The sequence below is a fragment of the Euphorbia lathyris genome, chromosome 2 (assembly GCF_963576675.1).
Source record: "Euphorbia lathyris chromosome 2, ddEupLath1.1, whole genome shotgun sequence".
Lineage (NCBI taxonomy): Eukaryota > Viridiplantae > Streptophyta > Magnoliopsida > Malpighiales > Euphorbiaceae > Euphorbia > Euphorbia lathyris.
In genome coordinates this window covers 85206077-85347112 of record NC_088911.1, presented here as the reverse complement: position 1 = coordinate 85347112, position 141036 = coordinate 85206077, and the positions used below count along the sequence as shown (strand labels likewise).

General features: G+C 35.8%; 10 protein-coding genes across 16 annotated transcripts; 5 read left to right on the top strand and 5 right to left on the bottom strand.

The window, feature by feature from the left end:
• Window positions 1-12972: 12972 nt before the first annotated feature.
• Window positions 12973-16024, bottom strand: LOC136218809 (malate dehydrogenase, mitochondrial). The gene is made up of 7 exons (XM_066005924.1): window positions 15674-16024; window positions 15176-15349; window positions 14888-15056; window positions 14590-14651; window positions 14379-14500; window positions 13434-13551; window positions 12973-13350 (listed from the first exon to the last, which is right to left on the bottom strand). Exons 1-7 carry the CDS (start codon window positions 15926-15928, stop codon window positions 13213-13215), a joined length of 1038 nt encoding a protein of 345 aa, XP_065861996.1. The 5' UTR covers window positions 15929-16024; the 3' UTR covers window positions 12973-13212.
• Window positions 16025-43477: 27453 nt separating this feature from the next.
• Window positions 43478-50375, bottom strand: LOC136218808 (tRNA dimethylallyltransferase 9). 2 transcript variants are annotated; one of them, XM_066005922.1, is made up of 11 exons: window positions 49985-50375; window positions 48838-48891; window positions 48385-48427; window positions 48133-48241; window positions 46993-47191; window positions 46417-46642; window positions 45530-45624; window positions 44985-45079; window positions 44474-44549; window positions 44137-44285; window positions 43478-44063 (listed from the first exon to the last, which is right to left on the bottom strand). In XM_066005922.1, the coding sequence occupies exons 1-11, from the start codon at window positions 50225-50227 to the stop codon at window positions 43982-43984; spliced, it is 1371 nt and encodes a 456-aa protein (XP_065861994.1). In that variant the 5' UTR covers window positions 50228-50375; the 3' UTR covers window positions 43478-43981. The 2 variants fall into 2 exon arrangements, with proteins under 2 accessions (XP_065861994.1, XP_065861995.1); XM_066005923.1 differs by having other exon boundaries at window positions 44149-44285; window positions 49985-50369.
• Window positions 50376-51769: 1394 nt separating this feature from the next.
• LOC136218807 (protein trichome birefringence-like 31) lies at window positions 51770-53704 on the top strand. Its single transcript, XM_066005921.1, has 5 exons — window positions 51770-52125; window positions 52202-52373; window positions 52506-52705; window positions 52878-53024; window positions 53226-53704. The coding sequence occupies exons 1-5, from the start codon at window positions 51782-51784 to the stop codon at window positions 53578-53580; spliced, it is 1218 nt and encodes a 405-aa protein (XP_065861993.1). The 5' UTR covers window positions 51770-51781; the 3' UTR covers window positions 53581-53704.
• LOC136218805 (uncharacterized) lies at window positions 53699-59105 on the bottom strand. Of its 2 annotated transcripts, XM_066005917.1 has the most exons (5): window positions 58916-59102; window positions 58328-58452; window positions 56859-58185; window positions 54990-55150; window positions 53699-54074 (listed from the first exon to the last, which is right to left on the bottom strand). In XM_066005917.1, exons 2-5 carry the CDS (start codon window positions 58418-58420, stop codon window positions 53877-53879), a joined length of 1779 nt encoding a protein of 592 aa, XP_065861989.1. In that variant the 5' UTR covers window positions 58421-58452; window positions 58916-59102; the 3' UTR covers window positions 53699-53876. The 2 variants fall into 2 exon arrangements, with proteins under 2 accessions (XP_065861989.1, XP_065861990.1); XM_066005918.1 differs by lacking the exon at window positions 54990-55150 and having other exon boundaries at window positions 53872-54074; window positions 58916-59105.
• A 3048-nt stretch (window positions 59106-62153) lies between these two features.
• On the top strand, window positions 62154-68335 carry LOC136218806 (probable serine/threonine-protein kinase PBL7). Its single transcript, XM_066005920.1, has 6 exons — window positions 62154-62489; window positions 63117-63325; window positions 63410-63602; window positions 63690-64075; window positions 64154-64521; window positions 67073-68335. Exons 1-6 carry the CDS (start codon window positions 62408-62410, stop codon window positions 67116-67118), a joined length of 1284 nt encoding a protein of 427 aa, XP_065861992.1. The 5' UTR covers window positions 62154-62407; the 3' UTR covers window positions 67119-68335.
• Window positions 68336-73473: 5138 nt separating this feature from the next.
• On the bottom strand, window positions 73474-76963 carry LOC136218804 (multiple organellar RNA editing factor 8, chloroplastic/mitochondrial-like). Its single transcript, XM_066005916.1, has 4 exons — window positions 76493-76963; window positions 75082-75179; window positions 74908-74973; window positions 73474-74454 (listed from the first exon to the last, which is right to left on the bottom strand). The coding sequence occupies exons 1-4, from the start codon at window positions 76882-76884 to the stop codon at window positions 73799-73801; spliced, it is 1212 nt and encodes a 403-aa protein (XP_065861988.1). The 5' UTR covers window positions 76885-76963; the 3' UTR covers window positions 73474-73798.
• A 7452-nt stretch (window positions 76964-84415) lies between these two features.
• On the top strand, window positions 84416-86200 carry LOC136216929 (ABC transporter G family member 10). Its single transcript, XM_066003472.1, has one exon. The coding sequence runs from the start codon at window positions 84416-84418 to the stop codon at window positions 86198-86200; it is 1785 nt and encodes a 594-aa protein (XP_065859544.1).
• A 7016-nt stretch (window positions 86201-93216) lies between these two features.
• On the top strand, window positions 93217-94311 carry LOC136218043 (uncharacterized). The gene is made up of 2 exons (XM_066004768.1): window positions 93217-93445; window positions 93527-94311. The coding sequence occupies exons 1-2, from the start codon at window positions 93217-93219 to the stop codon at window positions 94309-94311; spliced, it is 1014 nt and encodes a 337-aa protein (XP_065860840.1).
• A 1339-nt stretch (window positions 94312-95650) lies between these two features.
• Window positions 95651-99313, top strand: LOC136218802 (uncharacterized). Of its 4 annotated transcripts, none has more exons than XM_066005911.1 (4): window positions 95651-96531; window positions 97968-98213; window positions 98536-98632; window positions 99054-99313. In XM_066005911.1, exons 1-4 carry the CDS (start codon window positions 95794-95796, stop codon window positions 99110-99112), a joined length of 1140 nt encoding a protein of 379 aa, XP_065861983.1. In that variant the 5' UTR covers window positions 95651-95793; the 3' UTR covers window positions 99113-99313. The 4 variants fall into 4 exon arrangements, with proteins under 4 accessions (XP_065861983.1, XP_065861985.1, XP_065861987.1 ...); XM_066005913.1 differs by having other exon boundaries at window positions 95652-96531; window positions 98536-98607; XM_066005915.1 differs by lacking the exon at window positions 98536-98632 and having other exon boundaries at window positions 95652-96531.
• A 9052-nt stretch (window positions 99314-108365) lies between these two features.
• Window positions 108366-116643, bottom strand: LOC136218801 (cold-responsive protein kinase 1-like). Of its 2 annotated transcripts, none has more exons than XM_066005909.1 (7): window positions 116521-116643; window positions 115125-115243; window positions 114756-114871; window positions 114434-114644; window positions 114120-114357; window positions 113691-113841; window positions 108366-108994 (listed from the first exon to the last, which is right to left on the bottom strand). In XM_066005909.1, the coding sequence occupies exons 2-7, from the start codon at window positions 115195-115197 to the stop codon at window positions 108605-108607; spliced, it is 1179 nt and encodes a 392-aa protein (XP_065861981.1). In that variant the 5' UTR covers window positions 115198-115243; window positions 116521-116643; the 3' UTR covers window positions 108366-108604. The 2 variants fall into 2 exon arrangements, with proteins under 2 accessions (XP_065861981.1, XP_065861982.1); XM_066005910.1 differs by lacking the exon at window positions 116521-116643 and adding an exon at window positions 116361-116514.
• Between the last annotated feature and the right edge of the window lie 24393 nt (window positions 116644-141036).

Below are 141036 nucleotides of genomic sequence, written 5' to 3'. Positions count from 1 at the left end.
AGCGGACGCCGCGGCAGCAGGATGGAGAAGCCCGATTATCGGGTACCTTCGGGATGGGACGCTTCCAGCAGATCGGACAGCGGCATCCCTAGTTGTTCGACGTTCTTAGCGTTATGCGTTACAGGATGGCATACTTTACCGAAAATCAGCCACGCATCCCTGGTTGCGTTGTATATCAGAGGAGGAGGGGGATCACTGCCTGAAGGAAATTCACCAAGGCGTATGCACCTCGCATCAGGGAGCCCGAACAATTGCAAAGAAGGCCCGGCTCCAGGGGTTCTACTGGCAGACCATGGATTCCGACGCAACACGCTTGGTCCGCAGGTGTCAGGCATGTCAGCTACACGCCAATACCCATCACGCCCCGGCGGTCCCATTCAAGAGTATCATAACCCCATGGCCATTCGCAGTATGGGGTGTTGACCTGCTGGGCCCTTTCCCAATGGCTATAGCACAGAAACGTTTCGTGGTTGTGGCAGTCGATCATTTTACCAAATGGATCGAAGCTGAAGCTCTCGCCAAGATAACCGCTGGCAACGTCATCAGTTTTCTCAAGCGAGCTATTATTTACCATTTCGGGGTCCCCCATTCCTTCATCACCGACAATGGGAAGCAGTTCGACTATACTCCGTTTCGCGATTTTTGCGCAGACTGGGGTATCAAAGGCCGATACACATCGGTAGCTCACCCTCAGAGCAACGGCCTCACGGAGGTTAGCAATCGAACGCTCCTTCGGGGGATCAAAGCACGACTAACCGATCAAGGCAGGGCATGGCCCGATCACATTGCGGCAATCTTGTGGTCATATCGCATGACACCACACACAGGGACAGGCCGTACCCCCTTTTTCCTCGCCTACGGGTCAGAAGCAATGGCACCATCTGAAGTTATTCTTCGCTCCCCCCGACAGACCAATTTTGAAGAGATCGACAACAGTGCAGAGCTCAAGGAAGCCGGCGACCGATTTGAAGAAGAGCGCCTTGATGCTCTATTACACATCACGGCCCATAAGCAGAATATCGCGCGCTATCACGATAGAAGGGTTCGCCCCGCACTTTTCAGGTCGGGGACCTTGTGCTCAGAGATGCCGCAGCTGCGGAGTCCTCGCTAGCTCAAGGAAAGCTCGGCCAGTCATGGGAGGGGCCGTACAAGATTCACACTATTCTCCACAACGGGGCATATAAAATTGCCTCTCTAGAGGGGGTGGTTTACGACAATAGCTGGAATGTTCAGACCTTGAAAAGATATTATCAATAATATACGCAAATTATGGTTTACAATACTTTGGGTACATCGTCTGTCATTTAGTTAACGATTCTGGGCGAACAGAACCCTATCGTGTTCTCCGCCAATTAAGCATCCAAAATGCTCAAGCGATTAGGCTCTTCGATCATATCGAACGCCTCCTTTCATCGTCTAACTGTCATTTAGTTAACGATTTTGGGCGAACAGAACCCTATCGTGTTCTCCGCCAACTAAGCATCCAAAATGCTCAAGCGATTGGGCTTTTCGTTCAAATCGAACGCCTCCTTTCATTGTTCAACTGTCATTTAGTTAACGATTTTGGGCGAACAGAACCCTATCGTGTTCTCCGCCAACTAAGCATCCAAAATGCTCAAGCGATTGGGCTCTTCGATCATATCGAACGCCTCCTTTCATCGTTCAACTGTCATTTAGTTAACGATTTTAGGCGAACAGAACCCTATCGTGTTCTCCGCCAATTAAGCATCCAAAATGCTCAAACGATCAGGCTCTTCGATCATATCGAACGCCTCCTTTCATCGTCTAACTGTCATTTAGTTAACGATTTTGGGCGAACAGAACCCTATCGTGTTCTCCGCCAATTAAGCATCCAAAATGCTCAAGCGATTAGGCTCCTCGATCATATCGAACGCCTCCTTTCATCGTCTAACTGTCATTTAGTTAACGATTTTGGGCAAACAAAACCCTATCGCGTTCTCCGCCAAACCAAGCATTCGATGATATCAAAAGCCTCGAACAGACGTAAAATAGATGCTCAAGTTTCAGGACATTTCACAACACATTGCAATAAAACGGCGAAATACAGCGATTACAACGATCTTACATCTCAAACAAGAAATACATAAAAACATTATAGAAGCCACTAGAGCTGCACCAAGCCGGATTGAACACAAACCTTCAGATGGGTTTAGGACGATCAGGGTCCGGGATTTCCTCCTCGTCCATCAAATCCTGATGCATCGCTCTCCAGTCCACACACTCGTCGGTATTGTGGCCATTTTGCCTATGATACAAACAGGCTTTGCCCACGTGGGTCACGCGATGATTCGGGTTAGCAGGAACGGGACCCAGCCTTCCTTGCCTCGCAAATTCCAGGAAAACCACGCTTCGTGGTTTGATGGGATCAACAAAGGTTGGTCCATAGGGACGCGTGGGTGAAGCATGACGCCCTACCCGACGGTACTCCACCTCATGGGGCAAGTTCAACACCCTTTCCATCTCATCTGATAGAAGTCTCTTGATCCAGGAAGGATGCGGGTTGAGCACCGGAGCGATGGTCTCATCAGGGAGGAGATATCTGATACCCTCATGAGACCAAATTTTCTTTTCTGTGGTAGAAAGTGCGCTGGCAACAACCTCGCAGGAATCGGTGACAGGCCCGGTGTAAGGAACGGAATTCTCACTCTCCACTCTTCTCCTTTGCGATGCCCAGTCCCGGTTCATCCAGACAGGGGACGAGTACCTCACCTTCCTCTCCGCATTTTTCTCCTCAGGCGGGGGGCAATAAACATAGGGATGTGGCATTGCCGATATGGCTTTCTGAACCTCCAACACTCGAGCCGGATCGACGATGTCCCGAAGCGACATTCTCCCGAAGAACTTATCTCAAGAAAGAAGCAAAGTAGTGAAAACAAAACAAGTTGCAAGTCCATACAGAAAAATCCGACCCCTATTTATAGAACATCAAGGAAAAGACATGAAAGACATCACAATGCACCACAATCACATCAACAGGCAAACATAATTAGGAGCAACACAGTATCACAAAAAAGATTCAAATTGTACGAATCATCATTACATCTTGGAAATGCAAAATCAAGGTACAGACTGCCTATTTCTTAAAACGACTACAAAACTCAACAGCTTTCGCCTGGGCAGCCTTATCATAGATGTTCGGAGCAAAAATCACCTCCGGAGGAACGTCGTAGCCCGCAGAGGGAGCTGCGGTAATCAGCATCATGCGGTCTAGTTTTACGAGTTTCTCCTCACGCTGACCAGCCAGAGCGCGAAGATCAGCAGCTTCTTTGCGCGCAGTCTCCAGTTGTCGCTTGAGAGACTCGTTCTCCTCGACCAGCTCTGCCGCGCGTTCCGTCCTCTCCTTCAAAACCTCCGCTACCCGGCGAGTCCACCCGACTGCCATCCTTAGCAGCACCCGGTACGCACAGATCTCCTCGACATCTTGCTTCAAACGCTGAGAAAGTTCCACTCGACCAGCTGTTTCTACCTTCAGTTTCTCCGACACAACGGTTATCTCAGCCTCGCGACGATCTAGAAGCTCTCGCGCAGCCGCCAATTTCTTGTTCGCCTCCTCAAGATCGCTAATAGATCTTCGCAAACCCTCTTCCATGTCACGAAACGCGTTTTCGTCATTAACGCACATGTCGAAAACTCGGGTTGCGTTCTGGATAGACTGCATATAAGAACGGGAGTGAGAAGATAAAAAAGAAACTTGCAAGAGATAACACAAGGCTGAGAACACGAATAGGAAAACTCACCACACCAAGGGCCGATAAGGTCTCCAGGCCCAAGTTCATTTTCGAAACCCCATCCATCCGCCGTTGCTCGCCAGGAACCCGGGCCACACGGGCCATCGCGCGAGCCAGATCGGAAGTCATCATATCATAATGCACCGACAGATTCATCACATAATCCCTGAATTTGGAAATTTTCGTTTCCATCCTCTTGACCATTTCCGGATGATCCCCTACTCGATCCGGCACATCAGCCGACAGCTCCTTCGCGCCGTCAGAACAGGGTTTCTTATCGCCTTCGCTGGCCCCAGCAACACCTTCCTCAGCGGACTTCTCCGCAGCTACATCTTCGACAACGGTTTTCCCCGTGTCCCTCTTTCTTTTTCGAGCAAGCACACCACGGGTCGGACTACCAACTGTCTCTTCGTCAAGAGAGATCATCTCCACACTTCCCTCAGGTTCCTGGGCAGCCGGATCAGTCACAGGTTTTCCTTGCGGAATGCCAACTACCCCGTCAGCGTCTTCCCGAGCATCAAGAACCACTCCAATGCTTTGCACCACCTGGTTCGCATCCTCGAGCGAGGAATATGAAACCAGTGAACCTGAAGCTCCTCCGAATGCCTCGTCAACGGTCTCCAGACCAACACTAAATTCGTTAGGATCAAAATCCATACTGACACGAGGATCTCCTGGACCTGCATATGCAAAAAAAAAAAAAAAAAAAAGAGCATCAGATTTCTGAATAATGAACAACACATGTGATACTACATAATTCACAAAGCAGAAAACAATCCCAGCCCCTCACCTACAACGGCAACGTTCACGGAGATCGCCTCCAATTCCGCCAGCTCCCCAGCCTTGAAATTATAGCCCTTTTTCCATTTCTCAAAATCCGCAGCCGACCACCCTCTGATATCGGCTATCCGCCATTTATTCCAAATATAGTGGCCAGCGGCAAGAAAATGGCGAACGAGCTCGTCTACGTCCTGCTTGTGGTCCTTATCCGTCGGAAGGCCTTTCAAATGCGTCACCAACTTCTCCTCGAATGGAAGCTTTGGTCGGGTTTTCAACCACCGACTGGAGTCCATGGGGTCGTCGTTCCACACGACCCGAAAGGGAAAATCCCCATCGAGCTTCCTTACTAGAAAAAAGCGGTGACCATATTCGGACAGTTTATCCTTCAACCCACCCATCACTCTGAACTTCTGATGGGAGAAGGTGACATGTTGAGATCTCTGCCCTTTGCTCGGTTTAAAAAACTCACGAAAGACTAGACCTGTTGCCCGATACCCGACAGAACGGCACAGCGAATAGAAGGCGACCATCATTCTCCACCCATTCGGATGTATCTGCCCAGGACACAAATCGTATTCCTTCAGTACTTCCACAAAAAAAGGCAGAAGTGGCAGCCGCATCCCCGACTCTAATTGTTCTTCGTAGATAATGAGCTCATTCGCGCGATCCGCATGATGGGCTCTGGTCTCCTCGCTCAAAGCTACCAATTCATAGGGCTCTCCAAGCCGGTACACCGCAGATATCGCGGGCAGGTCCTCCGCGACAATTATACTATATGCATCTTCGACAACAAGGGACTCATGCCTCCTCGGACGCTCGACTCTTTCAAAACGTTTACCCTCACTACCAGAAGGGCCTGGAGCTCGCGTCCACACTCTCTCACGCATTTCCTCGTAAATCGCGGCAAAGGGCCGCTCTACAGTAATCAAACCCTCCGGCACGGCCACCACCACTTCTAGGACGCCGGCGGCAACGCCCCCCGCTGGACGATCGACGGTAGGTGGCGGACGATCAACGTGTTTCTTCCTTTTTTTCGCCGCACCACCCGCCGCGCCATCTCCGATATCCTTTTCAGCTCGCCTTTTTCGCAATACCATTCGCGTCCGCGAAGACTCTCGAAGCGTGAAGTCACCAGGGGCAACCGGCGGCAGTCTGCTTAGGGCTCCCCGTGAAGAACCCTCTGACATAATACCCCTCCCCAGAAGTCGAAATAAAGCAAAGAAAAACGCAAAAATCAAGGCTAAGGAATTGTGCGACTAACCTCAGCAAATGATACGACAAACTCTGACGCAAGAAAACTCCCGACGAACAACAGGTCTCGGATAAACCGCCGGATGCTTACCACGCGAACAAGTAGGGGCAGGCTGACAGAATCGCAGGAGGGAGCACAGAAAACGAAAGCAAGCAGAGTTTTTTCTCAAACAAATTTGAAAAATGAAGTAAAAAGATTTCGTCTCATCCCTCCTAATATTTATAGTTGGGGGAGGTATCAAGGCGCCGGCACAGTTGTAATTTTGCAATTAATTTTTACGGCGCACGAGTGATTAAAAGCACATACGTAATCAATGCGGCACTGAGAATAAGGCACGCATGCAGCGAACTCAGAGGTCTTTTTCTCACATTTATCCGAGCGGCCCTCTTTACGGTTGGGCACCAGGTATCCCTACAAAAAACGGATACACACTCCTATCTTCTCGCATCAAATACTCGATTTAGCTCTTCGATGGGGGGGACTACTTGATTCGGGATATGAATAAAGGGCCCAAGAAGGCCCAAGCGGGCGGAAAGGCCCAGGGCCCAAACACCCTCTATATATACACAATTCACATTGGGAGCAAGGGGCGGGTAATCTCTAAAATCACTTGTACCTTTCATTGAATATATTCTCTTGAACAGCTAACTGTCTTGCTCGTCGGAGTGTCCGCAGGGACCCTTCCCGGCGCAGGGACGAGCCATCGGTAAACCAGAGCACCTCATCGAAGACCGGGATCACTGTGTTCGCATACCTAATTAACTAACATCTAGCAAATTTAACATCTAGAAGCATCTTAGAGAATTAAAGGCAATACAGAAAAACAAGAACTAACAGAATTAACGATATTAGACCAAATTACATAATTGATCCCCTAGGAGTATACATGACATTTCCCCCTCTTTTAATTCATTCTTGTCCCCAAGAATGGAAAAATTCTAGAAACTGTGCTTTAGTTGTAACTCATGTAGAATCAATGGAAAGAATTCCTTCCATTGAATGAGGAGCTAAGGCACTGAGAGATCACCCTTGGTGACATTTCTGGTGTTCAAAACTTTTGCTAGAGTAATAATGAATTCTGTATTAGAAGTAGGAGGCAAGGTAGTAAGGTGAGATATTGTTGGTGTGGTTTCCTCTTTAGTAGTGAAATATGAAAAATACTGTGGATGCGACAAGAAGCAGGAACCTATAGTTTATAGGCCACCTTGCAAATTCTGTCCAGGGTCTTGTAGGGTCCATAGTACCTTGCAGAGAGTTTGAGTGAAGCTCTAAAAGCCATTGTAGACTTTCTATATGGCTGAAGCTTAAGAAACACCAAATCTTAGATTGTGAATCCTCTATCAGTTCTTTTATCATTTGTAAACCATTTCATTCTATTATGTGCCTTATCCTCTTGCAATAGTTCCTCCATATAAGCTACTTGAGAAGTTTGAGAAGGAAATATGTAACTGGGGAATGAATCCATACAAGGCTTCAAAGGGGAGCATTTTAATAGAGTTGTGGTATGAAGAATTGTACCAAAACTCTATCAAGCTTAACCACTTATACCATTGCTTAGGTTGGAGAAAAAATATGCTCCTTAGGTAATCTTCCAAACATTGATGTAATCTTTCGGACTGGTCATCTGTTTGAGGATGATAGGCACTGGTAAATTGCAGTTGGGTGCCCAGCAGCTTCATCAGCTCCTTCCAGAATATCCTAGTGACAATTCTATCTCTATTTGTCACTGTGGATCGAGGAATTCCATACAACTTAAAGATGTGATCCAAAAATTGTTGGGCCATTATTGCAGCATTGAAGGGGTGAGAGAGTCCAATAAAGTGTCCTCATTTAGAAAACATGCCCGTTGCAAAAAGAATAGTGTCAAATCCATAAAATTTAGAAAGCCCTTCGATGAAGTCCATGGCAGTATCTTGCCAAGCAGCCTTAGGAATTGGTAGAGGTTGAAGAAGTCCAAGGTAAGCATAGTGGTCTTCCTTACACCTTAAGCAAGTATCACGAAAAGATACGCAATTGGTGATTGGTTGGGCCATGTTTGGCCAATAGAAGTGTTGTTGCAAACGAGTAAGAGTTCCTTTGACAACTGAATGTCCTCCAATTGGTGGATTGTGGCAAGCTGCAATTACCTTTTCCCTTAAGTTAGTTGTTATACCAATATAAAGGATGGAAAGATATTTGAGGAGACCATTAATATAGTTGTAACCAGAATCACAGTCAGCTTGAACTGCTAACTTTTGTAAGAGTGTATTTGCATGGTCATCATCAACATAAGATGCTTGAATTTCATTCATCCAAGTAAGGATCTGCATAGTGAGTGCATTCACCCTCGAAGTAGTTCTTCCTTGTTCTTCATTCTATCTTGAGAGTGCATCCGCCACTCTATTGTCTACCTTTTTCTTATATTGAATGATATATTCTAACCCCATCAATTTGGACACTCATTTATGTTGCAGGTAAGTGTGCAGTTTTTGTTCTAAGAGATGCTTAAAGCTCTAATGACCAGTCTTAATAATAAATGCTGAATTTTCTAAATAGTGTCTCCAAGTTGTATACTCCTGCAATATGGTTAATAATTCCCTCTCATAGGCAGGAAGTTTTTGGTTTCTAGGGCTAAGGGATTTAAAAAGGTAACAAATAGGTTTTCCTTCTTGCATAAGAACATCTCCAATACGAGTCCCACTAGCATAACATTCTATGACAAAAGGTTTAGTGAAGTCTGGTAGGGATGGAATAGGGATTGTAGTGATAAGCTTTTTGAGGTGAATAAAAGCTTCGCCAGCTGCAGGGTTCCATAGGAAATTATCTTTCTTAAGCAACTCGGTTAAGGTTTACTGATTGTCCTATATCCCTTTATGAACCTCCTATAGTAACCAGTTAAGCCTGGAAACCCTCTCATGCTCTTTAAAAGGAAGTGGGAACTAGCTAATTTTCCATTGCCACAATCTTTGCTGGATCAGTGGAAACACCTGCAGCTTCATAAGGCACTCCAAACTCACACTTAGAACCTTCGGCATAAAGCTGGTGAGAATTGATCATCTCAAAGACTAGATTGCGATGATATTTGTGCTCCTCTTCAATTTTACTGTAGATTAAAATATCATAAAAAAACACCAATACAAATTTCCTGATATAGGGAAAAATGATATTCATCAAGGACTGGAACGTAAGAGGAGCATTAGTTGTCCAAAGGGCATTACAAAAAAATTCATAATGGCCTGTATGAGACCTATATGTGGTTTTGTGCACATCTTCTAGTTTCATCCTTATCTTATGTACCCTGCTCTAAGATCAATCTTAGAGAACATCATAACTCTAATTAGCTCTTGGGTCATTGGAATAGGAAATTTGTTTTTCACAGTTGCTTTATTAAATTCCCTGGAATCTACACATAACCTTCAGGTTCCTTATTTCTTTTTTACGAACAAGATATGTGAGGCATAGGCACTTTGGTTGAGTTGTATGACTCCATTGGCGAGCATTTCACCTACCGGTTTTTCAATTTCATTATTTTGGAAATGGGAATATCTATAGGGTTTGACATTTATAGGTTTGTGTCATTCTTGAGTGGTATAGCATGGTCATGTGTTATGGTGGGGGGTAATTGGGTTGTAGGTGTAAATAAGTGCTCAAAATGTGCAAGTAATGCTTGATATTGGAGTGATACAGTGGGTAAGTGGCCATGTGTTTCGGTCGTTTGGGAAACTTCAGACAATGACATTACAAATAATTTAAAAGTAACTCATTTCCAACTTTGGAAATTAAATGGTTTAAGGATTTGAGGGACATTACCTTGGGTGACATAGTCTCAGGAATGCCCTTCAGTTCCCAGGGTTGCCCGTCCTTGCGAATGATGAGCTTGTTGCATTTAAAGTCAAAGGTAACTAGGGTGTGATGCCTTATCAAGGCAGTTCCTAATATGATATCATAATCTCCCAAATCCAAAGTTCTCACAGAGAATGTGAACTTGGAATTATGCATGGATCAGCTTAGTTCTTCACACTTAGAGTTAAATAGGAAATGTCTCCTATCAACAACTGACACTACTGCAGGCTTAACTCTAACTAATGGAAATTTCGCTTCTAAGGCCAGTTTGTGATTCACAAAACTGCCGGTACTCCCACTATCAATTAAGATAGTAATTATTCTTTTATGCAAAATTCCTTTCAGCTTGAAGGTTCCATCAGCTATTCCCTCATCTAAGGCACTAACAGATAAATTGATAGGTTCCTGGTTCTCATTGCTAATCTCAATAACAGGCTCAATCTCAGACCCCTCAGTGGGTAATTCCTCACCGTCTACCTCACCTCCTAAGTTAAGCATATTTAATTCATAGTGCCGTAGTGACCAAGAATGAATTGTCACCACATCTCTAACAGACTCCATGTGTCCTTTTTAAAGTTAATAACAATTGAGATTAAGGTTGTAGAGGAGTTAGGTTTGAGGTTTAATGGAAGAAATTGGAGTAGGGTTCCATAGTTTACTACTGAACGAGGGCTCTACTTCTATCAGTTCTTCTTATATGTGTTTCCTGCAATTTGGTTAGCTTGCAGTATATATATCAGTAGGTTGGCTAGACCTTACTGCAGATAGTCTCTCGGGTTTTAATCCTAAAAGAGTACTAAGATAGTAAGTTGGGATGATTGTACGGAATACCTTTTCCATTTTGATTTTCATGGTTTCAAATTGCTCCTGTTATTACAGTACAGTTAATGTTTGCCATAGATTTTCCATTTCCTCCACCACATCTTGCAGTTCAGTATCCTGGTTCGTTTAAAGATTTCTCCAATGCAAATTGGCCAGCTAGCTCCATGGATCCAGTTTTTGTACCACTTATCAGCCTTGCCTTGCAGGTACATTCCTGCAAGCTCTACCTTCTTGTCAGATGCAACATCAAATAGTTGGAAATATTTCTAACACTTACTCATCCATCTTTCAACATCAGGTCCCTCAAAGTGTGGTAACATCTTGTTGAAATAGGGTTCCACCCTAGTTCTGAAATAGGAAATTTCCTAAAAATCCTCGTTGAGTGTTGATTTGGGGAAGCTCCAAATCTCTGGGATGAGGATTGCTCAAAAGATGGTTGAACAATCTTAGCAGTAGCTGCTACAGATTTGTTGAGTTCCTCCAACGTTTGTTGGGTGTTAAACTGATCCTTGTGAAACTGCGCATGATTTAAATAGATGGAATCCATCTTTTGTTGTTGTGTTGCTTGAACATCTAATAATTAGACTTGCATCGAATTCAACCCTCTCAAGCACCTGAACTAAAAAGGTCTAAAACGGTTGCTCTAGCATAACTATAGTTTCTTAATAAGCTTTGGTAGTTGCTCTGGTTTTCTTATAACGGTCGTTTACCATACAAGAATTATAACAAGAAAGAATTCGGATACCAATGTAAGAACTATGGGTTGGCGTCGAACCTAAGAAAAAATCAGGAAAGAAAAGAAAGAGATTAGAAAGGAAGAGAGAGAAGTTTGAAAGAAAAAAAATCATTAAAATTCTGAATGATAGTCTTCATACCCTTTAAACAGAGAAGATATGACAAAAACAATTAGACAATTGTCTAACAAACTCACAAAACGGCTACCAGATTAGCTAGCAAACCTAACATCTAGAAGTAGGGGTGCACGTGGTCGGTTAACTAGTCTATTAAGGTTAATTTGATCGGTTAACCATTTAATCGGTTTTTTAAAAACACTAACTATACTATATACTAGTCCATTAAATTCGGTTAACCACTAATCGGTTAACCAATTATTTCAGTCAGTTAACCTTTTATTTCGGGTTTTAACATTAGTAAATAAAAATAATAAAAGAATTCTAATTTTTATTGTGAGGGAGACGATGGGTCAATGACAAGTTGAAGAGATTAACTGCGGAGAGGGAGATGTACGTGCATTATGATCCCTCAGTTTTGATTCCGTTAAATTGTTTAGTCCATATATCAAATCTTTCTTTAAAAATGTGTTAAAGAACAATTAAACGGATAAAAAAAGGCAAAATGTCCATAATAAAACTTCTGGCTATAAAATTTGGAAAACAAGTAATAAAAATTTTATCTTTGTTTCTATATCCAAAAACATAAAAGAAAAAGAAAACCCGCATAAACTAAAATCAGAGAGATAGTAACAAATTAACGGTAAGTTATTTATATATTTTCATCTCATTTGATGTTAATATTTGATTTGATAGAAGGACTAAACCATTAAAAGTGAAAAAATTTAGAGACTTTATAATTAAATAGTTGATTGATTAATAAGTTATGAAAAACTATAGGTACTAAATAATTGTTTACCCATATAATAAATTTATTTTTATATTTTTTTAATATTTAATTGAGATTCGATCGGTTTCGGTTATCTGCAGTTTTTGGAATAAAGAAACCGTAACCATTAACCATTATTTTTAAAATTAAAAACCATACACTAGTCCATCGGTTTTGGTTAACCTTATTTTCAATTTGGTTTCGGTTTGATTTTTCAGTTTTCCGGATTTTTGTGTTCACCCTACAGTCTCGCTTTCTTTCACTGAACACAAAACGGGCTTTCTAAAGATGTTCCCATCTTGGTGGTTGTTCAACATCGACTTTTTCTATGATTGATGGAGCCATTCATAGCTGTAATTACTACAACCCGAAAGCGGTAACTACAGTTAACAACGTTTACTGAGTGCTAACAAGGTGCCGTTTTTGCCCTTTTAACATCTTAGAGAATTAAAATCGATACAGAAAATGCATAGCTAATATAAAAATAGAATTAATGATGTTGAACCAAATTACAAAATTGGTTCCCTAACTTAAGGAGCATAGCATACGTGACACAGTCTATAACATCATCCTACCAACCAATCCAAATCAAACGTTGAACCAATTCATATCACTATTGTTGTCCTTTTCTTCTTTCTTGATTAACCATTGTTCTTATTAAAGATAAATAATTGTCCACCTATAAATCCTATCAAGGATATACTCATTCTGGAAAATCGTTATACTGTTCAAAGGCTTGAATAATTCCAGTAAAGACTTGGATGCTTTACAAGTAAAACTCGCGATTTCTAGCAAATTATCTTCAAATTGCAAGTTAAAGATGATTTCAACTAACAAAAAATAGAACAATAAATCTCCACTACCAAAATATGCCCATCAGACAACATAAATCAGAGCGTCAGAAAAACACAGGTTTGACTGCAAATCTTTTAAAAAGTGCAGATTAAATTACTATAGAATCTTCTCCGATCATGTACCACAGGGTTATTTATTATTGATAACTTGTATGGTTTATCTGAATCCTACTCTAATTCAACCAGATAGAAAAGCCGGTATTGCTGCCTGCCAGCAATGAATACAACACTTTTAAACCCAAAATATAAAATGCAAAAATTGAATGTGTTTATGATGGAAGGAATAACCACCAGGCCAGGATTATTGAACTAATTACTGGTTAGCGAACTTGATTCCCTTCTCAATGGAAGATAGAAGCTCAGGCTTCAACTTTTCTAAGCCTTCCTTTTCAAAGTCAGAGAGAGAGCCCAAACCAAGAATTTCCTCCACTCCATTCTTCCCAAGCCTTACCTGTAATTACATATCATATTAATATCCATTCATTGCTAAGTACAATAATGCTCTCCAAATAAAACAGCCCATGATCAAATCACCTTTGAAGCAAAGAATGGCAAGTCAGTGACAGTTGATTGCACAAAAGAACATTCCACAACATCTGGAACTCCATTCAGTCCCTTCAAGCAAGCATCACCAAAAATGGCACCCGCATAGCTGCACAACCACCAAACAGATCAACAACTAGGTGTGTCTATTTCCCACAACGGGTGTAAAGGACACTGAGTACATAAAAATATAAATAGCAAGCAACAAACCATAAAATGCAATACGTGTACTTAGAAGACCAAGCTAAGGATGCATCATAGTGTCAAAGTCACAGAACATAGGAGCAAGCAATGACTATGAAAGCACATTCAGTTTCCTTCTAGGAGCAGAGCGAAGTGCATTTTCAAGATGACACTGACTAGAAAATGTACCACATAAACATGATTAGAAGAATTAAATGTATATAAACAACAAGAATTAAGTAACCTGCCACAAAGAACCAGAGAAGATAAAAGCACCAACTGTAATTTTATCATCAATCACTTGATATAATGACACTTAAAAATCTGTGGTATGTCCACAGTAACCTTGACTTCATTCAAGCTCTAGGTTTCAGTTGCTTCATTCCAAGAAACTAACATATCAATCAATCACCCAATCATGAATCTCATTAATTCAATTTAGCATTTGAAAAACTGAACTCTAACGAGCTCATCTTCTGTAAGACTTTCTATTTCAGGTTGTCTGAAAATGATTTCAGAAACAAATATATGCCTATATTTTATAATCAATCAATTGAAACACCATAAATCTTGTATTGTACAACAGTAAAATAGTACAGTCAGAAACCCCATTCCCTATCTCAATTTATATTTTGTTTCCACTCAGCATTGCTGTTATCTCAACTTAAAAACCAGATGTTATGATAAGTAGATAATAAAGTATGCCATTTATTTCAGCTAAATCATCAAAATCTAGTTGAAATACAAACTTACGCCATTGATAATGTCGCAGAACCCTTTCCAGCCTTTGCTTCAACGACTTCAGTCCCTCCTTCTTGGGTCCTCTTTGTAAGAGCAATTATATGTTCATCTGACAAGTTGGCTTGTGGAGTGGCCTAAAATTCCAATACAAAAAAAATCAGCCACAAGGATAAAATATGAGCAACATTAGCATAATATATGTTGCTAAGGGGCAAGCAAGTACTTGTGAAAACAGTGGGAGAATAGTTATGCCTGCATGGCCCCCAACAACTGGTACATTAACCTCTGCAAACATTTTAAATAACAAGTCAACAAGGGCTACCTACAAGACCATAAGCACAGAAGTTTGAAATAATCTGTGAGAACAAAAAACTTCAAACTTGTGGGAGAAATTAGAAAACAGAATATATATCCTGAAATGTGAATCGACGTAGACAAAGCTCCAATTAATGTGTATCAAAAGGTTGAGCATTACAGACAGTAAGGAAATATGACACGGTTAAAATGGTATTCATGCAAACCTGCAACTGGAACTTTGGCCTTGCCAGCATAGAAAGTCTTGGCCCTGACAACATCAAGGGTAGTAACACCAAATAATTTTTTCTCATCATAAGTTCCTGCCTTCTTGAAAACCTCAGCTGCAATAGGTACAGTAGAATTGACTGGGTTGCTGATCATATTGACAATTGCCTGATGCCCAAAATCGAAGTCAAAAAGGTATAAGCCATCATGTTCCATAGTAACTTAAATAACCAAGAAAATAGCCACCACAATAAAATGTTATAACAAAAAAGGAGATCGAAACACACCCCTGGGCAGTACTTAGCAATTGCTTGGCATAGACCCTTGACAATCCCAGCATTGATGTTAAAGAGATCATCACGGGTCATTCCAGGCTTTCTTGGCACACCAGCTGGGATGATCACAAGATCACACCCCTCCAAAGCTTTCCCCAATTGTTCTTCTCCCACGAACCCAGCTACCTAAAGCACAAAGCAAGCAGGCAAAAAAAAATTATTTCAAGGATTTAAATTTAGGCAAAAAAACGAAGTATGGCATGCGAATAAACACAAGGTTAGTTATCTGTAAAAATGGAGCACAAATAGGGCTAAATTACATCAACAGTTCCGTAAATATCCAGTAAAACCCTCTAAGAAACACCATAAGCACCAGACATCAATCTATTTCACATTTTCTGGAGAAGGTATATGAAAATAGAGAAATAGCAACAATAAGATGAACAAGAAAGAATAACGTCAATCAAATCCGATAAATTTGTAAGTGTTAGAATCAAAATGAAATTATACCTCAGATCTGGTGTTGATATGGCTAACATCGGCAGCTACGCCGGGGGTGTTAGCGATATCGTAGAGGGCGAGATTAGAAACGAGAGGGTTAAGCTTCATAAGCAAAGCAAGAGGCTGACCAATACCGCCGGCAGCACCGAGAACGGCGACCTTACGGTCAGGAACGGACTCAGAGGAGAAGCAACGGCGGAGGAGGTGGGAGGAAGAGGTGGAATTAGAGAGGGATTTGATGGATCTGAAGAGTGAAGTCCTCATTTTGGGTGGTGCAGAGAAAGAGTGATGGCGATGCGAAGAAGGAAATGAGGAGAGGGTTTTAGAGCGATGGGAGTGATCGACAGGCTCGAGGTAATGAAAGTCTTATATTTATTTATTTAGTTATGGACTTCATTTTCCCAATAAAAAGATTAAAACAAAAAAGAAAAAATAATAATCTTAGCCATATTTCTCTCCGCAAACCATATTTGTATTGTATAATAGTAAAAAAAAAAAAATATATATATATATATAGATTAGGTAAATTCTATAATTACTTTGTTGGAAACAAAAGTAATTATACTTTGTTTTAGTATCCAATAGTAATTGGATATGTGTAAATAAAAATAAGGTAAATTAAAATTAATAAAAAAGGTAATCTGCTATAGCAGGTAATATTTAATTATGGAAATTTTAAAAATTATTAATTACAAGGTAAATAATATATGAGTCCCTATATTTTAATCTAATCACCATTTAATTATTATATGTTAATAATACACTATTCAGTCCTTAATTCTAGCTCAATTCAACAGTTTAGTCCCTTGTAGAGGGATTAATCTGTTCAATAATTTAAAAAATTTAAGTGATAAAACAGTTGATCAAAATAAAAAATAAGTACTAAACAATATATTATTAAAATACGAGAACTAAACAATATGTTAGATATTTAATATAGAGGCTAATAAAATAAAAGATTTACGTAAAACTTTATTTTCACAAGGTTTGTGAATTTTTTCTCCTAAAATAAAAAGCTTACGTAAATTTAGTCAAACTATACGTAAATTATGTCTAAAAATAAAATATTTACGTAAAGTTCAAAGGTTTTACGTAAAACTCTAATTTTCACAAGGTTTGTGGATTTTTTCTCCTAAAGTAAAAGGGTTACGTAAATTTAGTCAAACCTTACGTAAATTATGTCTAAAAATAAGAGATTTACGTAAAATTCATAGGTTTTACGTAAAACTCTATTTTCATAAGGTTTGTGACTTTTTTTTTCTCCTAAAATAAAGAGGTTACGTAAATTTAGTCAAACTATACGTAAATTATATCTAAAAATAAAATATTTACGTAAAGTTGAAAGGTTTTACGTAAAACTCTAATTTTCACAATGTTTGTGGATTTTTCTCCTAAAGTAAAAGGGTTACGCAAATTTAGTCAAACCTTCCGTAAATTATGTCTAAAAATAAGAGATTTATGTAAAATTCATAGGTTTTACGTAAAACTCTATTTTCATAAGGTTTGTGACTTTTTTTTCTCCTAAAATAAAGAGGTTACGTAAATTTAGTCAAACTATACGTAAATTATATCTAAAAATAAAATATTTACGTAAAGTTGAAAGGTTTTACGTAAAACTCTAATTTCACAATGTTTGTGGATTTTTCTCCTAAAGTAAAAGGGTTACGCAAATTTAGTCAAACCTTACGTAAATTATGTCTAAAAATAAGAGATTTACGTAAAATTCATAGGTTTTACATAAAACTCTATTTTCACAGGGTTTGTGAATTTTTTCTCCTAAAATAAAAAGGTTACGTAAATTTAGTCAAATTATACGGAAATTATGTCTAAAAATAAAATATTTACGTAAAGTTCAAAGGTTTTACGTAAAACTCTAATTTTCACAAAGTTTGTGGATTTTTTCTCCTAAAGTAAAAGGGTTACGTAAATTTAGTCAAACCTTGCGTAAATTATTTCTAAAAATAAGAGATTTACGTAAAATTTATAGGTTTTATGTAAAACTCTATTTTCACAAGGTTTGTGAATTTATTTCTCCTAAAATAAAATGCTTACGTAAATATAGTCAAACTATACGTAAATTATGTCTAAAAATAAAATATTTACGTAAAGTTCAAAGGTTTTACATAAAACTCTAATTTTCACAAGGTTTGTGGATTTTTTCTCCTAAAGTAAAAGGGTTACGCAAATTTAGTCAAACCTTACGTAAATTATGTCCAAAAATAAGAGATTTACGTAAAATTCATAGGTTTTACATAAAACTCTATTTTCACAAGGTTTGTGAATTTTTTCTCCTAAAATAAAAAGGTTACCTAAATTTAGTCAAATTATACGGAAATTATGTCTACAAATAAAATATTTACGTAAAGTTCAAAGATTTTACGTAAAACTCTAATTTTCACAAGGTTTGTGGATTTTTTCTCCTAAAGTAAAAGGGTTACGCAAATTTAGTCAAACCTTGCGTAAATTATTTCTAAAAATAAGAGATTTACGTAAAATTTATAGGTTTTATGTAAAACTCTATTTTCACAAGGTTTGTGAAATTTTTTCTCCTAAAATAAAAAGCTTACGTAAATTTAGTCAAACTATACGTAAATTAGGTCTAAAAATAAAATATTTACGTAAAGTTCAAAGGTTTTACGTAAAACTCTAATTTTCACAAGGTTTGTGGATTTTTTCTCCTAAAGTAAAAGGGTTACGTAAATTAAGTCAAACCTTACGTAAATTATGTCTAAAAATAAAAGATTTACGTAAAATTCATAGGTTTTACGTAAAACTCTATTTTCATAAGGTTTGTGACTTTTTTTTCTCCTAAAATAAAAAGATTGCGTAAATTTAGTCAAACTATGCGTAAATTATGTGTAAAAATAAAATATTTACGTAAAGTTCAAAGGTTTTACGTAAAACTCTAATTTTGACAAGGTTTGTGGATTTTTTCTCCTAAAATAACAAGGTTACGTAAATTTAGTCAAACCATACGTAAATTATGTCTAAAAATAAAAGATTTACGTAAAATTTATAAGTTTTACATAAAACTCTATTTTCACAAGGTTTGTGAATTTTTTTATCCTAAAATAAAAAGGTTACGTAAATTTGGTCAAACTATACGTAAATTATATCTAAAAATAACATATTTACGTAAAGTTCAAAGGTTTTACGTAAAACTCTAATTTTCACAATGTTTGTGGATTTTTCTCCTAAAGTAAAAGGGTTACGCAAATTTAGTCAAACCTTAAATAAATTATGTCTAAAAATAAGAGATTTACGTAAAATTCATAGGTTTTACATAAAATTTTATTTTCACAAGGTTTGTGAATTTTTTCTTCTAAAATAAAAAGCTTACGTAAATTTAGTCAAACTATACGTAAATTATGTCTAAAAATAAAATATTTACGTAAAGTTCAAAGGTTTTACGTAAAACTCTAATTTTCACAAGGTTTGTGGATTTTTTCTCCTAAAGTAAAAGGGTTACGTAAATTTAGTCAAACCTTCCGTAAATTATGTCTAAAAATAAGAGATTTACGTAAAATTCATAGGTTTTACGTAAAACTCTATTTTCATAAGGTTTCTGACTTTTTTTTCTCCTAAAATAAAGAGGTTACGTAAATTTAGTCAAACTATACGCAAATTATATCTAAAATAAAATATTTACGTAAAGTTGAAAGGTTTTACGTAAAACTCTAATTTTCACAATGTTTGTGGATTTTTCTCCTAAAGTAAAAGGGTTACGCAAATTTAGTCAAACCTTACGTAAATTATGTCTAAAAATAAGAGATTTACGTAAAATTCATAGGTTTTACATAAAACTCTATTTTCACAAGGTTTGTGAATTTTTTCTCCTAAAATAAAAAGGTTACGTAAATTTAGTCAAATTATACGGAAATTATGTCTAAAAATAAAATATTTACGTAAAGTTCAAAGGTTTTACGTAAAACTCTAATTTTCACAAAGTTTGTGGATTTTTTCTCCTAAAGTAAAAGGGTTACGTAAATTTAGTCAAACCTTGCGTAAATTATTTCTAAAAATAAGAGATTTACGTAAAATTTATAGGTTTTATGTAAAACTCTATTTTCACAAGGTTTGTGAATTTATTTCTCCTAAAATAAAATGCTTACGTAAATTTAGTCAAACTATACGTAAATTATGTCTAAAAATAAAATATTTACGTAAAGTTCAAAGGTTTTACGTAAAACTCTAATTTTCACAAGGTTTGTGGATTTTTTCTCCTAAAGTAAAAGGGTTACGCAAATTTAGTCAAACCTTACGTAAATTATGTCTAAAAATAAAAGATTTACGTAAAATTTATAGGTTTTACGTAAAACTCTATTTTCACAAGGTTTGTGAATTTTTTTATGCTAAAATAAAAAGGTTACCTAAATTTAGTCAAACTATACGGAAATTATATCTAAAAATAACATATTTACGTAAAGTTCAAAGGTTTTACGTAAAACTCTAATTTTCACAATGTTTGTGGATTTTTCTCCTAAAGTAAAAGGGTTACGCAAATTTAGTCAAACCTTGCATAAATTATGTCTAAAAATAAGAGATTTACGTAAAATTCATAGGTTTTACATAAAACTTTATTTTCACAAGGTTTGTGAATTTTTTCTCCTAAAATAAAAAGGTTACCTAAATTTAGTCAAGTTATACGGAAATTATGTCTAAAAATAAAATATTTACGTAAAGTTCAAAGGTTTTACGTAAAACTCTAATTTTCACAAAGTTTGTGGATTTTTTCTCCTAAAGTAAAAGGGTTACGTAAATTTAGTCAAACCTTGCGTAAATTATTTCTAAAAATAAGAGATTTACGTAAAATTTATAGGTTTTATGTAAAACTTTTGTTTCACAAGGTTTGTGAATTTATTTCTCCTAAAATAAAATGCTTACGTAAATTTAGTCAAACTATACGTAAATTATGTCTAAAAATAAAATATTTACGTAAAGTTCAAAGGTTTTACGTAAAACTCTAATTTTCACAAGGTTTGTGGATTTTTTCTCCTAAAGTAAAAAGGGTTACGCAAATTTAGTCAAACCTTACGTAAATTATGTCCAAAAATAAGAGATTTACGTAAAATACATAGGTTTTACATAAAACTCTATTTTCATAAGGTTTGTGAATTTTTTCTCCTAAAATAAAAAGGTTACCTAAATTTAGTCAAATTATACGGAAATTATGTCTAAAAATAAAATATTTACGTAAAGTTTAAAGGTTTTACGTAAAACTCTAATTTTCACAAGGTTTGTGGATTTTTTCTCCTAAAATAAAAGGGTTACGTAAATTTAGTCAAACCTTACGTAAATTATGTTTGAAAATAAGAGATTTACATAAATTTCATAGGTTTTACGTATAACTCTATTTTCACAAGGTTTGTGAATTTTTTTCTTCTAAAATAAAAAGGTTACGTAAATTTAGTCAAACTATAGGTAAATTATGTCTAAAAATAACATATTTACGTAAAGTTAAAAGGTTTTACGTAAAACTCTAATTTTCACAAGGTTTGTGGATTTCTCCTAAAGTAAAAGGGTTATGTGAATTTAGTCAAATCTTACGTAAAATTCATAGGTATAGTTTACGTATAGTTTGACTAAATTTACGTAACTCTCTTATTTTTAGACATAATTTACGTAACATTTGACTAAATTTACGTAACCTTGTTATAATTAGATTTGAATAAAGTTTGACTAGATTTGAATCGCCTTAATCAGACTCCATATGTAAATGTTAGGCTCGGAACGACATATGTTGGTCATTTTAGCTTTAAACCAAAATTTGGTTTTTGTTTTAATTTTTCTCTTTATTTGAGAGATACTGCTACTGGTTTATATAATAAGTCAGTGGTAACGTCTCACCGTCTTATCTGATCTTATTTTAGGTCGGGTTTGACAATCGTTTTGGATTTTTTCTTATCAAATAATAAGTTTACGTAAATTTAGTCTAAATTTACGTAAACTATGTCTAAAAATTAAAGATTTACGTGAAATTCTAAGATTTTACGTAAAACTCTATTTTTCACAAAGTTTTTGGATTTTATGTTATAAATAAAAAGATTACGTAAATTTAGTCTAGGTTTACGGAAATTATGTCTAAAAATAAAGGATTTATATAACGTGCAAATATTTTATGTAAAACTCGTTTTTTACAAAGTTAATGATTTTTTATTGTAAAAGTACAATTTTATGAAAATTTAATCCAAATTTACGTAAATTATGTCTAAAATTAAAAGATTTACGTAAAGTGCTAAGGTTTTACGTAAAACTATATTTTTCATATTTTTTTTAATTTTTCTTATCAAATAACAAGTTTACGCAAACTTAGCTAAAAATTACATAAATTAGTTGAAAAAATAAAAAAATTTATGTTAAGTTCTAAGATTTTACGTAAAACTTTATTTTTCACAAAGTTTGTGGATTTTTTCTTATAAAATAACAAGTTTACGTAAATTTAGTCAAAATTTACGTAAATTATGTTTAAAAATAAAATATTTACTTAAAGTTCTAAGGTTTTACGTAAAACTCTATTTTTTATAATTTTTTTAATTTTTTCTTATAAAATAACAAGTTTACGTAAATTTAGTCTAAATTTACGTAAACCATGTCTAAAAATAAAAGATTTGCGTAAAATTCTAAGATTTTACGTAAAATTCTATTTTCCACAAAGTTTTTGGATTTTATCTTATAAAATAACAAGTTTACGTAAATTTAGTTTAAGTTTACATAAATTGCAAATGTACAACTTTACGAAAATTTAGTCCAAATTTACGTAAATTATGTGTAAAATTAAAAGATTTACGTTATTTTTTTAAGGTTTTACGTAATATTCTATTTTTCACAAAATTTGTGGATTTTTTCTTATAAAATAATAAATTTACCTAAATTTAGTCCAAATGTATGTAAATTATGTCTAAAAATAAAAGATTTACGTAAAGTGCTAACGCTCTAATGTTAGCGACGATGTAGCGAAATGTCTTTCGCCACAAATGGCTTATAGTGACGAAAAAATGATCTTTTGTGGGGAAAAGTTTCCCCCAAAAAAATCTGTTTTCTTGTAGTGGGTTTTACGTAAAACTATATTTTTCGTATTTTTTTAGATTTTTTCTTATCAAATAACAAGGTTATGTAAATTTAGCTTAAATTCACGTAAATTATGTCTATAAATGAAAAATTTATGTTAAGTTCTAAGATTTTATATAAAACTCTATTTTCACAAAGTTTTTAGATTTTTTCTTATAAAATAATAAAGTTACGTAAATTTAGTCGAGGCTTTTATAAATTATGTCTAAAATTAAATCATTTACGTAAAGTTCAAAAGATTTAATATAAAACTCATTTTTTTCATAAAATAATGTTGTATGTAAAGTTTGTGTTTTTTTTGTAAACTAACAAATTCACATAAATCAAGTCCCAATTTACAATAATTAAATAACGAGTCAAATGATAGTTAACGAGTATATTTAAATTGATTTAAGTTGATAATGTTAGTGGTAAAGTTGTACTATTTATTTCGTTAGGGTAAATATGTACTTCTCCTAAAATGATAGGGATTGATTTGCAACTTATCCCTTCTCATTTTAAATATGTATTGTGCCCATTTTAAAACTGGATTGCCTTCCTAATTCTCTGTCCACGATTTCAGACTGAAATCCAAATCAAATCAATTTTCACTGATTCAAATCCTAACCTAGGACCCAAATTATTAATCTCAGGTAAAGCATGATGTAAATTCAAATTATTAATCTCCTCAACAAGTCATTTAAATAAAAAAAAGAATTTCAAGAAAATCCAACCCTGTCATGTAGCAAAACCTAAAACTTGCTAATAAAGTACAAATCTAATTCAAACGTAGTTCAAACTTTAAAACTTGCTAATAATCCTGCAGAATATACTGCGTACACAAGAAATAGAAGAAAAAATGTTGTTTTCTAGAGCTGCGCAATAAAAAGACAAATCAACACGGTTATTAAGGCTTTGAAATTCAAGGTTTATTAAGGCTCTGAAATTTAAAGTGCAAGAATGAAGGACGACAATGTTGCACCAAAAAAACCCGTTGAGAATCGGAAAATATAATCACTTATCGCAAAACAGAGAGAAGACTCGAGACAGAAGAATTTTGGAAGAGGCGAACAGATGAGACAATGGAGTAGAGGCATGGAAAACAAAATAACCGGAAGAAACATTAGCCTGTTAAAATGATGGAACAAACAGTACAACAATTGAATGGTTCAGATTAGCTGTAATTGTAATAAACGGTGATGCTAGCAAAGTAAAAGTTACTTTCTTTGTGAAGGAAGTAAGGATAGCCTATCAGTTTATTTAATTCCGCTTTCAAAAAAAAAATTCAGTTTATTTAATTCCGTTAATTAATCTAGTGGATTATTAAACCTAGCCACCATTTCACACCCCTAGTCCCGTGAAAAGACGAAATTGCCCTTTCAACAAATTCACTCATCTTCTCAAATTTTCAAATCCTCTCAAAAACACAAAAAACACAAAACTCTCCAAAATCGAATCCGGACTAATTTGGTAAAGAAAAAACATGGGAAATGACTAATGATACATAATTTTGTTCAAAAATATGTTTTATTTACAATTGTTATAAGTAAAATCGAATGATTTTTTTAAAAATCAAATTTTCAGTGTCGGGGCATGTGAAGAATATGCCTCCACCACAGGTGGGGCGTATGAACATCACGCCCCACCTATGGTGGAGGCATATTCTTCACATGCCTATATGAGAATTTTTTTTTCTAATTTTACATTTTAATTATTATTATTCTAAACAATTATAAATACTATAATTATTCTAACAAATTGTAAATATTATTTTGAGATTAATATTTATAAATTCGGTAAATTTTTTAAATTTTTTACTCTAATTCATACAAAAGACAGTATATTTTTAATATTTTTTCTTATTTCTTTCACATCCCAACATATGTTTGTGATTTGTTACTAATAAAATAACGCATGTGTGAAGTGTAGATGACAAGATTCATGACCGAGAAAATAGTTTGATGAATTATTTCTCAAATTGGCCCAATTTATCAACGTTAGGGGTAAAATTGCTCTTGGCTTCCAACATTAGGGATACTTTTTTTTCTAATTTTACATTTTAATTATTATTATTCTAAACAATTATAAATACTAAAATTATTCTAACAAATTGTAAATATTATTTGGAGATTAATATTTATAAATTCGGTGAATTTTTTAAATTTTTTATTTTAATTCGTACAAAAGACAGTATATTTTTAATATTTTTTTTTTATTTTTTCACATCCCAACATATGTTTGTGATTTGTTACTGATAAAATAACGCATGTGTGAAGTGTAGATGACAAGATTCATGACTGAGAAAATAGTTTGATGAATTATTTCTCAAATTGACCCAATTTATCAATATTAGGGGTAAAATTGCTCTTGGCTTCCAACATTAGGGATAAAATTGTACCATTTTAGACGTTAGGGGTAAAATTGCTCCTGACCCAAAACGTTAAGGGTATTTTTGCACCTTAACCCTAAAAACAATAAGTTCTAAACAATTCTAAATATTAAAAAATTACAACAAGTCAATTCGCCCGGTTCCATGGAATAATAATAATTAAAATATAAAATTGGAAAAATAAATTCACACGTGAGCATGTGAACAGTCTTTCTTAAATCTATCACACATCGATTCATTGAGGAATGGAACCGGACGAATTGGCTTGTTGTAATTTGTTAATATTTAGAATTCTTTAGAACTTATTATTTTTAACACATTTTAACACATGTTTGATACTTAATGTATATTATTTAATTATAATGTTAATAATTATAATTCAAATTATAATGTTAATAATTATAATATTTATAATTTTTTAGAATAATTATAATTTTTTAGAATAATAATTAAAATCTAAAATTGAAAAAAAAAATACCACATGGTGGGGCATGTGAACATCACGCCTCACCACGTGGTGGGGCATGTGAACATCACGCCTCACCACGTGGTGAGGCGTGATAGCCACATGCCTCACCACGTGGTGAGGCGTGATGTTCGCATGCCCCACCATGTGGTGAGGCATGTGGCTGTCACGCCTCACCACATGGTGAGGCATGTGATAGTCACACGCCCGTGTTTCGTAGAGAGAAAAAAAAAATTTCCAAAGACCAAAACTAATAAGGGTAGTTTGGTCATTTCATGGGGCTAGGGGTGGAAAATTGGGGCTGGGTTTAACAATACCCTTAATCTATCATTACCTTATGATTAATTTTTATTTCAATTTGGTTAATCATAAATAATTTTTTACAAAAAAAAATCATTTTAAATATATAATTTTTTACTTTAAAATAAATATATAATTATTTAAATATTAATTAAAAATATTAAAATTTAAATTCAATTAACGAAATCGCCGTTATTATAATATTTTTAATTTAATAATTAAATAAATAAATATATATATATATATATATTTATATATTGATAATTTAAGTTCTATATATATTTATATTAGTTTTATTTGTATCAATATATAATTGCTTTATTTTTCAGTTTCGATCAACCATCGATTTTTGAAATAAAAAACTATAACTTAGTCCATCGATTTTGGTTAACTTATTTTTCGGTTCAATTTCAACCGATTTTTCAGTTTTTTCGTTTAATTTTATGCAACCCTAATTTTAACAATATGTGTTTTTATCAAAAAAAAATATTGTGTTTCAAAAAATATTGGATAAATGAAAATTATTTTTTCAGAAAATAAAATATTTTCCGGTATTTGGTTATAATACGAAAAAACATAAAGAAATGGTTGGAGGATGTTTTTTTTCAAATGAGTAAAAAGAAATTGAGTATATAATTTCAAAAAGTTTAAAAAAATTACAATAAAACATTCTATTATTTTTATAGCGATATTAATTAATTTAAAGAAACTCCGCCTGTGAGGGTCACTTGGTGGCCTTTACAGCCGGTCCCAAGCCCGGACAAAGGAGGAGGGTTGCGGTAGGTTTGTGGCGGCCAGCGTAAAACTTAGCCACATCTTATGACATGAACCATAATATAAATACCGTTGGGGCGTTCCTTACTCAGCGACGCGCTGCACTTCCTAGACCCGGGTGTAGTGATAAATGTGCAAGGGTTGCTAGGTCGTCGCCCCGAAGCGGCGCGCCACCCCAGGACCCGGGGGTGGTGTCAAATATGCAAGGGTTGCAGGTAAATAAGCTAGTCCACGGTAATGGTAGGGGTAGGGGTAAGGGTAGTAGGTTACGCTTTGGGACATGGAACATAGGTTCTTTGACAGGAAGATTAGCTGAAATTGTAGATGTTATGAAGAGGAGGAGAATAAATATATTATGCCTACAAGAAACCAAGTGGGTTGGAGCCAAGGCTAGAGAGATAGCTCCTTGGGGTTATAAGCTTTGGTACTCAGGAAAGGATAAGGGTAGAAATGGAGTAGGTATTCTTATTGATAGGGAGTATATTGATGAGGTAGTAGCGGTGTCTAGGAAGAGCGATAGAATTATGAGTGTTAAGCTAGTGATAGGGGATGAGGTTGTGAATGTCATTAGTGCATATGCGCCACAAATAGGATTAGATGTGTCTATAAGACAAGCTTTTTGGGATGACTTAGAGGAAGTGGTGCAACAGGTTCCTAGGGATGAAAAAATGGTACTAGGGGGTGATCTCAATGGACACGTGGGTTCTAGGCGAGATGGGTTTGAGAGTGTTCATGGAGGGTATGGTTTTGGAGATAAGAATGAAGCAGGAAATGATATTTTGGAATTCGCATCAGCCTATGACTTGAGTATCATGAACACATGGTTTATGAAGAGAACATCCCACTTAGTGACTTATCGGAGTGGCGGTAATGCGAGCCAAATTGACTTCTTCTTAGTAAGGAGTGCTTGGAGAAAGAGTTATATTGATTGTAAGGTGATCCCTGGTGAGAGTACGACAACCCAACATAGAGTAGTGGTGCTAGATTTTCGAAGTAGGAAATGTATAAGAAAACAAACACCTCAAGTAGAGACTAAGATTAAGTGGTGGAAATTGCAAGGGGAGAATCAACAAAAATTTGTGGATGAGATGACCAAAAAAGATATTTGGACTTGCAATATGGATTCAGATATAGATTCAATATGGAATAAGATGGAGCATAGTATAAGGGAAGTAGCGAAGGAAGTTCTAGGGGAATCTAAAGGTAGCATGCCACCGGGTAAGGACACATCTTGGTGGACAGAAGAAGTACGACAAGCAGTAAAGAGTAAGAGAGAATCCTATAAACTATTGGGGAAATGTAGGAGTGACGAGAACTATGAAAAATACAAAGAGGCTAAAAGGGAAGTAAAGAAGGTCATACGAGATGCTAGAGCAAAGGTGAATCGGGATCTGTATACAAGATTGGATACGAAAGAAGGGGAAAGAGACATATATAGAATTGCTCGGATGAGAGATATGAAGACGCGAGATCTCGGAAAAGTTAAATGTGTGAAGGATGTGGACCAGAAAGTCCTAGTTGGAGATAAGGATATCAAGGAACGATGGAGGTCCTATTTTGATGACTTATTTAATGGAGATCGCCAAAAAGATGTTGGAGATATAAGTATCCATCACGATATGATAAATCATGAATGCCTGCGGAGAATTCAAAAGGGTGAAGTCAAAATGGCATTAAGTAAGATGAAGTTGAAGAAAGCAGTAGGACCTGATGGCATCCCTATTGAGATTTGGAGATGTTTGGGAGAAAGAGGAATCGAATGGTTGACGACGTTCTTCAACAAAATTTGGAGAAACAATAAGATGCCATCAGAATGGAGGAAAAGTACCTTAATCCCTTTGTATAAGAACAAAGGCGATGTCCAAGATTGTGCCAACTATCGGGGAATCAAATTAATGAGTCACACTATGAAACTTTGGGAGCGAGTGATTGAACAAAGGCTAAGGAGGACGGTGAAGATCTCGGAAAACCAGTTTGGCTTTATGCCGGGAAGATCAACTATGGAAGCCATCCATCTAATGAGACAATTAATGGAGCACTATCGAAATAAGAAGAAAGACTTGCATATGGTTTTCATTGACTTGGAGAAAGCATATGATAAGGTACCAAGGGAAGTACTTTGGTGGGCCTTGATAAGGAAAGGCATTTCGCGGAAATATATTGACATCATAAAGGACATGTATGAGGGAGTATGCACGAGTGTACGTACTAGTGTTGGGAAAACTGAAGAGTTTCCTATTACGATTGGAGTGCATCAAGGTTCCGCACTAAGCCCATTTCTTTTTGCCATCGTTATGGATGAACTAACAAGTTCACTTCAAGATGGTATACCATGGTGCATGCTGTTTGCAGATGATATTGTGTTGGTTGATGAGACGAAAGAAGGAGTGGAGATGAAGTTGGAACTATGGAGGCAAACTCTAGAATCTAGAGGCTTTAAGTTGAGTCGAAGTAAGACAGAATATTTGGAGTGTAAGTTTAGCGGCCGTAGGAGTAGGGAGGCAGGGACAATCACCCTAGATGGGAGAGTTGTTCAGGCCTCGGATTGCTTCCGGTATTTAGGATCTATTATCCAAACGGATGGAGAAGTAGATGGAGATGTTGCCCATAGGATTAAAGCTGGTTGGTCGAAGTGGAAGAGTGCTACGGGTTTCCTTTGTGATCCCGGCATGCCTAATAGATTGAAGGGAAAATTCTACCGGACGGCAATTAGACCAGCATTGTTATATGGTACGGAGTGTTGGGCAGTGAAACACTGCCACATCCATAAGATGTCGGTGGCGGAGATGTGTATGTTGAGATGGATGTGTGGTCACACGAGAAAGGACCGGGTGCGTAATGAAATAATTAGGACAAAAGTAGGGGTTACATCTATTGAGAATAAAATGAGAGAAAACCGACTAAGGTGGTTTGACCATGTGAGACGTAGAGCGCTTGATGCGCCGGTTAGGAGAACCGAAGAGTGGCAAAGGGATGTAGTGGTGAGGGGTAGGGGAAGACCTAAGCAAACTTGGAGGAGGGTGATCGAGAGTGATATGAGTTTATTGGGAATTGAGGAAAATATGGTAGTGGATAGGACGGAGTGGAGGGAGCGAATCTGTGTCGCTGACACGACTTGATTTTCACGGTTTTATATGATGGTTCATGTTAGCCGACCCCGAATCATTTCGGGACTAAGGCTTTGTTGTTGTTGTTGTTGTTGTATTAATTAATTTAAAGAGATATTTGTAATTTATTAAGATATTTGTAATTTATTAATGTTAAATTTTAATTAGATAAAAAATATTATATCTTAGAAAAATTCATGTATCATATTAATTGAATTAATCTACGTTAGATCTAGTATACATCATATTCATGAAAACACGTACACTGCTTCTTTTTTTTAAATGATTATTATTTCTTAATAATTAAGTATTATTCATTGTAAATATAACCAATGTCATTTTGATTAAGAATGTCTCGCTATTGACGAGTTCTTTTTTATGAGGTTTCTTTTTCTCTTCTTGTTTTTTCTCATTTCTCTCTCCGATCATGGAATCCATGAATGAATCGTATGCAAAAATAAATTTGGAAGAACATAGTGATGCAAGGGTAGTTGTTAGCCATGAAGATGTTGAGGTCCAACCAACACCAAAAACTCTGAGTTGGAGTCTTGTCGGCAGATTTCTCACCAATAAGGGTATTAAAATTCTGATGATGAAGAAAACGATGGTGGATCTTTTGTGTGTGTCCAAAGGGCTATGTATAACTAATTTAGGTTCGAATAAATTCATTTTTTTAATTCTTTCACCTATTGGAACGTGAACATATGGTGAAGGGTGGTCCATGGACATTCCCACAAAAATCTATTGATTGTTGCAAAGTGATTGAAGGACATAATCCTAATGAACTGCAACTAACGAATGTTGAGTTTTGGGTGTAAGTTCATGAATTGCTTATCGAATTCATGTTAGAAAAGATTGTTGTCCATATAGGAAATTACATGGGGGAGTTTTTAGAGGCGGATTCGAAAATCGTTACAGGGATAGGGAGAACATATATGAGGATTCAGGTTGATATGAATATGATTATGACATTGAAGAGGAAGATGAAGATCAGTAAAACGTGTGGAGAAGTCTCATGGGTGCACTTCAAATATGAAAAACTCCCAACATTTTGTTTTTTTTTTTGTGAATTGGGCATGATGATAGGTTCTGTGAAGCATTACTTGATATCCTTGATCCAGATAAAGCTGAACGATTGTATGGGATATGGCTTAGAGCTCAAATAAGAAGAAACATAAACAATCAACCAACGTTATAGTGGCTACTGTCATCGCCGCTATCAGTTGTGCTTCCGATCAGTGGTGGAAATCCCCAACAAATATCAATCCCTATTTTTACGATGCAGTCTAAGGGAGCTGTTGCAACTAATCATGGCGTTGAATGGGAAGGTGATAAAGGAAAGTCTATCTCTTCAGAGATGGAAATAAATCAGGAGTTTGGCGGGATTAATTCAAATGTTATAATGTTAAATGTAGTTGAGGAGGGGCTGGTAAGAAATAAGACAAAAAAAATGTCAAGATGAAGGGTTGGGTCAAGCATTAGGTGAGCTTGGAACTGGTAGCAATGGCCCAATGGATTGTGATGGAAAAGTGGACAATTCAAAGAACCACGATTCACAAAATGGGATATTAGCGGGTTCTAGTTCCCAGGCCCGCCAAACATTATGAGTACTCTAAGTTGGAACTCGTAAGGAATAAGTAATCTCTGAATAGTTCATATACTAGTAGACCTTGTGTCTCAACAAGTTAGTTATGGTTTTGTGTTAAGAGAATCTGCTGGTTTTATTCATGCTCGAAATGGTAATTTGACTTTTACGTCTGATGTGCTTATCACTGAGGGCCTCAGTGGCCGAGAAGCTTTGAGCTATTGAAGAATAATGGCTTTCAAAATGTCATTGTGGAATCATATTCTCAATTTTCAGTCAATACTATCAATGATCGAGAGAATGTGAATTCTATGTTAGACCTTATTGTTTCTGATTGTAAATCCCTTATAAAGAAAATTCATAACTGATGTGTTCGGTTTGTCAAGAGATCTGTGAATCTAGTAGTTCATACTTTAGCTAGGGAGACTGATTCTATTTTACGGAGATTGGGGTGTTTTACCCCTCCCTTTCTTGTTTCAATTTTGAGAATTGATCAATAAATTTCTCTTTTTCTTTTCAAAAAAGTATTATTCATTGTATATAAATGAACACCTTTGGAACCAGTATACATAAGGAAACACGTCTATAACTTTTCATGATGTAAAAAACTTATTGCATCTAGAACTTTTCATTAATATTTACATTGGGGGTTTGTTAAAATATATTATATTATTATCTTATCAAAATTTGTTAATCTTTCAACTGGTCCAATTCAAGACCAGAGAAAAATATTATCTTAGAGAGTTTATTAATTTATCGAGTGATATGGTTAAATCTTGTAAGTCCACTTGAAAACATACAATTGGATAGAAACAAGGTCAAAGGGGGGTCGTTGGCTAACCAACTTCGATGCCTGAGCCAGTTTGAGGTAAGACTTAAGAATGAACACAACAGTCAATTAGAGCTAAAATGTAAGCTTAATGAATGAATGAAATAGTTTACATTAAGCTAAGCTTAATTTATTTATATTATGATTTAGTTGTAAAAGACGATTATGAATTTAGGAGCGTGCTACGTGTCATCCATTTATAGATGAATGTGCATCCAGATATTAGGGCTTCATATCCCTCAAGTCCACTAGGCCCGTGATTCACGGGATCAGATATGATTGCTGTAACGGGTGGATTATTGACTGGGTCTTTTGATACATTACGAGTCTGAGTCTCTAATATAGAATCATATTTATCAGTTTTGTTATAGTGGCACCATGTGCTCTCCTTTGGGTGTTGATTCGGGTTTTATAAGTGCCATATGTCGAGTTTATATTTTCCTGATATCAGATGTCCCCCCGAGTCTAATTTATTGTTCTTTAGGATGAGAAAGCACCGACTTCGAAAAGCGTTGTACTTTTTGATTCCTAATAAGTTAAAGGAACGGGGATTGATCTTAAATGGGAGTGTGAAGGGACGATTATCAACCTACCCTCACCTGTAACATTCACTTACCATATCTAGAGTGAAGCCGTTTCCTTTTGGCTCCCTTCATACAGTGTGTACAGGATCGAGAGTGAATCTCTATTGATGTTACTTTTGTGTTCTTACTATGACTTTTATCTTTGTCCTTTGTTAATGTAAAGAAGTTTTATATAAAGTAGTTTTAATTCAGTTGTTTCTTTTGTCAATTTTTGACTGAATGTTTCAAGTTTTTGCTTCGATCTTTGTACTGTGTTTTTAATCGAATAAGAGGGTTCAAAGTTGCTTTATGTGTTCAAAGGGTTTTGTTAGAATCTTTTCGAAGAGATTGTGATCGAAATCCTTATATCATGCATATATTGACCTTTAATATAACCTAAGAAACTTTAACAATCACACTAAAATTGAAGCAAAGATAAAGAAATTGTGTAATTTTTATTATTCGTTTTTTACTATCTACATAGATAGGAAGTTGAAATAACAATTATAATAAAAAAATCTTTATTTCGAGAGCATGGGGGCGATTTGAGAAGGGTCTTCACTAGTAGAATTTTTTGAGTGTGTTGGCGTTCTAGGTCCGAGGGACTGGTGCCATCCAACTCTTTTAGCTTCACATCCTATTATTTGGTACGGGCCTTCCCACTAGCACTACAAGAAAAAAACAGTTTACCAACGACATTTTACCAACAACAGAGATGTCGTAGTTATTAGCCATGACATACCAATGATTTACCTACTAATCTATTCAATCGAAATTATAAACAAAGATACTTAGAAAATAGAAACGACTTACCGACGACATAAATTACCAACAACTTATGTCGTTGGCAATTGTTATGACAACACGTGTCCATGCTATGTCGTCGGTATTAGAGAAGAAAGACCAACAACATACCTACAAAATAGTTATTCTAAAAATTATAAAAAAATATTCTAAAAATTATATTAAATTTGAAACTACTTTCCAAAAAATGGATTCCTGAATCTCCCGCTTATTTCTCAAATATTCCCTCTAAAATTTCATTTTCTTACTCATCTACTCCTATTTTCCCTCTCTTTCTCTCTCTCTCTCTCCATTTGTTTCAATCTCTCTAGAAATCGTCTTCAAAGCCAAGGGATTCCCTAAACCCATCTAATCACTTCGGTTCCTCTGCTCACATCTCTCTCCTCTACTGTCGACTCATTCCTTTTCAAACCCTAGTTTTCAATCGCGGGAGGAAATTACTAGAAGGAAAATCATAGATGTTGAGATAAAAGTATATATTTGAGCCAAATTGCTCTTGACTTTCCTCTTTATGGTCCATGTTCAGGTATTATTCAGGTCTTTTTCTTACCCATGTTGAATTGATCATTTTGTTTTTCATTTTCTTTCAACATAGAATTAATGTTGCTTTTTTTTCTTTCTATAATTTTTCTAGCTAGCAGAGCGTAATTCTAGGTTCTTTAGACAAAAACCTCAAATTGTTTTGTATATATGTTACTGAATTTAGTTTGCCTAATAGGAGGCACTGGTTAGGTGTTTTATCTGTCGTGGTTTGTTAGGTCTAGGTAAACAAATTGAATATATTGTAGAAAGAGCTATTTACACGAAGGCCATAGATAAATAAGTTTGGCCTCTGGGTAGTGGTAAATTTATCCTTTATTCTTTGGCATGATTTAATTGTATTTAGCACTAGAGCTTAATAAACTAACATATATGGACCATTATTGGTTCCCTCACTTGTTGAAAATGGGAATTTACGGTGTTCTCTTATCTTTTGGAGGTTTTGGATTGCTATTATTTGAAACTCACCTTATTAGAAATTATTGGTTTGTGCTTTGTTGAGTCTAGTTTTTACTTGCTTCAATCTTTTGTTGGTGCCTTCTACTCAACTGATAATACTTTTAATACCTATGTATAATCAGTCTTGTGAGCACCTTTTCCCCAGCAAAATATGCTAACCAAAGTTCTTAAAAAATCCCTAGCCCTTTTATAATGTCATTCGGGGCTTTAACTAGTTCTGATTTTAGTACTTGTAACCTCATTGCTAAATTCACTTCCGGCTTTTTTATTGTAAACATGAAAGCAAATCAGCAGTAACAAGGACTCAATTTGAAGTAAGTTCATTGCTGTAGTTGTAATGCACTTACAGTTTCAGACAAGCAACGAGTATTCAAAGTTCGACAACAATGCAAAGAGTTTTATTGAAGACCACAAGAAAAGCTAGCTGGTAGTGTTTCTGGCATTAGAAGTACAATAAGACTCTCCATTTATCAGATTTAACTAGGTTCATTTTCTCAAAGCAAGATGGATTCTTTCCCTTTTCTATAGTCTAGTTGCTCCATCTTTATAGGACCAGCGACTGAAACATGGAAATGATCTTCTTACTGTGTGTATGCATCTCAGTCATACCAAGATCCTTGTTAGTTTTGAATGCTACAATTGGTTCTTTTATTGATTCAAAGAAATCATGGTAATGCAAGAAACTTATCTTCTCTCTTCGCTCTTTTATTGTTTTATTGGTCTTGTTTTTATTTGATAAGCATTTTTTCTTTATTGTCTATTTTTGTCGTCAAAGTTGGTTCAATGATAGCATGTGAATTTTCTTGTGTTTTTGCTTCTCGTGATTTGAGTTAACATGGCCTATTTTTCTTTGTTATGGTTGGTTATGGGAAACATGATGTTTGTTCTTCCATCTCATCATTCTTTATATACACAGGACAAATGGCGGAATTTAGGTGTTAGTAATGCTGGACAATCTAGAGATAGATCTAGGGGGGCAAATAAAGTCAAATCCCTGAAAGTTACAGTTACTCCATCCTCCAACTCTAATGTTCAAAATTCTGCTCTGGCTGATGCTGTGGATGTTCTTATGGATGACCTGTCAAATAATGCACAGGATGGAAACAATGCCCCAAGGTTGTCAATACTGTTATTTCTGTTGTCACTCTAGGAACCTTCATGGTACTTATATGTGGACCTGTATATTAGTAGATTTTTACTAGATAGTAAAGAAAAAATAATTTACTGATTATATGTAGCCTTTATGTTCATCTTAATTTCTGCACCTACACGCTTAGTCAGGGATGAAAATATAGCATTTAGGTCAGTAACATCACTTGATTTAACTAAGGTCAAACTGTAACAAAAAATTGTTTTACTATATTATTGTATTTCGAGTTCGTTAAAGTTCTTTTAAGATACTTCCATACGAATGTCAGTGTTATTGGGTCATTTATGGTTATTTGCTGACGAAATCTGTTAAGCCTTGGAGTCTTTAAAACGCATAAGAACTTTTCTTGTTTCTTTTTCCTATTTATTGGTATTTGATTATATGGTTCTGCACAGCAGGTATAATGCAACGATTTTTGAAGCTCTTTCAACAATCAAAGACAGAAATGGATGTGATGTTAGTGCTATTGTTCACTTCATCGAGGTAAGATAGTTATAAAAGTTTATGTTCATAGTGCTCTTTCATCAAGATTGTCTTTGCCTGGAAACTCTGCTTTCTGGAAGCCTGTCAAACGTCGAGCTTGAACATTAGAAAACATAAGCAAAATCTGTTTCTCTTGATATCATGAAATTAATCAATAATGGTAATATAGTTTTATAATTATTGAAAAATAAAGTTCAAATAAATAAAAAATTTCTAAAATAAAATAAGGTTGGGGAAATTGAACCCAAGACATCTTGAATTAGAGTATGCATCTTACTCTGTCTCATTGTTTTAAAATATTGAAATAATACTACATCGAGTGTATGTACACTAATATTAAGGGGGCTACAATGGGCCGAAACCACATGTACTCAAGAGTGCCAGTAGCCGGGGCTCGGCTGGCTCTGCTCCTGACAGACAGCATTGCATAAAATACTGTCATGTGAAACTAACTAAATGAAAACTCAGATTCACCAAATACTTGGCATTAGAAGTGAGGGATCAAAACCAATCATCGGGCATGGACCGTGTCAGGACCAAAGACGCATTAAGAGACAGACCACCTATGGTAATTTAATTTAGGAAAATTTCACATAAACTGCAAATCAATGTGCAAGTTCGAACAAGTCTTTTTCTGGTGACATGTTATGAATCTCACCATAAACCACACACCAAAACATATATATAACAGTACTATTGGATCTTGATTTACTTTTGCTTCCATTTTATTTCGGTTTACCTTATTTACCCTCTATACATATTGTTCAATAAATGTTTTTCTCCTATTGTTTATGTTTGTGTGAAACTCTTTCTTTTCAGTTCACCATTTGTCAAAGAAATATAGAGGTAATGATTGATCGAGTTTTTAGGTTATTAAGATAGAGATTCTTACGATAATTGGAACTTCGATGCTCTTTATAATTGTTGTTTGTGCTTTCTAGTCTCTTATTGAATCTTTTGCACCTCTTGCTCAATTCTATATAACTGGCTTTGATTTTGTTTTCAATTGCTTTCCCCCGGCTTGGATTTCACAAGATATGGCTCAAAACTCTTCTTTTTGTTTCCTCCATTTTCAAGTCTTGTGATATATATCATTGGGTGGTTAGTCCTTCTTTGAAAGGAAGAATAAAAATAGAAAATAGATAATGGTTTTACAGAATTTTAGTGTCTAGTGATACGATTTTATACTTGTGAACTTAAACTTAAACTTTGCTGCGCGATCACTATTGGATTTTACTTGTCAATTTAGATCACTATTGGGTTTTACTTGTCAACTTAAGCTTGAGTTATATGAGAAAGCCTTAATTGCTAACGAGGTCAAGATGGTAGTTCAGATCGAAGCATAGTGAACATAATTCGTTTTGTCATAGGCCTTCGTATACATGTTCGTTGGTTATCTATTATCAGAAGCATTAATTTTTATTGAAGTTTTACCTATTGTTCAGGATGCATATATGGTGTCCGTTGATTGCAAAGGATTCGAGTTGCTATCGAAGGTTCCTGGTCCGATATCTACAGATGGAATCAGAGAATGAGAACAGAGAAATACTCAACTGCACACAATATTGAGACTTTCTGTCAACTGCTTGTAGAAATCGAAGAAGAAGAAGAAGTTGTCAAGCAGGTTTCAGACTTTCTGACTCACAAGTTTTGGTAAGAATTCAAGTTTGTTTTTTAAGATATTTTTATTTTTTTTTATTACTAGTTCAAATATCTTTATTATTGAATTTAAAGGAAGAAAGATGTTCAAATAGCTTTACTGGTTCAACTATCTCTGCTCTACGTTTCTTATTAAGATGATTAATGTATTATAATCTAAAAAACTCACATTTATAAATTGAAATTTTGTGGAAATATAAGTTATGACGAGATATGAGGTATTCATCACATTTATAAATGCATACATTTTTAAGGGATAAGTTACCAAAATAGGTCTATAGTTTTTGGAAAAGTATCAATTTAGGCGTCACGTACAAAATAGCACCAATATAGGCTTAACATTACAAAAAAGATATCAATTTAGGCCTCGATAACGGATTGGACACGTCATTTCTATTACTTCGTTAAGTTCTGATTTCTCCCTCCACATATAATTGATAGAACTTAACGGAGTAATATCAATGACGTGTCTCGTTCCATTATCGAGACCTAAATTGGTACTATTTTTTAAAGTTAAGCATATATTGGTGCTATTTTGTACGTGTAGCCTAAATTGGTAATTCCCATTAAACCATAGATCTATCTATTTTCGCACCCTATCCCTAAATTCTACTAAAAGTTGCTGAATTTTTTTGCAATTATATTTTGGTATCCAAGCTTATCTTTCTGCTTTTCTGGTTTGATGTTTAATTTTTCAACCATCTGTAGATAGTTCATTATTGGATCAATAGCTTGTTTATATAGTGATAACAATGGCAATACTTCTGCACCTCCACCGTCTGCTGAATATACTTCTCAAATAAGAGCAACAAGTTCAAGATTTCAATGAAAAATATGGATGTTTATAGGTAGAAGTAACTCTGTTATGCCAACAGTTAGAAAATTGTAATGATGAACAAATTAATTGTAATAATGAACGACCTATTGTTTCTTGCTAACTTGGTTGTCTATCTTTTTGCTGCATTAGAATTGTGATTTTGGAATATTGTTTATATTGCGATTTTGGAATATTAGTTTGATGATTTAAAATATTATTTTTATTATTTTCTTGCATGGCATATTATTTATTAGTTCTAGAATTATTTAAAAATTAATATAGTATACAAATTTTAATTTGATGATTTATCATGTATAATATATATACATAGCATATGAAATACATGTTAGCAACGACTTACCGATAACACGGTTATCAACTTAAGATACATGTTACAGACGACATTTTAACAGTGGTATTACAAACGACTTCCATACGATTCAAGTTAGAACCTACATACAAACGACTTCCCTACAACACATGTTTCTAAATTCATGCCAAATTCAATGTGAAAATTACCGACAACATACCAACGACAGATCTATTAACGACGACTTAACAACGACATATGTCGTGTCCAATAACGACCCCGATTAATTCTTATGGTTGTATACTTACAACTTACCAACAATCATGTTGTCGCTAATGCCAACGATAATGATTTTGTCGTCGGTAACCATTTTCCCAACAAGCAATCTGACTACGACATTAGTTTCGTTTGTATGTCGTCGGTAACTTATATTACCGACGAAAATCTTATGATTACCAACGACATTTTGCCGTAGGTAAACTGTTATTTTCTTGTAGTGTAGGCTCTCAGTTTTCCCTCGCCTTTTTTGGATTGTGATGTTTCAGTGCTGCGCATTGCAAGTGTTAAGCCCAAAATATACCTAAAATATCAGTAATATTCACGTCAGTTTTGTCATGAAATCGTGCTAATTATATTTATTTAGAGTACTTTTACGTCTGAATATGTTTCTTTGATGCAAGGTACTTAAATATTTGGTAAAATCCAAATAGGAGCTAAAACGGATCAAAAACGAAGGAAAAACCCTAAGTTACGAGCCAAAAGTACGAGAAAATCAGCGCACCGATACGAGGAGACGAGAACGAGACAAGATCGAGAGGAACATCCTGTGTCGCGACTGAGATTCCCATATCTCGGTCGCGACACGTTGTTTTCATACACGGAGACGAAGTCCGTTCTGAGGAAATTTTTACTCCCCATATCGCGACTAAGATTCCAGAATCTCGGTACAATCCAGCATTGATTTCACATGTCGAAATTCCAAGAAACGCATCTGTTCGAGTGGATAGAAACGTCTCTTCACAGCGGACACGACCCTTCAAACACAACTCTTCAACATCTATAAATAGAGAGTTGATTTCAGAGTTCAATGTTGAGTTAGATTAATTAAGATTTAGAGAGCAGAATTTATGTAGAAATTCTGATTCAGAAGTGATTCAGAGTTAGATTTCGATTTTGTAAAGCAAACTTGTTGTACACAAGATTGTTCTTAGATTATTGCAAACATAGTAGCGATTAAGTTTAGATTAAGAATTGTTCGAAGACGAGTTTTCATTCTGGTAGTAGAACGAACCATCTCTATTCTGAAGATTCAACGTGAAGAACTAACGGCTGAAGCGACCCCAGTCTGACAAACTCCACAAAGTTTGAGGAAAGGATTGACAACCCGGAACTCAAATTAGTTAGAATGCTATCCATGTTTATTTTTCTCTGTTAACTTGTGAAGATTCACAATTCTATAATAAAACGTTTACGTAATTCAATAAATATTTCTGTTTTTACTTTGATGTTACCTTCGAAGTAAGGTTCTGGTGTTTTCATTAAAATGTATTAAATTTCATGTAATTACAAGGAAACTTAGTTGAACACTTGAAAGAATTAGTGTTTACGGAAGATATGATCGTTAGGTCGGCTTATCGGAAATAAAGAATTAGTGTTTACGGAAGATATGATCCAGAGAGATTTCTACGGTTCAAAGCCTGTTAATTGAACGAATTTATGATTTATTACATGCCCATAATCTTTCCAAAGTTAAAGTTGTTTTCTTTGCTTAATGCGATTGAGTTTTACACTTTTCTTATTTTAAACACTAAAGTTTCTGTCTCGTGATCAAATCTCAGACAGAATTGTTTTCTAAATTTCTAACATATATTTCTCATCTGATTCTGATTAATCAAATTCAATTCAATCCAATTCAATTAAATGATTTTCTAAAGTTAAACCTAAAGTTGTGAATTAAACAGAATTAAAATAAGTTTTCGTTAAAAGCGTTCCCTGTGGGTTCGATATCTTTTTATTACTACAAGAGAAACCGTGCACTTGCGGAAATCTCTCAACAACAAGGTCACCTAAGAAGAATTGTCATGACCTGACTTTCTTATCATGGAAGGACTTGATGCTTTGCATGTATGATTTCATGTGTATGAGGGATCTTTCTCTCCTTTTTTCGAGGAGATCCAACTAATGCCTAATATTGATCTTTCGCTCCTATACCAACTGGGATGAAGGCTTCAACCCTTTATGTGAGTGAGAGGGTAGTTTCACCCATAGTTGTTCAAGGTATTGTCTTGTAGGCCCATAAGACAATGGGTAGCTATTGAAGCCATCAGAGTCAAGTTTTTCCAGCCTTTTTTGAGGCCTTGTATGATGGTTCTATTTATGCAATATGTTATGAAACAAAGTTTGGTCTATAGATTTTTGCAATATGTTATGAAACACGTACATTAGAACTGTTTCGCGTTGTCCGTAATTATGGTGTGAGGGATGCCGAACTTGCTTAGGATTTTCCTATTGACAAAGTTGATAATCTGAGTTGAAGTAATGTTGGAAGCTGACTCTTCTTCTACCCACTTTGTGAGGTGGTTTACTACGACAATACGATATTTTCTTTGGTGAGATACTTCGGGTAAGGCTTCCATTATGTCAACCTCCCATATGGAGAACGACCAACCTGGTTAGATTACCTTCATGACTAAGGCTTGGGACTTATTCACTGATGTGTAGCTTTAGCAGCGCACACATTTCTTTACAAAGTTGGTCGTGTCTTTGACCATTTGGGGCCAATAGAATCCCTGTAGCTTGGCCTTCCTTACTAAGGCATCACTGCCCCCATGGGCTCCACGCATCCCTTTGTGGATCTCGTGGAGTATATAGCTTACTTCGGTGAAGCCTATGTATTTTAGCCAGTGGTGGCTAAAGGATTGGCGACATAGGCTTCCTCGATGATGGCACATTGGCACGACTTCCAGATCACCTTTATTCTCTCATTTCGGTCTTCCGATAATATAATAGGGAAGAGATATTAGTACAAAGGTAGAATCGCCCATTAGTTATGTCAATAACCATGACTTCAATTTTGTTGATGTTGGGTTGGATTCTCTCCTTTATCCGGTGGAGGAAGTTTTTTAAGCCCTATATTATTGATGTTGCCTTAGCCAGCCTGTCGGCTTCGAAGTTCTCCTCTTGAGGAATCCTTCGTACTTCCAGGCTGTGACCTTCTTACTTTCCTAGAGCGGAGAGCTCTTTAACCATCGAAAGGTACTGCTTCATGATTTGTTCCTTAGCCTCATAACTGTTTATCAGCTGATTGACTACTAGATTTGAGTCACTTTCTGGGATAACTTGATCAGGCTTGATGATGTTGATGATCCTTATTCCCTGCAACGTCCTTTGGTATTCTTCTACATGTCTTACATTATGTACTCCTTCTCTCCAAACCATTGTAGAATTGAAGTAAGGTTAACGAGTTCAAGAGATTGTAGTATATGATACCACATAAGTTTATTTTATGCTTCCTATTTCTCCTCAAAGATATGAAGAGCTAAGGAGTATTTATACAAAAAAAAAAAAATTTGGTGCCTTTAGTGTTGTTTTATAGCTTAAATGTAAAAATATCAAAATAATTAAAGCACACAGATAGTTTATGTCTGTAGTCGTGTTATCCAGTTAGGTACAATAATAAAGACATCTCATTTCTTTCCATGTTAAAAAGGTAAGGTGATAAGATTATTTTTTTACATACCTATCAAAATAAGTCATGTTGATCTTATCTCTACAACTTTTAGAAGAAAAGTAGATTCTTCAATTGTGTAGGTTGACGATGACATCTTAGATGTTGCTCCATTATATTTATATGATTTAGAAGATAGAGATGGATCACAAAATTGAGGTGGTGCTTAAAAAGTCGCCACCTTCGGCAGTTCCATATTGTATGGTGTCTCTCTAACTTAAGGAATTGAGGAGGCGCTTGAAGGAGATATTGGATCTCGGCGAAAAATCATGATGAGTGTCAAGCTAGTCTATCTCATGGAAAAAAGTTCAATGGGAAATCTCAAATGGCACCACGATGATGTTGGAGCTCAGGTTCAATTGGAACATTTGATAAGTTCGATGGAACAAATATCGAGAAAGGAGTCGCCACTTGTACTAAGTCCAAAAATGTTATAAAGATTCCTTGTAGAAATCTGTACGGGTTCGGTAAATCAAATACGCTTGGGAAAGGAGAAATATCAAAATGGCCGACAAACTCGATAACACGCTACTTAACATTTTTATGTACAGTTTCATGCTTTATATCCTTTAAAGTTTATAATGATTATAAATGTTCATGTTCTTTCATGTCATTTAACATTTTAATAAAAAGATATGATTACAGAGCTTGAGCATTCCATCATTTCCATTTCAAAGGATATGGAAAAAAGATGTTTTTTCCTCAAAACTTCATGATCTTAATACCAACAATTTCTCACTTTGATTTCAGAAATATACCAACTGAACTGTGATCCTTAGTATTATCAAAGAAATAAATACAACATTGCGACTATTAAACCATTTTCACTTGTATATATGGTTGCCAAGCCATGTTAACATGCATGTCATATTTTCAAAGAACAGATCCATCTCATTTCTTTTACCCAACTTGGACTGTTTTCACACCAAGTACATTATATTATATGAATTTCTCCCTCTCCTAAAAAAACTAAACCAATCAATTAGTAGTACATGGGGGGATTATTTTACTTCTTGTTTGCTTCCAAAAGGAAATAAATAATTAGTTACAATGGTAAACTAACATGTGCGCTATGGATACAAACTTAAGGCTCCCTGTATGGCATCGACACACGGCTCGCGACTGTGGACGAGAATGAAAAGTGATGTACAACAGTAAAATCTGCAAGTACCATTCAAAGACCATTTCATTTGGATGCAAGGGCAAACAATCTGCACATTCTCATTTTGTTTAAGTCTGTTCCGCAACCAACATAGTGAAGCTCCTCGATGGCAATCTTTAATTTCGAATGGTAAAAGATCCTCCAAGTTAACTGACACTACTCATTACTTCAGTCTGTGTTCTTATCCAATCTAGGATATCAGAACAGTCAGCACGGCTGACAAAATTCCTTCACAATCAAAACAGGTTCCATTAGCTACTTGTAACAAAAAGATAGCCCTGCACTGCAGTCTTCAGTTTACCTTACTTCATACCTATTTTGCGGGCGGTAAGCGTTAAGCAGACGGACTTCTCGGTGGTCAGAATCTTTCTTCATCCTAAGTGAATCAGGAATAACCAAAGACCCGGTTTCGTCATGATATGCATCATAAATAAAGTCAAGAACCATATCCTGCAATGCAAAAGAACATCAATAGAACCAAAGAGCATCAATATTCTTGAATCTTCCATAATTTTCAATGAACAAGTCAATATTTGGTTTGAATTGGACAAACTCCAATTATCTTTGAAAAAGTCATATTAAGTTTCAGCTGTAGTTTTGTCAGTCACAATCATGGCACCCAACGCAGTTTAACGTACCAGGGGTTTAGAAGCATTGAGCCAATTATAGATATGCTCATTACGAAACCACGTCATTTGCCTCTTCGCGAAGTTTCTGGACCAAATGAAAAGGGAGAAACTTTGTCATATGAAAGCACCATATATCCAAAGTATCAGACACTAACTGCTTCATTTTCTACTTTATTCTCCTTTGCAAGAGGGAGAAAGGGGTAGGGTATATGTTAGAAGCACATGATGTTGATGTGAGCCCGTTTCGGCCCTAAGAGCATATCACATACTGCTTAAATAAAGTGGACACAAAAGTAGGACCTTATGGACCTTATAGGGTGCAATTATAGAAATGCATTTAATACCACAAAGACTTCTCGTTATTACTCATGAAGTTTCTATTCTTAAGTACTTCTGTATTATATGTCGATTAACTAATCCCCTGGTCGGAGGACACAGAGCATACTTACAAAGCAAAATCAGCTTGCCCATTTTGCCTCAAGAAATATTATAATCTATCAGTGAAGTAGGTAAACAGTACCTGGATGATTTCTGAAATTCAGACAGAAAAGCATAAAGTTCTCCAGGAGAAGTCCTACCCCCTTGTTGCCTACACTGTAGAAGATACTCCATGGCCTGAAAATTAGTGAATAGTGAATAACATTAGCATTGTTATTGTTATAAGATCACTTATGAGCAGAGGGGGAAAGGGATGTTAGAGAAGAAGGGTAAACAGAAAAGATACATCAAAGGAAAAATTATGACAAGCATCACTGATAAGAAGGGCACTGCTGACTATGTGCTGAGTGAGCAAACAATACAGTCTCTCTCAAACACAGACAAATCCATCCAAATTCTTATCAGCTACAATTATATTTTAAAAGAATGAAAGAGTGACATCAAGGAGAAGAGAACTGATGTAAGAAACCACGTGTTAATACAAATCTCTACCAAGAAACCTCGAAACAGTATACTCGGGTCTTGAGTCCTTATCATAAAATGAAATTTTACAGCATAAGTACATATGAATTTATTCAGCATAAATACAATTATAATTTATAACTAATGGACCAGTTGATGACATACTTGTCTATAACCAATTGCACGAGTTGCGGAGTTTGAATTTGGTAGAAGACCCATATCAAGAAGCCATTTGGCCTCGGACAAAATTCCATCAGTTCCTACAGGTGAAAAGAAAATGAATATTCTCTCAGGACTGAACCATGAAAAATACAACTCATAAATAATAGAGAAACAAAAGAGGAACCAAAAGCCATTATACGTAAGATGATATTAAGGTTAATATATACCACCTTAAGGTCAAAATTGAACAGTAATATATCATCAAAAAAAATGTTATCATCTCTCTTGCTATTCATAATTCTTTGCTACAGAAATAGAAAAAAACAATTACAAGAATTAAACTTCAACGAAATAGGAGGTAAAAAGAAGCAGCATCTATTCCAAAGCACAAATATTTAAAAGTTTATTCCCACTAAAAATAGAATACATTCACACATATGAATAACACTAGAAGTGCATGACATGTTAGGCCCCACTTAAAATAGCACTTAAATTCAAGCTACTCAGGAAAATTCATGGCCACTAATGTTGATGCACAGGTAAATTTACACAGTGGTATATAAACCTGAGAAAAGAGAGTTCCTAGAAAAACATCATCATGTGGTATATAAACCTGAGAAAAGAGAGTTCCTAGAAAAACATCATCATCTGATATACAATACAACAACTGGTATGCATTATATGCTTTTTGTGCCAGAAATTAACGCCTGCACCTTTCGTCTACACCCAAAGAGTTAGCCTTCCAGGAATATATAGTGTAATCCAGAAGCTTAAAAAGTTACGTAACGATGATTGCCTTGTCAAAATATATTAAATAATGTACTTTGAAGAATTTAAGAATTCTTTGAGAGGAAAGCAATTTCGCAACAATGACTAATGATAGAACTTACCTGAAAGCATGTCTTCACATCGGTAATCAATTGATCTATACAGATCAAGCCTAGGAGTTGAGAGGAAAAAACAAATGAAGTTATAGTCCAAATCTTTTGGTTTTACTTGCTCAGATAAATCACCGGGGGGATTCACATCGGGGGACCTCTCCGTTAAGCTTGTGCCAACTTGATCCTTGAAAGAGTCATATGGAACTTGAAAAGCAGAAGGAGGAGATCCACTAGCCTGCCATGTCCCATGCCAAAGAAATGTAAATGAACGATGTGAATTTGGATATATGCACACAACACACACATACACAGACATACACGTTCAAATATGTTGGAATAAGCAATGCTTAACTCGATGCTTCAAAAAAAAAAAAAAAAGGAAGAAATAGCAACATTAAGGCAATAAATTAATGACCCCTAGGGATAACAGAGACATAATGTAGCATGAGAATTCTAGGTAAAGAATAGATATTAAATAGAAAAGCCCAAATAACTTATTTGATGTATTTATAGTGTCCTATCTGAGTGGGTGAAGATGAAGATTTTAGTGTTCACTACTATGGCTGCAGAATGTTACAAATTAACCTTGATTATCTCAAGGCTGCGTCGTAAACGATACCAATCATTGGCAGCTATAAACTGAGCTCTTGGATTCCCAGCTTTGACCACTAACTCTACAGCTGCATCCCAGTCCCCATTCTTCTGCAATTCTGCAAGCTCGGAGTTTGCTTCAGATGCAACTTCTGGAGAAGCTTTTGGGACATCTGGCTTCCCATATACAAACCTGAAATAATGATATTAAAGCATTGGAACTGAAACATGTGTGGCATAAAAACCTAATTTTTTGTACCTTCTATAGATTTTCCCAAAATAACTCAAGTCTCAATGTCTAAAACTCTAGATAGACTAGCTTATCACTTGATGCAAAAGCATAAATGATGTGGCACCAAGGCATCAATATTGCAAGACAAAACAGTCCAAATACATAACACACATAACCCAGCAGCCATCTTAATTAACTTTCAAATGCCTAGGACGATATAAATTTCCAAGCTACTTACTATTAAAATGTATGAATCAATAAATTCATGTAATTTACTACTGCAACCCATATCAACTTCAGTGTTGCAAAATAGGAGACTTCAAATCAAAAGCCCATTTTACCAAGTCTGTTCATAAGCAATTCCCATTAATAAGAAACTGCTTTCAAGATTGTTAGAAACTTTGACATTACAGGAAGCAAAAGGAGGAAGTATGGACAAAAATGAAGTCTTTCTTAAAGCACTTAAGGTTAATACATAATATATGGCATGCAACTCTATTTCCAGGGGAAAAAGGACAGACTCAAAATGACACCTCATAATTCATTGTATAGGTTTCTTTTCAATCATATTACAGGTCCTACAGTGTTATATAGTGATCATCAAAGAAAGACCTAAATTACCATTCCAAAATCCATGCAAGTATTTCATTCAGCTAGTTATATATTGCATATGGCATATTAGCATTCAACTGAAGACATATATTTATGATAATGTCAGATAATTTATAAATCGTGATGAATTATATTATCTCAAGATGATGTCATAAAGTTGAACATTTTGACGATAAGCTCATTACACCGAATTCAGTTGCAAGATTTGTTTCAGATTTTTGGCAAATTTTTACTAAAATTGAAAAAAAAAAGGAACAGCAAATCTTTCCTAAAGAAACCCAGAAATGTACCACCGCAAATACAATCCAGTTCCACCAACAACTATGGGAACATGACCATTGTCCAGAACGTCTCTTGTAGCTTGCCTAGCATCCTCAAAAAAACGTCCAACTGAATAATCTGAAGGAAAATTATTCACAACCATTTAATAGAACAAAAGGAATCCATATTTCACCATATAATCATATATCATCGCACTTATTTATCATCGTTTTTCTTGAACTCTAAATTGACATCATTTAGCTAGTATGCAGAAAACATACCTTCAGATGGGTGTAATATGTCAATCAAATGGTGTGGAACTTCCTGCAAAAGCAGTTTACTGATATAACAAGAAATAGAAACCGATACTCATTTTATGAATTTCTGGTATGATTGATGTGCCAGCATAAAAGAATTTCAACGTCCTAGTGTTTATTATTGGCATGTAACCCGTGTACTAAGATCAAGTACAATGTCTATCTTATAACACAAAAATTCAGAAGATAGCACCATGATGAGATTGATAATGCCTCAAATGTCGTGCACTTTTCTTCTAACTTGAGACAAATTTGTTTAAAATTTTTGCAAGGCATGCACCAAGCACAATCCAGTTAATGTAATAATTCGTGTGCATAAAAGGAAAAATAACATTGAGACAGCAGCTAAAAACATGACATTATCAACTAGTGATATTCAACACTCAAATTACAAGAAAACAGCTCTCAAGAAGAGACCTTTCTTTCAGATGGGGAAGGCTTTGCAGATCCAACATCAAGACCGCGATATACCTGCAGATCAAGCCATATCAAACTAAAAAAAAAAATTCTAGAAGAGATTTTCTATCCTTTATAAGTTCATTTCATGTCAAACTAGGTACAAGCTAACAAATTCCTTTCCAAATGTCTAAGAAAGAAAGAATAAAAGACCATAAAACATTCCAAATTAGCTATTTATACTATAGATGCAAAGAGTCAAATATAAGGGTGAAGTAATCCTCTAGTGTGTAGCGAGTCAATCATCTACCTCAGAAGCAGCTCTTGAGTGCAATCAGGATTAAATTTCTCAACACAAGTATCAAAAGCAACCATCTAATCTAAAGTTAGGCCACTCGATATTTAGTCATCAGAATGTCGAGTCCATGTAAACTTCATTTCAGACTGAAAAAAATCACCATCGATTTGCAAATAGAGGAACGTAGTATTTCTTTTTGCAAAAGAGTGCTTGTGCTTTAAAAAGTTGGCAAAAAAAGGAATTTGACTAACAGACGTTATCAAATCAACATGACACCATCAAGTCAACATGCCACGTTGTTAAAAGTCACTAATTCATTGTGCCACATAAGCAAAAGTAAACAAGTCAACGTGGCAAATCATGAAAATCAACATGCCACGTCATCAAAGACTAATGCCATTAGTTAAATTTCTTTTTTTCTTCTAAATTTGTAAAGCACCTGACCTCTTTTCGAGCCTGTTTGAAATTAGCCGAATGACTTGATTGAAATAAATAGGAAAGTTAAATGATTTTATTGAAACACATTAACCTTTTCGAAACTGATTCAAACTTCAACGCACACGGAGCAATTTACCCAGATGGTAAGTTAAATTTTTAACAAAATCCTCAACCTAACCAACAAAAGCTCAATCCATCCATAAAAACTTGACAGAACTGTATGTTAACTTGCTATATATATATGAATGAGATTTCGGGGAGTGAAAATGTTACCAAATAATTCTCAATCAAATGTTACCATATAATATAAGTCAATAAGAACATCTCCAAGAGCAGAAATAGTGTTTTGCCAATAAAAATAATCCCACATTTAGCCAACAACTAAAAATCACTAAAATCTCAATAAAGAGCAGAAATAATAAAGAGGAAGACCTGGATGGAGTCGGCGCTAATGATTTCACCGTTAAGCCGTTTGGCAAGCTCCAAAGCAAGCCGAGTCTTGCCGGCACCGGTAGGACCAGAAATCACGACAACCTTCTCTTTTTTATTGGCAAGGGAAACAGAGCATGTGGGAGTGGATAATTTGCGGCAGAAGTTGTGGCGGCGAAGTAGTGGTAATGGAGGGGGGAGAAGGAATCGGAGGCAGCGAGAATGTAAGCCACAAACTTCAATCATTATCAGGAAAAAAAGAAAATCCGGCGACCAGTTGAGGAGGCAAAGGCTGTCTAAGATTAAGGTTTTAGAATCCCAACTTCAGACCAGAGGACGTGCAACAATAATTTGTTTCTTTTATGGTTTAAAGCTCAATTTCTCAAAAATCAATTACATCCTTATACTTTAAAATGGAGCAATTAAATCCCTAACCTTTGAAATATCTAATTCCATTTGAAATAAACTTCAATTATTTTATTTTTAAATTATTTTATTTCTACAAATTAAAGTTTAGTGATTATTGTTTTATTTCTATTGGAGTTTAATTTTATTTTTAATAAACTCGTTTTGATCATTTTTTTTTACGATTTTTGTGTCGCATACTGATTTTTTTTTTTGTTACAAGGAAAGCAAACAACAAAAGCAAAAAGAAAAAGACAAACTAAACAGACACCCGACGAGGGAAGGACACTCCAACTAGGTCGTCTCTTAGGATTTGGGCGATATCCCTAGGAGGGTCCATTAGGACTGTGAGGCAGGGAGGGGAAAGATGAGCCACTCTGGCCATAAGATCCGCACACCGATTCTGCTCGCGGAAGACGTGAGTAAACTTGCAAGAAATACCTCTTGAACTAAGGTCCCTGATGGCAGAAATCAAATTTCTAACCGGATGGTGCATGGAAGAGGGCCCTATAATTAGGGAGATTGAACAACTTATGATTTGAACAGCTTATGAAACAAACATAACACCAAGTTAACATTATATTACATGTCAAAAATGTTATATCAGATATAGTGTAGGGTTAATTCTAAAAAAAATAATTAACGTGGCTATACCGATTTACAGATGAAACAATTTTTGTTGTAGTCAAAACAAGAATAGTGTTTGTCGACATTTGTAAAACCGGTAATTTTTAGGTTGAAATTGCTAATTTGGCGGTTAACGATTTCAAAATTAAAAATTTCAAGAATTTGATGAAAATTTAAGAAACTGTTCGGTAAGAAAAGAGAAAACTCAAAAAACGATGATTTTAAAAAATAAAAAATTTAGTTACATAATAAATAACAACTTTAATATTTTGAAGTCGTTAACGATCAAATTGGCAATGTCAATCCAAAAGTCCCCGATTTTGTAACTGTCGACAAACACCGTCATTGTTTTGACAATAAAAAAACCATAATTCTTTAACTGCAAATCAGTGTACATGTTGGACGCTCCTCGAACATTAATGTCTTTCCTTTTGGTCCAATCCGAATAATTTACTAAAATAAGTAGTAATTAGTTTCTAAAATTTTAAAATTACAACCATTAATTTGAATTAAATGACTGAGTCTAAAATATGACTTGACAAATTGAAAGTTAATGAAGTTGAAAGAATGTTTAAATTCTAGTTATTTAATTTAAACATACAGTTAGAATCTGTTTGGAGTATACAAAGCTTACCTTAAAAGCAAGCAAGCTAGCATTACCAACTGGTGGTTGCATCTAAATAAGTTGAAATTTCAACTTCCAATTGAAGTAATAACCACACTTCACATGACCATCTGAAAAATATGCATGCATTGCATAGCTAAAACATGATCCAAGATGGCCGAATTCAACACCTCCTTCCTCTATCACTAACTGCTTTTCTTCTCCTTGGAACTTCTAGATTAATCCTTGACTCTCTCAAGTCCAACCGTACCACTATTTTCAGACAACATAAGAAGCAAAAGGCAGTGTTTGTTTTACCTGAAGATCGATTTGAAGAGGAGTGCAATGTGTTTGAAGGTCAATGGGTGTGGGACAATGTCTCCCTTCCTTTTTATACAGAACAAACATGCCCTTACTTGGTTAAACAGACCACTTGTCTCACTAATGGCAGACCTGATGCTTTTTACCACAACTGGAGATGGAAACCTAACCAATGCAATTTACCAAGGTATATATATATACCTTTCCCCCTTTCTTTCTGCTTTTTTTACAATGTCTCTTGAATTTGGGTGCTGTGTATGCAGGTTTGACCCACTGAAGCTGCTAGACATATTGAGGGGGAAAAGGCTCATGTTCATAGGAGACTCAGTGCAAAGAGGTCAATTTGAATCTATGGTCTGTATGCTACAATCTGTCATTCCACAAGGAAAAAAATCCTTCCACAGAACTCCACCTATGAAGATTTTCAAAGCTGAGGTATATTTATTTTCATAGATGAATTTCTTCTGTAAATTATATTATCGTGTCGGGAATTAATGGCACTGATCATTCCTTTAGAGTGGATTAAATGGAAGTTGAGATGATTAATTAATAAATATGTTGTTTCAGGAATATAATGCATCAATAGAGTATTATTGGGCACCTTTCATAGTGGAGTCAATATCAGATCATGCAACAAATCATACAGTGCATAAAAGGCTGGTTACTCTTGATTCCATAGCTAAACATGGCAATACCTGGCTAGGAGTTGATTTTTTGGTTTTTGAGAGCTATGTTTGGTGGATGCACAATCCTCTTATTAACGCTACGTAAGTTTTTTTTTTCTATTTAAATCAAATCGTGTTAAATGTATTGTGTCAATAGAAGTATTTCTGTAAATCATATTATCATATTAGAAATTAACACCCCTTTAATTCGTTAAATTATTTCATCTAAACGATGGTGTTTCTCATTTTTCACATGTGGTTATTATGATTTCAGGTACGGATCAGTTGATGAAATAAAGGAATATAACGTAACAAGTGCATACAAGTTGGCATTAGAAACATGGGCAAAATGGTTAGATTCCAATATCAACCCTCTCAAACAGAAGGTGTTCTTTATGAGCATGTCTCCCACACATTTGTGGTATTTTTCTTTTCTTTTCTTTTGTTTCACTTTCCATTCTGTAATTGGTTTTGCTTTCAGGATAAAACTAAAAAAGAACCCGGAATGTATCTAGATAAGTGCAATTATACCCTTAGCGACTCTCATACTTATGTCCTAACTTAGGGGTAAATTTGCACTCCTCAAAGAATAGAAAAACTAAAAGCAGTTTCGGGTTTTCAGGAGCTGGGAATGGAGACCAGGAAGTGATGAAAACTGTTTCAATGAATCATACCCAATAGAAGGACCATACTGGGGAACAGGTTCTAATCTCAAGATTATGAAGATAGTTGCTGATGTCCTGCTACAATTGAAAATCAATGTAACATTGTTGAATATCACTCAGTTGTCCGAGTATAGGAAAGATGCTCATACAACAATCTACGGAGAACGCAAGGGCAAGCTTCTTACTAAAGAACAAAGGTCTGATCCTAAAAATTTTGCTGATTGTATTCATTGGTGCTTACCAGGAGTTCCTGATACCTGGAATCACATTTTATATTCATATTTGATGCGTGATCATCGAAATTTTTCCTAAAAATTAGTCAAGTTTTTTTTAGTAGAAAACATATTCTGTTAAAGATAACTTCATTTACAACAGCAGAAGAATATGTAAATGTACCCTGGGTTGAATGTTATAGCAACCAACTTACGGATCATAATTTCGACAAATTATCATTTCCTTTTCTAAATTATTCATGTGGTAGTATAAATGGGAGTCATCAACTAGAATATTGACAAGAGGGATGAATAATCTTGAACTTGCTTATCTGAACAAGAGGCAGAGGCTCCCAATTAATGCAGTGGCTGTTATAATATAGATTTCCGAGCTATTTACACGAGCTCCCATTCAGAATCCAGTGAATGTTGTAGTTGGATATCAGGGTTCAAGGTTACAGTGTTACTAAATGGCAACGGCCGCTCAACTGTATCTTGGCTGGACTTTGTATCAAGCTCCCCATACCAAATTGCAAGCTGCTCATACTCCTTGCTTACCCTCTTTCTTGTATTGAATGCATCCTGGAGTTTTTTCTTTAAAGAAAAAAAAAATACTGTTAGACATATTTCATTGATGGCATATACTTCCAAGAGTACCAAATAAATACCGTTTTTAAAAAAAAAAAAAAACTTTGCTCCCAAAATTGTGGCTATGATAGCTGAATTTTAGTTCAGCTGCATTGAGCACTGAGCAGAGCTATGCCGTTGAGAAAATCATGGCTCAAGCTTGGCCAGTCTACTATGGTGTAATTTTTTTATCCCATGTGGCTCAAGTTTGGGTTGGCTCTTTAATAAAGAAACCTTAACACATAAGCCCAGAAGTACTCTCATCAAAGCCAACACTTTCTAGCTGTTTGAAAAAGGTCGTCACTTGTATGTTGGATAACTGATCATTTATATAGAACTTTGCATTTTTGTAAATCAGCCATTAAATTCTTAAAAAGCAATTATAGTTTTGAACATCTTAATTTAAATTGCAAAAAGAAAATTTACACATTTTTTTTATCAGTGCTTAAGCAAGCAAAACTATGGACAAGCCTACCAGTGGAGAGTTCCAGCCTAAAACAAGATTCGCCTAGCACTTGTAAGCTTGGTTACTCAATAGAATGAGCCATATATTAGCCTTGGAAATTTCCTTTTTAATCTAAATAATTGAGCTTGGAAGGATCCCTTATCAAACCAATCTCTGAAAAATTATTTATAGCTTGGTTCATTTGCAACCCTAGACTCTATATTTATTTAGGTCAATGAACTTAAACACGAAAAGAAACTAACTCATATCAGGCTATCCAAGTACATTCCACTTCTTTACATCAGAAACATTTTCTTTATAATAAAACAGTGTGACTCCCACTGTTATGCGGTGCCCAACAGCAAAATCAGAAAACAAGAAAACTGCGCATAACATACATTCAAACACACACACACACACAGAGAGAGAGGGAAAACCTTGTATGATCTCTGCCTTTGGATTCTTCGGGAAACTTCATAAAGCATACTATTATCAACAATAACACAGCTTTCCTCAAGTTTCACTTCATCAAACAAATCAATAGTTTCCATCCCAGAGTCTGCAGCACAATCGACATATGTAGAGCAACTGGAACATGCTGTAGATTAATCTAAGATTAGTATGAAGATAACGCTTCCAAAATATGTAAAAGATGTTTTATGTTCTTTTCATTGTGAGTTCAGTTGCCAAGCAAAAATATAAGGCATAGAAGCACAAAATACAAGCAGGTCTGCATTTCAGAGTTACAAGGCCTCAAATCAGATCTACTTTCACCTTTATTTTTATAACATCCTCATTTACAAAAGACTGAGCAAATTTAATAACCTGGTGCATGAGCTTTAAGGTGAATGATGCATTCGCATCTAAAGACCACAACTCAAATTTAAGGCACCTTGAGAAATCACAAGACACAATCATGAGTAACTTTCACATGTAATTTGTTAGGGATAAGGTGCAAATTTGCCCCTAATGTTTTTAGGGAAGATCACATTTACCCTTTAAGTATGAAATAGCAAAATTTTAGGTCTATGGTTTTCCTACAGATGCAATTTTGGGCTTATTGGATGGAAAACTTAACAGTGTCAACATTTCCATCTTCTTCCCCCAAATCACACGATTCTGCAGATTTTGATTATGGTATCCTTCTTCTTCAATTGCGATTTTGATTTTACTCTCATTCATCTTCTTCCCTTCAATCACGATTCTGCTCACCTTCTTCTTCCCTTCAATTGCAATTTTGATTCTGCTCTCCTTCTCCTTCCTTCAATCATGACCCTTATATTCTTCTCCTTTATCGCAAATATGCATCATCTGCAATTTCAACCCTGAAACCATTTTCACTTCCAACTCATGTTTCTTCCCACCATTCATTTCTATTTCTTCATCTGGGTGTCCCCCAACTCAAATTAAGGTAAAAACATTTTAATTTTCTAAGGATACATTTGTAGTCTCTGTTTGAAGAATGAACCTTCTGGTTCTTGAGAAGAAGAAGGGTTTATAAAATTTGCTTTCTTTCTTTCACATGTGATTGAAGTGACTTATTGGGAATTTTTTCCTATTGCATCATGAAACTATCACTTTTGGGGATAAAAGAATATGGATTGAGACTAGTGTTTTGGAGGAAAAAGCTACAATCTGAACATGTTTTGCTGCTATGCTGATGAATTAAAGGAAGAATTTGTTCCTGATTATTGGTGAAAATGGAAAAAAAAACATGAATGGATGGAGAGAACTAGAAGTTAGCCGACATTTGCAAAATGAGATACATGTTTAAGAAAACCATAGACCTAAAATTGCACCTTTAAGAAAACTATAGACCTAAAATTTTGCTATTTCATACTTAAGGGATAAATATGATCTTCCCTAAAAACGTTAGGGGAAAATTTGCACCTTATCCCAATTTGTTAAAAATTTGTTCCCAGTGGTTTCTATGCAAGGGTTACTAGATACAGCAGATAAAATTTCCTACTGAGACCAAATATTAGGTTAATCAAACTTGACTCCATATCTCAAGAACTTCGATAGATGAAGATATTAATTCTATCTCAATTCTAGTTTAGAGTAGCTTCCAAAACTATTGTAATACACAGCATACAGCATATTGTGTGTCAAAATTCTCTTTTCCGAAACTGATAGAACAGCATATGTGATGACAGCACATCATCATATCTCTAGATCTGATTACATCTGAATAACTAATGAAGACCCATACCTATAACTAGCAAAAACACAAAAGCACATACTCCCAAGCATATTCTACATAATATAGAAGGATTTAGACACAAAGTAGAAGTTATGTAACCAACCTGTTGATTCCGCTGACATGACACTGTTGGAGCAACTGAGTCCAGTCTCAACTTCCCCCTTGTTACAGGGGTCAATAGGATTAGATGCAGGAGACAAGTGAGAATTCAACATATCTGTCGATTCCACTGACAGTACACTGTTAGAAAAAGTAAGTCCTGTCCCTTCTTCCTCCTTGTTACTAGATACAATTGAAGGAGATGCAGAAGAAACGAGTAAACCAGAATACTCTGAAACAAGGGCAGCCTCATTAACAGCATCGCTGTAAGATTCAATTTCTGCAAGGAAGTCATTCAATGAACCCCTAGGCAGCGTACAAGGTTCTGTGAATATTGAACCATCGGATGACTCAACTGAACAGGCCATTTCGGATAGCCCAACAGCGGTTGAGATATCAGAGACATCTGCAGGGATGCAATAAACAATTTCAACCTCTTGGGAAGGCACGGAGTCCTGGCCATTAACTGAAGTTGAAGAAGCATCCTCATCAAGAGAAACACATGAACTTTCGTTATCATTATCAATCAATTCATGGGATGGTAATGCATTGGTTGAGTCGTCAAGAGAAGCAGTTAAGTCTAAGGCCTCAGGAGCATTGCAGTTCTCCTTTGCATTCCCGTCCATGCTCAGATCACAGTTCTCATTTGTTGAAACAACAGTGACGTTTCCTGCTAAATCAAATTCTGCCCCCTGATGAGATTCATGGGATGGTAATGCATTGGCCGAGTCGTCATGAGAAGCAATTAAGTCTAAGGCCTCAGGAGCATTGCAGTTCTCCTTTGCATTTCCGTCCATGCTCAGATCACAGTTCTCATTTGTTGAAACAACACTGACGTTTCCTGCTAAATCAAATTCCGCCCCCTGATGAGATTCATGAGATGGCAATGCATTGGTTGAGTCGTCAAGAGAAGCAGTTAAGTCTAAGGCCTCAGGAGCATTGCAGTTCTCCTTTCCGTCCATGCTCAGATCACAGTTCTCATTTGTTGAAACAACACTGACGTTTCCTGCTAAATCAAATTCTGCCCCCTGATGAGATTCCCCAGCAGTTGGGACAGTTGACTGGTGTGCAAGGTTAAGCCCATCAAATGCATCCCTTGAAGCAAAATCACTTGGCTCCAAATATGGCTGCCTTTTGGGAACTATGGGTCCATGATATTCCTCCGTACCAATGATTGATTTTATATAGGTTCCAACAGCAGCATTACCTTTCAGTGCCACTGCCTGAGCTTCACATCTAACCGGATCAACTATTTGAACAACATCAGAACAAAATTTTTTCATACTGTCACCCACTATTTGCACCTGATTCTCAACATATTTAACAGCATCCTGGACACGAAAGTAGTTTATTATATGAGGAATTGCTAAAACATGTTAGCTCGTTTGGGACATGCAGAGGCGGATATCAATAAGATTAATGCATGTTATTAAATTTAGCTTTCTCACTGAGGAGGAGAGACAAAAGAGCTACCTCGTTCACGATGTTATCCATTTCCTGACACATAGTTTCAAACCTCTGGTAAAAGTTGCCAACCCAGGCTGCACCTTTAGACTTGAAATCCATTACAAACCCCTATTCAGTGAAATGCTCCTAACCTGCAACATTGAAAGAAAATATCAGACATCCATTAGGCAAAGCCTTTAATTTCAAATTCACAATTACAAGAACGCATAAACAATGTATGAATTGCAAGAAAGCTTGAAAATACGAGCCCTGGCACAAAAACTAGGATTTGTGATAGGAAGGTTACAGGTTTGAGTCGCAGAAAAAGCTGTGAACAATAGACGACTCTCTTACAATTCCAACAAAGCATGGAGCTTTTGGAATGAAAAACACCCTTGTAAAGTAAGCTCAGGTGAGAAATACCAGAGGGACAAGACGACATAACCGGGAAATCAACATCATCAAAATAAATTCGAAGTAACTTCAGATATCCCATTGAACCCAATTCAATTGATATAATAAAAACAAACGAAAAACGAAGCATAATGTGAGGAAGGAACTAATAAATACATCCTTGAAAATAGTAGATACATGATCGAAGAGAAAGAAACTCACTCAACAACCAAAGTAGAATCAGAAAATCAAAACAAAAGGAACTTATTTGGAGAAATATTGCGGGGAGTACAAAATATCAGAGTTGAACAGCGATAATCATGATCGGTGAGCTTGGTGGGGGTTTCATATATGTAAAGAGTGCGAGAAAGGGATAATGATGGGAGAAAGAGCAGCTTAAAAATAGGTTTTATAAGTTATCCTGTGCTGTAATTTCCTAATAAAACTGAACCTTTTCTACCTGTACGTACCGTATTACGGTTTTAATAGGACGCAACGCAACCATGTTTAGTTAAAATAGAGTTTGATTTTACCATGGATTCTATTCTGATCAACAAGTAGATTGGATTCATCACGACTCCTCTTACGGAGAATCTATACATCCGGGACAACTATACCTTAAATACATCTATTGGTCCCTTGCTTAATTATTTATAGGGAAAATTACAAAACTGGGTCAAATGAGAGGCTCATTTACATATTTAACACTGATTTTGTGTGACTTTCTCATAATACCCCTAACCTTCCCACTTCCACCACTCGCGAATCGCCGCTCCCCCTATCTCCTTGGTTATGCGAAAAGTTGCTCCTGCATTAATGATTTCAAGACTTTTGATTTTCCTTTTTTCCTTTAAATTGCACGAAATCTGCACCATTTAGTCAAAATCACAATGAATTTCTCTTTTTCCTCTCTTCATCTCTTGATTCTGCAACTTCCCAACCCTAGAAAACGAAGCCATGGTTTTTCATCTTCATGTTCGTTGCTTGGTTTCTTTCTTCTTGTTACCATCAAAGAAATGGTTTTTCTACGTTATTTCCTTCGTTCTTCCCATGTTATCATATTGTTATTGTCGCTTTTGGGGTGAAAGGAGCGAAAAATGTAAGTATCTGTTTTTTTTCTGCGATTTTTCATGAATTCACTTCGCAATCGATGGTTTCGCTAAGCTTTGCGAAGAGAACGAGCCTGGAAAGTGACGATCTACTTCGTTAATCGATGATTTCGCGAAGATATGCGAAGAGAAAGAGTCTGAAACGTATGGATCTACCTCACGAATCGATTAGTTCGCGAAGTCTGCGAATAGATCCTCACGTTTCAGACCTCGCAGATTTCGCGAAAGCATCGATATGCAACGTAGATAGTCACGTTTCTGACCTCGCAGACTTTGCAAAAGCATCGATATGCGAAGTAAAATCACCTCTTCCCCTGCACATTTACATTCGCATGCTTCGCTAATCTTCATTTCGCGAAGCCAAAATCATCTTTTTCCCTGCCTAACACGATTAATTTTTTCTGTAAATGGTTGAATACGTAACATCCCTTTCTGGAAGGCGGCGTACTGGGCTGCATGGGAGATGATTTTCCTTCCTGTATAGGGATGAACTTCCCCAAAATTGACACATTCACTCCTAAAGTGGTTGGTTAGGAGAGGTTGTGTCAATCTTGGGGTGCACCATGGGACACGTCTATCCCATGGTGCCAATCTTCAAAGTGAACCTAACTTAATCCGGTACCAATTTTAAATCGGATGAGTAATCTTGGTATGCACCGTGGGACACGTCCATCCCAAAAGGTCTGGAATCCAGACCTTTTGGGATGGACGTGTCCCACGGTGCATACCAAGATTACTCATCCGTTTCAAGATTGGTACCGGATTAGTTAGGTTCACTTTGAAATGATTAGTTAGTAGTAGAGTTCATTGTGGCAATCTTGTTGTAAATTTTGATAATGTTATGATTTGAATGTTGTTATTGTGGCAATCTTGTTGTAAATTTTGATAATGTTATGATTTTTAATGTTCGAATCCGTTGTTGTTTACCATTTTTTGTTATATACCACTTCGCGAATTAGCTTCAAATCATATCCAGCATTCGCATATGCGAACTAAATTCATCAAGCAAAACAAACTTCAGCTTCGCATATGCGAACTAAATTCATTAAGTAAATCCAAACATTAGCTTCGCAGGCTTCGCATATGGTCGAATATGCGAAGTTAGACGGGATGGGGTGAGCCGCGCGTAAATATTGAGGGTATTATGGGAAAGTCACACAAAATCAGTCTAGATATGTAATAGGTTGAGTAAATGGGTTAAATATGTAAATGTGCCTCCCATTTGACCCAGTTTTGTAATTTTCTTTATTTATATCGATTTAGATAATTAATTATTGTTAGATATTAATATGAATTAGTCTTTAATTATCAAATTAATTCAACTAATTCTATGATAATTATGGTATAAGTTTAGAGAACCAGCATAATACAAACTCTTATTCTTTTGGGATCAGGGGCTTCTAATCATATAATAAAGGTTAAAGTTTAATTTACACCCACATCTTTAACCAGAACTAGAGTTGAGGTGTTCATCAGTCGGTTCGGTCTGAAAACCGAACTGAACCGAAATAACCAAAAACCGAATAGTCTCAAAAATAAAAACTGGACCTAACCAAATAATAATAAATAACCGAACCGAACCGATCGAATTATTTCGGTTGGTTCGGTTATTCGGTTTTCTTATATTAAAAAACTTCCTTAACAATTATTTGTATGTAAGGTTAATATTACACCGTTAATGATGTTGTTGGGTATTTACTTATATATACAATAATTTTTATTTTTCTTTTTCATTTGGGATTGAAAGATGAAAAAGTATAGAAAGAAAAAAACATAAATTTTTTATATAGAAATGAAATCAATCTTAATTCCAAATATGAATTAGTGTATAATTGTACTAAATTGGTAGACAAACGTTAAATAGACCAATAATATAATCAGTTACATGCAATCCAAAAACTATCATGCTTAATAAAGATTCTAATAATATAATTCTAAATCAAATACAACTTAAAATAATAAATGACATACACTAATTATATAATAAATCTAATTTCTAATTATATTTAATTTATTTTGATATGTTCGGTTAATTCGGTAATTTTGATTTAAAAACCAAACCGACCGAAATTATCGAAATATTATAAAAATAAAATCGAAACCGAACTTAATAAACCGAAAACTGAACAAAAAACGAAATTCGTTGATTCGATCGGTTATTTCGGTCCGATTCGGCTTTTGAAGACCCCTAACCAGAACATAAATAGCCCCATTTTGGGCAAAATCCTATTAAATTTGTAAAACCTAGATTGTATTGAGAAACCGTGTAACGCGTACGGAAAAAAAAACAAAATAATAATAATTAAAAAAAAAAAAAAAAAGAGGAGAGAAGAGAAGAGAAGAGGAAACTGAAAAAGGTGTCGAATGTGATCTTCTTTCTCTATATTTTAAGCAATCTTTCCAACAACGTTAACCTTAATTCCTCTGTCATTCCTTCTCTTCCTCCTCTCGTTAGTATCAACTGCACTCTCTCATTATATTAAATTACATTACATTACTTTTCTTCTATCTCTCTTTGATTTTCTTATTTTATAAGAAGAATTATATATTCCAATCACAAAATCAGTGAATTTTATATTTTCGATTTTTCTTGTTGTTTCTGGGGATGGGTCATTGTCCTTGTTTTGGTTTCTTGTCTAATCGGATGAAATTGAAACCGGAAATTATCAAAAGAGAATCCTTGTTTGGTAAGTTTTCTTTGTTGGTTTCTTTCTCTCTCATTTTATTCATCTATGTTTTGAATTTATCGTGGATCATTGTCTTTATGTTTAAATGTGACATGATTTAGGTTTCTTGTTCGTAGGTTTTAATGGAATTTCTGGGTGTTGTTTGGTGCAACTTCAATAGAGTTACTTTAGACTTTATTTACCATATTCATTTTGGGTTTACAGTACAAGTTGTTATCAATATAATGATTAGTTGCTGTTTTGAGTCCATTTCTTTATCTAAACTATATACTTCATATCATACACTTTTATTTTGTTGGAAATTTCTAGTGCATTTATGAATTCTTTTTTGTGATATTTGATTTGATGCGAATGTGATCAGATTTGTTTTTATATCCAAATGCAATAAGCTAAACAAGTGAAAATCATCACATTTTTTGTAGGACTCGTGTACATACTATGCCACTCAGTTAATTATCTTGTCACTGCTACAATAATCAGTGATATTTGAGCAACCTAGAATGTCTAGATAATTGGAAAACCCAAAACCTAGAATGTCTAGATACTTTGCTCTTGTCCTATAACAAGTGGTTTGGTGGAATTGGATTTGTTAGAAGCTAATGATTCTTATTTGACAATTAAATACAGAATCAAGAGGAGAGGCAGGATCAAAAGTCAATCCAAATTCAATGAGAAGAAAAAGAGAGAGCAATAATAATAATAACTCTTCTAATGTGGCTCCAACATTTACCTATGAAGAGCTTGCAATTGCTACAAATTACTTTTCGCCTCAATGTTATCTTGGAAGAGGTGGTTTTGGCGCTGTTTATAAAGGGCATTTAGAAAGCACTCGTCAGGTATTAGCCTGATTTTTCTCTATTTGCTTTCATACATCTCAGCCCTATGAAAATGAAAATGAAAATGGTATTTATTTTTGGCAGGTTGTAGCTGTTAAACAGCTAGATCTAGCAGATGGTTTGCAAGGAGAAAAAGAGTTTCTGGTGGAAGTTCTTATGCTCACTTTAATGCATCATCCTAACCTTGTCAATTTGCTCGGTTTCTGCGCTGAAGGCGTACAACGCCTTCTTGTCTATGAGTTCATGGCTATGGGATCCTTGGAAGATCACCTTTTCGGTACCATATTACAATTAATTTTGAAATAACATTGATTGTGGTTTAGTTTCTATATATATATAATCACATCACATGATGGATGTACAGATGTTACACCTGATAAGGAGGCTCTGGACTGGAAGACAAGGATGAAGATAGCTAGTGGGGCAGCAAAAGGATTAGACTGTCTTCATAATGCTAATCCTCCTGTTATATACAGGGATTTAAAAGCATCAAACATATTACTGGGAGAAGGATTCCATCCAAAACTATCAGATTTTGGACTAGCTAAATTCGGTCCGATCGGTGACAATTCACATGTCTCAACCAGAGTCATGGGTACATATGGTTATTGTGCCCCTGAGTATGCCTCCACTGGAAGATTGACTCTAAAGACTGACATTTACTCTTTTGGGGTTCTCTTGTTAGAGCTAATTACTGGATACAGAGCAGTAGACGAAATCAATGGCCGTCGAATGCATCTAATTCACTGGGTAGGCTAGAATCCTTCTTCACTTAGCTGTGAATTAATTCAGTTTTCCTTAATTAATTTTGTTCTGTACTGTATGCAGGCACTACCAATAATTAGGGACCAAAAGAACCATTTGAAATTAGCAGATCCATTACTGAGAGGACAGTTTTCAGCTTCTGTATTGAACAAAGCTGTAGAGGTAGCATCAACCTGCCTTAATGAAAATGCGAATTTACGTCCTTCATCAAGTGATTTGGTGACAGCCATAGATTTTTTACTGTCATGTAAACATAAACCAAAAGATGCCAGTCTAGAATGGCCCGAGATTCATTTGGCTCCAAATATAACAGCAGTGGTCATAGAGAAGGATTTGGATCGAGATCGTGCAGTTGCAGAGGCAAAGATGTGGGGTGAGACTTGGAGAGAAAAGAGACGACGCCAAAGTCCTGTTTCTAATGAAACCAGCAGGTAAATAAGCTATTTAACAACCTGTTGCATAATCAATCCTTCAAACTAATCCAGTTTGAGCAAAAGTTGAAGTAAAATGCACTATTCAGTGTTGTTTTTATCCCAACTTCTCAAAACCATCAATTAAGTTCCTAACATTTGTCAAAATCAGTAATTGGCCCCCTTCTAACGTTCTTTTTCACTTAAAATTATTTTTATTATTTGCTTCCTTCCCTTGGCTAGAATCAAAAAGTTTAGTTGCAGCTAGAACTAATTTGAGAATTTTCATTCTTTGTTGACAAAACACGGCCAGCATAAACAAACCAAACAAAATTGAGTATGACCCGGGGGGCAATTTTATCTCTAACGTCTAAAATGATACAATTTTATCTCTGGCATTAGTACTCAAGAGCAGTTTTACTCTTAACGCTGATAGCCAAAAGCAATTTGACTCCTAATTACTAACAGATCACAAATATATTATTACACGTTAAAAAAAAAATTATACTGTATTTTGTATGCGTAAGACAAAAAAAAAAATTCAAATATTTTGTCGAATTTAAAAATATTAATCTCCAATTCTATTATTAAATTACAAAAAATAGGAAATTTTTTTTAGAACTAACAAATATACAATTGATGTAAAAGATAAGGAACAAAATATCTATATTTTAGAATGATGTATGAAATTGATCCAACCTACTAACAATAGATAGCTATAAAAGTAAAATGTTATTAATGTTAGAGGTATTTTTACGCATGATACCTAATTATTTTGGTGTAAATGATGTTAACAATGGTATAGAAATAGTAATAGTTAGTGGTCCAAGAATAATACCATAATAATACCATAACCATCGCTATGAGAATCTTGTCCAAGTTGATCAAATGAAGTTCTAAAGATAACTCCTCCTTCATCATCCACTTACTGAAATTGGTACCTCTCTCTGAATTTGATAGAGAATTAGTGTGTTGTTCTCTTCTCTTTTCTGAAAATGTACACATGTCAGAGAATTATAGTATTCTCCGATTGTGAAATTGATTTAAATGTACTTTCTGATCTCTAAGCAACAAATGATTATAAGAAATAAAGAGACCTAAAATCCTAAAGGATTCGAATATAAAAATGATACCGATCTTCAGAAATGATTGACGAACAAAACAAAATAAAATTGTGCCGGATAACTTAAGTGAACTTGAATAAAAATGAAAAGTACAGCTAAGGCAACTGAGAAATTTAAATTATTGAAATCTACAGTAAATTTTCTAGAGTATTCTTTTTTTTATCGTGATTTTTATCTTTTATAGATGTTGGAGTAACTTTTTGCTTCCTTCTACTAAGTCATGTTCTTTTATTAATTCTGGCACTTTTTAAATTTCCTGCTTTTTAATTGGCTCACAACAAAATACACGATAAACTATTAAATGGTCTGCTGGCTCCTCTTAGGTTTACCTCAAATCTCCCATGGGGTTTACTCTAAGAAAATCTACTTAGACGTAATTCACGCCAATTAATATATTTAAAATATATAAAAGTAAAAAATATTAATTATGGTACAAAGTGAAACAATTGAGGCAATGAATAAACTCACTTGATAATTAATGGGCAATTACAATGTGTGAGTCTATATATATATATATATACATGCATATGCATATGCGGCAAGCCCTAGTATGTAAGTCGGCAGTCGTAGGGAATACAAAGTATACTAGGAGTCTATTTAGAGTATCATCAAGAGACTCTTAGTGCACTTCCTAAAAATAATATAAATAATTGACTCTTAGTGATTTAAGAGTGACTAAGACATACCATCTCCAACAATACTTTTTATATTCACTCCTTATTTATTATTTTATCATTAAAATTATTAATTATTGTTACATTTACCAATAATATGAGGAGAGAGACTCCTCAATAATAAATTATTAATAAAAAATAAATTAAGAGGCACTGAAGCCCTGTTTTTTTTTACTTAATTTCAGCATAAGTGAGTTAAGTTCAGTTCAGCAGCATTCAGTTAAGTTCAGTTAATTTAATTTCAGTAATTATCATTATTTATTATAATTATAATTATTTATATATAATTTATTATAATTTATATATAATTTATAATTTAGTATTATTTATATATAATTCATCATTATTTATTATAATTATAACTATTTATATATAATTTATTATAATTTATTATAATTTATAATTTAATATTATTTATATTCATCATTATTTGTTATAATTATAAGTATTTATATATAATTTATAATTTAGTATTATTTATATATAATTCATCATTATTTATAAATAATGTATTATTATTTATTTTAATTGATATATAATTTATAATTTAATATTATTTATATACAATTCATCATTATTTATTATAATTATAATTATTTATATATTTATCATTATTTATTATAATTATAATTATTTATATATAAAATATATCATTATAGATATAATTTATTATAATTATAATTATTTGGTGCAGTTAAGTTAAATTAAGTTAAGTTCAGTTCATTTCAGTAGCATTCAGTTAATTTAATTTCAGTTAATTTAATTTAATTTCAGTAAAAAAGCACGGGGGCCTAAGAGGTGGAGAGAAGCTCTCTATTAATAGAGAAGATGGAGAGGCTCTTAGTGATTTGAGTAGTCACTAAGAGTTTGTTGTAGGTGATTTTTTATTCTCCCTCCTCAAATTTTAACTTAAGAGCCAACTTAAGAGGCTGTTGGAGATGCTCTTACTAATATCCGAAGTTATCCTTTTCACTCCCCCTCAAGCAAAAGGTCGCTCCCACACTATGAGCTTATCACGAAACTGCTAAAACCGATCATGATGAAGTGGTTTGGTGAAGGCCGTTTGATCCTCCGTAGATATGTCATGTGCAACAAGTGCCTTTGCCTTGACTTTATCACGCACAAAGTAAAATTCTTTCTCCAAATGCTTGCTATTATTGTGTAATACTGGATTCACAATTAAATAAACATCACTTAAGTTATCACACTAAAGCAGAGGTGTTGACACATTGGGTAACCAATTTCATGTAAAAAGCATTTGTATCCAAGTGAGTTCAGAAGTAGCAAAAGCAATGGATCGATATTCGGCCTCAGTAGACGATCTAGACAATGTTCGTTGCTTCCTAGATTCCCAGGAGACAAGGTAATGGCCAAGAAAAATTGCATAGCACCCGGTAGACCGGTGATCATCCTGATCTCCACCCTAATCTGTGTCAGAATAACAATGAAGTTGGCCAAGTTGACCCCCACGATGCATGCGCAAACCATGTGATACAGTACCATTCAAGTACCAAAGAACATTTTTACAGGATGCTAGTGAGGTTCACGAGGAGCATGCATGTATTGGGAGACTTTATTCACTGCATAGGAGATATCTGGACGTGCAAAAGTTAAATATTGCAAACTTCCAACCACACTTCGATGCAAACTAGGATCAGGAAGTAAATCTCTGAGATTCGCCTTTAATTTTTTCGAAGGTGCCGTCGGGCTAGCAACAACTTTATTATTTTGCATTTTGGATCGAACAGGAATTGTTTAACAATACTTGGTCTAATGAAGAAATAGGCCCGACCCCGTCTAGTCGACTTCGATACCAAGGCAGTAGCGTAAATGACCAATATTCCATATTGAGAATTTTGCTTCAGAAAACCAAACAAGTTGTTTAAGATAAGCATCATCATTGCCAGTAACAATCAAATTAACGACATAAATGAGAAAAAATAACCGAATTTTTCCTTTGAAGAAATAATATAGAGAACTATTATTGCTACTCTTTGTTAGTACATTATTAATGAACTCACGATTTTTTTTATTCATTTATATTGGATAATTTTTTTAACTAAAGTCAAATACGATAAAGGAGATTCATCGAAAATAGAATCAAATTACATTTTTTTTATCATATACTATAAAATTGAATATGTTTATGAATTTAATTGTAAAATATTAATATTAAACTCAAATATATATGTTAATATTAATTGTTGAATTAAGGTTAAATATGCATTAAGATTTAAAACTACCTATTTAAATGTAAGATTATTTTAAATAGATATTAATTTTTAATATTTTTTTTATGTAATTAACCTTTATACTTTTATCATAAATAACTAAAATTTGAAGTCGACTAGATATAGGCTTGACCAGTGGACTGAAAGGATCAATAAAATCAATCTCGGATTGTTGATGATACCTTTTAGCAACCAAACAAGCCTTATATTACTCAACCAGGCCATCAGCGTTGGTCTTAACTTTGAAAACCAATTTGAAATCAATCAAATTCGCCTCTGGTGATAGTGTAATAAACTACCATGTACCATTGCTCATAAGAGCATGATACTCTGAATTCATTGCATCTCGCCATTCTACAAATTTGGCATCCTATAAATATGTAAGCGGCTTTTATATGACTGTTGTTAGAACTTTCATTTTAAATACCCCAGCATGCGCATGTATCACCATTTGATGTGTCCTTTTCGAGGGATTTTATATGGATCATAGCATATTAGAAGAAGTACTCAGGCTTATTGCAGTAACTAACGGGGAGTTAGATGAACAAGTCTTAAGCTCAACTGGTAGTGGAATCACAAGAGTGTGCACAAGGTCACAAGTTGGAGTATAAGGAAGATCAAACTGGTCTTAGGCCGGCGTCGGAATAGATGAAGAGACAACTGGGGTACTGAAGTTATCGGCCATAGTAGGGGAACGAACTATAAGGAAAGCATCTCGTCGTGGCAAGGATGAATCTAATGGAGCTGTCACATTCGATCTCTGTGTACTGATCTAAATTGTCAATAACGGTGTCTAATAAAGGCGTACAAAATAGACTCAATGTGTTCAAATTAAAGATCAAGATTTAATGCATCAAAATCAAAATGACCAATCGTTATGCTTTTTGCCTAACATATTAGGAATTTTTTTATATAAAATAACAAATTTAATCTTCTATCATTACTTCATTTACATATTCCGTTGATTAAATTTTATAGGTTTTATTTTATTTTATTTTTATCAATGAAAGTATGAAAATAATATTAATTAAACATAAATAATTAATTTTATAATAATCTAATATTTTAATTTAAATAATAGTGAAATATATCTTCATATAATATTTATTTTGTATATTTAAAATAACTAATTACTAATTTTTTTTGGTAATATAATCATTAAAATTAGAAGGGCAGCTTAAAAAAATAAATTTTGGATTCACTTATTTGAAAATAGACCTCTGTTTTTTTTTTTTTTGCATTGCGAAAGCTTTTCACTGTTATCGATTCAATGAATTTTGTATTACAATGTTACTGACAAAACATACAGACACATGTAAGAGGATTTTTCGAAGTCGGAACTCTAAGTATACATTTTGAAATTTTAATTTATGTAGAGTAAGATCTTGAAATTTTAATTTTAATTTACACATTTTGTGAAGTACGGAACTCTAAGTATGCATTTTGAAATTACATATAAGAGGATTTAAGGTCTTAAGTTCTTCATTCCTTGAATATTAATCAGTCAAAAAATTTAAAATCGAAATTTATGTAGAGTAATTGAGGGAAGAATTGAAAAAAAAAAAATCTAATTGAGGTTTTGAATGCTAACATGTTATGTTAATTTTGTTGTTTGGATCCTAATGTGATTGAAGTGGAATTAAAGTAATTGATGATGCCAAGAAAGATGGTTCAATCTACATAAGAGAAAGATATGAAGAAAAAGACAGAGAGAAAAAAAGTGTTAATTTAATTCCAAATAATAAAAAAAATATTATTTTAGCTCCAATGTTTGTGAAATATACAAAAGGCCTAATACATCACCATCTCCTTGAAAGTGTCTCACCAGTTCCCTAAACTTGTTTATTTCATATCACCAGCTCTCTAAACTTGGCCATAAAAATTTATTAGCTCCCTAAACTTTGCAAGTGTCTCACCAGCTCCCTAAACTTGCTTATTATATAACAACTAAATACAAAAACCATAATACTAACTCTCGATCCTCATCATTTCGATCTCTCAATCCTGCAATGTAGGGGAAGAGAAAAAATTACCTCACAAATAGATGAAAATGTATTTTTAGAATTTAGGTTTAATAAGTTTTTGTATTTAGTTGTTATATAATAAACAAGTTTAGGAAGATGGTGAGACACTTGCAAAGTTCAGGGAGCTAATCAATTTTTATGGACAAGTTTAGGGAGCTGGTGATATGAAATAAACAAGTTCAGCGAGCTAGTGAGACACTTGCAAAGTTCAAGGAGCCAATCTACTATCATGGTCAAGTTCAGTGAGCTAGTGATGTATTAGGCCTATACAAAATTTAGTTCTAAATTAGTACCATTTCATAAATATTGAGGCGTCAAGTTCCGCCAATGATGGAGTTGCATCATTTCATAAATATTAAGTCTAAAATGGTATGATTTTATCGTTTGGCTAAATTTATAATTTTCTAAAAATTTAAGACTATTTTAGTAATTCTAAAACTAAATGTTTTTTTTTTTGAACCCGAACTAGTATTATTGAATAACTGATCTAACATCGTTACAAACTATTTGACAAATTGGAGCCGGACAGTCCTCCATCAATATTATGTATTCCGTCAAATCAGCAGCCTAATTAGCAAGAGAGTGAGTAACTTTATTGCATTCCCTATATACAAAAGAAAACGAACCTATAAAAAATTGTACTCCAAGCGAGTACATCAAGTGCTAGCACCACTGTTTGCGTATCCGACTCGATAATGATATCATTAAACGAAACGTCCTGTGCAAGTAGAATGCCTTCTATTATTGCTTAAACCTTACATTCTTATGTCTACATCGCTTCTCTCTTTCTCACCTCACACCTGCATTTTAACAATATTCACAAGACAAATTCGAAATAAATGTAATCTGCATTTTAACAGTATTCACAAAACAAATTCCAAAAGGCATACAATATTTCGAAATAAATGTAATGAAAGGGTTTTTTTTTTTTTTTTTTTTTGCTTTTCTAATTTTCCAAAATCAATAAAATAACTAAATAATAGTGAATTAATTTTAATATATAATATTTATTAAAAATAATAATTTATATGTTATACTCTAAATAACAATTTTTTAATATATTAATTTATTGAATATTATAAAACACTGAAATACTTAGTATGCGATGGTGGACATGTAATAATAGCATACACTATTTACAATTATATATATATATATATATATATATATATATATGGAAAAAAATCATTTTTGGCTTAGTACATCATTTGCCCTCCTGATTTATCCAAAACAAGATTTTTCAAAGTATTCTTGCATAAAATATAATCAATAAATTACTCAATTGCAAAAAAGTATACTACATGTAGAATATGTGTTGTATGTGCCTTAGAATGTTACTATTAGTTAATTCACATGATAGATTAAAAATGAAGTTCTTACCTGCTCAACTATAAAACTTGTCTTCCCTAATATTAGAACCAGATGCTCTGACCTTGATCGTTTTATTTTTTAAAACGCATGCAATACATTTTCGACATTTAGCTTAATTTTTTATAACTTAGTGATTAATTGATTATATTTTACGCAAGTTCAAAGAGACTATCTGAACATTTTATATAAATTGAGGGGGCTATTGGAACACTTTCAAAGTTTATGGACCAGTCAAGTTCTTTTAACAAGTTCAGCAGGCAAATGATGTATTAAGCCATCAATTTTCTTAGATTTTTTTTATTGATTAATTTACTGATGTTTACATTTTTTTTAATTTTTTATTGATTAATTTTCTGATCTTTTAAATTGATATATTAAGTTTTTTAATCAATTACAACTGGACATATTAAATTCCAACAATTAGAAAATTCAGTTTTAAAAATGAACGTAGTTAATAAAATGCCATTCATTTTATTTACATTTTCAACTTTTAAAATATAATTTCAGACATACAGGAATATTCACATGGACCTTAATGACCAAGTGAATTTGGTCATTCACCGTTAGATCTAGACTTATTAAATCTAAGTCGTAGGTTGCTCTGAATCTCCATCTTAAGATTCTAATAAGCCTAGATCTAATGGTGAATGACCAAATACCGCATGGTCGTTAAAGTCCATATGATCAAAACCGCTATATATATATATATAGTATCTGTTTGGTTCTCCTTTTTGTAGCTTCCTTTTGTTGCATTTCTCTTAACAGTAATATATAGTTAGAATTGAGAAAACGTTATCTTTTAGAAGGAAAATAGATAATGTCTATCAACTATTAGTAAAGAGTAAATTTATAATTGAGATGGCAAGTAGGTTCCATATAAGTTGGTCCATCACTAATCCAACCCAAGTATTTAACTACAAACCCAAATTCACTCGATACAATCAAACACATCCAAGGGACATCTTCCAAAGTGCTAGACGCTCTCTCTCTAAAACATTCAGACTCGCTAATAAATAAGGTCGACTCACTAATAAATAAGGTCAGCGACCCTTTCATAGGGTTACACTCGGATAAAACACTCAGATACGCTTTCCATGAGAAAAACACACACTCGTATACTCACTGATAGTTTGTTCGAGCATATTTAAAGAGCCTTCCCAAGCACAAATTGACGAGCTTGGCATCTCAAATTACAGATATTATTGATACCATATGAACAACTAACCAATTCATTATGCGCAAGTCTTATATAATTGTTGGATAACTTGGTAACAGAATTTACAAACTCTCATGACAAAAAGCGTTGCATACATCATTTTGTGGCTAAAAGCCATTAGACTCGAGCCTTCTTTTTACAAGTTCAAGTATAACCCTTGATCCTCTTATTGACGATGATAAAATTTCTCAGTTTCAACTATATTATTGGAAATAACATTTTCATTGCAGACCAGAACTTGGACGAAAACAATTAAGAATCAAGTGAAGTTGTAGAATTGGCCTATCATACATCTAACGAAAAAAAAAAAACCTTCCGATTCTATTCAAAACATACCAAAATGTGCTTATTCACATATAATCGACAGAGGAAGTGTAACACCATCATAAAGTAAAGAGCTAACAGTGAATCAAGTGCAAATTAAGCATAACAACTAGCCTACTTCATGGATCAGATAACAGACTGATTTTGCAGTATGCAGGTTGCAGCAACGAGCCTACAAATTGAATCCTATTTTTCAGAAACACAATCCACTGTTTAAAGACACCATGCAAACCATGATGATAGTTAACTAATTAACCATTGACCTCCAAGACAACCTTAATAGACTTCTTGAATATCTACATAATGTTCCCTGAAAATTTAAATTGCTCCAAACTTAATAGGTGTTTCTACTAGGCACACTTCCATCACTGTTTGTACTATAGCTGTTCTGGTAGTTCGATGGACCACCTTGCTGCATGCCTCCATTATGCGGCCCATTCTGGAAGTCATCATTCGACCATCCTGGATTTGGGGGCATCCCTCCCATATTGTTTTGTGGCATCCCTCCCATATTGTTGTAGTTTCCAGGTGGTGGTGGCGCCGAAGGTCCACCCATGTAGTTGTTTGGTGGTGGCGGAGCTCCCCCCACATAGTTGCTTTGAGGTGGTGGAGGTCCACGTACATAGTTTTGAGGTGGGGGAGGTCCTCCCCCATAGTTGTTTTGTGGTGGCGGAGGTCCTCCCACGTAGTTGTTTTGTGGTGGCGGAGGAGGTCCATTCCTGTAGTTCGATGGAGGAGGGGGTCCACCCATATTGTTCGGTGGCATCCCAGACATGTTGGGTGGAGGGTTCTGCATTCCCTGATTACTCATTGGAGGTCCCCTTTGGTTTGGCATGTTTTCCCTTCTTCTTTCATAGTTCCTTGACCTATCAAAGTTACGAGGCCTATCATTTCGTCTATTTCTCTCATTTGCCCTAGCATTGTTCCTTACCCATTCTTCATGATACTTTGGATCATACGGAACAGCTTGTCCGTCGATGAATGGTTCCCCTACAACAGTTAAACTATAAAGCTCATAAAATTGCACAGCATATGCTAAGCAAAGAAAAAACAAAGGTGTGCATGCAATTTCCCCCAAAATATCATGGGAATATAGGGATCATGTTCAATTGAAAGTTGTGACAGTAAATGTAAACAATGATTTGACCTAAAGTTTAGGTCAAAGAACAGATTCCCCATGAATCACAAGTCCTCGAGTTAGAAATGAGATTGTTTGTTAATGCAGTGGAAATCCTTTAATAGCAAGGGTTAATTCAAACAAACAACAAACCCAAGTCCCAATACTAATAAACCACTAGAGCATCTAAGGTCAGCCTCATCAAGGCATCCAAGGAACCAAATTGTAGAACATCAGATGACTAACAACAGATACACATTTGTTGTTCAGAGCTTGAAGCAGCTAAGTAAACATGTTTATACCAATTGATAAAGAAGAGATCTCACCTCCATAATCTTTGTTTCTGACATCCAAGTATGAATCAGGAAGAACCCAACGAACCCCAGGAAGTTCTGGAAAAGAAAAGAACATGAAAAACATAAAAAGAGCCATTGAACATCCACTTACATAACAAAGAGAATCATAATATTCACGCACACGCTCTTGAAAACTAGATGTACCTTTCATCTTAATGGAAAGCTCTTCAGATATAAGAGCTCCAAATGCAAAGTAGTGTCTAGTTGAAACAGAGTAGATCTTCATCCTAGCTTCCTCCTCACTGTCATTGGAGTACAAAACCAAATAAATATACCAATACTTTAATATTATAGCAAAATACACAAGTACAATCCCTAATGCCAACTGAACATGACCAATATGTTCCACTTAAAATGTAATCTTTATACCAAAACAACTTTAAGAAAGTTAAAAAAATATTTATTTGGACACAGATATCAAATGGAAAGAATACTGTTTGCCATACGCTATAATAAGTACTTTCCTCTGACGCACGGACACGCCATAGACCCAACGTATCGCGTGTCGGATACGTATCCGATACTGAAACGGCCGGAAACGCCTGGGACACGGTGTCGGGGCCGTTTCCGTAATATCGGAAAGTTGGACACGCGTATCAGTGAAGGATACGCGTGTCCCATAAAAAAAAAAACAAGCGATTCTTCAAATGTGAAAAAACAGCCGTTCAACTTCAATCATCGATCGTCGTTATTCCAAATAGATTTGGAGAGCTAGAAACTCCAAAGGACAGGAGGAATTAATGCCAGAAACTCCTAATTAATACAAAAACTCTCAAACTTCTCCATCCATCTATATAAATAGGGCTGCTAACAATCTTTCACAATTCATTCACATTCTTTCTCTATTCTTGCGTTCCTCTTTCTACTCAAATTTCTAAGTGTTTTCCAAACTTTTAATCTCGTTCTCTGTTTTGCTTAGAGATTGGATTATGGATTCACAAAGCACAGGTTTTTAGTGTTAAGGAGGAAAGCTTTTATTATGTTTAGTTAAGAGTTTTATAATTTCGTTTATATGTATTTATTTAGTTATATTACAAAAAATCATATATAAAAATATATTTTTAATATTTATAAATGTGCCCCAATATTTTTAATATTTACACGTGTCCCCCACATATCCGTGTCCTGTGTTTTATAGAAATGAAGTTTCCCATATCCGTATCCTGTGTTTTATAGAAATGAAGTTTCCCATATCCGTGTCAGTGTCGGATACAGTATCCGTGTCCGGCAACATAGGTACTTCCCGATAAAACAAGGGCCAATTCAACCCTCCAACAAGGTTGTAGGAAATGAAAATCCCAAATTAAACCAAGAGACGCTATCTTTCTTTGATTAGAATAAGAAGAGTGGAAAATCAAAACATCATGTCACAGCCAAACCTAGGCATAACATTTGTAGGGAATTCCCTTAAAACAAGTTCATATTTAATAGAACCGGTAATAATTTACAAAATACGGAAATAAAGCATTAAGATTGAAAACAATTCTCACAGAAATGAATTACAGCAGAGACTACGTACAAAATCCACAAACAAAAAACGGGAAAAAAAGCATACCTTCCGACAAGCTGAGCAAGGGTTTTGATATAGCTATCAATGATCTCATCTCGGGTACAACCCTCAGCTGGTTTCTCCATAACGATAAGCCAATGTTCAAAATCGCATCCATCTAATAAGATAGTCTCTTTGGGAGGTCTGGTAGACCAATTAGGGCTGGGATCATTGAGTGAGGTAGTGGTAGGTCGGGTGGAGAAGCAGCGAGATATAAAACCGGAGGAAGCGAATTGGGCAGCAGCGGAGAGGGGGCGTAGAGTACGTAAAAGAGAGGTAGGGCGAGAGAGGGCGGAGGGAGTAGGGACGGAAGAGAAGGAACGAGAGATAAGGGATGAGAAAATGGTTTTGTTGGAAGGCCTGAAGAGGAGGGAGCGAGCAGCAAGGTGAGTAGCCATTATGGAGGACAAACCCTAAGAGAGAGAACAAAGAAAGGGTTTTGTAAAGTAATATAGGGTTTTAAGTCTCAGTATGTGTGGCAATGGAAATGAGTATAAAAGGTGTGAAAGAGAGAGAGAGATAAGGAAGGGCCTCAACTGTAATATATCAACGGCCCGCTTCTGACGATTCACTCGGCCCATCATATAAACACAACCTAAATAATTAAAATTAGTATATTTACCTCAAATTAAAGGGATAATTACAAATCTGACCCAATCAAGGACCCCAATTTACATATCTAACTCACATTGCTTCCATTTTACCAAATTAGAAAATTTCACTCCTTTTAGACAAAATTACCCTTATTTGTATATAACAATCATCTCCTCTTTCCCTTTCATTTATTTTCAAATTCTCACAGCAAAATTCATCAACTCAACCCAAGATCTAAGCACATCCATACCCCATTCAAGGTCATATAAATATCATTTCTTCATTTTTCATACACATTACTAGAAATACACAGTTGGTATTCGAATGCATTTGCTTGAATCTTGATATTTTTCGATTCCACCATTGTCGCCTGATATGTCGCATTCTGGTGCTCAAATGCGACATAGAGGCTCCAAATGCGACAAAGATTTGGTATAGCTTGTCGCATTTGGAGCCCCTGTCGCATTCTTATCGCATTTTGATATAGCGTATCGCATTAGCTGTCGCATTTGTGTCGCATTTTGATATAGCTTGTCGCATTCATTGTCGCATTTACATATGAATTGGTTTTATTATGTTTTGATCACGTGTCCATTTTACTAAATGTAGAAGTATGTCAACCAAAGAGAGGTGTACGTGTTTTTTGTCTTGGAACGGATAGTGGAGCACAAAGGAAACTGTGATGACATACGTGAGTGGTAAAGCGAAGTTGTTGGTTTTGCCAACAGAGATTGACTTGCAAAAGTTGAAAGAGAAAGTTTATAGTGCCCTCCGCATTGATTCAACCTCGTATGATCTCCAAATGTCCATGCAGGCGACATATGGTCCAAATAAACTGCGTGGTGGGATAGCACATATTGATGATGATGGAGATGTCATGGGATTCATAGAGTATTGTCGAATGAATCCGACCGATTTGATTCCACTGTATGTTACTCTAAACATGCGAACAATAGAAGCTTCAATATTGCGACCTAACAAGGACTGACATGTTGGTCAAAGCAAACCAACGGAAGTAGTAAGTCATGATCCCACCATCAAAATGGATGCTCCTATACATGGTAAGGATGATAACGATGGTGGAAATGGTATTGATTATCGGAACTACAATAATGATGATTATCTGAATAATGATAATCATGATCATTATGATGAGCATTATGATAATGATTATTGTTACGATAATGGTGACAATGTGGAAAATGAAGATATCACTCGCAATGAAATTCCTATTAAAAGTGTTCACTGCCAATGCGACAAGCTTTAAGGTGATAACTTGTCTGCAAAAAAGAGGTACGCTTTTGATCAGCACTCAATACATATAACCTTGTCGCATTGTGGTTGCATATGCGCTTAAGTGCGACAAGGATTACATATAACCTTGTCGTATTTGTTTTGAATGCGCTCAAATGCGACAAGGTTATAGTGTAATCCTTGTCGCATTTGAGCGCATTCAACAACAAATGCGATAATGTTATATATAATCCTTGTCGCATTTCTTATTGAATGCGCTCTAATGCGACAAGGATTACACTAGAACCTTGCCACATTTGTTTTGAATGCGCTCAACTGCGATAAGGTTATAGTGTAATATTTGTCGCATTTGAGCGCATTCAACAAGAAATGCGACACAGATGTACACATAATAGCAGCATTCGAGCGCATTCATACACCAAACATACATATACACAAATCATACACCAAACATACATATACACAAATCATACACCAAATCAATACCATATATAAAAACCATACCTGGAATACGTGTGCAAATCCGTAGAGTTGATATGGAACACGTCCCCTATCTCCCGCTGCATTTGCAACGATTTGTTTCGTTCTTTTCTTAATAGCCTAGTCCAATGTCTTATATGTCTCCTCCCAAGCCAACGCACCCCATGGAAACTCATTAAACAGTTTTGGATAATCTGCAAGATCCAATATCCAATCCCTTGCATGCCTTTCGTTAGCATTGTCCAGTATATTGCCATGCACAAAGTACAACATGGCAATCATCACAGCATCTTGATCAAATCTGTCAGTCACATCCTTCTTCTTCCAGTCTATACTTTTTAAAACTTCCGCGAAGTGAATTGTCCTTATTGACTTATATTGCTTAAAGTACTTCTTTCGCAACCTCTGTGGCATCTCTAATTCGTTCATCCTTTCCATGAATGATCTCGTGTTTACTCCAAACCTTAAACCGTTAATCAGTCCAAACTCCCAATCTCCAAACCTCATATCAACTCCTCTCACTCTGAACCACATCTCCTTGTGTTTACTCTCTGGGTGGTAAATCTCTCGCGCTAGGACATGATGAACTATTGGAGAAGAGAAACTAGCAATCTTCATATTCAAATACTGTCCAAAACATGTTTTTTTAAAGATTTCTAACTACTTTTCACTCAAGTTATCATTTATCACGGCCCCAGAATCCAAATTAAACCTCACTGTTATTTAAGCATCCGAATTAAACGCCTCGAGATATTTGAAAATGGAACTCTTTTTGCCCTTTTTTGCTGACCTAGGATCATTCTGTAATAATTTTAAATATACACATATTAAATTCACTAATAAATCTGACGCAATTGAGAGCATTCTTAAAAAATCTTAAAAAATGCGACAAATTCTATATATAATTCCTTATCGCATTTGAGCGCATTGGAGAAAAATGCGACAAGGATTTACATATAACCTTGTCGCATTCGTCTGTAAATGCGCTCAAATGCGACAAGGTTATTGTACATAAACCTTATCGCATTTGAGCGCATTTATGTAATAAATGCGACAGGTTTATATACATATAATCTTGTCGCAATTGAGCGCATTCATAGACGAATGCGACAAGGTTATACCGATAGCCATTAACGTCGCATTCGAGCGCATTCAAGCTTCAGTAATGGCGCAAATCAACGAAGAATAAGATGAAATGGGCTTACCTTATGTTTCGTCCGTCCATCCTCGTCGTTTGCAGCCGCTGCCTTCCGCTTTCTCGACATCCTCGCCGCGCCATAGCAGATGAAAACAAACCGGAGGTAGGAGATGAAAATATATTGAAAATGCAGACCAGAATAGGGCGGAATATATATAGTGATGGAAATTAAACGTATAATGCAGTTGAAACGAACTGAAACTGAAGAAGATGAACCATAAAGAAGTTGAATGGGAAAGGTCAAGTGAGGAAGTCGAAGTGGAATCAGTGGGAGGTAGGAGATGAACCTTCAAACTAGAATAAGGGTAATTTTATCCAAAATGGGTGGAATTGTCTAATTTGGTACATTGGAAGCAATGTGGATTAGATATGTAAATTGGGGTCCTTGATTGGGTCAGATTTGTAATTATCCCCAAATTAAATTGGGAAAATTACAAAACTTTGAAGGTTCATTTACATATTTAGACTAATTATCCAACACATTACATATCTAAAATATTTATTTGTGATTTTTCCAAATGTCTTAATCGTTTCATCTTCCTCTCTAATTTTTCCAATTAAATTTAGCATCATGATCAACCACAAGAAGATAAAACCTCACATCTTCATCCTAGCAACTTCGAGCATCATGAGGCTCGAAACTCTTAAAGAGGTGATACGTTAACAACTACTGAAAGAAGAAGAAATATTATAAGATACCATGAAGTATTGAAAAATACTTACAAGGGATATTCAAAAGCACTAGAAAAGGATGGTGAACAAATAATATTTAGTACAAAAGAGACTAGACATGAAAACATGACTGAGAAAGTCCTAAAATAGAATAAGGTAGTCTTTAAGAAAGAAGAGCAACAAGGCATAAATGCACATTTATCTGAAGAGATTACGAAGAATGTTCTCCTTAACAAATTTAAGATGCCTCAACTAGAAACTTACTAAAAACAAGTGGATCCTCATGACCATATACCATGTTATTACATGGATGAGAGGATGAAATAATGTGTAAAAAATCTCTCTCACTTTGACAGAACTTGTTCGTACATGGTTCAATTGCTTAAAAAGGGTTATATCTCCAACTTTGATCAGCGGAAAAATTAATTCATAAATGCTTTCATCATCAATCAAAGAAGAAAAAAGGATATTGCCTATTTTTTACCATTAACAAAGGACAAAGAAAGTTTAAAAGAACATGTGGAAAAGTTTCGTGTTGCAACCTTAAAGATTTAGGATCTTCATATTGGGATGGCAGTTATAAGAGTTCTTCAAGGAACACAGTCACCGGATTATCATAAATCTTTTTCTTATGATCAACTTTCTGCTCTTGGGGGTCTATTCAACTAAGCTAGTAAATTCATTCTTTTTTAGGATGCCATGAATAATTTAGCTGTAAGAGGAGACTTATATAGGAAGATGAAGGAGAAGAATGAAGCTAATGATGGAGGAAACAAGAATGGAAAATGGAAAGAATAAGCCAAGTTCAAAAGTTAAGTTTTGGAAACTACATATATATTCTGGTATTGTTCTAATGTCAGGGGAGAAATATAAGGATTTAGACTTCTTATATTCTCTCCTAAAACCAATAAGATGATGAGAAAAATTGTTGATGTTTATTATTAATTCCACAAGAATCGTGATCACTTTATAGATAAGTGTAGAAGAATGCTAACCTAGAATAATTTGGGACAAAATAGTACCACGATGACCTAAGAAAATTAAATCCTAGAGGCATGTAGACGACATATCATACTCGTGATAACCTAAAGAACAAGTTTCTACAAAATTAGTCATCCAGTCTGCAACCCGATTCCTCTCCCTATAGGAATGCTCTAATATGACTTCATAATCCTATTGCTGAAATGAAAGACATATTTGTAGGAGCTATAAAAGACGGATTGAAAAAGTGTCATGTGCATTAAATAAATGATCCACGGTAAATGAATCCAACTCTATAAGAACTCGGTGGTACCCTTTCCTTCATGCCAGATCCAAGCTGAAATAAATACCGCACGTCTCGAATAAGATAGTTGAACAAATTCCCATATTCACAACAAAGCCCACTAACCACATACCATTCTCATTTATGATAAGACCCCTGCCTAAATGAATATCGAACTGCCCATACACAATCCATCACAATTAACTTTGGTCCAACCAACATCGGGTGGCTTCCACACTACAAGAATCTTTTAGTGAGTTTGGCAGAAAAAAGAGCCAGAAAGTTGAAAAGCCTTTACAAATTCAGTGTCTTATGCTCTAACAAAGTCAACATTATGGGCATTGAACGAATTGTTTCTTACCAAAACCCTTATCATTTCATGATTTCCAACACCACCACAGAACCGTGACAAACATGACTAGCCAAAAGATACCATGCCACATAATTACCATCAAGGAACTCAATGTGACAATTAGAAGGAATTATAAATTGCCAAACCTCTTTAGCCAAATGACAATCACACGGAATATGAATGGTTCTCTCACTTTAACCACACTCCTCATAAGTATCACGTTAGACAAGATTTTATCATGAAGGACTAGCCAAATAAAACAACGAATATGCTTTAGAACTTCAAGGTTCTAAACATGAGACTAAAAAATCGAGTTATTATCCAGGCCAGGGAGTAAATCACTCGTTAGAGACCGTTGAAGAACGTAGGCTGAGCTCATCGTGAACTTGCCATTTCGTGATGACATCTATAAGAACCGCCATTTTTCAACACTAGCGGGGAACAAAACCATTGAAGTTAGGCATAAAAAAAAGTCCACATGGGCAGAAGGTTTTGTAAACCTAAGCAATTCAATCTTACTCCTTCATACCAATAGAAATATATCGTACACTACATCTCACCCAATAACAACATTAACCACCTCCGCATTCCCTATAGCCATTTATTTAGCCAAAATTTAGTTCTCCTACCATTAAAACAACTCTTCCAACTCTAGCTCTAAGTAAACCCACCTTTTCATAACACTAGCCCAAACAGGACTTCTAACACCACTCGGTCGAAGCACATCCAGACCTTCTCTCCCCTTAACATTCTAGCCTTTCAATACTTGGGCCCAAAGAGTAAATGTATCGTCAATAACATGACAAAGCATATTAGAACTGAGAGGTTTGTTCATATCATAGCACTTTGAGTCACTAGACCTCTAGAAGCTTTCGATAAGCAAAAAGTGTCCCAGTTCACCAAGTGAATATTTCGATCATTATCTTGCCCCCTGGATAAATCTTCTACTCTAAACATCCAACTGATGCACAATGCTAGCCAGAAGGTCCATAATCCATATAGAATCCACTGGCTTTACCGAACTTGTTTGTCCCGAGAGAGAAAGACTCTGAGATTTCTAACCACTAACTCGATTTAACCACTAACTACCCTCCTAAATCTAGACACCATTCGCATCTCGCAAGCCTTCAACTTTATTCCTTCTCCACCTGATAATGGTAAAACAGTGAAAAACTGAAATATTTCTATTACCACATGTACTCCACTTAATTCTGATACTAAAAAATTTCTTCGCGTCGAAGAAGATCATTCAAATCATCTATAATCTTCCTTTCCAGTTTAAGCAAGCCCGAAATAACCCGTCCAACCAAGCTTTTCTGGACCTCCTCAAACCGAGCATTTATAAAATATTTTATAATTTTAGATTATAAATAATATTGCATCTATTATTTTATTTGTGTTTCCTTGTCATTTCAGGATTGATAATTGGTAACACAACTTGCACCAACAAACTTATTAGCCCCTAAATTAACCATTTTAGTACTCTTAACTAATACATATGACTTTTTATCAACATTCAACACCCATTTTTGTAAAGCTTATTATTATTATTATTCAAACGGTGGCCAAATTGGCAACCACTCCGGATGATAAAACAACTAAACAGACATTCATATTAGTTTTATTTTGGTGAACAGATATAGTATATGAAACACACAGTTTTATTAGTCTAATCCTCTATTAAAACATGGAAAATAGAATTAATCAAAAAAAAAAAAAAATCATTAAATTGCACTGCATGAATTGAGAGTGGGAAGGAAGATAAAAATGCCAACGTCCTCAACCCTATTCAGTCAATATTCAGCTCACCAACACTTTTTTTTTCTTTAATTTTGGGTTTTCTCTCAACTTTCCATAAATGCTTACCAGAATTTCCACTTCTCCAATCAAAACTACAATCATCTCCAAATTTTCAACTTAATTGTCTATGTATATATATTCACATTTCAACTATATTTCTTCTTTTGCCTTGTATTTATTAGTTTCTTCATTAACTTGTCTACTACTATAGAGTTTGGTATGTTAGCTCATCTCCTTTCCTTAATCATCAATGTCTTACAAATCATAATTTCTTCACAACTTCATTTCTCTAACCAAACCCTCTTCATTCTCTCCATGGAACTTCCGGTGAAAGCACCGGTGACCTCTTACACACTACAAACCAACAACTTGTCCTACAAATTGTGCACCAAATTTGATGAGTTCAACCATGTTTGTCTTGGTAGGAGAACTTCTGATGCTAATCATAACTTCATTTTGAAAGATGTCAATTTTGAAGCTAGGCCTGGTGGGGTTACTGCCATTGCTGGTCCCAGTGGAGCAGGGAAGACAACCTTGCTAGAGATTCTTGCTGGAAAGATTTCTGATCACCAAGTTTTTGATAAAATTATGGTAAACAATAGGCCTATGGATGCCAAATGGTTTCGGAGATTGTCCGGGTATGTCACTCAAGATGATGCCCTATTTCCATTACTAACAGTACATGAAACACTCATGTACAGTGCACTTCTAAGGCTTCCAGGGGGGAAACAACAGGCTGCAAAGAGAGTTGCTTTACTCATCAAGGAGCTTGGATTGAATCATGTTGCAGACTCAAAGATTGGGGGGATTTCTGGTGGCGAAAGGCGAAGAGTTTCAATTGGTGTTGATTTAGTTCATGATCCAGTTGTTGTTTTGATTGATGAACCAACTTCAGGTTTGGATTCAGCTTCAGCTCTTCACATTATCACTCTTCTCAAATCAATGGCACTTAATCAAGGTAAGACTATAATCTTAACTATCCATCAACCCGGTTTTCGCATCCTCGAAACGTTTGATAGGATTGTTTTGCTTTCAAATGGACATGTTATGCATAATGGTTCATTACATTTCCTCCAAGAGAGGCTACAATTTTCTGGTCATCACATTCCTCGCCATGTCAATGTCCTCGAATTCGCCATTGATGTTATAGAAAATTTAGAACAAGATGGACATCATCCTACAACAACTAGGATTATTAACATTCCATACTCTAGCATTCATCAAGAAACCCTTCCATCCTATCCGAATTCGATACCGAAAGAAGTAGTAATTCTAGGAGAAAGATTTTGTAGCAATGTATTTAGAAGCAAGCAACTATTTGCTACAAGAGTAATACAAGCATTAGTAGCTGGATTACTACTTGGTACCATATTCTTAAATGTTGGAAGAAAGAATAAAGGAAAGGCTGCAACTTTACAATCAGAATTAGGGTTTTTCGGATTCACTCTTACCTTTTTGCTCTCTTCAACAACAGAAGTATTACCAATTTTTTTACAAGAAAGAAGAATAGTAATGCATGAAACATCAAGAGGAGGATATAGAATATTATCTTATGTAGTATCAAATTTCATAATATTTGTTCCTTTTCTTCTACTAGTGGGGCTTCTCTTCTCTATTCCAGTATATTGGCTAGTTGGATTAAGAGGAGATATGGATGGATTTCTTTACTTCTGTCTAGTTATATGGATGGTGCTTTTGATGTCAAATTCATTTGTAGCATGTTTTAGTGCTTTAGTGCCTAATTTCATCATGGGAAGTTCAGTGATTTCAGGGCTATTTGGATCTTTTTTTCTGTTTTCTGGGTATTTCATATCCAAGGATAGGATTCCAAGTTACTGGAGATTCATGAATTATTTGAGTTTATTCAAGTACCCATATGAATGTTTCTTGATAAATGAGTTTGGAGGAGAGGAAGGTGAAAGAAGATGCTTGCAGTTTAATGGAGGAGTTTGCAGTATGAATGGGAGTGAGTTTTTGAGCAACCAGCATCTTCAAGAGTCACAAAAATGGAGCAATTTAGGTGTAATTTTGGGTTTTATTATTGGGTATAGACTGTTGTGTTTTTTAATTTTGTGGTACAGACATTATAGGAACAGATGAAATTCTTGATTATTTTAATTTTATTTTCTTGTTTTCATTTATCTTATTCTTGGTTTACGAAGATCAAAACTCAATTTATGATCTTCTTATAAATTTATAATTTGTCTATTTAATTCTTTTTTTTTTTTTGAAAGATTTGTCTATTGAATTCTTAATCACTATAAAATAAATAAATAAATACTTGGCCATGTTTTTTGGTTATGAAAGTTTATAGTCTTGGGTTGGTGCAACAAATTTTTAATGGATTGAACTTATCAAGCAATATGCGAACAGAATTAATGAAAAGTAAAACAGGAATTTGATAATAACTTTTATGGTCAACTGGCTCTCCAATTTTTGTTACCGAAGTTTAATTTATTTCAATTTAGATTAATTAGGAATAAAAGCTTACGATGCTATCTAAAATCTTGTCATTTGCCATTGTAGTATCGTTTAGTAACATATTGATTTCTTACATTTGTTTTCTTGCTGTACTTGTTATGTTTTAATCTAATGAAGTTATAAACATTTTAATAAAAAAAAAAAAAACATATGACTCATGAGTTATTTCCGTAGATGATAGTTAACCTATTTTAGATGAAAAGTTAACCAATATATTAACTCTTACCATATGACATATTTTTTGACACATAACATATACCCATGATAATTTTTTAATTATTATTTTTATATACACATTTTTTTTAAAGCTAAATATCATTAATGAGCCAAAAGCCGGCAAAAGTTTAACACAGAAAGAGGAAATCCATTAGGGATAACATCAAAGTAACGCTGACTAGCAAATTGAGAGGTCGCCTAGCAAAAGCATGAGCTAAACCGTTTGCTTGTCTTCTAATAAAACGGATAGTGTAACCGTTTTGAGATGATAAAAGTGTGCGACATTGCCCAATAATATCACCAAACTCAGAGTGATCCAAACTTCCTGAAGTAATAGCTTTAACAGTGGTCAATGAATCAGATTCAAATAGAATTTTACTGTAACCTGCCTCCACGGTCCATTCGAGTGCATGTAAGACCGCCCAAGCTTCCGCCTCCCTAACTTCCATAATTCCTTCCACTAGATTTGTCCGAGCCGAGATAAAAGCACCCTGTGAATCTCTAAGTACAGCACTACCTCCTATTTTTCCAAGAATTGTAAATATGCTTGCATCTGTGCAACAGGAAACAACATCAGTCGGTGGTCGGTGCCATAATTTCAGACAGAAATCCTCTCTACAAATGTCTCCAAACTTCCAATACTTTTGGACATAGCACAAATAAATGCCAATTATCCTCCAAGTCCCGAGTACACATAACACAATCATCCTCCATGTTAATCCCCCGACTCCTAAGCCGGTGACGAGTTGGGATACAGCCACGAACAAGCCTCCAATAGAAATGTCTGACTTTAAATGGCACATTAGCTCTCCATATCTTTTGCCAATCCCCCTCAATTCTATGATGTGTACTACTTGGAATTTCCTCCATTCCAAGGCGGTATGCACTACGAATCGAATAACACCCATTACGGGAAGCATTCCATATAAATTGGTCTTTTCTTCCAGATACACGCGGAGTTGACTGGATGATGGCCATTACATCTTGTTCCGAGAATATTTCTTGTAATAGTTCAACATCCCATTCAATTGTTCTAGGGATAAAGAGATCGCTTACTTTTAAATTTTCCAACCCCTCAACCATTGTAGTTGAGATCGTCATAGAAGGTGAATCTCTTAACCATGGATCTTTCCATACATTGATAGACGTACCATCTCCAATTTTCCACTGCCCCCCTTTTTGCAACAATAACTGAGAACCCCAAATACTTCGCCAAATATAGCTTGGTGAGTGACCCAACCTAGCTTTTAGAAAATCCCCATTTGGATAGTATTTTGCTTTAAAAAATTTACTGACCAAAGACTCAGGGGCTGACTGTAACCGCCAACCTTGTTTTCCCAGCATTGCTAAATTAAAGGCAGTGAAATCTCTGAATCCCAATCCACCATCATCTTTATGAATACATAATTTATCCCAAGCCAACCAATTTATCCCTCTTGACCCATCCCTCTTATTAACCCACCAAAATGAATTCAACATCTTTTGAAGTTCTTCAGCAATTGAAATAAGAAGCATAAAAACACTCATAAAATAAACCGGCAAAGCCTGACCTGCTGCTCTGATTAGAGTATCTTTACCAGCTTTAGATAAAAGCTTAGATCTCCAAGATTGAATTTTCTTCCATAGTTTATCTTTTAAGAATGCAAATATTACCTTCTTCTTTCTTCCAACGAGTGAAGGTAGACCAAGATATCGACCTGTGTTGATAGGTTGAGAAACTTCCAAAATAGATGAGATCCCCTCTACCAGCATTGGATGTACATTATTACTACACAGTATGCCAGATTTAGAGAAATTGACAGCTTGTCCCGAAGCATGCTCATACAAATTTAGCAACTTTTTTAATTCCCTACACTCCTCAACATTAGCTTGAACAAACAGAAAAGCATCATCAGCAAACAATAAATGAGAGATTGAGGGTGCCCTTTTATTCACATTAGCTCCATGAATAACCCCCCTACTTTCTGCATCCAACATCAAAGCAGACAACCCTTCAACACATAATAGAAATAAATAAGGTGATAGTGGGTCTCCTTGTCTCAAACCTCTCCGGGGGGAAAAAGGACCAACAATTTGATCATTAACTTTAATTGAATATTTAACTGATTTAACACAGAGCATTATATATCCAATCCACACCTCCGAGAATCCCAGCTTCATGAGAACTTTTGACAAATAATCCCAGCTCACTCTATCATATGCTTTGCTTATATCTATCTTAAGTGCAACCTCCCCCTTTTTCCTTCCAATATTTCTTTTCATACTATGAATTATTTCAAAAGCAATCAAAATATTATCATGAATAGATCTACCTTTAATGAAGGCGGATTGAGATTCTGATATGAGATTAGGAAGCACTTCTTTTAATCGATTTGCAAGGACTTTTGAGATGATTTTATAAATCACATTGCATAAAGCAATGGGTCTTAAGTCCTTTATAGATAAAGGTCGTTCACATTTCGGGATGAGGGTAATAATTGAATCATTTAAAGTAGGAGGGAACTTACCCATCTCCAACCAAGTCTTACCTGCTTGAAAAATCGAAGGACCAATCAACAGCCAAAATCGTTGAAAGAAGCCAGCATTAAAACCATCCGGTTCGGGGGCCTTATCCGGGTGCATGTCAAAAAGCGCCACTCGGAACTCATCAAGGGTAAATGGTTCAGATAATTTATTATTATTATCAAGAGGTGTGACCTTTGTTTTGATTAAATTGCAAACAGATGACGAATCACTGCGCCTACCTGAATCATTCCCCATTACCTACCCCATGCCAGCATCATCAAACAAATTATTAAAATACGAGATCGCCTCTTTACATAACTCATCTGTACTCGACGTCTAGCTCCTATCATCCCTTTGTAATTTCACAATTTTATTCCTCTTTTGTCTACCATTTGCATAAGCATGAAACAATTTTGTATTGGAATCGCCATCTCTAAACCAATCAATTTTTGCTCTCTGCCTCCAATGGTCTTCCCATTTTAGAAGTTTATCAATCAATTTAATTCTTAATGCTTCATATTCTTCAGTTGCTGCCCCAGAGTCCGCCTCTCTTAATTGATCAAGTCTAGTTGAACACTTACTCACCTCCTCACGCTCAGCACGAAGTAAACCCCTGCCCCAACGATCAAGTGAACTTGACGCAGTATCTAATTTATCCAGCAACATCATAAAATCGGCCTTATTCCAGCTCTCCTTCACCGTTTCCTCCAATGTTTCCTCTCTAAACCACTTCCTTTCAAACATAAATCTCTTACACGGTCGACTCTCAATATCTGTAAGCGTGTTTACCAGAATCGGACTATGATCCGATAGGGGAGCCGTGATATTAAGCAAAGAGGCTTCAGTAATATTCGGATAAATAAAAAAAAATTAATTCCTTATTTATCTACATATTAAGTCTATATAGAAAAAAATTTAAAACAATTACCACGTGTACATGACTAGCTACCGAATTAGCTACCAAAATTGTAGTAATTAACTAGCTGTTTTCTTGTAGTGAATTACCATGTGGAAAAAATTAACAAATCAATTAATTTTTCATCCAAAATATGTTAAATATCACTTACGAGAATACCTTAAAGGTTATCAAATAATGTCACATAGAACAAATGATAAGGTTATCAAATAAAATCACATGGACCAATTTAAAAAAAAAAAATATCACATGAACATAAGATATTAAAAAAAAAAATATCATAGGAGTCAAATAGGACTTTAATCATTATTGGAAAACACAAAGAAAAAAATTGACATAGTTTATCATATGTTTTATAAATAGAAGAAGTTAATATTTTTTGTTAGAAAAAAAATGTGATTTACATCGCTAGTAAAATAAAATTTTCAATAATGGTTAAAAGTTTGTTAATGTGATATGTTAACTACTATCATAACTTTTTAATTTTGTTTAGGTAGCATATTAAATAACTTTTACTAATATAATATTTTGATTCTGGCTAACTTGACATATTGAATGATGATATGTCTACTGTTGTTAATCAAATTCTTTAAATTACTGAATCGAAAACTCATAAAAAAAGTTATAAATTGATCTCTCATTGTGGAATGTGATTATACGTATCTTTATGGAGACAATTATATTTAGGGGTTAACAACAATTAAAGTTCCTAATATATCTCTTGTACATTAACAGATCGAGAAAATTTTGAGAGGGGGAATAGTGACGAAAAAAGCACAAATGATGAAAAGAAAGGAGTAGAAGAGATATTGTTTTTATAATAAAGTTTTTTAAATTTTGGAGATGATGTTTAAGTTTTAAATCCAAATATAATAAGAATTTTAGGATGAAATAATTAACTGGAGCTAAAAAAATGAAAATAGAGATCTAGCCTATTGCATCGATATTTTTACTGATTAAAAATCAAATGGGAGAAAAGTCTTAATTTAGAAGAGATTATTGGATAAATAAGATAATTAAAATATTGTTTATAATACGCTTAACAAGATTCTTGTGAACTTGCTTCAAAAAATTGATTGACCCCTAAATTTATATGTGTTGTGAGCCTACGAACTTGCTTAAAGTTATATGATTAATCCTCTAAATCCACGTGGCAGAACAAGAGAGGATTTGGATTAATAGGACAATTGATACAACTTGTTATCTTATGACTCCACATGCATCCATTGACATGAAAACGCACGAAAAGGGAAAAGGGGAATAATATATTTTTAGTGATTCACGTTCTTATAAAAGAACTCACAAATCAATTGAGTTAAAGGCATCTCTCTCCTGTCTTGAAACGTTACCTAACACACCACCATCTATGAAACGTATTATTATTATTGATGAGTCGAGTCAGTTGGGATGAAAAATAAAAATAAGTATAAAAATTAAAAAACTTGAAAATATAAAAAAATGTGAAAAACAAAAAGCAAAGAAAAACAACGAAAAAATGAATTATTTGATCGTTTTCACCTTTTCTGCTTTTTTTTTTTTTGAATTTTCATGTTTTTTTGTTGTTGTCCACATTCATCTGTCTTTACGTTTTCCTGTTTTTCTCGTTTTTTCATTTGTGGCATTTCTTTTTTGTTTTTCACTTTTTTACATTTTTTCATCTTTTCTGTTTTTCACGTGTCATGAAATTGTGGAATTTCAACTAAATTCCAATAAAGTAAAGTCTTTCATTTTAATTGATATGGATTAGATTTTAATAGATTTAGTTAATTGGGTTACATGAGTCCACTTATATAACTCGTTTAATAAATGAGTATTGACATGTTAATTAACCCATTTATTAAATGTACCGTGTTAGTCCGTTTAATAAATTGATCAACCCGGTTATTAAATGATATGTGTCAACTCGATTATTAAATGTTTCCTGCAAATCTATTTAGATAACTCTAGTTTCGAGGTTGTTCCATATTAAAGAAATCAAAATAGAAAAAAATGAGTCATTTTAATTATGATTATATATTGAATTAATTTTTTTAAAATTGGACAATTGAATATATATTTAAAAAATATGTATTTTAGATATTTAAAAGAATAAATTAGATATATTAATGAGATGTGCATCTATTATTTTTCATTTGATTGCAAACCTTTCATTCATTTTCCTTTCATTTCGTAACCTCTCTTAACACTTCATCCAATTAAAATCTAAAAAAGTTTAGTTTTAAAATGAAAGGTCAGTTTTCAAAGTACATGATGAGAAGATTTTATTACTAAAGATAATAAAGGGGCACCCATTAAAATCTAAAATGTTTAATGAAAAATGAAATTAATTTGACAGTTGAATTCCATTACTTTTAAAAGTATAAAATTCATCTTGATAAAAAAAAAAAAAAAAAAAAAAAAATTGAGCTAGAAATGGTGGGGAACAAAAAGATCATATTATATAAACTAATTAATATTGTGAGTATTTTTTTTTTATATGATATCCCTTAATAAAATATGCAGCAATTCCAATTCTTATGCATATTGCTCCATCTTCCCTGCCTACTTTCTTGAATATGCAAGTTACTTGTTGAATCAATATATGGAAATAAATATAACATCAAATATTGATATACTTACAATTTTCTTTATTGGTAGCTTTGAGTGATTTCCAAAATGATGCTCCTCAAATGTTGGTGTAATTCTCCCTAATTGAATTGATTAAACATGAAGCCATGCAAAATATTCCAATTTCAAATTCATTTCACTTTATCAAAATCCATTGCCATAAATTCATTGATATACGTCAAGGATAGAGTATACTTATATCCTCCTCAATTAAGCCCATGTTCATGCTTCAAATGTCAGATAAACTATAGATTAAATCACAAACTATGCTATTAACAACATAAACAATTCCTGCATCAAAAATATTATATATACCCCAGAAGAAGGGGGTGCTTTGCATCACTTGCCTTGCTTCCTCTTCTCTAATTAAGTTGTAATACTAAACAAAAACATGGAGATATTAAGCAGGAGCTGTTTGTTTCTCCTTCTAGTAGCCTTCCTTGCAGCAGGCATTATACAGCAGGCTAATGCTGAATCTTACTATTGCAGCCATACCAGCCGATGCGGGGCCAAGTATTTAGAGTGCCCTGCTGAATGCCCCAGCCTCTCCTCCGAAGACCCCAAAGCTAAAGTCTGTTATGTCAACTGTAACTCTCCTCAATGCTACTCTCAGTGCAAGCGTAAGACTATTTCATTTATCTCCTATTTTTCTTCCTTTGTGTCACTCATATATGATATGATATGAATTACTTTTTAATCAGATCGCAAAGCAAACTGTGACACCCCAGGCTCAGCATGCTTTGATCCCCGTTTCATTGGTGGAGATGGTGTTGTTTTCTATTTCCATGGAAAGAGTGATCAACATTTCAGCTTAGTATCAGATTCTGATCTTCAGATTAATGGACGTTTCATTGGACACAGACCGGCAGGCAGGAGCAGGGATTTCACATGGATTCAAGCTCTGGGGGTCCTTTTTAATTCTCATTCATTTTCTCTTGAAGCCACTAAGGCTGCAACTTGGGATGCTGAAATTGACCATTTGAAGTTCAGTTACAATGGGGAAGAATTAGTTGTTCCTGAAGGATCCCTTTCCACATGGTATTCTCCAGAGAAAGATGTGAAAGTTGAGAGAGTGTCAAGCAAGAACAGTGTGATTGTGACACTCAAGGATGGTGCTGAGATTATGGTGAATGTGGTGCCAGTGACTAAAGAAGATGATAGAATCCATAAATATCAAATACCTGCTGATGATTGTTTTGTACATTTGGAGATTCAGTTCAGGTTCATGAACCTTTCGCCTAAGGTAGATGGAGTTTTAGGAAGGACTTATAGGCCTGATTTTGAGAACCCAGCAAAGCCAGGTGTTGCAATGCCAGTTCTAGGAGGTGAGGAAAATTACAGAATTGCATCTCTTCTTTCATCAGATTGCCAAACTTGCATTTTCTCTCCACAAGAGAAGAAAGAAACCTCATCCATGATGAACTATATCACCCTTGACTGCACACATACCTCATCTGCAGGATATGGAATTGTTTGCAAAAAGTAAATGTGGAAAAATCTGGATGAATTAATAATTGAAGCTTTAGCTAGCTTCTAGGTCCAATTGGATTTCTTACTATTGCTCTTTTTTTCAACTTTAAACATATAAAAAAGGTGTTTGTCTCTGTATTAATGCCATATGATGTTCACTGAAATAAAGTTTTACAATTTCTTCAGTTGAGTTGTTACAATACCTTACTTCTCTTCAACATCTTGAGTTTTATGTTTGTCCATACAAAAGTGTGTCTAGTGATGAGAAGGATGGTGGCATGCAGCGAACAAAGCCTTAAAAGTCCTGCATTCTCTTCTCTTGCATTTAGTGTTGCATGCCAAACTTGGTTTTCTTCTTATGAAATGAACAAGTTCATTAATTCTCATTAGCATGAATTAATAGATTATAATTAGCTACTTTAACTCGTCTAAAAATGGTAGATTAGTCCCCTCAATTTATATAGTGTCTTATTTGTTCTGTATAATGGGTTAAAGTGATAGGATTAATCTTTTAATTTAAAGAAAAACTATAAAACTCTAAAAAAAAATAGAAAGTTAATTTGTTTTGGAGATTTAGAATCATGAATATTTTTACATATTTGGACAAATTGAAATGTGATAATGATCGTAACGATAGTGAAGATTTTGATCGTAAACCAACAAAGATAATATTCTTTTGTAGTTTAACTAAAAAGAAATAATATCATTCAAGGTGAAGATTTTAGCTTCTAACGGAGGAAATAAGTTTTGATTGATAAAGCTTGCCTTTCATACAAAAACATTAGACTTATATACGTTAGCAATCCTGAGTGAGAATGGACCTAATACCCCTCCTCCTATAATACTAACATCATCTAAACAATAGGGGCAAAGTGGACTTACAATAATATAATGAAAAAGTATGAATTAAAGCTAAGTGACCAAATAGTAAATATAGGATGGAAAGAACAGTCATTATTAGGTGTATAGAGATGGCAGGTTCCGCAACTTGCTAGTGAAGTAATCTCATACGACGTGCGACTTTAATAACACACCGTCCAGGCTAAAATTCATCCCGAATTGGAGTTGGCCAAGAACATGTCACATGATATGTTGAAATAGGGACACATTGTGTGAATTAGCCCCCAAAAGAAGCAGGAACTTCACAAAATTCCAACACGAAGTATGAGTGAGGTCACACATCGTGTGGTCTTCCCTTTCCCTATTTTCGAAGTGTTATATGATGTTGATTCTAACTTGTAGGGACATACTTCCTTAGTTGGAGTTTGCTACTCGGTGCACTTATTAAATCTAAGCCGCTGGACCAAAACCAAATGAGATAATGGAACGAGGTTAAATATAAAATCTTGGATATAGCCAGGACTAAAAGGATCAGTTGCCTCTTCCTTTAATTACTGTCTAGTAACAGAACTATTTATCTCTTCTCTTTCTAAATTTTTGTTCTTCTCGTGATTTTTATGAGTAGATTGTTAATGATTTCGAATTCGGCGTCTCAAAGATGAAACTAAGCTCTACATTTGCTGTAGCGCGCATGCCCTTTCTCCGTCCCACTTTCTTCAGACCTGTTTGCTCCTCTTCAAATTCAAATTCAATATCATGTTCATCTTCGCCTTCACCTTCGTTTTCCTGTTCTCTACAAGTAAAACCCAGGACCCCACTCTTCTTAAGGCCACCAATATTCTCAACCCCTTTATCAGACATCATTAAATGGCATAACTGGGCTAAAGACCTTGCTGCCTCAGTTGGGTCCTCTTTTGCCCATTTAGACAACGGCCCTGACTCCACTCTTCTCTGCCGAGAACTCAAATGGCTACTAGAAGACTCGCTTGAAGACCATTCCCTGATATCTCGATTGGATGTTGAAAATAATTCATTGGATGTTAAGCTAAGGACATCTGTCGACCAGTTGTATGATCTTTGGCGCCAGAGAATACAAGAGAGGAGACCTTTCCAGTATATAGTTGGGTGTGAGCATTGGCGTGATTTAGTTTTGTGTGTACAAGAAGGAGTCTTGATTCCGAGGCCTGAAACTGAATTGATAGTTGATCTCGTGAAAGATGTGATCTTGAATAATGAAGGGCTCGCAGAAGGTTTGTGGGCAGATTTGGGGACTGGTAGTGGTGCTATTGCCCTCGGGATTGCTGGAATTTTGGGGACTCAGGGAAGAGTCGTTGCCACTGATTTAAGCCCAGTGGCAGTTGCGGTGGCGGCTTATAATGTCCATAGATATCATCAGGTTAGTGAATTTATTGCAATTTCAATGTTTGTTTTGCCGGGCTTCCTTCTATTCCAATTCAATAATTGTTGGTTATTTTAGTTGTAAATCTTAGTTTATGAGTCTTTTTAATCTACTGTTGGTTCTTTGATTAATGATTGATTGAATTTTGTATTGTTAAAATTTTTGTGTGCTAGAAACTGAAATCTAGACCATTGGTAAATTTATCTATGTGCAAACTTAGTTGCTTCAAATGTTCAGGTTCATTAGGAAGATATTGCTTCAAAATAGAAAATCATGTAAACAAAGGCCTCACTCATCCCAAAAGCTAGCTCAAAGGAAGATGATTGCCTCACATATGCTTTCCAATTTAACAACGTGGGATATTTAACACACCCCTCACGTCCCTCACGCCCAATTCATTTTGTGCATGATGCTAATAATATCAGCGGGGGCTCCAATTTTGAACCATGTCTCTTATATCATGATAAAAACACTGAAGTGTAATTGGAAGAAGAGAAATGAAACTTCCTTACTGATTATTCTGGAAATCACAATGTACATGTACAATTACACATCATTGTTCTCTAAGAGTATCTCAAACAACCTCTTAATTTGGTTCTTAAATTAAAATTTGAGGAGGGAGAGGTGAAAATCAGCTCCAACAGCTTTTTAGTGACTCCTCAAATAACTAAGAGTCTCTCCATCCTCTCTATTAATAAAGAGCCTCTCTCCACCTCATAGTGCCTCTTAACTTCATTTTTTATTAATAACTTATTATTGAAGAGTCTCTCTCTTCACACTATTGGTAAATATAACAATAAATAATAATCTTAATAATAAAATAATAAATAAAGATTTAATATAAAGAGTATTGTTGGAAATGATATATCTTAGTCACTTTTAAATCACTAAGAGTCAATTATTTATATTATTTTTAGAGAGTGTACTAAGAGTCTCTTGGAGATGCTCTAACTAACTCTATAACAAACTAATCAATCTTCCTGCTTATTCACTTGACACGAGTCAATAACTACTAACAGAATCTATCTTTAACTTCTTGAATGTTTCCTTTCACACACTTTCACATCCTTTCACTTTACATCTTTCAGACACTTCCATTCCATTTCACTTGTCTGCCATCATTCTCCAACATTTTTCAACTTCAATGAAAATGAATGCAATACCCTGAGTAAGTGAAAATGTAGAATTAGCTAGTTCAGGTCGGAGGTGAAATTAGGCTTTGTGTAAACATTCCCTGTGTTTTAGTGCTCTATTCTGTAACAGGAGTTTACTAATTGAGTAGGGAAAATGCATAAATGATATATAAATTGTGAAAAGTTTCTATTACAAAGTTGAGTATTATTGACTAGCTATAGAAAGTAGAGTTCCATGACTCTCCATATCTATTGTTCGTCAGTTGCCATTCTTAAGCTCTCCATTTAATGTGAAATCAGGATAAAATTGAAGTTAGAAAAGGATCTTGGTTTGAACCAGTGACGGATATGGAAGGAAAGCTTGCTGGTGTTATAAGTAACCCACCTTACATACCAGCTGACGATATCTCTGGGTTACAAGCTGAAGTTGGTAAACATGAGCCAAGGCTTGCATTAGATGGTGGTACTACTGGCATGGATGACCTTCTACATCTAATCAATGGGGCTGCCTTAATGTTGAAACCTGGTGGTTTTTTTGCTTTTGAGGTATCATATCTTATTATCTTAAGTTTTCTTGTCATGAGTACTTTTCTTCAATAGCGTCATGGTAGCTAGCAGATACAGTTTTTCTTTCACAATCATGCTTGTATAGTATTTGGATATTCATGAGTGTCTTTTCTTGATACATGAAACATTGATAATAGCAGGAAAAACTGTTTGTGAAAGTTCAATTTATCATCATCGTTATCATTCCGGTTTTATTGACGATATGATGTAGATAATCTTAGATCATGATTATTGAAATTTGTTAATTAAATTGATTTATTCAGTTAATTATTTCTTATTTCTCTTTTATTTTCTGCTACAGACAAATGGTGAGAAGCAGTGCAAGTTTCTTAAAGATCACATGGAACATAATTATCCTGGCAGCTTTTGCAATGTAAAAATAGTATCTGATTTTGCTGGTATCGAACGATTTGTCACAGGATTTCATCAATGATAATATATCATTTGTAAATATATCTCTAAATTGTCTATAAGAAAAGGAGAAGAAAAATGTCAGTTTTAACCTATGTTGCACTGGAACTGAAATGGACACTAAAAAACGTTATTTCTAAAGTATGGTCTTTAAAACATATCTAGGAAACGGAAATGGACATGTAACGCGGAAAAGCTACTGGAGTAGTTTCTGTGCAACATAGGTGTTACCTATTCTCTAAACCTTTTAGCTAATTAATTTGAATCTACTGTAGTCCATATTATTGGCACTTGGTCATGCAGATGCTGTGCTGATCGCATTGTTATGTGTTAATTTTGTGGACTTTTGACCATTTGGCATAGAAATTTTGGTTGTTAAGTTTGACATTTTGTTTTTTTTTTTTGTAGAATTTGTTCTCCGAGATGAGAAGAGGAAAGGTCAAGTTTTATTAGGAATACCAGGCTAGTGTCACTTAATTGAAAGCTTGAAGGGAAAACGAGAGTGGGTAGAGAAATAGTGGGATGTAAGATAGTGATGGGCTAAATAGAAAGATAAAAATATTCCATAATAATTGAACTTTAACTGTCATGTCAACTTTTTTTTTTTTTTTTACATAGTTTATTATTTTGGTCTGTTTTTGCTATATCTGTATTTGAAAATAATTGAAACCACATAATTTATAATATATACAGATTGAAGGTGAGTATTACTTAACAAATTATTTTTGATAAATATTACTCATTATTCTGATCATTAAAAAAATCAAACAATGTTTAAGGGAATTAGATTTTGATTCTAGATTGAACCAAACAAAATGAATAAAGTCATTTTGGGTTTCTTTTAAAAAAAAGTCATTCTGGATTTCGATTTCGAAATTTAAACCGAGTGTTCGCTTAATATATTAATTTTAAGGGAAAAGTAAAAAAATAATTTTTCTGGTTTGTTTAATTTCCAAACATAGGCATGTGGTTTAAAAGTTTGCAAATAAATGTCTATGATATGTTTTTTTTATAAAACATAGTATTTGAAATTACACCGTTAAGTTATGATGACAATTAGGAGTGCTTTTATAACAACAAAACATAGTCCCTCAAAACACAGCTCCCTAAATCCAAACCATAAATCATATAATGGGCATTTTACATTTTTTAACTAATTTGACAGTTTATGAAGTAAATTGATACTTAAGTTCATTTTACGCGACTGCAATTCAATTTGGGGATAATTACTAATCTAGCCCAATGAAGAACCCCACTTTACATATCTAACCCACCTTCCTTTCATTTTACCAAATTAGACAAATAAACCCATTTTGGACAAAACTACCCTTATTTTAGTTTGAAGGTTCATCTCCTACCTCCCGCTCCTTCCACTTCCACTTCCTCACCTGACCTTTCCCATTCAACTTCATTGTGGTTCATCTTCTTCATTTTCAGTTCGTTTCAACTGCATTTTACGTTTTGAACTCATCACTATATATAATCCGGGTTGTTCTTCTCTACATTTTCATTTTCATTTTCTCCTACCTCGACATTTTCATCTCCGGTTTCTTTCTTCCCTGCGAAGCGCGACTGTGATGGCAAGAAAACGGAAGGCGACGGCGGCGGCGGCAAGCGAAGAGGAAGGACGGACAAAGCATAAGGTAAGCATGCATCATCTTCTTCCCTGTTACCGCCATTAATGGATTAAATGCGCTCGAATGCGCTCGTATGTTAACTGTATGTAGATATGGTCGCATTTGTTACCTAAATGCGCTCAAATGCGACAAGGTATAATAGGCGAACATAGTGTCGCATTTGTTACCTAAATGCGCTCAAATGCGACAAGGTATAATAGGCGAACATAGTGTCGCATTTGTTACCTAAATGCGACATATGCGACGAGCCATTCCATTAAACTGTCGCATTTATTACCTAAATGCGCTCAAATGCGACATTATACACCATGAAACATTGTCGCATTTGAGCGCATTCACAAACGAATGCGACATGATTGTAAGCCTTATACATAGAATATGTCAGTTTTGTTAGAGAATTTAATGTGTGTATGTTTAAAATTGTTACAGCATGATCCCAGTGAATCTAAAAAGAGAAAACATAGTTCCATTTTCAAATATCCCAAGGCGGTTAATTCGGATGCTCAAGTAACAGTCAGGTTTAATATGGATTCTGGGGTCATGATAAAGAAGTATTTGAGTGAAAAGCAGCTAGAAATGTATAGGAAAACATGTTTTGGTCAATATTTGGATATGAAAATTGCTAGTTTCTCTGCTGGAATAGTGCATCATGTCCTATCACGGGAGATTAAACATAAAGAAAGTAAACACAGGGAGATGTGGTTCAGGGTGAGGGGAGTTGATATGCGGTTTGGAGATTGGGAGTTTGGCCTGATAAGTGGTTTAAGGTTTGGGGTAAACATTGGGGAATTCATGGAAAGAATGTATGAATTAGAGATGCCGCATAGGTTGCGAAATAAGTACTTCAAGAAATACGAGACAATAACGACAATTCACTTCTTTGAAGTTTTGAAAAGTGTACAATGGAAGAAGAAGGATGCGACCGACCGATTTAACCAAGATGCTGTGATGATTGCCATGTTGTACTTTGTGCATGGCAATGTATTGGATAATGCTAACGAGAGGCATGCAAAGGATTGGGTTTTGGATCTTGCAGATTATCCAAGCATGTTTAATGAGTTTCCATGGGGGACGTTGGCTTGGGAGGAGACGCATAGGTTCTTGGACTGGGCCATTAGCAAAAGACTGAAGCAATTAGAGGCAAATGCAGCGGGAAATAGGAAACGTGTGCCATATCAACTTATTGGATTTGCACACGTATTCCAGGTATGATTTGTGTATAATTTGTGTATGATTTGTCTATATATGTTTAGTGTTTGAATGCGCCCAATTTCCATCTGTGTCGCATTTATAATGGAATGCGCTCAAATGCGACATGATTGAGTTATAACCGTGTCGCAGTCGAGCGCATTGAAAATGGAATGCGACATGATTAGGTTATAAACCGTGTCGCATTCGAGCGCATTGAAATTGGAATGCGACATGATTAGGTTATAACCATGTCGCATTCGAGCGCATTCAAATGGAATGCGACAATGTTATAATTCTTATCAATGGATACCTCTTATTTGCAAACTTGGATTATTGAGTTGTGGAATGTGACTCATGCATATTACACAATGAGAAGTGGCAGCCCACTTCCACGCTTGTTTAGATGGTCCCAGAGAATAGTCCCCTCAAACAAAGCAATCAAAGAAACGTTTTCTGTAAGTGGAATGAGATTCGTGTGTTTCTCTTTACTTTGTATTTGTTTACCAATACATTGCTATTTTTTTTTCAATGTAAGGTTGCTGATCCTCCAGACGCGTGTCTTGTGGTTGAGGATAGAGAGAAAGAGTTCGATTGGTACACGTATTTGGTGGACCATGTTGAAGGACGGGAAGTTGATATAAATGCTATATTTGCCCCAATAATGAAAGGTAAGGAGAAGGTTGAAGCTGAGGAAGAGGAAGGTGATGGGGAGGAGGAAAGTGATGAGGAGGAAGGTGATGAGGAGGAAGGTGATGAAGAGGAGGGTGATGATGGAGGTGATGGAGGTGATGATGAAGAGGGTGGTGAGGAAGGGGATGAAGTTGATAGATATATCATTGCATCACGGTCATAAACGACCGAGATAAACAACTTCAAAAAGTTCTAACGGATGTGCTTGAGAGGCATCATACGTGGTGCAAGGGACAATTTAGTAAGGTCGACAGTAGGTTAGACAACCTAGATGAACGGGTATCATTGATTGAGGGAGATATAAAAGAATTAAAGGCGATGGGTCGACCCAATGCTAATGTGGAGAATGAGGAGGCTGAGGCCAGTAAAATTCGGGAGGAGCCAGTGGTCGAAGAGGGGCGGATGAAAGATGGAAAGGAACAAGAGGCAGGTATGGTTCAAGAGGAGCCGATGAAAGATGGAAAGGAACAAGAGGCAGATATGGTTCAAGATGAGGAGGTTCAGAATGTTATTGTGGTACCAGACGATTCTGTGCAGGAGGAAGTTGCGCAATTAGATGAGGTTGTCCATCTTGATGATTCTGTGCCTGAGGAAGTGACACCAAAGTTGCAGCAAGAGCTATAAGTTGGTTGAATTTATACATATCGTATCTCTGTGTCGCATTCTGTAGTGGAATGCGCTTGAATGCGACAAGATTTTGCACTATGGCTTGTCGCATTAGAGCGCATTCATCTCCAATGCGACAAGATGTTGCACTATGGCTTGTCGCATTAGAGCGCATTCATCTCCAATGCGATAAGATGTTGCACTATGGCTTGTCGCATTAGAGCGCATTCATCTCCAATGCGACAAGATGTTGCACTATGGCTTGTCGCATTAGAGCGCATTCATCTCCAATGCGACAAGATGTTGAATTACAGCTTTCACGTATGAATTATTCATTACCATGTTTTTGTAGGTGGTTGATCCAAAAGAAGATAAAGGTCGAGGGACCGGAAAAGATGAAGTTAAGGAAAATACTCGAGGAGGTATAGTTCCAACCCGAGGTGGAGGCACAGTTAGAGGTAAAGGAGCAGGACGTGGAAAAGGAGCAGGACGTGGAACAAAAGTAGTACGTGGAAAAGGTAAACGGGTTGCTAAGGTTAGCAAGTATTTGAATTCGCCGTGGACCGATCCATTAAAGTACACCGATCCAGTAGCATTATATGGTGGCCATATCAAGTCCGGATTTGAGGAAAGACCAGTCATTTGTAATGTTGATGATCAGCGCCACCGAATAGATGCATGTTTGATAGAAGAGCTGGAATCGTGGATCAACGGGCCTGAATCAACTCAGGGAATACGTTTGAAAGGTTTAGAAATATACAGTTTGGATGCAAAATTTTTCAATACACTTCGGGATGTGGGGACATATATCTGGAATGAGGTAACCTTAATCTTATATCATATTCATTTGTAAGTATGTGACTTTTACTGTATTAAATGTTTGCATAATCTTATTGTAGCATATCAATGGTTGGCTGTATTTACTTAGACGACAGTCAGTACAAACTGATGTGGCTGCAGAATGGACCACTGTTGATACTGACTTTGTTGGATGTATGTGCCAAGCCATGTTTGTGAAGGGGTTCAATGAACCGGGGTGGGATAGTGAAGACTATTTCGTACGAAGAGTAAAAGGTGATGCAGATAATTTTGTACGCCCTTGGCACACAGTGAAGAGAGTGTTTATTCCGATAAATTACAAGCAAGAGCACTGGATCCTAGGAGTGTTCGAGTTGGGGAATATGCACTTATATATATATGACAGTCTTGTATCAAACATGTCGGAGCAACCTTTGGATGCGGTTCTCCAAACACCCTTGCAAGTCATTGTTAGAGTAATGGAATTGAGTGCCTATTTCGTAGATGGACGGGAAAATGTGCGACGGATGATCACTTGGAGCAGAGTTACAGGGGTGCCACAACAAATGTCCGGCTCAAATGACTGTGGCGTTTAGACTTGCATAAACGCACAATTCTTAAATGGATTACATGATCTCCCGCATGACGACTCTTATGTATATCCATACAATTCTACGGATGGCGCTTTCTTTCGTTTACGACTTACGGTTGAGTTGTTTCATGGACGTTTGTTAGACTTCAAATGATATTGTACTCTGATTCATGATGTTGTTATATATGTAATATTTATGCACAATTTGTTATAAACCCTGTCGCATTTGAAAGGAATGCGCTCAAATGCGACGTCAAGTATTCACAATGAATTTCCTGAGTCGCATTTGAGCGCATTCAACGCACAAATGCGATTAGGATTCTTCTAAACCCTGTCGCATTTGAATGGAATGCGCTCAAATGCGACGCGAAGTATTCACAATGAATTTCCTGAGTCGCATTTGAGCGCATTCAACGCACAAATGCGACTAGGATTCTTATAAACCATGTCGCATTTGAGTGGAATGCGCTCAAATGCGACGTGAAGTATTCACAATTTGTACAAGATAACAAGATAAAGTATTATACAATATAAATTTGTTTGTCCCCAATAGAATCATACAAGCACATGATAAAGACAAATGATCATAAATGCTTCGAGGTAGTAGTGTTAGAACAACTTGCTGAACTTGAGATTACACTAGGAAGCCGACTAGTGTTTGGAAGCATGGATGGACAATTCAAACGATTATGACCGATGCTTCCGCATCTGCTACACCTTGTGCGAATTACGTCTTCACCCACAGATGGCCTTCTTTTTTGACCTTTTGGTCGACCAGCAGACCGTCCCTCCTTCTTAGGAGGAAGCACTTTCATAGGATTCTCGTTCACTTTCCATTCTGATTGATGACCAAGTGGATATATCGACTCACCCCATGCCAACTTAACTGACTCGTTGGTGTAGTAGCGATGTACCCACCTATAGGCGTTATCCATCCTATGTTTGGAAGCAATTTTGCATACGTGTTCACATGGAAATTGTGCTAGTTGCCATTTCCTGCACGTACATGTTCCTGCATTTAAATCAACAAGTCCCTCCTTAACCCGATCACCGATTTGAAATGTGTGATTATCCATAGGGAAATATGAACAACGTATCGCTGTCTCTACACGCTTTATCATCCTTTCTTCCGGCTTCCTTGCCAAATAGCCCACACGTTCTTCTGCAGAAACATATTAATCTCGTAAATAATTACGTATGTCTAAATAAAATAAAATAAAATAGAATACACGTTTATAACCTGCTTCTGTACGTCTCTCGTAAAACCATTTTTGTAGTGTCATGCGTATGAACTCAACCAACATTGTGATTGGTAGACGTCTAGCCTCCACCATTAACGCGTTGAATGATTCTGCCACATTCGTCGTGATAATGTTATATCGACGACCACAGAAGAATGCACGGGACCATTTCTCTTTTCCAGCTTGCAGTAAATATTCGGCAGCACCGGAATGTAGTGAACGAAGTGTTGCAAAGGATTCCTCAAAATCAGATACCCGATAGGATTTTGCACATTTCCAAAATGCCTCATCTATCTTACGAATTCCACGAAATTTGGCCTTAACATTTTGTTGCAGATGACGTGCGCACGCCCCGTGAACAGCATTAGGAAAAACCAAACTAACTGCATGTATAATGCTTTGGTTCCGATCTGATATAATGGCTAGATCTTCAACATCATTCAGACACTCTTTCAATTTGTTGAAAAACCAGAGCCATGATTCATTACTTTCTTTCGGTCCAACTCCAAATGCAACAGGAAAGATCATTTTGTTCGCATCAACACCAACTGCAATGTATAATATGCCGGGATATTTACCTTTTAGAAACGTTCCATCAACGGCAATGACAGGTCGAATATGTAGTTTAAAACCTCTCAATGATGCACCCATAGCCATAAAGAAAAATCTAAATTGATCATCATCATCTGTCTCGATATGTGTCACGGTACCCGGATTTGTACTTTTCAACATCTCACAGTAGTTCGGCAACAACATGAACGATTCCTCCGGGGAACCACTTTGTGCTTCCAATGCCCAGTGTCTTGCTCTCCAAGCTTGCATATAAGAAAGATTGACGGAAAAATCTCGTTCAAAATCAAAAACAATATCCTTTGGTCGATGCACCCGATTTTCCAAATCAAACCTGCTTCGGAGTAGTATCCCTGCAACACGTTTCCCCGCTTGCCTATGGTGCGGACATATCTGATCTCTCCCACAAGCATGCATGTCCATACCATCTATTCTTGAAAGCCTGAACAAATTGGAACCTGGAATGACGATCCCTCTAGCCCTCCAATTGCATTTGCCCACATCCTTACGTTTCACCTCAAACAAAGACTTGTTTGATTTGTAAACCTTCCATTCAAACTTATTTTCAATTGCATATTTTCCAAGTGAATCTTGCAATTCAACTTTGTTTGAAAATATATCATTGACCCTCAAAGCAGTACCTCTGTTTGATTGTTTAGGTGCAATCATATTCACGGGCGCATCGCATGGCTTTGGACACCATCGAAATGGATCAGTCATCCTTTTCATTCTATCTTCATCGCCATCCTCATATGGGATACGTTGGACGCATTTAGATTGCTTAACTGTTTCGTGAACACTTTTAACAGGAATTTCATTCTGAGTGGTATCTTCATTCTCCACATTATCACCATTATCGTAACAATAATCATTATCATAATGCTCATCATAATGATCGTGATTATCATTATTCATATAATCATCGATGCCATTTCCACAATCGTTGTCATCCTTACCATGTATAGGAGCATCCAGTTCGATGGTGGGATCATTACTTACTACTTCTGTTGGTTTGCTTTGACCAACATGTCCATCCTTGTTAGGTCGCAATGTTGAAGCTTGTATTGTTCGCATGTTTAGAGTAACATACAATGGAATCAAATCGGTCGGATTCATTCGGCAGTACTCTATGAATCCCATGACATCTCCATCGTCATCAATATCTGCTATCCCACCACGCAGTTTATTTGGACCATATGTCGCCTGCATTGACATTTGGAGATCATACGAGGTTGAGTCAACGCGGAGTGCACCATAAACTTTCTCTTTCAACTTTTGCAAGTCAATATCTATTGGCAAAACCAACAACTTCGCTTTACCACCCACGTATGTCATCACTTTTCCTTCTGTAGTCCACTGTCCGTTCCAAGATAAAAAAACACGTACACCTCTCTTTGGTTGACATACTTCTACATTTAGTAAAATGGACACGTGATCAAAACATAATAAAGCCAATTCATATGTAAATGAAGCTCAAATGCGACATGATACACCAAAATGCGACTCAAATGCGACAAGCTATACCAAAATGCGACTGCCAAATGCGACATGGTACATCAAATGTGATCGCCAAATGCGACCGCAAATGCGACATGGATATGAATGCGACAAGCTATATATTAGTCCTTGTCGCATTTTATTATCTGTGTCGCATTTGACCACCGAATGCGACAGATCAGGAGACAATGGAGGAATCGGAAAATGTCAAGATTCAAACAAATGTATTCGAAAACCAACTGTGTATTTCTAGTAATATGTATGAAAAATGAGGGAATGATACTTACATGAACTTGAATGGGGTATGGATATCTTTAGATCTTGGGTTGAGTTGATAAATTTTTCTGTGAGAATGTGAAAGTAAATGAAAGGGAAAGAGGAGATGGTTGTTATATGAGAATAAGGGTAGTTTTGTCCAAAATGGGTTTATTTGTCTAATTTGGTAAAATGAAAGGAATGTGGGTTAGATATGTAAAGTGAGGTTCTTCATTGGGCTAGATTAGTAATTATCCCTTCAATTTGAGAGCATATATTTTGTCAATAAATAAATGTAATTTTTTTTAAAAGATAAAATCACTTTTGATTGTCATCAGAATTTAATTGTTTAATTTCAAATATTTTGTTTTGTACCAAAAAAAAAAATATATCACAGACCTTTATTTATAAACTTTTAAACCACAAACATGTGTTTGCAAAAAAAGAAACACAAGTATTTTTTTCTTACTTTGCGTAATTTTAAATGGTAAAAGTTGAGAATGGATAAAAATAGTAGACTAATTTGGATGATCCAACTGCTGGTTCAAATCTTCCAAGAATTGGCTAATTGAAGAGTTTATCACATGCAAGCTTGGAGGAGAGGATTTTGGACAACTGAAACCTCCTATACAATATACATTAATACACACTAACGCCTCTATGCCTCTCATACTTTTATTTATCCTTCACATTTGGAGAAAATAATTTACAAGGAAAAGAAAAAACTCACCAACAGACAAATTACAACAGACCAAACTGAACATTTCACTCATTAGTTGCTTTTCTGGGAAACAAAAATCTACTATGCTAATATTGCTACAAGAACAACATAATAACTCAATAAAATAAAAAATAAATATACATATATATATGAAAATTGAGTTACTTGCGGTCATATATCGAGTTGAAGGTCATGGTAGCATGTGAGGTGGGAGCTGCTGATGATGAAGATGAGTTCTCCAGTTTACTTGAATCGCCGGATAATGTAGAAGTTGAGTTCTTCGAGCTCACCTTACCTTTGTTCCGTCTGTCGCTTCTGATACCCATCAACTCTGAAAGCATTCCCGGTCTTGTTATCGCTTCATCATTTACATCCATCTCACCCTTTAGCATCTTCACCACCATTGACATAGCTGGCCGGAGTTTTGGCATGTCTTGGGTGCACATAAGCCCAATCTTCATGTATCTACAAGCCTCTTCTGCATCATACTCTCCATTCATTGATGTGTCGACCAAGTTTTCCAATTCCGTGTTCTCATACATCTCCCATACCTGCAATTTTGCATAATTCCATGATGAGATTCCGAACAGTGTGGCTGAACTGAACTAAACAGCAAAGAAGATGGCTTTACAGGCCATTTTGATGTCCAAGATAGCGTGCATTTCAATCCAAATTTTCCTAATCCTATGGATCAGTTACAAGAGCAATGCTAAGGCTAACTAGACAATTATATTTGAAGGCCATCAAGTACATAATTCTAATAAAATATAACTTGCATTGAAGGATATTTGATAAGATATTATGTAATTCAATCTCATAAGCTGTTGGAGAAAACAGAAACCTACCAAATAGACTCTCTCACATTGAAAATTAGTGAGTTTTCACATTTTTGGAGTTACGATAGACCCGACCTGAAGCTGGTCCTTTCCACAAATACTAGCCTGTTGGGAACTAGAGGTTTTGCCTACTTAAATAAAAGATGATGATTCTATCATCTGGGAAAAGGGTAAATTATGAAACAGCGATGATGTTTTCTCATCACACAGAAATATAATGTATGAACACACAACTGCTGACACCTCCAATCACATCGAAATATCAGCAAAATAAATTCTCACAAAGCTACTTGATGCACGTAAAAAGACAGAAAAGTTATTCAATATTAAGGAAAATAAATAGAAAAGTATAGTTCTTAAACCTCGACGCATTTCTGTGCAACTAAATAGTCCAAATAACTGCACAAACTACATAAACAGACAGCTTTTACAATAATTTCCCCTTAATGTTTCCATAGACACTCACCTTTCCTTCCACTAACAAAATTTCTAAGTTCTGGTATAACAAAAGATTGTGCATTGAAGGAAAATACAAAAATTGGAGTGCCTCCTATTATCATTTGATAAGAAAGCTTTATTAGGACTTCATATTTGCAGCAATCATCTCATGTTATTCTTCAGAATGTTGCAAGCAAATTAAAGTCCTCACTTGAGGTGAAACATGAAAGCTTAGCCTAAAATTATGATTTTAAATAAAAGAATTGATAACTAAATATGCATTAAATTTAAGTAAAAGGAACCAACAAGAAACATTGCACAGTTTTTCAACTAGTAAGTAGCAAGTCATTTAATCGACATTTTGGAAAACAATAAAAGCAAAATTAAACTAAGAAGAGGAGAAGTCAGCAATAGATTACTAATAAATAATGACAAACATCACAAGGTACACTTAACAAAACAAATCAAAAGACAGTTCACTCTAGTTTTGATTATGTAAATAAATCAGAATAGCGATTTAGTTGTTGTTAATAAGAGCTAAACATATTTTTTTAAAACATCCTCCCTGCCACAAGCATATGCATTGTGATAGAGAATATTCTATAATGATAGAGAATAGTCTAGTCCGTAGTAGGAATATTCTGGAAGGGGTGAGGTGTATGGGATAAGGGTATTTTGGGTATAAGATGTTAGGACATGTGTCTAGGGTATGAGTGATTAGTACATAAGGAAGGGTTAGGGAAGGGAGAAGGTAAGGAGGTTTTACATTGTTGTTTGGCTGCTCATTGCTGTGGCTCTACCTAGTAGAGAGGGAGGAGGTTTCTCCTGGGGGATTAGAACATCCGTTCTATCCATTGTTTATCATTGTTTATCTTTTATATATCAATATATATCAACATTTCTCTTTTCTATTTTCATCTTGGTATTTGAGTTTCTATCATTGGTCCGACCTGCCGGATGGAAAAAGGCTCAAGAATGGAGACATGGGTAGAAACTCGGTTCAGCGTCCTTGACAAGAGATTAGATGGTTGGCAAGATAGCATTGATGGGTTGCAAGATAGCATGGATGAATTAGAAATGAAGGTTAAGCAGTTCAGTGAATCCCTCACTGAATTTCAGAGGGAATTTAGACACTTAGTGTTATGGACAAGCACGCGGGAGAAGAAAGATTTGGTTGTGGATGAATATATCTCTCCTATTGCCCTTCATCCTGATGAAGGAAAAGATGCGAAATACTGTTCATGGAAATACCAGCAATCCCAGACAGAGTTTGCTCTTGAAGGGTTTCAAGGGAGTACATTTGCAAGAAAGCACCCAGCAAAAAAGTTTGACATGTCACCAGAGGCAGAACAAAAATTATTAGGTCAAGCTATTCCTATAGTTATATGGGCTGGGCCTTCTAACAACATGGGTCAAGATAACCCACAAAAGAAGGAAGTGGAGCAATTTCAGTGTAAAAGCACCGCCGCTTCATATAACGCTCTCGCACATCAAAATCTCTCTGTTTTTGGTCCCCCAAAACAGAGGACCCTTCAAATTTTTGGTGACGCTTTGACAGAAGCAGCAAGTATGAAGCAAAGTGTCAGTCTCGCTACGCAGCCAAAATCGGAGCGACAACAGATGATACGGTTAAAACAGGGGATGGGAGAAGTTCACTGGATTCACAAGGGTGATGAACAACGAAACGCCAACGATAATGGAAACCGACAGGAAAAGGTACGATGCATTGTTTTTGATGAACCTCTTAGGCGGTGGTGGACACCAATAACGCAGATTGAGGATATGATTTCATCCTGTGTAGAAAGAAGGTTTACAGGTGACTTGGCAAATGTGATATGGACCTGTTATCATGTAACAATTAAGTTGGGAGGCCTAAACGCACCGTTTAAGAGACCCATAGAAACCAGCCCACCTATCTCCGATACTGGTCAAGGTATTCGGTTCAAAATGAGGGTAGAGGACTCTCAATCCAAGAGTACCAATCCAAGGCAATTTTACTCTGTTTTAACGGTAAAAACGTTGTTGTCGTGTGACCAGAGGTCACGGGTTCGAGTCTTAGGAGCGGCCTCTTGCCAATTAAATTGGCAAGGGAAGGCTTGCCCCCAATACACCCTTGTGGTGGGACCCCTCCCCGGACCCTCGCTCAGCGGGGACGCGTAATGCGACCGGGCCGCCCTTTTTTTTTTTTTTTTTATGTTACCCAAAACAGAGTATCAAGTCAATTTGCAGAGTTCCCCAGTTGCGTCAAAAGAATTTGGAAGATGGTATAGATGAAGGAGACTTTGTCGTGGGCTACATTCCTTGTAGGAGCATTGAAAAGGATGATGGCCATTTTTATAATTTGGTGATTACAAATCTGGCAATGAGAGACGAGGGTTTAAGGCTCATCCACCTATCAGCCGGTAAAGCTATTTTATTTTTGGTGGGTACAAGGGTTAGCCATGAATTCATTTTGAAGAAGTTGGAAAACCTGATTTCTAATTGTCAAGTAGGAGTTAGGATTTTGATTAATGTTAGTAGTGGAGCACATAGGTTGCATGAAAAATCCATAGGTCCCACCATTTTTTCACCCTCTTTCAAGTGGAATGAAATTTCTACAGACTCATATCAAAACAGCCTACCCAGAAGAACCACTAATCAAACCCAGCCCAAAAATTATCTCATTAGTGTTGCTTCCTCTCCTAAGCATCTGACCTATGTTCTAGAATTTTTTTGTCCAAATAACCAAAGACAAAGAATCAATCATCCAAGACAAAGAATCAATCGGAATTCTAGAGTTCCTCTTATGGATGTTCCAACTCATAGCCTAGCCATCTTATTACGAATCATTTCTAATGAAGAAATTAGACTTCCAGGAGATAAGGGTTTGGCGGTCCTAAATACTTTAGGAACTGGCAATATTACTGAATTCTTCCGTACACAGGTTCTTGATGATGCTAACCAAGCTCACCAGGTTGTTGAAGAAGAGTATACATGCTGGATTAGAAAGCAGGGTGGATTGTCACTTAATACTTCCATTTCGGCAACATTAAGACTCACTCACACTATGCAATTAGTTGATGATGGTCTTCTGGTTGTCGTCAATAAGCAACAGACCGAATCGCTTTTTTACAGTCTGGAAGTTTCTGTTTCCTTATTACTGCAAGGAACAACAGTGTTTCAATGGCTGATTGCATGGAAGATTAAAAGAGGGTTCTACATTCAACAAACATTCCTCTTGACTCCAGTCTTGAGGACAAGACTGTTTGAAGGGGTGGGTAATGATAGAGAAGTCCGTAGTAGGAATATTCTGGAAGGGGTGAGGTGTATGGGATAAGGGTATTTTGGGTATAAGATATTAGGACATGTGTCTAGGGTATGAGTGATTAGTACATAAGGAAGGGTTAGGGAAGGGAGAAGGTAAGGAGGTTTTACATTGTTGTTTGGCTGCTCATTGCTGTGGCTCTACCTAGTAGAGAGGGAGGAGGTTTCTCCTGGGGGATTAGAACATCCGTTCTATCCATTGTTTATCATTGTTTATCTTTTATATATCAATATATATCAACATTTCTCTTTTCTATTTTCATCTTGGTATTTGAGTTTCTATCACATTGGAGAGAATAAACTGTTGGTATACAGTGAGAAGGATGCTCAAGGTCCCAGATATTACATGTGGTTGGCTTGCTTTACACTAATATTAATTTAATTGAAACCCCCAATCTTGTTTCTAGATGTGACCAATTGTTTCTAAGTTTAAGAAATATATTTTGAGATAAATTTCTTAACTTCAGATTAGCACTTTTGCGTGAGGATCATTCTCCCAGTCTCCAGTTTTTCACACTCTGGTGCTTAAATTGAAGTAATGGAAAAATAATTCACTTAAAAATTCCACTGCAGAGAAAATCTCCTGTCTTTTGATGTCTATGCAAACTAATTATCATTACTGAACTCAATTTTGTTATTAAGAATACAGAATGCTCAAATAATCCCATACCCTTTCAAGAAGATATTGCTCATCCGAGGGTAACCGCCTGTTCGTGTTGGGCCTCCCACAAACAATTTCTAGTAGTAGAACACCAAAACTGTATATATCTGCTTTCCTTGTCAACTGACCACGGACAGCATATTCAGGTGCCAGATAACCACTGTGAGAATCAATCAAGAAATATTGAAGTGTCAAAAGGCAACTGATAAATTATCCATTATATTTGATTGCAATACAAGGATTTCCAGAGTAACAGTGCAATATTAGATTTCAAAATGCACTGATGAAATTCCAACCAACTAGCCTACCCGTCTCAAATAAATAACCTCGCAACAAAAACACTAGGGCATATATATTTCTAGAGATTATAACAAGCTGTAGTTTGTAAGCAAGAAAAGATAAACGCATAATTGATCAGTGTTTAGTAAACAAACTTACGCAGTTCCAGCAACACGTGTACTAATATGGGTCTTGTTATCTGGGAAAAGCTTTGCAAGCCCAAAATCAGAAATTTTAGGCATGAGGTCTCTATCAAGGAGAATATTGCTTGCTTTGATGTCCCTATGAACAATACGAGGTTGGACTTCTTCATGAAGAAATGCAAGACCTTGCGCAACACCTACACATATTTTGCGCCTAACAGGCCAACTAAACTGGATGCTGCTGTGGCCTCGACCTAAACAGTTAAGAAAATCATTATTAATTAAAAATTCATAAACTTAACTTAATGTCAGCGTAGACACTGGACATACCAAGAAGTGTTTGTGCAAGGCTGTTATTCACAAGATAGCCATAGACCAAAATTCGATGGTCTCCTTCTGCACAATAACCATACAGTTTAACCAGGTTTTCATGCTCAACATCTGCAATCATTTTTATTTCTGTCAAAAATTCCCGAACTCCTTGCCTTGAGTCAGCAGACAGTACTTTTATAGCAGCCACAGTGCCATCTTTGAGCGTTCCCTGTCAATACACATGTAATTTTGAGAAAATTGAGCAACGCCATCAATCAAGGGAATAGCCTAGTGAAATGTCAAAGATCTCAAAAGTTCTTCGTAAAATTCTTGTAATCACCTTATAGACAGAACCAAAACCACCCTCTCCAATTTTATTGGTAGGACAAAAAGTGTCAGTTGCTATTCGCAGTTCTTTGTAAGTGTAGGACTTGGCATTTTGAATAGTAGAAACATCTGGACCATGTAAATTCATTAGAATCTTCACCATAGAAATAAACCATATAAGAGACAAAAGAGAGGAAAGAGAATGATGGTATAGGAACATTCATGATCTATTGCCATTCGAATGGATTTACCTCCTCTGCTACAAATAAATTTAAACAGATACCAATTCATTTATATTTCTTGCACCATCATAATTTATGTAAGGCCTGAGCTAATGATTTACAATTCAATGAAAGGCAGTAAATTTTGATGAGCTGCATACCATAATTCGCATCTACAGTATGCTTTGGTGGGGAGACTCCCATCTTTCTGAAGCATGAATACAAACAAGTCATCACCAAGTTGCTTCCAGGAAACCAATGTTCCACAGGTAATTGAATCCTACATGCCAACAAGTCTTCCAAAATGAAACCCCATTTAAATGAGTGATATTTTTGTTCTTATCTTGCACCATATAATTACTACTAAGAACTTGGGAAGGCAAAATGGAAATGACAATTTATGAATCAAAGAGTTTATGATCACAATGGCAATAGACATGGATAGGTACACACAATGTTTTGCCCCTTCCAAATCACATTTCATCATATCTACAATTTAGTAGCCCAACCTTTTATCTCATAGCACTTAGACTTATGCAGCTTTGAGTACAAAGGGATAAAAGACATGAGAGCCAAATTTTAATAAAAATATTATATACAATTGTGGTTTTGATCAACTGCGGGAAATGAAGTTGATTGTGTAGAACGTATAAGGGATACTGCAATTGATACTGCAATTTTTCCACTACTAAATACCATTAAGAATCTTATTCCTTAGATTTTGAAAACTAGACTGCCCTTTAAGTAACCACATATTGTAACATCTTAAATCCAAATTATAAAAGCATGTCATTGTATAGGTTTTTGACATATAAAGAACCAGCATTAGTAAAGACCCTGAGCAACCAAGCTAGCAATGTGCACATCTGAATTCTTAACTTCTCAACTATGCATAAAAAAAACTAGAACTTTACTGGAGAGAACTAAACAATTCAAGCATGTAAGTCCTTCAATGCATATAGAAGGATACATGCACCCTAAAATACTGAGCACTTGATATCAAAAATCTGATTGTGCCTTGCTGAACCTTCAGTGGTGAACACATGAGTTGATAAATGGAAAAATTCATGACAGTAGTACCTTCTAACTAAAGATGAAAAGTATTTGTAACAAACTTGAAAATCGAAAAGAAAAAAGCCAAGAAGAGAAAAAGTGAAGAAAGGGCCAGGAAGCAATAGATGGAATTTTAAGTGAACAAATATTTGGCAGAACAGAGAGCAAATGAGGATGACTGAATTCATGAGAGCATACCACATAGCAAAAGATAAAAATAGCAGAAATGGAATAAAAATAGCAATTTTCAATAAATTGAAGCAGACAAAAAAAAAATGTAATCACTGCCGAATTCAAAGTTGAGAAGCTACAAAGAGAGTGCTAAAAGATGTAATTGTACGTACAAACGCTCCTTTGAAGGCAGATATGATAACTATAGTAAAACATTTATTATAGCATGACTAAACCTTGAAGAGGCACAAACCCCAAAATCACATGCCAAATTATTCGAGCAGAAACATAAAAAGCAAGAGACAGAAATCAGAAGAAAATAACATTTTGTACCACTTAGATCCCAAGAGAAAGAGAAGAAATGGAAAATGTAAGAAATCAAGCAGTGAAGAACAGGAGATAGGAACATAAGAAACACGGCCGACAATGGAGAAATCAAAACAAAAATTCCAAAACTTTTCCTTTCTCTTTCCTCGTGATTTTTTCTTCATTTTAACAGTTCACACTAAAAAAAAAAAAAAAAACAAAATAGGTCTAAGGTTTTTGGACAAGTACCAATTTAGATTCAACGATGTTATATTGTAAACGTTAAGCCTACAATCTTAGGCCTATTTTGGTACCTTATCCCGGAGGTGGTTCAATTTTTAAATGCTTGAAAACCGGTCATAACCGTCTAACCCGATCGGTTGAACCGTGATCCGTCTGAACCGGTCACGGTTAATCGGGCTGGTCAGGTTATATTTTAACCTCAATAAAAAAAATTTGTTTTTCTAGGGATTCGAACATAAGACCTTTAAATAAGAAATGACTGATTAACCACTAGACCACTTATTAACTTGTGTTTAATCTTAACAATATAGATATATATAATCATTATAAAAAGTAAATATTTAAAATATTATTTATTTATTATTATTTTTTATATTTCTATAAATATTATACAAACATTATTTTAGTATTTCAATACTCATAATATTTTATTAATATTTCATAAAATAAAATCTAAAACTCTAAAAAATTGTATAATAACTGAGAAATAACATAGGATAGATGACCTAGTGCGATTCCGACCTCCACCATGTCGGCCGCCGGAGTTGAATCGGCGTTCGCTATCGCGCACTTATTTGACAGAAAGTCCTACGCTATGTCTGCTAAATCTGATACTGGGAAGTCTGCTGCTGTTTCCTTTGCGGATATGGTCAAGAACTCCATCTCCTCAACGGCAATTTCATCGTCGATGTTGGCTGCTCCCAACTCCTCTCCGACTATGGTTACAGAAGAGGGAGGCTTCAAATCGATCAAAATTTCGCAGAAACTATATGAAGAACGCATCAAAGAGGTTCAGCACTCCATCATTGGACGGGTTTCGCTAAACAAGGGGGAGAAACCCTGGAAGCACGTTGATCTTAAGCAGAGGTTGAATCAGGTTTGGAAGCGAAGTATGGACTGGAAATTAATATCTCTGGGCAAGGGATTTTATCAAATTGTTATGCCAGATGAAAGAGCTCTTCAGGATATTTGGAGTCAAGGGGCGATCTCTCTGAAACCTGGAATCATCAGATTCTCACCCTGGAATCCAGGCTTCAATCCGGACCTTCACAAATCCACGTCTGCACAAGTTTGGGTAAGATTTTATAATTTGCCGTGGGAATTCTGGGATACCAGAATCATTGCTAGCATTGCTAGAGCTGTTGGCGTTCCGATTAGATTCGATAAAAACACAGTCAATGGGGAATTTGGGCACTATGCTAGAGTCTTAATTGATGTTGAGCTATCTTTGGAGATTCAGGATAGGCTGAGAATTGATACTGATAATCAGAAGCAATGGGTCTTCCTCGAATATGAAAATTTACCATCATTGTGTGGAACTTGTTCCTCTGTAGGACATTCATCTTCGGATTGCCGAAGGAATACCAACTCGCAGGCTAAAAAGGATACGCATGCCAAAACTAATAAAATGGTTTGGCGAAGATCTCAAGTGGAAGCTGCTGCTATGCAATCTGAGCCGTCTACTACTTTGCATAAGGAGGATGAAGAGGCAGGTTCAGACAGAAATGACAAATTGCTGCAGATGGTGCTGCATAATACTATGACAGATGAGCAAATCACAGAACCGGGCGGGAAAGATGCGTGGGGAGATTACAGCGAAGATGAAAGAGGGCCTGCGGCTGGTTCAAATGTTGAGATTCACTTGCCTGAGGGAATTCCTAAATAGGTAAACTTCTTATCTGAATCTCATGAATGGACTCAACACATGCTTAGAACAAATAACAGAGAAATTTGCACAACCAATGAATTTGCTGCCGAAGGAAGCGATTGGATAACATCCCGCAGGAAACCAAAGAGAACCACCAAGGACTCTCGTACTCATCCCTACACAAAATCCATATGAATCTTTTATTCTGGAACTGCAGGGGAATATTGAATGACGGAACGCAGAGAGCTCTTAAATTGCTTTGTAGAACCAATCATCCTGATTTTTTGTGCTTGGCTGAGCCTATGGTTGAATTTGACAGAATTCATTCTAGTTTCTGGATCTCAATTGGAATGCAACGCATTGATCACAACTGCAATAACTCTATCTGGGTGTTCTGCAAAATTGGTATCAGTACTCGATGCTCCACTGTGATCAGACATGATCAACACATCACTATCAGGTACAGTCTGAATCTTAATGATTACCAAATTACTTTTGTTTATGGAGATAATATTGCTAGCAGGAGAAGGCTGCTATGGAATTCGATCCTTGAAAATTCAGATTGTGAAAACCGGATAGTCTTAGGAGATTTTAATGCCATTACCGGAGCTCACGAGAAAACGGGAAGGAGCCCATCTGAGAGCAGCTGTCGAGAGTTTAGAAATTTCATCAATATTGGGGGTCTGCATGAGGTTGAAAGCTCTGGTCTCTATTATACTTGGTCGAATGGAAGACGGGGCAATGACCATGTTGAATGCAAGCTTGATAGAGCACTGGTTAATGATAATTTCATGGACTGCTGGGATAAGTTATCTTGCTCGGTTCTCCCTCGGAACAAGTCTGATCACTGTCCGATTGTCCTCTCTTGTGCTAATGGGAGTGCCAAGAGAAGTAGGTTTCGCTTTCTTTCCATGTGGACTACACATGATTCCCTGCACAATCTTGTGGCTGATCACTAGTCCTCCTGCAACGTTTCTCTCCCACCAGCTCAGCTGTTATGTCACAAACTCAAAACTCTCAGGCACAAGATCCGAACTTGGAATAAAGAAGTTTTTGGATGTGTCGATAGCAATATTGCCGCGGCCCTGACAAGGCTAGAGGAAATTCAAGGAACTATATCCAGAGAGGGTCTCAATGATGAGCGGTTTGATGAAGAGCTTGTTGCACAGCGTGATCTTAATCTACAGCTGTATAGACAAGAACTCTTATACAGGGATAAGAGCAGGGAAAAATGGCTTGCCGCCGGGGACAGGAACTCTTCATTCTTCCATCGCTCAGCCAAAATCCGTAAGGATCAGTCCTCCCTTGACAGCATTCTTATTGATAACACTATTGTTAGTGATGAAAATGTGGTTGCCCAGCACGTTGTCGACTATTATGCTTCTCTTTTCACTGGCAGAGTGAGACACATTAATTATGATTTAGTGAGAGAGGTCATCCCTCAATGCGTCACTGCTACTGATGATGTTAGCTTAACACAGAGACCCTCATGCGAAGAAATCCGCAACACTGTGTTTAGCATGAACAAAGACAGCTCACCTGGGCCTGACGGGTTTGGAGGTACCTTCTATCAGCATTACTGGGATATTGTTTGCTATGATGTCTGTCAAATGGTTTTCAGTTTCTTTGATTCGGGATACATGTTGCCTAGATTGAATTCAAGCATTATTGCTCTGATCCCCAAAGTTGAAGGCGCCAATGAAATTCATCAATTTCGCCCGATAGCTATGGGAAACTTCAGCTACAAGATCATATCGAAAATTTTAGCGGACAGACTTGCTCCAATTGCCTCCAGGATCATTTCTGACAACCAATTTGGTTTCATAGCAGGAAGAAGCATCCATCATTGTATAGCTGCTGCTTCTGAAGGCATCAACATGCTCAAAAAAAAGTGCTTTGGGGGCAATATGGCTCTCAAGATTGATATTAAAAAGGCTTTTGACACACTTGACTGGAACTTTCTTTTAGCCGTCCTTGAATCGTTTGGATTTTCCCTGCAATTTAGGAACTGGATTTTGGAAATTCTGAGATCGGCCAGAATTTCAATTGCTCTTGGAGGAGGAATAAAGGGTTTCTTTGGATGTTCCTGTGGAGTCAGACAGGGTGATCCTCTCTCTTCTATTCTGTTTGGGTTTGCCGAAGACTTTCTGGGCAGGTGGATCTCAAAATTAGTGGCAGAGGGCAGATTTGACCCAATGAATTACACTTGCACTGAAGCTTTCCCTTCTCACCTGCTATACGCGGATGATATGATGATTTTTGCAAGAGCTTCGACAAAAAAACATGAAGTGTATTAAAGACCTTTTTAGCATGTATGAAGCCTTCTCTGGGCAGGCTGTCAACTGGAGCAAATCACAAGCTTTATTTGGCAATTACATTTCTGTTGTGCGTAAAAGCAGACTCTCTAACATCCTGGGAATCTCGCAGACCAGCCTCCCGATAATCTATCTAGGTGTTCCGCTATTTCAGGGAGCTCCTAGATCTCGATCTTTGCGCCCTATGATTGACAAATTTCTCAGTAAGTTCAACCTTTGGAAAGGGCACTCTCTATCCTTTGCAGGTAGGCTCACCCTGGTCAAATCTGCTTTAACTGGTGCACTAGTTCACTCTTTTCTGTTGTACAGATGGTCAGCCTTTCTTATTGCTCGTGTTAACAGAGCAGTCCGTAACTTTCTTTGGACGGGGGACAAAGACCGAAGAAAGCTTATTATGGTTCCCTGGAAAATGTGTTGTCAGCAGATTGCAAACGGCGGCTTGGGTATCAAAGACTTCAGAATCTTTAACACTGCCTTGCTTGCTAAATTCAACTGGGATCTGTTGCAGGGATGCAGCTTTATCATCAATTTGATCAGATGCCGATTTTTTGAGAGTTCTGGCATACCTAAACGATACATTGCCAATTCCTCAATCTGGTCTTCGATAAGAGCCAACTTTGAATTAATTAGAGAGGAATCGGTCTGGTGGTTTAGAGAAGACTCAACCCTAAACTTCTGGACTGACAGATGGATTGTTCCAACAATTGCGGATCAGATTGGTATTCTGAGAAAATCTCAGGCAAAGCTGCTTGAACCAATTCGGAGCTTCAGGCTTAATGGAGATTGGAATGAATTGATTGACATTCCTGCGCAGGTGCAGGCCAACATCAGACAAATTGAAGCTTTTGATGGCAATGACCTATGTATCTGGATGCCTTCTGATTCGGGAAAGCTAACAGCTCACCTAGCTTACTCGCACCGTCTTCAAGGTGAGCCGGTCGCGTGGAGCAAATTCATCTGGAATTCTTTTGTTCCTCCTTGCCGCGCTGCCACCTGCTGGAAGCTGATCCACGGTAAGCTCCCTCTCCAATCTCTGCTGCAAAAACATGGTTTCCATATGGCTCAACGCTGCGAATTATGCAAAAGTAATGATGAAAATGCTGCTCACTTATTTGTTATGTGCGATGTTGCAAAAGCACTGTGGAATTTGGTTTTTGATGTTTTTAATGTCCGCTGCAATCTTAATACCTCTTTTGCTGATTTCTTCTCCTTGATTCGGGAGCTTCGGGTCAGACGAAGTCGGAGAAAGAATTGGATATTTGCTGTCATAACTTGTACCTGGTTCATATGGTTTACTCGAAATCGTTCTATATTCGACGGTGAGCTTCCTTCAATCCAAATGCTAAAGTACAGGCTTCTTCTTTTGATTAATGAGAGCTGCGCGGCCTCTGTTGCTGGTACCCGTCCGCCACCTGATCCAAATTTTGTGGTGGTTAGATGGATTGCTCCGCCGGTAAACTGGCTAAAGGTCAATACAGATGGAGCGTCTGGAATTCCTGGTAATGCCGGGGCAGGAGGTATTTTTCGGAATTGCAGGGGTTTTGCTCTAGGATGCTTCGCCTTTCCTATCCGAAACTCTCCAGCATATATTGCCGAGCTTAAGGCAATCATCTTTGCAGTCAAAGCTGCGTGGGAAAGGAACTGGCGGAATTTATGGATTGAATCAGATTCCGTTTATGCTGTTCAATTACTGAATAATAATCAAGATGAAGTCCCTTGGAGGATAAGAAGAGATTGGAAAGCTTGTCTTCACAGGCTGTCGGTAATGAACTGGAAAGCTAGCCACATTTTCAGAGAAGGGAATCACGTTGCAGACAGGCTCGCGAGCCATGGGCAGTCCGCCACTTCGAGCTATTGGTGGCATTCGGCTCCTCACTTCTGTCAGGACTTGGTGTTTAATGACATATGCAATGTACCGCATATTCGTGTGATGTAACTTTTTGCTCTTTTCTTTTTCTTTTCTCCTCTCCTCCTTCTGCTGTATTATTTTCATTTTTTTTATTAATAATAGGGTTGTTGGCTGTGCTGGAGGTGCCAACCTAGTTGGGATGTCCAGCCTTCCTTCGCGTCCCAACCTTCATTCAAAAAAACTATTTTATTATACTTATATGTTATGTTAATAATACTAATTATTTTATTAATATTTAAATATTTCATAAAATAAAATCTAAAACTCTAAAAAATTGTATAATAACTATTTTATTATACTTATATGTTATGTTAATAATAATACTAATTATTTAGTTTTAAAAAATATGTAACTTATATTTTTTAGTCTTTTTATAAATTGAATTTTTATTATATTTCTAATTCATGATTGGATTTATAAATTTAATATTTTTAATTTTATTTATATAATTTTCATAAGTTAAATTATGGATAAAATATTATTTTTTACATAATTTTTTTAATACCGGTTGAACCTCGGTTAAACCCCGATTGAACCTTTAACCCTTAACCCTTTGTCTTTTCCGGTTCTTTGACCGGTCCGGTTTTGATAACCATGCTTATTACATCTTTCTACAAGACCGGTCAATAAAAGTCAATTTTACATATTTGTACGTAGTTATATACACTCTAAGTTCGATGTTCACAAATTGTAAAATATGAACATCCTTATTAAATTGTGAATATTCTTTTATCATTTGCATTTAATGTAAAATGTAGTCAGGTTACGAACGAACTATCTATATCTATGTTCGCAAACAACAAAATGAGAATCTCATTTGTTAAAATGCAATACTTATTTCGCATCCATTGCTAAAAGATGCGATACAGAACATAACATGTGAATCACATCTCCTCAAATGCAAAATTACATACTAAATGTGAAACTGAATTTCACTCAATTTCGAACTAGCTTTTATATATTTATGATAAAAAAAAATTATAGGAATTTGATAATGTATTTTGCTCTTGTCAGTAGAGTATGTCTATATATATTGTTATTTGTTTGGTCTTGTGGAATGGCCAGTGGAAAAACAGTTACAAGTACCATGACATACGTTGGTGGTGAATTGAAGTTGCTTCGCGTTTCCAAAAAAAATTAAGTTGGAGAAGTTAACAAAGAGAATTTACACTTTTAAAAGTGTTGATTCAACCTTATATGATTTATGAATGTCCATACAAGTAAAAGATGGTTCAAACAAAGTATCTATTGTAGATCGTAATGATGTATGATGCTTCCTAGACTATTGCTCGTTGAATCCGACATATATGATGCCAATATATGTTGATTTGATACGTCGGATAATAGATGCATGATACGAGAAAAATGGACAAGATTGCGAGGCTGAACATTCATGAAAAACTCAAAGTCCAAGTTTGCATCCCTTTAAGGATGGAACAGCTAGAAATTACAGCTTTTTAAGGATTCCTCCTCAACAACTACGAAGAAGGGCAGAACAGCACAAATTGCAGTAGAAACGGGTCCGTAAGATGGGTTTTCGGATTTAAACGCGGGTCAAGCAAGAAGAGAGAGAAAGAAGAATGTGGATGCCAGCTAGCGTCCACCTTGCACAAATTGGAAGGACAAGATTAGATCTTTTTATTGTAATGAACAGATGTTTACCTTTTTACCCTTTTGATTAGGCCAGACTTTTGCTTTGTATAAATAGTTAATTTTGTGGTTGGTGAAAGGATCTTTCAGCCACCAAAGTTATTACAGAAAACTTTAAAGCTCTCACCTTTAGGGGAGCATTTTGTCTGAAACAGCATGTTCTCTCATTATAATGAGTGAGTAGTTCATTTAGCAGGTCTAGTCAGTCATAAATGGTGATTATAAGTATATATGTTTTGTTAATGAAGCATGTTTATCCATGATTGGTTGTGAATGAGTTTCTTAAATGCTTAGATTATGATCAAATCTTTGTGATAGCAACAATGGATGGCACGACAGTGTTTTAGCATTGTGGAAACACTCATTGATATATGTTGTTAGGGACGGACCTGCAAATAACCACATATCAGGGTTTCATTTATGAATGCTTTTTGGGTCTTAATGCTTGGATGCACTTAACGCAAGGATACTTGGTTAATCTGTATGCTTAGAATCTTTGAAAATGGGACATCGGATCTTAGTGACTTAAGAGAAAGAGACCTGAACCATGAACTATGAATATGCTTATGTTAACGAAATAGTTGTGCGAACAATTACCTATTTGGATATGTGCTAGGCATGTGCCTTCTACAAATCTGTTGCACACACTTTAACATCTTTGCTACTTTATATGCTTATCTTACAATTAATCAACAATAACGAACTTTTAAGAAGTAACTGTTGAGGTAACTTTTCACTGAACTTAACTCTCAATCCCTATGGAAATTGACACTTGGTTTTACCAAACTACACATGACCTAGTACACTTGCTAGCGTCCACATACAACACACCAGTGCATAAATTTAGCGGGGTTGTAATTGAGACGAGTAACCCTCCGCAAGATAATGCACGTTCAAACCATTTGTTGAACTTATCAAGTAATGATCCAATTGTTGATCAAATAACACATGAAGATGTATGGGGTACTTATAACATCGAGCATGCTGATGTTGGAGATATGTGGGGTACTTATAACGTCGAGCATGATGATGTTGGAGATAGATTTGTACTTGAGCACAACCAATTGATAAAGTTGGCACTGAAACAAATGCACGAGCTGACCATATCCCATCAAGTATCTATGAGACAGATGACAAAGAAAGAAAATGAAGGAGGACTAATCCATTTCGATGGCTTCCAAAGGTCCATGATGTACTCATGGTTCCTATTGTATCTAAAGCATCAACATGGGTGATCCTTTTAAAGGTGCATGATATATTCTTAAACAAAAGATAATTACAAAATGAACTCGGGAGACATGCAATTTAAGAGAAATATGAATGGAAGGTCTACAGATCCAACAAGTCCTTACTTGAAGTTAAATGTAGACATGATGATGTATGTAAGTGGAGGGCTAGAGCTATCGTGATACATAATTTTCATATGTTTAGGCTTCAAATAATGGATAGGATGGACCAACACACTTGTCCTAGATATCAAATTCTACCATATCACAAGCAAGTGGGGAAACGTGTTGCAGGCACACTACTAGCAAATAAGCTTGATCAGGATGATAGAGTTTATCGGCCTAAGGACATTATTTTCAATTTTAGGGAAGAACGCACAATTAACCTATATTACATGCAAGCTCGGAAAACAAGAAGTTGGGCGTTAGAAGCTCAATATGGTACATCGGAAGAGTCGTACATATTGTTGTCAGACTATTGTGAGACATTAAAGAGTACTAATCCAGGTACGGTTACCCATATTGAAATTGGTGGGGATGATCACTTTAAGTATTTCTTCATGTTTATGGGTCCTTCTCTTAGAGATTTCAAAGAACATATTCGACCCGTTATATGTGTTGACGAAGCATTCTTAAAAGGTAAATATTCGGGTACATTGTACATTACGGTTTGTAAAGATGGTAATAATCAGATTTATCCCATTGTTTTTGGGATTGGACCGAATGAATCAAACAAATCATGGACTTGGTTTATAACCAAGTTAATAAAATGTATTGCATCATATCAGACAGACATAAGGGCATTGATCATACCATGAATTTGATATTTCCAAATACGATACATGGATGTTGTTGTCAACATCTCAAAATGAATGTGAAGACATAATTTCGGTCTATTAAGATGATAGAAAAGCAGTATTTACGAGCTGGTAAAGCTTATCGCGTCTCTAATTTTTAAAAGGCATTCTCAAAACTACGTGAAATGCATTCCCATTGTGTGATATATTCAAAGGAAGCTGAAATCCAAAAATGATCACGTGCACACTTTTCTACTTGCCATTACAACATCATGACTATAAATATAGCTGAATCATTCAACATAATCATGGTTGATGGTAGACGTTTACCTATCACAATGTTGATGGAGTACATAAAAGCAACCCTTCAAAAATGGTTTTATGAGAGACATAATGCAACAAGTTACAAACCTAACCATGTCTATACTATTTGTTCACTTTAACCTCATGTTGTAACATAATGTATTTCTTTTTCAGGAGGACGTACATCCCACTTGATAGAGTAGGCTGAAGTAAAGATGATAAGGCACATACACAAAGCAGCTACTTGTTCATTTCGGGAAATCAACAATCACATATTTGAGATTTGCGATCGGAATAAGGGTGGAATTTTCGATTTAGAAGCAACAACAATATGTAGGAAATGGAAACTATTCGGGTTTCCATGTAGACACGTGTGTAGAGTTGCTTCTGAATTTCGGTTGACGAATTCATATCAGTGAGTCGATAGTTATTAAAAAAAGATACACTGAAATTGGCTTATGGTGAGTCTATATATCCAGTTGGACACCAGTCTAAATGGAAGACCTATGATAACCCTGTGAAAATACTTCCCCTTGTAACTCGAAGACCATATATCGGACAACCTAGAAGTAAAAATAGAAGATCATCCCAAGGTGAAGATGTAGTTCCTAGAAGATGCAGCAAGTGTGGACTTGATGGACATAATTGTGTGAATTGTTATCTCCCTGTATCGAATACATCACGACCTCCAAGCGAAATACGAAGTTCTTTGAACTCTAGGGCATCTCAATCTTTGGATAATATGAATTAAATATAATATGGATTGCAAATATAATTTCAATTTCACTATGTTTCATCTATTTTCACTCAATGTCACTATTTTCATCCAATTTCACTTAATTTCACTATGTTCCATACAAATCCACTCAATTCCACTATGATTGCGAGTAAACTTAGTTTCATTGATTCACATATTGCAAAAATGTGATACATAATATACAATATGAATCATGCATATAATCAAGAGAAGTACTCATATGAGGAGTTGCCCCTGAGTCAACTATCCAAGAATAAGTGACTAAAGAGGAATGTGTACCCGAATAAGCTCATACAAAGGTTGTAAAAGCTTTTATAGTTGTTGAATGTGGATATGTGTTATTTTGTTTCCCTTGTAAAACGCGTTGAACCTCTTTTTGAACCATATAGTGCATTTTGCTTGGTTCAGTCATCCTCATAATATAAATCTGAACTCTCCAATGGTGTGGCCTCTTGTGTCATGTAAGCCTAGGCAACAGTTTGACTAGTGCATCCTTCTGAAGAATTAGATCATGAATTGTTATGCCTAGGTCCCTCATACTAAGGTGGATAACCTTTGAGATGGAAGCAAGAATCTGTGTCATGTTCATCCTTATTGTAATGGCTGCAATGTTTTCCTCCTTTAAACTTGTGACTCCTGTGACTTGCAGGGTGGAAAAGGACACAAGGTAGTTAGTTCAACCCATAGACATTTCAGTTTTTTGAAAATTTCAATAATAGACATGTTGCCCTATGAGATCTGGATAATTTCTCTCTTGAGATGAAAGAGGAAAGGATCGTTTCTCTATCCATAACAAGTCTCAAATTCAAGCCATATAGCCCATGTAGTATGTGAAAAAAAACACATTAGTTAAACTTTTAGATAAAGAGCTGATTATCCATGACAAAACCATGTTATCATCATCTTCCTGTTCTATAAACACATCTGAAGTAGTATATCCTCATGTTCAATATCTTTTAGGATAAAAACTTCTTTTCTTTTTGCATTTAGCGCAATCATCATAGATCGCTTCAAGGAAATATAGTTTTCTCGTTTAAAAGGTTACTAACAAGCAGCAAAACTGGATTATCATGTTGATCTCTGCAATTATCTCCTCCTAAATTGATTCCGTCATTTTTAGAGTTGTCCTCATTTGTGTGCTTATTGCAATTTCAATCGACACTTTTGTTCAATGAATTCTTCATCCATCCAATTTCGAACCTGGACCAGAATCGCTAGTGTTCAAAGCAATGTGTAGGTAACTTTTGTACGACATTGTAGAAAAGAAGAAGAATTAGAGAAAAATAAAGGATGCAGAAAATTGGACCATGAACTAAAGAGCTCTAATACCATAAGAAACAATTGTGTTTCTATTTTCCATTGATTAAAAATATCTGTAATACGCAAGTATTTATACATGAATTGATAAACTAGAATCTAACAATATCACATTACTATCACGAATACATATGGACCAATAGAACAGTCTATTTACAAAAATAATTGTCAGAGCCACATAGCGCAGTCAAATGGAGTCTTAAAAGTCACGCACATGTCAACCCACATCTCATGTCGAGATTAGCGGAATTACACGTGCCCTTAACGAAACTATTATTGACCTTCCCATTAAGAGACTCTCATGTAGTCCTCATCTCACATTTAGGATGCACAACCTAGATCTCATATAAATACAAGGTACCCAACACTCAAAAGATACTTTATTTATTCTACTTGCTCACCTAAGTTTACACACTCCTCAGTATTATTTTTCTCACTTTAGGCATCAGAACTGGGTCGTCAATTTTTGACCCCTCTTTGACCACTTTTATATCTTATCTCATACAATATGTGCACCCATCAAGCTCATCTTAATATTTCCCACATCAATTGGTGCAGTGAGCGCTGATTGAATAGATTTACGTCATGACTCAGATGAACAACTTCCTAATCCAGCCAACCTCCGTACTTCCTTTTTCTTCAACTCTGCCAACTAGGAATCGAGGCCTGATGGATGAAAGCCAACAACCTGATAGAGTCAGTATAGATCACCCTAGCATTAAACCCGCAGATAGAAGCCCGATTGGGCTCCTTGGACCATGAATATCGAAGGCTTATGGATGGAATAACGAAAAAGCTTATCTACAACATATGTTATATTCAGGAGTTTATGAATGTTCTGGGGAAAAGTGTTGTACGAAAAACTGATAAGTATTTATACACAATAAAAATTCTAAAAGTTAAGAAATAAAAAATAATATATATAAGGTTATATTGAAAGTTATTGCTATTTTTATCCAAAAAAAATTAATATCAACTTTCTTGATAAGTTGTTGCGATAGCTACTTTCCTCAACATCTACAAAATGTAGCTTTTCTTGAAAGTAGTTTCACAGCTTGTAAGAAAAACAATTTTGCATTTACCAAACATTACTTTTAACTAGAAAAACTGATTTTAGGGTCCGGAGAAACAATGTCAAATGTGTGCTCAATGTCTACATCTAATAGACGTAGAGCTGACTCCAAGGGGAGCCGGCCTAAGCGGCCGACCACCTCCAATTTAGGAGCGTCCGATCCAGAATATATAATTCAATTACATATGATAATTATTGACATTTCAATGGGTTTTTTTAAGTAAAATCCATTAATGAGCCTCAATAGCATAATAGTTCAACAAAGCATGCAAAATAAAACTCAGTAAAACACCGTAAACAATAGGACAAAATGATAAATGGTAAGACTCGCCAAAACCATGAGCCAACTAAAATGAAAAACAAGAATGTCGTCAACTAAAATGGAATCGAAAATCGACAATTATAACACAATGTCATTTTTTTCAATCATGGTCTCTCAACAACAATAGCACAATAGAGAACTTCCAAACTTTATTTCACAACTTCTCTCTTAACGATAAGGGTAAAGGTTAAAAAAAACTTCTAGTTTTATTGATTTGCAAATAGAGACCCGTAGTTTAAAACATACAAACATGAATTTTTGGTCAAAAAATATTTATGGCTTAGTTAATTTACAAAATCAGATCTTATATATTAGATAATTTGTAAAGTCATATTGTTTAATTTTTCCAAATCACATGATAAACATTTTTGACAAATGTGCAAACCACCAACTGCCATTTTGTATATGTTACGAATAAAAATTTACAATTGATTCATATATCTTATTATGATTTTTATCAAAAACTCACCTTCTTTATGAATGAATAACTAACTAAACTTTTTAATGCATATCGAGTGAATTGTGTGGAATTTATTCTAATTTTATGTTTTATATTGTTTCCATTAAGTGAAAGTTTATTCAAAATAAATTTTAAATCTAAAGGACAGTGGTTGAGCAGTAATAGCTCTTTCACTCTTAATCAAGAGCGAGTCGAACATTACTTTGGACATGGAACAATCTTAAATATTTAGGGCAGCTCTCTCACTCATTTGAAGTATCTACCAACCAATGAACAAGTATTAATTTAAATATGGACATGAATTAAAAGTACCGTGGTGGTGGTACGGATGTTTCGTAATTACCTAATGTGGTTTGACAAAACAAAAAAAATCAGAATAAATTTGACATTAAATATTTATATACAAGTGGTAAAAAAAAAATGGTAGTTGCCGTTTCTATTTAAAATAAACAATTAATGCTTACAGTATGAAATCACCCAATAAACATTGATAGAATGAAGTCACTTTTTTTGACAATAATAAATAAATAAGTACTCACCTTGAAAATTGTAAGATTCAAGATGAGAAGAACAAGACTTGTATTTTGATCAATAACAGATCTTCAAGAAAAGTCAAAGGCAGGTTTGTACTAATTAGCCATTATCATCAAGCTAATTTTTTTTGATAAATTACGTTTATGGTACTCAATTTTTATCCAATTTTATACTTTAATATTGATATTTATTTTTTCACATAAAAAATACTTACCTCAACTTAGTAGTGATTTTTCATGCTCTTCATTGGATTATATAATCAAAACCGCTTGATTTTCATGTGATATTATCAATTCCAAGAAAAAGTTCAAACTTTTGATAAATGAGTATGAAGATTATGGAAAAAAATCTATTGTTCTGAATCTCTTATCTATTACTATATTTTTTTCACAAAAAGTAGTTCTCATTTAATTAAAATAATATATTATGTGGACAAAAAGAATCCGCATAATAAAAAAATGACATTTTTTTACGAAAAGGATAAAGAAATAGATAAAGGAGTTGGGACATTAGAATTTTTTTCTGAAGATTATAATGAGTATGAAGAAAGATATAAATAAAAGGAAGAAGGTGAGGAGGAGAAATATTAAGAAAGGCCAACTATAGTCACATGAGTATCTTGAGTGAATAGCAAAATTTGAAGAACAAATTGGTGTAAATTACACACATTCCCAACTAATATTAATCACTAAACTTTAAAACATAACATAAAAATTATTTAATTTTACATTTTTTAGTATTATGACTACTAAATTTTAATTAACCTCTTAAAATGATCATTGATGATATGAAAACAAAACATTTCAAGAGTTGATGATCTTTCAAGTCACTTGTATTCTTTATTTTTTTCACTTTAAAGTCATTTAGGTGTTGTTAATTATGATAGGGAAAGTGAATTAGGGCCATCCTTGGACAAGGGGAGGAGGGGGCGTCTGCCCAGGGCCCAAGAGATGTAGGGGGCCCAAAAATAATATTTTTTCAAAAAAAATAAAATAAAAATTAAATCTTAAAAGGTGCAACAATTAGAGAAATAATACTAGGTCTAAACAAATCGCAAAACACATCTAGACAAAAAAAGGAAGAGGGGACGAAAAATAAAATTTTATTAAAAAAAATATAGAATTGTTGCAAATGATTTTGTCAAAATTGTTGACGTCAGTATTTAAAATTTTTTAGTTTATCAAAACAGCAGATTGTGAAAACTTTACATAATTAATTTTTTTACTTGATTTTTTACTTGAGGGTCCTCATTTGCTACTTCACCCTTGGATCTCTAGAATCCCAGAATTGGGAATAAGCTCTGCAAATTGTGATTTTGGAAAAAATTTGGTTCCATTAAATGTGGTTCTAAACAATATTAATTATTAGACATTTTTATTTTAAGATTATCAACCGTAATATTGAGACATTAATTGAAGTTCGTTTGGCTATAATATTTAAAGGTACATGTTACATTTTGATAATTATCAAATGTTTGTGAGAATAAAATTTAATGGTGTCGATTATAATTTATTTCAAGAAATTGCAAGGAAAATGGTTCTATTGTTTCCAAACCACAAGATCAAAAAAATATATATATATCGAGAATTATGGGAAGACAAAATAATGGTATGAAAGTGAAGTTTATCTTTCCCAATCCGAATAGAGATTTAGAAGTTGTGGACCAATATTGAGATATATATGTCAATACTTAAACTAGAATCAAATCAAAAGGAACTAGACTTTGGATTGGAATAAAAAATGAAGTTAGGATTTTGAATGTTCATTATTTATAGGGATAAGGTACCAAAATAGACCTAAGATTTTTGGGAAGTACTAATTTAGACTCAATATTTAAAATAGCACCAATATAGTGATACAGATTGAAAGCGATAAATAGAGGTTTTAATCGTAAACCAACAAAGAGGTTCTTCTCTAGCTAAACTAGAAGGAGTGAATCCCAATAACAAGGTATAAACCTTAAGTTCTCAAAGAGAATGTTTTTGATTGATAAAAAGTTGTTTCATCCTTACAAAATGGGGGTTTAAATACATCCCCCTAATGATAATAAAAGACAAGGATTACCCCTACTAGGGTTTCAATAAGGCTATCCGTAAAAGGGTAAAATAGGTGATACGCCCCGACAATCAGTACAATGGTACAGGTACGGATTGTCAGGGTTGTTGGTGAATTACTTCGGGAGGAAGTAAACCTAGAGATCCGCCCAGGGGTAGATGTTGATTCGCCTCCTTGTGTACTCCTAGATCCGCCCCGCTCGTATGTCCTGGGGATCCGTCCTCCTAGGTACAACCTCCGTGGGTCTGATGTCTGAGGATCCACCAGAGCGCGTGTGATCAGTGATCCCAGTTAGGATGTCTGCATCATTCTCTCCTTCTTTAAAAGAATTCGGCACTGATTTGTCTGTGTTGAACTCCAAAGGACCATCCGACTTCCACGGGCTAAACTCCAAAGGACCATCCGACTTCCACGGGCTAAGGTCACGGATGTTGAACGCCGGTGAGATTTTACCAAGCCAATTCGGTAATGCTATATGATAGGCATTGGCATTGACCTTCTTGGTGACCTTATAAGGCCCGTATTTCCTAGGTCGAAGCTTACTGCTTGTGGCGTTGGCGAGTCTCTCTTTGCCCAAATATACCATAACCTCATCCCCAACTTCAAACTGTAGGTCCCTGCGGTGCTCATCCGCCTTAGCCTTTAATTTCTGATTTCTCTCCTCAAGAGTTTCTCTCACCTCTTGGTGCATTTGTACATAATCCTTGGCCAGCTGATTGGCAGTCACGTTTCCTTTAGGAAGATGGGCTATATCAAGGACGTGATTCGGGGTCTTCGTGTATACCACCTCAAATGGGGATCTCCCGGTTCCCAAATGTACAGAGCCATTGTAGGCGAACTCAGCTTGGGCTAAAACCATATCCCACATCTTGGGCTTATCCTTACATTTGCTGCGTAGTAGGTTTCCCAAAGTTCTATTGACCACCTCGGTCTGTCCGTCTGTTTGAGGGTGGGCGGTGGTACTAAACTTCAGAGACGTATCAAACAGAGCCCACAACGTCCGCCAGAAGTGACTGAGGAACTTCGTATCACGATCCGAGACAATGCTCTTAGGTACGCCATGTAGCCTGACAATCTCTTTGAAGAATAGCTTAGCAGTCGCTGAGGCATCATTAGTTTTACGACATGGTATGAAGTGGGCCATCTTTGAAAACCGATCAACCACAACAAAGATGGAATCCATGCCTCTCTGAGTTCTGGGCAACCCTAGGACAAAGTCCATGGACAGATCCTCCCATATAGTCTCTGGCATAGGCAAAGGTAGCTGCAAGCCAGCATTTGTAGTGCGTCCCTTGGCGGTCTGGCAAATATAACATCGTTCTACTAAGTAGGCAACATCTCTCTTCATCTTAGGCCAGAAATAACGGGAGCTCACGGCTTCATATGTCTTGTCTCGCCCAAAATTCCCTCCAAGGGATCCGCCATGTAGATCACGAACAACCTTCTCGCGGATGGAAGTGCAGGGTAAGCAAAGTTGGTTGCCCCTCATGAGGTACTCATCCATCAGGTGATATGCCCCATCCCCATGTTGGTGCTGACACTTTTCCCACATACTGCCAAAATCAGGATCCGCCAAGTATTCTCCTCGGATGTGTTCAAAACAATCGGTTTCTAGGTTTACTGTCTTTATTAGTGACACCCTTCGACTCAAGGCGTCCGCCACCTTGTTCTGTCTTCCAACCTTATGGATAAGCTTATAGGGGAACTTATCTATGAAAGCGGACCACCGGGCATGCATGGAGCTTCGAAGTTGCTTCTGACTTCCCAGGTACTTGAGGGCTTGGTGGTCGGTGTAGAGAATGAATTCTTTCCCTACCAAGTAATGCTCCCATACCTTTAATGCCCTAACTACGGCATAAAATTCTTGATCATATGTTGCCCACATTTGCCTTGCCTCACGGAGTTTCTCACTGAAATATGCAATGGGTCTCTTTTCTTGCATCAAGACTCCACCAATCCCAACTCCACTAGCATCGCATTCAACTTCGAATAGTTTGTCAAAATTGGGATACGCCAGCACGGGCGCTGTACTCAACTTCTCTTTGATCAGGGCGAAGCTCTCCTTTTGGGCATCCGCCCACGCGAATCCCTTTCCTTTCTTCAAGCACTCCGTCAACGGGGCCACTATGGAACTGAAGTTCTTGATGAATCAGCGATAAAATGTTGCTAGTCCATGAAAACTCCTGATATCCCCTATGTTCCTCGGAGTAGGCCATTCTCGGATGGCTCTTACCTTTTCCCCATCAACTTGGACCCCATTGCCACTAACCACGAATCTAAGGAAAACCAGGCTTTCCATGACGAAGTCACACTTTTTAGTGTTGGCGTATAACTGGTGTTTCCTTAACAGGTCAAACACTATCTGTAAATGCTCCACATGTTCCACCAAGGTCTTGCTATGAATCAGGATGTCATCAAAATACACAACTACAAATTTTCCAATCACCGGGCGAAGCACCTGATTCATCAGCCTCATGAAAGTACTGGGTGCGTTAGTCATCCCAAATGGCATAACTAACCACTCATACAATCCATCTCTGGTCTTGAAGGCGGTCTTCCACTCATCCCTAGATCGGATTCGTATCTGATGATAACCGCTCCTGAGATCAATATTGGAGAAAACTCGGGATCCGCCAAGTTGGTCTAGCATATCATCCAGCCTTGGAATAGGGAACTTATACTTGATAGTGATCTTGTTGATAGCTCTGCTGTCCACACACATCCGCCAGGATCCATCCTTCTTGGGTGTAAGTAGGGCTGGGATGGCGCATGGACTCATACTTTCCCTAACGTATCCCATCTCAATGAGCTCTTCCACTTTCTGCCTCATGATGTCATTTTCCTTTGGAATCATTCGATAATGAGGGAGGCTTGGTAAACTAGCCCCGGGCACAAGATCGATATGATGTTGGATGTCCCTCAAAGGTGGTAACCCACTTGGCAATTCCTCAGGGAAAAGATCCGGATACTCGCCAAGCAGGCGGTTCACTTCATTCGGCATTTCCCGTTCATCCACTGGGAAGGTTTCGTGATTCGCCTTAACCATTACCACATACACCATCTGGCTCTCTTCACATTCGCTGACAAATGACTTGTGTGTAGGACAGACTACCAAGGTAGACTTCTCGTCGGCCTTTGGTTCTCGGATAATTAGCGTGAGTACGAACTTCACCCCATTCTTCACAAATCTGTAAGTGTTCTCTCTTCCTGCGTGGATGGCGTCATTATCAAATTGCCAGGGTCGGCCCAACAATAGGTGGCAGGCATCCATATCGACCACATCACAACAGACTTCATCACTATAATCACCAATCACAATAGGTACCCTGCATCTCTGGGTCACCCTAAGTTCTCCCACGTTTTTGATCCATCCCACCCGATAGGGGTCGGGATGCACCTCCGCCAATAACCCAAATTTTCGAACGGCGCTACTGCTTACAATGTTCTCTTGGCTCCCACTATCTATTATCACATTGCATCGCCCTCCTTTCACAAGACAGCGGGTTCTGAATAGTCGGTGTCTCTGATCTCCCTCTATCCGGCCGGAGACTAACAAACGCCTTACCACATGAATGGCGTATCTCTCTTCATCCGCCTCATCATCATCTTCTCCTAAGGGTTCACAAAATACTTCATCCCCTTCGTCATAGTCATCTTCATACCTCTCCACCATGTTGGCGCTCTTCCTCCTAGGACATTCGTTGGACCTATGGCCTGGCTCATTGCACCGAAAACATTTAAAAGGCGCTGGCCTCGCGTACGGATTGTTGCTCTTAGGTGGTATAGGTGCTTCCTTGTATGGCCTAGTGTCTCCGACAGACCCTTCCCACACTGTTAACCTTGGCCCCACTGGCACTCGCCACCTGCTTGCCTTTGTCATAAGGCTTCATGTTATCTCTTCCTCCAGGCGTATACTCAGTAGTGGCGGATCTCCTGGATCTCCTGGTTAGTTGGGATTCAGCCTTGAGGGCTAAATTCCTGGTATCTTGTACCCGAACCACCATCTGTGTGCCAATACGATCCTGGATGTTGTATCTCAACCCTTCTAGATACCTAAAGGTCTTTTGGCTTTCAGTTTCTGACAAGTTGGCCCTTGCCGAAAGCCTCAAGAACTCGGAGGTATACTCATGGACACTTCGGGTCCCTTGAGAACATCCTTTGTAGGAGCTGTAAATATACTGCTCATAATCCGGCGGTAGGAACCGCTCCCTCAACATCGCCTTCATCCATAGCCAAGATCTAATCGGATCTCTGCCCCCTCTTCTCCTTTCTTCCCTCATCTGATCCCACCAAACTGATGCGCCACCCTTCAAGAGATACGCCACCAGCCTCACTTTCCTCTCATCAGGAATCCCAGCATACTCAAAGAAATGTTCAACTTCCGATAACCAGTCTAAGAATCCCTCTATATCAAGTTCGCCTCCAAAAGATGGTAAGTCTATTTTTAGCTTAAAGGCATCATCTCTATCAAAGTTTCCTAGACCTGGGTATACGCTAGCAACCTCCACACGTCGGTTGTCAACATGCCCAACATCCCTCATAGCTCTAACGGTATCATCATTCCTGATACCCTCAAAGTCATCACTATCACTATCAGCGTTATGCACAAGGACAAAGTTGGGTCTTCTTACCTCAGGATCCCTAGGACCCATTTGTGGAAGCTGTGGTTCAGGAACTCCTTCTTTTCTCTGGGTTGATCCTCCCGCGGTTGGTCGGATTAAAGCTAGAACCTCTAGTTTGAAGTTTTCTAGGGAGGTGGCTAGCTCCAGGAATCGTTGGTCGGTTTGCCTCTACCGCTCATGGCTGGCTTGGATCTGCTCCGCGAGGTGCTCCCTTAGCTCCTCATACCTCCGGTCACTGGTTTCCATGGAATCTTGCGGTTGTCGGGGTTGAACCATTGCCAAAAGAAGTTTCGGGTCAGGAAACGATTGGCTCTGATACCAACTGATACAGATTGAAAGCGATAAATGGAGGTTTTAATCGTAAACCAACAAAGAGGTTCTTCTCTAGCTAAACTAGAAGGAGTGAATCCCAATAACAAGGTATAAACCTTAAGTTCTCAAAGAGAATGTTTTTGATTGATAAAAAGTTGTTTCATCCTTACAAAATGGGGGTTTAAATACATCCCCCTAATGATAATAAAAGACAAGGATTACCCCTACTAGGGTTTCAATAAGGCTATCCATAAAAGGGTAAAATAGGTGATACTCCCCGACAATCAGTACAATGGTACAGGTACGGATTGTCAGGGTTGTTGGTGAATTACTTTGGGTGGAAGTAAACCTAGAGATCCGCCCAGGGGTAGATGTTGATTCGCCTCCTTGTGTACTCCTAGATCCGCCGCGCCCGTATGTCCTGGGGATCCGCCCTCCTAGGTACAACCTCCGTGGGTCTGATGTCTGAGGATCCGTCAGAGCGCGTGTGATCAGTGATCCCAGTTAGGATGTCCGCATCATATAGGCTTAACTTTTACAACATAATATCAGTTTAGGCTTAACGTTTACAATATAGCATCAATTTATTTAGGCCTCACGTACAGAATATCACCAATATAGGTTTAACATCTACAAAATAATACGAATTTAAGCTTAACATTTACAAAATATATATAATTTAACCTAAACGTCATAATTAAATTAATCATATTATATTTTTTCCCTATTAACTTTATATGTTATCTTTTTATTTAGGTCTATATTCCTATTTATTATAATACAATTAATTAATATTCTTGCCCATTAAAATCTTATATTTGTTTTTCATCAATGATTCCATGACTACTAAATTTCATTGTTCATGTAATATATGCAAACCAAAACTAATTGAATATCCACAATATTTCGAACACTGACATGTATCAATAAATAAGAAAATAGAACTAATGAATTGAATTATAATGGGCAAGAATACTAATTAATTTAATTATAATAAATAAGAAAATAGAACTAAATAAAAAGATAACATATAAAGTTAATAGGAAAAGAATATAATATGGTTAATTTAATTATGACGTTTAGCTTAAATTATATATATTTTGTAAATGTTAAGCTTAAATTCGTATTATTTTGTAAACGTTAAGCCTATATTGGTGCTATTTTGTACGTGAGGTCTAAATTGATGTTATATTATAAACGTTAAGCCTAAATTGATATGATATTGTAAACTTTAAGCCTATATTGGTGCTATTTTGAACATTAAACCTAAATTAGTACTTCTCCAAAAACGTTAGACCTATTTTGTATCTTATCCCTTATTTAAATACAAAAGCTGGATAAGGAAAACATGGGATGGGAGGTGGAGATTATGAGTAAAGTACTACAATTAAAGGTGGATATTATGGGCAAAATAGCTCTAAAATCTGAAAATTATTTCATGTTCCAACCAAATAAATCAACAAAAATATTTTGAAATTACTTTTATTGTATCAAAATGCTCTCTTGAACAAAAGCCGCCGGTGCTTCTTCTCCTTCATTTTTTTTAAGTTTTCAAGTCTTCCTCTTTTTTGTGGATCTACTTTGAAGAGAAAAAATACAATCTCACTGGATCAATGGCGGAAGATTCAAGAGGCAAGGGAGGGCCATGGCCCTCCCTGGAAAAAAAATGTCAAAAAAAATCAGCTTATATATATTATATATTTCTATTTATGTATTTAGAATTTATACAATTAGTCATTTATTTATATTTAATTTATAAGGCAAACCATTTATATATGGTATCTAGTAATAATGTAGGGTCCCACTCTTTTATCAGCCGCAAACAAACACCTAAAGAATCAAAAAAAAAATTAAAATATAGTTTATTTCCCTAATCACCTCTACTTTACCTTTTTCTTACTTTTGCTTTCTAATTTTGAATTCTCTTCCTTTGGAGTACAACAAGAAGTGTGCCTCTCGAATCTTCCGCCTCTCTGGACCGCCTGTGCGAGATGTAAGCAGTTTTGCTTCTTCAGTTCTTCTTCTCAACAGGTTTCTTTAATTGTTCTACTTCCATTCTTTTTTATTATTATCAATTTTGTATAATCTGAAATTGAGGGGTAAATCAATATAAAACCTAAATTGAATGTGCTATTGTTATTTAGGAGTTGATTCAATGTGCTAAAACCGCCGAGCATCACTTTAATCTTAAAAACGCATTATTATTTTGAATGGTGTATGGATAGTTTACCCTTTCTAAATTTTTGTTTAATTATTTAAATAGAATTTTTGTTTTTTATATTTCATTGTTTGATATGGCCCCCCTTAATTTTATATTCAAGTTCCGCCACTGCACCGGATTAGATTTACTGTATTTTTCTTTATTGTATTTTCTTTTTAGTCAGTGTTTATATATTTTATTGGATCTCTTTATCCGTTTGAATTGTATATGCTCTTTGTTATTCTGCTATTTGTATATTTTTCGGATTTATCAAGAGCAGAACGATTTATTTTATTCTTGGATCAATATATCTACGTGGTTCCAACAAAAGAAAATACTCAGATCCGAATGTTTGGAATGACCTAAATGATGAAGATTCGATTGCAGTTGCTTTTCTGCGGATTTGGATTTGCATAAAGTATATGTTTTATTCCTAGGGATCCTCTAGAGTTGAAATCCTCTAGAGTTGGTGGAGTTGTAATCATCTCAACCATTAATTGCAAAATGAATGGATGAGATTTGATTAATCAATAAATGACTAATTAAATATTAAAATTTATCAATTAAAGCTCATCCATTAATTTTGCAATTAATGGTTGAGATTACAACTCCACCAACTCTAAAGGCTTTTTAACTCTAGAGGATCCCTACACATGTTTTATTGCTTTTGTATGTGTTTATACATTTTCAATGATACTTTATCTTTTAACATTACAAATTAGGCTTTAAATGAACTGAGTGGTTCGGTGGTCGGCTCGATTTGTAAACAAGCCCTCGTGAGCACGATTTACTGGTCTGGTT

Bases quoted from the DNA above. Each gene is read 5' to 3' on its own strand.
- LOC136218809 (XM_066005924.1), bottom strand. From the start codon at position 15,928: ATGAGGACTTCACTCTTCAGATCCATCAAATCCCTCTCTAATTCCACC. The intron at 14,501-14,589 runs GTACTTGCTTGC...TTGGAATTTTAG, and splicing joins TTCTCCCACTGTTTTCACAA to GCCACTCCACAAGCCAACTT. The intron at 13,552-14,378 runs GTAAGTTTGTAT...GTGGTTGTGCAG, and splicing joins TCTGCGACATTATCAATGGC to CTATGCGGGTGCCATTTTTG.
- LOC136218808 (XM_066005922.1), bottom strand. From the start codon at position 50,227: ATGATTGAAGTTTGTGGCTTACATTCTCGCTGCCTCCGATTCCTTCTC. The intron at 48,892-49,984 runs GTCTTCCTCTTT...CTTGATCTGCAG, and splicing joins TTAGCGCCGACTCCATCCAG to GTATATCGCGGTCTTGATGT. The intron at 45,080-45,529 runs GTATGTCATCAA...ACTAATTTTCAG, and splicing joins GTGCAATTGGTTATAGACAA to GCCATGGAGTATCTTCTACA.
- LOC136218807 (XM_066005921.1), top strand. From the start codon at position 51,782: ATGATCCAAGATGGCCGAATTCAACACCTCCTTCCTCTATCACTAACT. The intron at 52,374-52,505 runs GTATATTTATTT...ATGTTGTTTCAG, and splicing joins TGAAGATTTTCAAAGCTGAG to GAATATAATGCATCAATAGA. The intron at 52,706-52,877 runs GTAAGTTTTTTT...TTATGATTTCAG, and splicing joins AATCCTCTTATTAACGCTAC to GTACGGATCAGTTGATGAAA.
- LOC136218805 (XM_066005917.1), bottom strand. From the start codon at position 58,420: ATGGATTTCAAGTCTAAAGGTGCAGCCTGGGTTGGCAACTTTTACCAG. The intron at 58,186-58,327 runs GTAGCTCTTTTG...TTTCGTGTCCAG, and splicing joins TGGATAACATCGTGAACGAG to GATGCTGTTAAATATGTTGA. The intron at 54,075-54,989 runs GTTTTCCCTCTC...TTTTCTTTAAAG, and splicing joins AAAGGCAGAGATCATACAAG to AAAAAACTCCAGGATGCATT.
- LOC136218806 (XM_066005920.1), top strand. From the start codon at position 62,408: ATGGGTCATTGTCCTTGTTTTGGTTTCTTGTCTAATCGGATGAAATTG. The intron at 62,490-63,116 runs GTAAGTTTTCTT...AATTAAATACAG, and splicing joins CAAAAGAGAATCCTTGTTTG to AATCAAGAGGAGAGGCAGGA. The intron at 63,326-63,409 runs GTATTAGCCTGA...TATTTTTGGCAG, and splicing joins ATTTAGAAAGCACTCGTCAG to GTTGTAGCTGTTAAACAGCT.
- LOC136218804 (XM_066005916.1), bottom strand. From the start codon at position 76,884: ATGGCTACTCACCTTGCTGCTCGCTCCCTCCTCTTCAGGCCTTCCAAC. The intron at 75,180-76,492 runs GTATGCTTTTTT...CTCCAATGACAG, and splicing joins CTTGCTCAGCTTGTCGGAAG to TGAGGAGGAAGCTAGGATGA. The intron at 74,974-75,081 runs GTACATCTAGTT...TTTCTTTTCCAG, and splicing joins GCTTTCCATTAAGATGAAAG to AACTTCCTGGGGTTCGTTGG.
- LOC136216929 (XM_066003472.1), top strand. From the start codon at position 84,416: ATGGAACTTCCGGTGAAAGCACCGGTGACCTCTTACACACTACAAACC.
- LOC136218043 (XM_066004768.1), top strand. From the start codon at position 93,217: ATGGAGATATTAAGCAGGAGCTGTTTGTTTCTCCTTCTAGTAGCCTTC. The intron at 93,446-93,526 runs GTAAGACTATTT...CTTTTTAATCAG, and splicing joins ATGCTACTCTCAGTGCAAGC to ATCGCAAAGCAAACTGTGAC.
- LOC136218802 (XM_066005911.1), top strand. From the start codon at position 95,794: ATGAAACTAAGCTCTACATTTGCTGTAGCGCGCATGCCCTTTCTCCGT. The intron at 96,532-97,967 runs GTTAGTGAATTT...ATGTGAAATCAG, and splicing joins ATGTCCATAGATATCATCAG to GATAAAATTGAAGTTAGAAA. The intron at 98,633-99,053 runs GTATCGAACGAT...TTTTTTTTGTAG, and splicing joins AATAGTATCTGATTTTGCTG to AATTTGTTCTCCGAGATGAG.
- LOC136218801 (XM_066005909.1), bottom strand. From the start codon at position 115,197: ATGACTTGTTTGTATTCATGCTTCAGAAAGATGGGAGTCTCCCCACCA. The intron at 114,645-114,755 runs GTGATTACAAGA...GTGTATTGACAG, and splicing joins GTTTTGGTTCTGTCTATAAG to GGAACGCTCAAAGATGGCAC. The intron at 108,995-113,690 runs GTATGGGATTAT...GCAAAATTGCAG, and splicing joins AGCAATATCTTCTTGAAAGG to GTATGGGAGATGTATGAGAA.